Source organism: Corylus avellana, chromosome 4 (genome assembly GCF_965113065.1).
Source record: "Corylus avellana chromosome 4, dhCorAvel1.hap1.2, whole genome shotgun sequence".
Lineage (NCBI taxonomy): Eukaryota > Viridiplantae > Streptophyta > Magnoliopsida > Fagales > Betulaceae > Corylus > Corylus avellana.
Genome location: NC_142493.1, coordinates 3,409,742 through 3,551,384, shown reverse-complemented (window position 1 = coordinate 3,551,384; position 141,643 = coordinate 3,409,742). Strand labels below are relative to the sequence as shown.

Sequence of the window (141,643 nt, the reverse complement as noted above, 5' to 3'; positions counted from 1 at the left end):
AAACTAATTTTATTTATTTATTTATTTTCTTAACATTGGATTAAAACTAATTTTATTTTTTTATATATTAATTTAGCCTTTAATCTTTATATATTTCTCATCAATTATTTGGCCCCCTATTTAAATATATTTTTAAGGAATACCAAAATATCCTGTCATTTTGTTTTTTCCTTTTTAAATTTGGTTTTGTCGCTCAGACGTGGTGCTCAATTTAGGAAAGGACAATTCCCTTCGTATGAAGAAATATGCATAGTTGTTTGTTGAAAATTTCCTTCTTTTTTGCTCTTTTGATGTGTTGCTATTTTCTTCTTTTTTCCCAAACTCATTAGTTTAGGTTTTTGGTTAGAAATAGTGTTCTAATATGTATATTGATTTACTCTTGCTTACTTCTCTTTTGATATGTGTTGCATCTCCTTCTTTTTTCCAAACTTATTAGTTTAAGTTTTTGGGTAAAAGTGGGGTTATAATATGTATATTAATTTATTTTTGTTCACTTCGAATGACAGTAAAAGAGTATTTGGATTTGCCCAAATATGAGTATTGTGTAGTTAATATATCTCGGTAGACTAAGCTCATTAGCTTAAGTTATTCTCCTTAATACCGAGCTCTAAGTTTTTGGTAGAGAAAGAAGAGGTCTTGATGTACGGAAAAAGCCTAAAAAAAAAAGGTCTTGGGCCTCCCTTCTAAAGGGTTAAATATTTTTTGCCTCACGTAATTTAATAACTTTATTTTTACCCACCTGAGTTTCAATTTGTATCACAAATAATATCCCACTTATTGATTAAAATGGAGCTAACACTTTTGTCCAACTTCCGTTCAAAAAACCTAATGAAAGTCCAATAAAAAGATGACACGTGGCAAGGGGTAATATTAAAAATGGAAAAAAAAAAAAACAATTAAAATGAAAAAAATTAATAACTAAAAACTAAAACAATAAAAAAAAAATTGAAAAAAAAAAGAAAAGAAAAGAAGAAAGGGGTGGCTCCACCAACCCATGGCCAACTAAGGGTGGTCCGGCCACCCTAGAAGACCAAAAATAAGTTAGAGTTTGGTTTTTGAGGTGGCCGGACCACCTGATGGCCATAGGATGGTTCAGCCACACCCAGACCGGCCATATAAGGTGGCCAAAACCATCCCATGGCTAGATGAGGGTGGCTGAGACCCTTGGCGAAACCACCCCATGGCCAGATGGGGGTGTCTCGGCCACCCCCAAGGGCCCTTGGGGGTGGTTGGGATACCCCTTGCTGGCCATGGGAGGGCTCGGTCACCCTTTCTTCTTCTTGTTTGTTTGTTTGTTTTTTTTGTTTTTTATCATTTTTTAATTGTTTTACTTTTTTAAGTTATTAGTTATTTTATATTTTTTAATTTTTAATACTACTCCTTGCCACATGTTAGCTTTTTATTGGGCTAACTGGACTTCCGTCAAGTTTTTGGCGAAAGTTGGACAGGAGTGATAACTTTGTTTTAATTAATAAGTGTGGTACCATTTGTGATACGAATTGAAACTCATATCGGCAAAAATAAAGTCATTAAACCATGTATTTAAACATTACATGATTAAATTAATATTGTGAATAGTGATTTGTTTGGCCACGACCCAGCGTCAGGGTCCTGGACCCAGGCAAGCTTACAACCATGAGCATGTTGTGGGTCAGTAGACCCACGCGGGTCGCAAGGCCGCGACCCAGTGTGGGTCTGTTAACCCATGCCAGGGTCCCGGACCTAGGTATGCTCACGGCCGTGGGTCAGCAGACCCACACGGGGTTACAGGACTGCAACCTAGCATGGGCCAGCAGACCCACGCCATGGTCCTTGACCTAGGTAGGCTCACGGCCGTGAGCCTTTCACGGGTTAGCAGACTCACGCGGGTTGGAGGGCCGCGACCCAGCATGGGTTTGCTAACCCACTTGACCTGAGATCCACATGGCTCAGTAGACCCACAGTGGGTCTCAGGCCGTGAGCCTGCCGTGGGTCACAGCGGATGGGTCTAGTCGCGACCCAACTGTGGGTCTACTCATGCCACCGCCGGTTCAGCCGCTACCCACGCCATCGCCATTCCGCCTCGGCTCCACCGGTAATGTCTCTCCAGCCTACTTATTTGCTTGTGATCTAGCGGGTTGAGTTTTTTATCTGATGAGTTTATAACAATTTGGTTATTATCAGGTGTTTTCATCTTATTTTCTTAAGGTGTACTAGGTGAGGTGTCAATATTTTAATGAAAGGCAGAAAACTCATGTTTTTTGCCATGACCACATAAATGCACCTCTCTTAAAAAAGTAGGTAGTTAAAATAGATAAAGGTAGTCTTTTGACTAAAATTTAACCAAATATTTACTGAGCCAGATGTGAATGCTTTAAGTCCTTTCTAATGTGTGTATATATATATACACACACAAAGATTATCTATAAACAGATCCAAGTTAGCCAATTGATAGCACCTTGCGTGGTTGTGTGGTCCTATATGGACATTGAGGTTTTTGATTAAGAGTAATGTTGCACACATTTTCATTTTTATATTCTTTTACCTAACTTTTAAAATTATTATTAAATTTAATATAAATTATTATTGAATTTTGATAAAATATAATTTTAAAAATCACGTTAAAGAGAATCGTAGGAGTAAGAGTAGGAGTAGGAGTTGAATTGTATGTTGCATTACTCTTTGATTTAATATCAAATGGTCTTCCTATGCTAAGAAGGTTTGAATGGGGATTGGGCAAGGGTTGGGTTTGAATCTTGCTAGACATCCAACCTCCAAAAAGAGGGGAAAAAAAACTTCTTATGAAGATCCGATGGTTGGCCCATAGTCCTTCAAAATTTGTTGGGCTTGAATTTCCCTTGATGCACGATTCACTTTCACTTTGCCCTAGCTCGGTGTTAATAATAAAAATTAAAAATTAAAAATCCAAAAGGTACTAACTTTTTAAGTCTTTTGAGAGGTCGGTATTAAACAATTAGATTTATTTGTCAAGTTTTATTTTTTAATATTTTTACTATTTGACACTTACTCAAGTTAATCACGTGAATTTATGAAAAGATTATAGTAAAATATATATCTCCAAGGTGAAACTAAGTAAGGCATTAATCCCCTCAAAATTTTGAATTTACCACTATTTTATATATATATATAAAATAGTGGTAAATTCAAAATTTTGAGGGGATATATATATATATATATATATATATATATATATATATAATATCCTTCCTCACACTTAAATGTCTAGTTCCACCCTTTGCACCTCTATTATTTTCCACAAGAAAATTTCCCAACAAAATGATATTTGACTCTCCTCCTTTAAGGAAGTGCCTACATGCTACATGATTGAGATTCACCCACCTTTACTTTCTTTTTCTTTTTCTTTTTTTAAATAAAATAAAATAAAAAATAAAAAAATTGTGGGTTTTTTGCATTGAATTTTTTAGGCAATATGAAATGTGGCTATCAAGAGTGAGCTTCTTCCTAGAGCTTCCATCATTGAAATTTCGGTGGGCCATTGTAGTGAAATTAACCCAACCTTAAAGGAAAATTGAAAGAAAGGGACAGAGCCTCCCTCCCTTTTGCTGTAGAATGAAGTTAGCCTTATTTGTTTCATCACAAATCCATGCAGATTGCAGCTGGCATCTTAAAACTGCATGGTTTAGATGGTGCATTGATTTCAAGGGGTCCTTAAAACATTTAAGAATGTGAATTTAATCATTTAATTTATATTATAATACTCGCATTCACATGGGAGCTCAAAATTTTTCTTAATAAGTAAGGTCCAACTCGTATAATATTTTAATAGGGAAAGTCCACGTAACCCCCTCAAACTACCACTCTATTGACAATGTCCCCCCTAAACTTTCAATTGTGACAATGTCCCTCCCAAACTACCAAAAATTGTCAATGTTCCTCCCAAAAACGAAATTACCCTTAGTAAAATATAAACAAAAATACAAAAACTTCTAGAAAAAACCTAAAACTAACAAAAAAAAAAAAAAATTCCAAACTTGGCCAATTTTTTCCTTTTTAAAATCAATTTTATAAGAAATTTTTTTAAAAAAATTTCGATTTTTTTTCTAAAAAAAAAAATTGAAAATTTTCGTTTTTTTATTTTATTTTTGTTTTATAATTTTATTTAAATAAAAATTTAAGTTTAAAAAAAATAAAATTTTCGCTAAATAAAATGAAATTATTTGTTTTTTAAAACTATATATATATATTAAAAAAATTACGTTTAAAAGAAAAAAATTTGTTTAAAACTATTTTTTTTTAAAAAAATATTTTTTTTAAATTAAAATTTTTCGTTTTTTTTTAAATCAATTTTTTTTTTAATTTATAGGGATATTTTTGTCTTATTGAAAAATCTATAGGGGCATTTTTGTCTTATTGCTAGCCTTGGGGGGAACATTGACAATGTTTTGGTAGTTTGGAGGGGACATTGTCACAATTAAAAGTTTGGGGGGGACATTGTCAATTGGGTGGTAGTTTGAGGGGGGTATGTGGACTTTACCCTATTTTAATTGAAATGAGAGGTGAATGACTGAGACTAAGTTTGAACTCAGAACCTCTACTGTAATACCATGTTAAATCAATGTCATTTTGATTAAAATTTAAGAGTAATGTTGCACACATTTTTATTTTCATATTCTTTTACGTAATTTTTAAAATTATTATTAAATTTTGATTAAATGTAATTTTAAAAGTCTCGTCAAGGAGCTAAGAGTCCCGGTAATGAGGTTGCTCATAGATTAGCAAAATATGCTTTAGAGTGTAGGGATGTCCAATATGGAGCTATGAATGTTGAATGTTCGTCTTGCATCCAAGCGGTTGTAAGTGTTGAGTCATCAATTCTTGAAATTTATAATATCTGATACACTCTTCAAAAAAAATACAAAAAAAAAAAAAAAAAAAAGTCGTGAGAGTAGAAGTGTATGTTGCATTGATTTCAAGGGGTAGCTCAATCGGTTAGAGATTACGCCATAACTTAAAATGAAGGACTTTGGGCATTAGTCCCCTCAAAATTTTGAATTTAACACTATTTTTTTATATATATAATATCCTTTCCAAAATTAACTTTCTATCCTCAAAAAAAAAAAAGTTATAAAATTAAATTAAATTAAATTATGTGGCCTCACCCTTAAATGTCTAGTCCATCCTTAGTACCTCTATCATTTTCCACAAGAAAATTCCCCAACAAAATGATATTTGGCTCTCCTCCTTTAAGGAAGTGACTACATGATTGAGATTCACCCACCTTTACTCTTTTTTTCTTTTTTTTTCTTTTTTTTTTTGAAAAATAAAAATTGTGGGTTTTGGCATTGAATTTTTTAGGCAATATGAAATGTGGCTACCAAGAGCGAGCCTCTTTCTAGAGCTTCCATCATTGAAATTGGGGTGGGCCATAGTAGTGAAATTAACCCATCCTTAAAGGAAAATTGAAAGAAAGGGACCAGAGCCTCCCTCCTTCCCTTGCTGTAGAATGAAGTTAGCCTTATTTGTTTCATTACAAATCCATGCAGCTGGCATCTTAAAACTGCATGGTTTAGATGGTGCAACATAACCATCACAACCATCATCAATCCATTTGGATTATTGTTTACATTAAATGATAAAGTTTTCCTCACATGCATTTTGTTTGATAATACTTCAAAATATTTTAGAATTTTGGATCAAATGAACAAATTCCTCCTTCTTTTCTCCATTGAAATTGGCTTGGAAGTTCAATTTTTTAAAAACACTTCTTAAAGATTGAGAGATTGATGATGAAAAAAAAAAAAAAAAAGAAGTAAGAAAATGGTTTGAAATTGACAAACTCCCAGATTCAGAAGCAGTGGAACATACAAACACAACACAATGATCAATCAACATCTACATAATTGTTGTGAATTATCATCATCATGTTAAAGCTAGCTGTTGCTTTTTGTGATTTGACTTTTGTTTTAAGATTAATTTGCTTAAACATTAACTATTTTGTGAGTTGAAATCAGACAAAAGTCAGCTGAATCAGAGGGGTATATAGTAGGAGGTCACTGTAAGCTTTTGAAGGAAATGGGCCAACAGGAGGAAGATGGTGAGTAACATCATGCAAATTACTGATATGACCCTTTAACCAAAATGGGTCCTTTGTAGCTTTTACTCTACGCTGCTTTTGGGTTCCATGTCCACCCTATTCTAAGCTGTCCGCCATAACCCCAAACCATGATGCTTCCATTGCCTAATTAATTGCATGCGATGATCATGTTGTGTGGATTTTCTTTCTAACGAATTTTTTTATTAAAAAAAAAAAAAATTGGAAAATGATGTTTTCTAAAGATAAATATTAGTTTTAGTAAATTAAATTGGAAAAAAAAATTTCAATTTCAGTTTGAAAACGTTACGATTATGTGTTCTAAGAACATACGCCAATTCAATAGTTTAAATACGATGAGTGTTTTGAAAGCCAGTTTGAGAATGCACGTGAGGACTACATGCTTTAATAACAGATGTTAATAAACTGATATATGACTATCATATAGCTTGATGATATGGTAATAAAAATTTACCTTTAAACAACATTTTTTTAAATACATAATGTAAACAAAGAAAGAAAAAAATTCATAAACGATTTACTACTACGTTATCATCAGTCAGGGGCGGACCTACAGCTTGTGTTGGGGGGACGAATGTCCCCCCAAAATCTTTCCAAATTTTCTTAAATTGCCTTAAAAATCTACCCATTTTATAAATTTGTCCCGCCAAAATGATATTTTGTCCCCCCAAAATAATATTTGTATCCCTTTTTAATTTTTTTTCTTAGTTTTGCTCCCCCAAAATAATATATGTGTCCATTTTAATTATTTTTTTATAGTTTTGCTCCCCCCAAAAAAATAATATTTGTTTTCCCTTTATTTCTTTTTTTATTTTATATTTAAAAAAACTTTGCCCCCTCCTTCAATATAAAAAACCTAAAATACCCAATTCATTTAGTTTCCTCTATATTCTAGTTCGCTTCTAATTAAAAACTCAATTGGATTTAGGACTTTGATTGAATATGTGAATGAAAAAAGTTAAATGGTTTGGGATCTTTGAGTAGCTTCTAACCAACAATCAAAAAAAAAAAAAAAAAAACCAACAATCAGTTTTTTGAATAGTTATTTTGACATCATTTAGGTTTATAATATTTGTTTTGATATCACAAATTAAATGGTTTAATCATTTATAATTGCACCATTGTTTGACTCGACTGTTAGCATTTCTCTTCTTGTTATTTGGGGCTTGTGGAGATTGTTACGAAAAATAGTTAACGCTCAAAGGTACTTTTTTTCTTAGACCCTATAAATCGTGTTTAATTTATTTTGCTAGTTTTTTTATTTTTTTATTTTTTTATTCTACGCTATTTTGCTAGTTTTTTATATTATTATGTATTTGTGATGCCATGAGATTAAATGGAACACTTCTATGCTTTTATTTTATACAAACATACATATAAAGAGATTATGTGTATCTATGTGCTTTTGTATTTATACGAGTCCGTCCATTTGCCCAACCCAAAAAAAAAAAAAAAAATTCCGTCCCCCATACCTCAAATCCTAGTTCCGCCCCTGTCAACAGCCTATTAAATAGTATTATTCAATTTATTTTTTTTATTTTAAAATGTATTTTGATATGATATTTGAAAAAAAAAAATTTAAGTATTTTGTGAATGTTTTATATTTTGAAAACACAAATCATAAGAGAGAAGGCAAAGCCATCGTTTTCTTTTCTTTTTATTATTTTAATATGCCAGCGGCAAGCACTATAGAGGTATGAGTACTCTTAAATTTCAAGTAAAGAAAGTGTTTTTCCTTTGAAGTCATCCAAAATTTAAATATATTATATATATGACATTTCGTTTATCAAATTAATCTTTATTTATTTTTACATTTTGCTCTTTCACCATCTCCTAGAGGTATGAAATTAATTAGCCGGCTTGACATTTTTTACAACACAGTAAAATTTAAAAATTGAAAAGGCTAATTAATAACTAGAGAATATGCTTCACGACAAGGATTAACGAGTCACATTGCTTATTATTGGTGGTAGCTAATTTGTTTTTTTTTTAGTTTAAAAATTGCACCATATCATTATAAAAAACTCTCAGGCTAGCTAATATCACCACTCCAGTGGACAGTATAAGAGGGAAAAGAAGAAAAAAAAATAGGTAATTTTTTTTAAAAAAAATTAAATTAAATGAATCAATTTGACATGAAACAATTTAAAAATGAGAAACATTTTTTAAGGAATAAAATATATACTTTAAATTGTTACAAAAAAAATATATATATATATACTTTAAATTGGCATATATTCTTAAAATCACGGATATTTTTAATATAAATTAACATATATTCTTATAATCCTTAAAATATGTGATTTTCATGAACATATATATTAGAGGTAATTACATTTCATCCGTCAGTCAAAGAGATTAAAATTGACGGTCAATGGTCATGTACAAATCATGTGCCATTTAAAAATTTGTTCTTCCACTTTTGCCCTTACTTCAGACCGAAAAAATGACGCTTATACCCTCTTGTACCATAATCCAACACATGAAAATAGTTTAAAATGAGGGTAAACGTGGAAGAAAAAAAAATTAAAATGACACATAACTTGCACATGACTGTTAATTGTTAATTTTAACCCCTTTGACTGACGAAATGGGATTTTTTGTTATAAGATGGTAATTTGATAGGGTCAGATGTCATAGTTAATTGTTCATGGAGAAAAGTATCAAGACGTTGTAGTTCATAGAGACAAAAGGTAATTACCCCTAGATATTAAATAAATTTCTTACTTCTAAAGTTGTTGTGAGCCTTGATTGGAGTTTAAGCAATCTTGCGACACTTTCAATCACATTTTTGTCATATGCTAATATAGGCAATGCACTGACATCTATTCGTAGAGTTTTACATATCTTCTCAGCGTCCTTAACATGTTTAAAAGACATATCAATTTAATTGATTAAATTAAATATTTTAAAAAATAATTAATTTAGCCTAGAGCCAACAAATTGGGCTGTTGTTGGCTTTCATTATCATCATTTTTTATTATTATTATTTAAAATACGAAAGAAATTAGGGTACGTAGGAAGATTTGTGTTGAAGGCACCTATCACGGCATGACAGCTCAAAAGCCCACACACATTTTCTCTGGCGGTTCACCATAATATGTCGCAGCTGAATTTGGCGGATTACTACCAAAACGTTGGCGTACAGATCACAACAGCAATAAGGTCCATAGCACATGAAAGCGGGGGCCCACTAATCATTGCCTTGCTTTGATGCCCCAAAACAGATAATCAAAATCATGCCAAATGGGTTTAAATATGGCTTTCAAAACAACTGTCTGTCTGTACACGTGTCTTTTGGATCGAATTTTTTTTTTATTTGAAAAACCATTCTCACGTAATATAAAAATAAAAATAAAAAATAATTTTGAGGATTTTGTGAGCGTTTTGTAATTACCTTTTGAGCACTCACATTGGGCTCAACAAAAAATAGCTATTTTTTACGGCGTTAAACAACTTAACTAAACGACGAAAGATTTGTAATTAAGCACTGTAGTCTGTAGCTCAACAATCTATAATTTGTATTGATTAAAAAAAAAAAAATCAATTGTCTTGCTTCTATGAAAATAAGGAAAGTAGATAACGAAATAATATTTTAAATGAAAAAATAAATAAATAAAAGTGAATAGTTAAAATGTTAGGCTGGGTATAGGCGCTTTGAAAGAAAAAATAGCTAAAAAAAAATGTTCTTTAACTAAATGTTTGTTGAACCGAACGTGAATGCTCTAAAAATTCTGAAAGGGATTCAAGTATTATTAGTGGTGGAACATTAAGTTAAATATATAAAAGTTGAAAAATACAAGGGTGGATATAAAATTCGAGCATAGATGTAAAATATATTTCTTCTTTATTTCAAGAATGGAAGCTCTTTAATCATACATGTTTTAATTAATTTTAGATTGGAGAGGTATTAATTTATTCACAACATCCCAAACGTCATGATTATGATTGCTCATCTAAGCTAATGAAAATCATAAATTAAGATATTTTGCCCTAAAATAAATCATTAGGGACCAACTATTTCTCTTCGTAATCATAACAACCATAGTCCACTTCACTTGCTCTTAATGCTACTGTCACCAAAATAAGGAGACATTTATTACAATTTAGGGTAGCTTCTAATTTCTTGGCACTTCACTTACACTTAATGCCATGGTCACCAAAACAAGGAGACATTTAGTATAAGGTAGCTAGAAAATGTAGCTCTAATGAATCTATGCTTCATTAAGGAACCTACAATTTGTACATCTTACTAAGGTGAGTGAATAAGTGTGATAAATAAATGTAAAATATAGCAAATGCCACTTGAATCACGTGATAATTTATATTTGATTAAAAAAGAAGTGTTATGTAACAGTTCATATTTGAATAGCTTATATAAGAAGTGTCACATAGGCTAGCTGTTACATTAGTTTGTAAACGTAACAAGTTCTTTGTGAACTACTAAGTGTCGGTCCACAACAAGTTTATATTTTATGAAGAAAAAAAAAAGTGTTACATGATAATCCACATTTGAGTCGTTGGCATAATAAATATTACATAAACTATCAATCACGTCTGCTTGTAAATGTAGCAAATAGCTTGTGAACCATTAAGTGTCCGTTCACATCTTAGTAGTTGACGTGATAAGTTTCATGTTTATTCAACGTATAATTACAAAAGACTTTTTAGCTACATATGGATGGATATAAGAGTAATGCTAAAAATTACATTTTTACTGTACTATTAATTTATCATGCTGACGTGATATGCCAATTTATTCTTAAATTTTATTTTATTTTTTTAGAATGTACAATGTCACATAGCATAATAAAATAAAAATATAATTTATAACATTAATCATTATATAAATATCTTGACCATATAAGTCCATTTTAAAATAATTTTTTTTTAAAAAAAACAATTTGTGACACCTAAACCTAGCATGATTTAAAGCATCCAACCACATGTAAATGGCCCCACACCATCACCTGCCATGTTTTTCACCTGTACCAGAACGGTGGAAAACAATCACAACCGTAAAACACACGCTGCAACGTGGCAGCCAGATCCGCGATCTCCATGCACAAATGGGACCCATCCGATAGGTCCCGCAATCGGACGCCTCAGATCTGTTTGGTAGCGACAATCTGGCCATGTGGACGAACCAGCCGGAACCTTCCCTGGCCTTTACATAACGCCTATTTATTCTGTTTCATTTTGCTCTCAGAAAAATACAGACTCAGACACAGACACAGACACACGTGTAAGAACTCGAACTAGCTCTTTCTCTTTAGCCTGTGCTACTTGAAGTGCGCAGGTTAAGCAGTGGGGCGTGCGCAGTGTAAGAGAGAAATGATGGATAGGAGAGCGGTTTTGTGCTTAGGTTTTGTGTGCATTGTGATCGCCGGCGTCGGAGGTCAATCTCCTGCGACGTCTCCTAGCTCGACGCCAGCTCCGCCTACACAGAATAATCCTCCTCCGGCAGCCTCACCGCCGCCTACGAACAATGTTCCACCCCCGTCGACTCCTCCTCCAGTGAGCACTCCGCCTCCTTCATCGCCTCCTCCGGCGACTCCTCCTCCAGTCAGCTCTCCGCCTCCCGCCTCGCCTCCTCCGGCGACTCCTCCACCCGCTACTCCTCCCCCGGCCACTCCACCTCCAGCGACTCCACCCCCGGCGTCTCCTCCACCAGCATCTCCTCCTCCGGCAACTCCCCCTCCAGCCACTCCACCTCCGGCATCACCTCCTCCGGCCACTCCACCCCCGGCAACGCCTCCACCGGCGCCTCTAGCATCTCCACCAGGGCCGGTTCCCGCCACTAGCCCGGCTCCAGCACCTAGCAAGAAGAAGGTGAAAGCTCCTGCTCAGTCTCCCTTGGCGCTGAGCCCGGTGTCGGAAGCCCCGGGGCCGAGCCTGGGAGCTCTCTCTCCGACCCAGAACGACGACGTAAGTTTCTCCTCCTTTCTTTCTTTTATTTCTTTCTCTTTTGCTTTACCCGTTATTATAAAATATAAATTATCACTTATCTTAACTTAAGCAAAATAATAATAACAAATTTAATCATTTACTTTAAATATTTTTAACTATGGATTTTTATTAACATAAGCATGGTTACGGGTTTCCCGGTGTTCCGTTCTGGTGTCACGAGCTCACGTGAGCTTGGGAAACCGTGTAGATCTGATTGGTTCTATAAAATGAAAATCAATCCCCCATGTTAGCTTTCAACACTGATCAAAAGTAACCACGGCAAGCCAGGTGCTTCAGATTTGTCCTTCATGGGTCTGCACTGTACAAGAAACTAGAGACAAAAATGCTAGACAGCAACGTAGGACAGAAAATGTCGATCCATCCTAGTATAATAGCTTTCTTGTTTGAAAGCTTGTTTAAACCGTCCAGTGTACTGTCCTTTGAAAGCAAAGACAGGCCTCACCGTTCAAATAGTCTTGTTCGAATATGCCAAACATTTAATTAATAGCATTCTGATCCGGTACAATAAGATTGTCCTTTAAAAGCATAGTCAGCCTCACGCGTTCGGACAATCGTTCCGAACAGGTGGGACTCGGGGAAAGAAGTACTGGTTCAATCCAACAAGATATGTAACATATATAACATTAGGTAACAAGATACTAACCTAAGATTAAGTTTTAATAAATGTGTAAGAGAAATTGATGCAACCAAAAACATTTTTCTACAGTTTGAATATTCAATTCTGTTTGTGTTATTTGTTACAACTTGTGGTGCAACCTTGGATTGCAGAGTGGGGTTGAGAAGATGTTGTCCATTGAGAAGATGGTTGGGAGCTTGGTGTTTGGATGGGCTCTCCTGTGGGTGGTGGTTTAGAGCAGCCTCAGTCTGGGGTCTTTTCTTTTTGATTTCAGTGTTACATTACTGTTGCCTCTATTATATATCTACTGCCCATCACCCTATTAGCCCCCCCACCTGATGATGGGCACCTGCTATATTTGTATTTGAACTACATACATTCGGTTGAATTCTTTTGGGAGATTTTTGAGGGGAGTTTTCTGCATTGCCTGTTGAGGGGGAGTTGTTTTGTATTGGATTGGTAGCTACCTCTTTCTCTCATGATATCTTTATTTCATTTTTCTATAATCTCTTTTGGTCTCACCTTTAATTGATTCGTATCGTCTCCTTTTTCTCTCTCTTTTTTTTAAAAGCTAAAAGTCATACTTTTATCTCATTTTATTGATGTAATACTGTCAATCAACTCTCGAAAAATTAATCAAGAACTGATTGGCAATGCCACGAGATAAAAGTGTGGTGTATAGCTTTACTACATGCAATAAGCAAAATGCTGCATTCATTATATAACCGATTGGCACAAAAAGGTAGCTATGAGGGGAAAATGAGCTTTTCTTTAAATCGGATTCAATTTGGTAAATTGGGTTGGAGGTATTTTCTTGAGTTTAATTTGAAGGAAAATTTTATCCCGACCAAGAGAGAAAAAGATAGGTAGAGGCAAGGGGACGCCAAGTAAAATTTAGATTAAACATTCTTAATCATGTACACTTTTTTGGGTCAAAAGCAAGGATTTCATTCATGTAAAGAAATGCTTACAAGACCAAAAACATCACACGATCCAATTGCATTGCAAAGGAGTTCGTAGCATGTGGGCATGTGGCATTACAGTGGGGCGACAGGACCAAAAGCATAGTATGGCCCATAAGAGAAACCATTTGAAGGATCAACCCTTTGAGTTTTCACAAGTGTTTATGTATTACCATAGAGTCGGGAGGTCAAGAGTTCGAACGATAAAGAGTCTGTTTGGCAACGGTTTTTGTTCAAGTTTTTTCTTTCAACTAAAACCAAAAATCATTTAAAAAATAACTTAAAACTACTTTACTTTTATATCAAATCAAAACAATTTTCGAAACAAAAAACACTCTTTAAAAAGTTTGGCAAAGTTTTGCCAAACGAACTTGAATTTCTTCTACAATTTGGATTAATGGGTATTCAAACTAAAAATTATCATAAAATGCATACAAGTCATTAAAAGGAGGCCAGTAAACCATAAATTAGGATACCCACCTTACTTGTTTCTTAAGCAAATTGAAGAACCCACATATATGAGGAAACCCAAAAGTAGACTTGGTTTTAGAAATCTCTATAACAAGAAAGTTCTGGTTGAAGAATGAAGATTAACTAAAATTTGATCCCAGATGCCCAATAATCAGGTTTAGTTTATAAATGTGTTTCTTTTCCTAATCATAATTTCACCCTTTTTTTCTTTGACAGTTTTCATCTTTTACTCTATCCCAATCTATTAAACTAACATGCGTGAATCATATGTAATTTTTTAAACAGATGCATTTTTTGACTTCCATTAATTTAATAGATTGAGTTGAAAGAAAATGTGTACATTTTTTTTTTTTTAGTAAAGTCCACTTAACCCCTTCAAACTATCACCCCAATGACAATCTACCTTCCAAACTATCAATTACGACAATTTACCCCCCAAACTATCAAAACAATGGCAATGTACCTCCCAATGCTAGCAAAATGACAAAAAGACCCTTATATAATTTTCAATAAGACGAAAATATCCTTAAAATTTGAAGAAAAAAAATTAGTATTTTTGTTTTTATTTCAGTAAGGGTAATTTCGTCATTTAATTAAAATTGGGGGAACATTGTGATTGTTTTGGTAGTTTGGAGGGTAAATTGTCGTAATTGATAATTAAGGGGGTAAATTGTCATTGTGGTGGTAGTTTGAAGAAGTTAAGTGGACTTTACCATTTTTTTTTTTTTCCTTTACCCCTATTATCCACGAAAGGAATTGGAATGTTAATTGTACTTTCACTCATTGCCTTTATTTTATTTTATTTTATTTTTATTTTTATCATTCTCACGTGCTCTATAAATACATGTCTATTTAATAAACTTATTATAAACTGATTAGAAAATTTTTCTCTTAACCCTATTTGCTGACCAGTTGTAAATTAAGGCATGGGCTTAGGGGATTAATTTGTTAATTCAACTTTCAAGCAAGTGGGCTGAAAGAGCTTTACAAATGTTGAGCCCAGTTATCTCTATAGGAGTTGTAGTGGATTTGAACCCATTCTAATTTTGCAAAACCCATTACTATGGGAGAAATGAACCTTTTTTGACATGTTATACACTAGAATGCTAATGGGCCCCTTATGAAGCCCATCCCAATCACCTTGGACAACAACCTGGAAAAGTTCATTGAGAATTTCTACATCCAAACCAAATTGTTAAAAATGCAATGGTGGTTGTGGCGGAACAACATTCTACGATGGGCGGCTCCTCCTTGTGGTGTGTTCAAAGTCAATTGAGACGTGCCTCTTGATTAGTTTGAGAAAAATGATGGGTGTGGGCGTTATTGTTCGAGATCATGAGGGAAAGTTTCAAGATGAAATGTGCTCCTCTATGAGCTATCACTGATCCAACTGTGGTGAAGGCTTACGCGGCATGAAAGGCTATGGTCTTTGGAAGGTGATGCTTTGAAAATTATATATGCACTACGAAAGGAGGAGCAATCATTAAGCATGTATGAGACTTTGATTGATGATTCGAAGATAATTCTGTGTAGCTTCCATTCATAGCAATTGTATTGTATACAATGAGGGAAGCAAATATGACAGTACATCGACTGGCAAAATCTGCTTTCCATCAATCTGTGGAGAAAATTTGGATGAAAGAATATCCTATTTTTTCTTCGTGATATTATTTTCTTCATAAGCGGTATGATTTGATCATTTATAAATGAAAAAAACTATCTATTGCACACTCATTTAAGAAAAAAAAAAAAAAATTAATGGATGATTCTCACTGCTACATCATTGAAATATTATGACAGTTTACTAAATAATATTTATCTTCACATAAACTATTAGATACAACAAATATAAATTATTTTCTCCATTTCACTTCAAAAACAAAAACAAAAAAAACCCATTTCACCATCATTCCAGCGGGTTGACAGTGACAATGACTGATCCAAAAATTGATGAATATTACCACGTCAGCCCCAATAAAATAAACATGAATAAAATAGAAATAGTATGCATTACTCCATCCAAAAATAAGATGCTCTGCCATAATTACATGTAGGTAGAAATGTACGAGTACAAACAAATATGCACACGCAATGAGATTCCCTTGAGTTGTGGGGGAGTAATGGGCATAAATTGCCTTGAGTTTAAGGGTAGGGGGCAGTGGGAAAACTATCATAAATGTGCATCCATTGTTTGGCAATACAAAGAATATGTGGAAGCTTCCTTTGCCGACAATGCTATGAGATTTATTTATTTATTTATATTTTCTTTGTTTTAAGTTTTCAACTTTATTAATTTCTTTATCTTCTACATACATTTTTTTTTTGAAATGCTCAACGTGTCAACCAAATTAACAGCACCTCCTAAATTCCTGCTCACTTGCTCCACAATAACCCACACAAATAGCTCTCACAAAGTCAATGCCAAATGCTTCTTTGATTCCATTTTTTTTTTCTTTAAAATAATAATTCTGTTTTTAAATTCATATAGTGCAAAAAAAAAAAAAAAAAAAAAAAAAAAAGACATATTTGCTAACATTTTTATATTCTTTTTTTTTTTCGCTCCATAACAAAAATATTAACACACAACACAAATATTTCATTTTTATGTTATAGCATAATATTTTTCACAAACCAAAAATAAAAAAAAATACGCTACAAACATACTCAAAACTCTCTAAAAACAGTTTTTAATTTTTTTTAAGCATGTTAAGAATTTTTTCTATATATATATATATATATATTTGGCATGATTTGATGTTTATAGTTTATGGCTATAATTGTTGATGAATTAGGATCCGGATCCCTTATAATTGAGAAGAAATTTAAAATTTTTTAATTGTTAATTGTAATTTTTCATTTTAAATTTAATGGTTTATAAAATTATTTAAATCTCGATAAAACAAAAATTAGCATTTAATGTCTCGATTATATAAAAACAGTTAACATTTTATAGATCATTAAATTTAAAATAAAAAATTACAATTAACAATTGAAGAATCTCTAATTTATCTGCCGTAAAAGGAGATCTAAATTCGATGAACCAAAACTTGAAGGCTCACTCCCACGCACGGCAAAGTTGACGTTTAATAAATGATGATTGGACCATTGCCATTAAAACTTGTGCCATCAATAAGCTTAAATGCTCATGACTCATGAGCCAACGCGCGGACGCATGGCCTTGGGAATCTAGGACTTTTCTTCATTTCACCAATATCTTTATTCTCTAGTGGGAATCCAAACCCGTGTGTGTATATATATATATATTAGCATTTAGGGCTAGGGTTTATACCTTTCCCCAAATATTTTGGGGGCATAAGGTTGTCATCCTAGAAAAAAGAGAAGCAAAATAGGCCCTTCTCCACATGTTTGCTAAAAATTTGCCAAACTCCTAGTTTTTCGAACTATGGCTTGGCTTAGATGTGAAGTTAGCCGTGAGTCCATTTGGTCTATCTCGTAAAAAAAAGTTCAAAGTAATATAATTTTCATGCTACATTTTAGAGTAATTTTTGAAGGCCTATTTGTGTTTTATTAAGAATGACGTGATTATTAAAATTATTCTTTGATCAAAATTCAATAATAATCAATCACAAGTCCAATGATAATTTTAATAGCCACATCATTCTTAGTATGACACAAGTAGGCCACCTAGAATTACTCTACATTTTAGGGAACAAGAAAGTTAGAAACTACATTTTTATCCCACAATTATTTCATAATGTTGACGTGTCAGTTCTAACCGACCATTAAATCAATCATTATTTTTTAAAATAATAATAATAAAAAAAAATCCAAGAATTGATTGAGACTACTATTTTAGCATTATAGGATAGTTATATGATAAAAATGTAGTTTTTAGCATTACTTTTTTATAAAAATAAGTGTCACGTGGAGTGGACTGTCATGTGGTCGATGATGTGAGTTTTTTTTTTTTTTTTCTTTAATTTTGTAATAAGCTTGTCACTATACTCATATGTCCTCGCTGATGTGATTTTTATTTTAGATATAATCTCAGAGACAAGATGATATGTTATTATTAGCAACAACTAGTGTTGTCATCGATGGTAAACGGTTGTTGCTAATAGCTTCCCTCTACAACTTATGCAAAAAATAAAATAATAAAAAAAAACTTGCCAAGTTATTAGCGACGACAAAATGTCGTCACTAGTACGAAAATTTTCCTTAAATGAGCAACGACCCCAAAGTCGTCGCTAAAAGTTTGGTTGCTAATGACCAAATTTCTTATAATGTTTTACATTTCAGTAGCTAGTGTAATAAGTATTATTTGGACAGTAATAATCTACATTTGAGTAGTTGACCTAATAAATATCATATAAATTCACATGTCAATTTGTACAAAGCTTAAAATAAAAGTTATAGTATACCTACCAATGCTGCCTTTAACTTCTAATGGTGATTTATTCATGTATGGGTCAAACATGGTCTAACTTTCTCTCTCTCTGTCTCTTTTCTTTTAGTTATTTTAATTATTATTATTTTTTATTTAATTTTTTTTTTGTCTTAGAGGGAAGGAAAATAGGAAATTACGCACTTAACCTTGACCGACAACACCTATTAAGATATCGTGCCTATACCGTCAAGGCACTATTGTTAAGGCTTAAAAGTAAAATCACGTCCAAAAATAAATCAAAGTGTAATAATCAAGAGATCTCTTCTTAATGTTACACAACCTAGGCATTAAATCATCACTTGCTTTCCTTAGCACATGATAATGTGCATTAAACAATAACAAATCTTCTCCATATGCACTCTTAAAAGTATTTTCAAGATTCCATCTAATTGTTTTGACTAATGCACAATTACTTCTTCCACAAGTGTTCTTGATTACAACTTTTATTATAAGTCACTTACAAACTTATATGGCAGTATACCTTAAATTTATCGCATAATAATTATCTTTTCTAAAAAAACAAATCACATAATACTTATCATGTTTACAAACAGACAACAGTTATCGAATTAGGGTTCTTTACAATTTTATTTATTATGAAATTTATGTTGTTTTCAGACATTAAAACGCTTGAAAAATGTCACATATTAAAAAGAAAAATGCTAAGTGTCCTATGTGAATATATATATATATATATATATATATATATATATATATATATATATTTTTAAAAGGAAAAAATAAATTGTTTCTTATTTCTCTTACTCAATTTTAGAAAATAATATTCACCTAGGACCAAAGCAGTATCTAGTATTTCTCTATTAAAAATGTAGAATGTTATCGAGGCCATTAGAAAAACTCTCTCTCCTAAAAGATTTATTCTTCGCTTTTGTAGAGACGCTTCTTCTTGGTAAAATTAAAAGATAGTTTTTGGTTTAAAATTTTTTACAACATAAAAAATAAGAACCTAATGAAAATGTACTAAATTATCAACAGTAATATGCCACCTTTTTATTAGGTATCATTTTTCAAGTCTTTCAATGCCTATAAACAATCTAAATTTTGTAACTTGAGAATCTGTAATCTCTTTAAAATTATAAAAAATCTTGATCCACAATTACTATTTTAACCTTTAAAATATAGATCGTCGGGTGACAATTTTGGTATCACTTATTCTTATAAAATATTGTGAATTGGCACGTGAAAAGCTTATTGTATACCAAACATTTTTCCTTCTACTTGTCAACTACCATGAAATTGAGTCGTGGCTATAAATGAATGTGTTTATTGAGGATATATAGGAATTTGGAATTAGAGTTCCGAGTCAACTTAATTGAGAATCCAACATTTCATTCTAGGAAAGAAGGAAGATGAGATTAAGATAAAATAAAGATTCAAGAATATATATATATATATATTTAAATACCATTCCTCATATGAATGCATATATTTATTATAAGCAACAAAATTGTTTACTCCCAAGTTTCATTCAACTCAATAGCTAGAACCCTACTTCCCAGACAGTCAACACAAATCTGCTACTTATTTTTTGACTCTTTGCTTCTGGCTTTTCTACTTGACTCAGGGAAATTGCCCAGAAGTAACGGTTACTTCTGCAAGTGTTTCAAAATTTATTAATATCACATATGCTATGCCGTGAATACACATATCTTATGGTGATAATCAACTGATTGTAAGAGTTTGCTTGGGATTGCGTTTGAAAAAAAAAAAAAAAAAAAAAAAGAGTTTTTAAGTTAAAAATAGCTTTTGGGCAAAAGCTTTATTTTTAAGCTATTACTAAAAGTGCGTTTTAGTCATTTTTAAACTTTTTGGATCCTTAAAAGCGCTTTTAATTTTTTTTTTTTTACCAAATGAATATTTTTTTTCTTCAAACAAGCTTTTTAAGTGTTAAAAGCATTTTTAAACCACTTAAACGCAATCTCAAACAAATCCTAAATCCGGCGAAGGATTTTTAAGACTTTATTATTATTATTTTTTTCAAATTTTTTTGATTCTTATATGTATTATTGAAAATGCACGTGAGAGTCATATACCTTAAGGACATATGTTAGTTTAATAGATTTGGGTTACAAGAATTTGAAAAAAAAAAAAAAAAAAAATCTACTGTGGTTTGAGTTATGTTACATACTACACCCCTATATTACTGAGCTGATGTGAGAATGCCTATCAACCTTTGTTAAAAAGCATTACAAGCTAATAAACTCTGTTACATTACCCAAATAGGATAGGGGTGTATATATATATATATATATATATAGCATTACTCTTTTAGTTTATACACTAATTTTAAATTTTCTCAGAATTTAATAGGTCAAACAATTTATGAATAAATCAAGGATCCAAATCTCCTACACTAAGAATGCATGAATTGCTAACAATTTGGGTAGTCCCATAAAGAGAGGGACTAAGGGACCCACTAGTTATGGGTAGCCATCACCTGCTCGGGACAAGAACAAGTGAGCTCTACAACCCCCTACTCTATGAAGTTGTCCAAATTATTAACAATTCGGCTAATTTTAGTAAAATTCTCATCCATAAATCAAAGGTTTATGGTTTCAATGATTCAATTGTCTAATTAGAACACTGAAAAAACACTCTAGCCCACCAACCAATAATTTCATTTCTGCATAATCTACTGATTTAGATACTCCAAGCCAATAAGAGATGGAGAAATGAATTATAAGGTCCAGTTGCTACTAACTTGGTTGAATTGTCTACATCAATGAGTTAGTTAAGCACATCTTAATAATGGCATATAATAGAGGGATTTCACTTAATTAATGTGCTGATCTGGTAATTAAAAGAATATATATATATATATATATATATATATATATATATATAGACACACACACAATGAAGTGTTGCTTCATTGAGGTGGCTTTTGAGGGTTTTAATTATGGCCCTGCCCTATTGGAAGTAGATCGAGTTAGAAGCCAACTTTTGAAGTCTTTCTCAATTTGATGATTGTCCTTTAATTAAAACAGAAACCTATGAGTAAAGCAAAATGGGCCACCCCTAATAAAATGAGTAAGAGTTGAGATTTCAAATGAAAAATCAAGATTTTTTTTTTTAATATAAATAAATAAATAGCAATAAGTTGTTAAACAAAGTTTTTCTTTAAATTGGGCCGGAGGAATTCGAACAGTTATCTTAGAGTTTGTGATTGTTCCAAGGATAAATGTCAAGTTAATAGATCGGATTGAAAGAATTTTCTTAACCTTAAATTTGGAAGAAAATTGTTCTAATATGATTTTTTTTTTCTTTTGTACAAACAAAGTAATCCTTCAAGCTTGATTGGAGAAACTAAAAAATTGTCACATGTTCCTTAAGCATGTAATATAAGAAGCACATGCTTTTTTTAATAACATTAAAAGAGTTTGAGAAAATTCTATTAAAAAGCATGCGCTTCTCGACTGATGCTCTCCATTTTACTTGAGATTGAGAGTTTTATGGTCCTGATTTATGGTTGTTATATCTAATGGTGTATATGATGTCATATCATTTTTTAAAAAAAAATTAATGGTGTGCCAATATAATTATCGCGTGGCATCATCTATACCATTAAATATAACAATATTAAATCCTGACTATAAAATGACTCATCTATCTTATTATATACTTCTCACATGCTATTAAAAGAGTATGTATTTTTTACATGTTAAAAGATACATGACAATTTTGTATATTGGCTTGAAAGAACTTCCTATAACCCAACTTGGAGAAAAATTGTCATGTCCCTCAGTGTGCGTGGGTTATAATGGTCACTACTCGTTTTGATTTCCTGTCGCAGATCTCCTTCATCACAGCACTTTTGGCTCTCTTTTCTAGAACCCTTTTGGTCTACTAAAAATTCTAGATCCAAATCTAGACTTAAAAAATATTCAATCTTGATGGTTTTTTGCCACCACCACCCTAAATGGTGTCTCCTCCACCACTAAACAACTACCTCTTACTTTCTCTAGCTCTCTCATAAGCTAGGTAAAAACTAAGCTAAAATTGATTTATTATTATTTTTTTTTTTAATACCTACAATGTCCACCATGGGCAGCCATAACCAACTTTACTTGCAACATTTTCAATTGCATTCTCTGCCTTCGAAGATCCCCTCTGAACTTGAGGTAGGATTGCTATCATGATTTTTTTTTTTTTTAATCATAATTGTGTTGTTTGTTTGTCTTTAGTCTTACTCTTTAAAAAAAAAAAAAAAAAAAAAAAATTAAAAATTAAAAAGGTGGTATCTAAATATTGTCTTGACCTTACCCGCCTTAATTGCACTACCCTCGCCACAGCCCAAATCGGTCAATGGCATGATAAAAAGAGCCACAGGCTGCTAAGATTGGAGTGTGAAAACGACCCTTTGGATTTTTGTTCAGCAGGTTGGTTTCAACATTTACTCAACACTTTTAGACTTCCCATATCACATCTACCTTCAAATACTTCTATATCTTATTGTTACATGTTACTGCACATGGATAGATAGGTCCCTAGCAATTCAGACGGTAAATATAAAAAATTTATTATAGACCTATTTGTCCAAACAAGTATATAAATTATTTGAAACTGTTCAAACAAGCAAATCTCGCTTTATTATATTTATTGTTTAAATTATTAACAATTTAAACAATAAAATTATTGGAGATTGACCTTTCAACTACGGAAGGCTGGACCCCAACCCTTTAGGCCCAACGAAGAAAATTAAAGAAGGGCCCACATCAGTTTGGGACTTTGACCACTCGGGAACATCATCATGGGGGTGGAAACTTCCCCCACGTATAAATAAAACTTTTAATAAATTAAAAAAAAAAAAAAAGAAATTGAAAGGTCCAAAGTGGGGTAAAGATGTGAGGGACAGTGCCTGCAAAAGCAAATAAATATAAGAGGAAACAGAGCAGCTGAGCAAGAGAGGTGGAAAAAGAAAGCTGAGGGAATCACGTGGGGGGGGAGGGTTTCGGAGAGTTTTACCCCCTGTGCCTTGCTGTAATCATCTAGATAACACATAAAAAGCATTAGTTTATCTGTGATGCCATTGGGTTGAATTGGGTCAGAGAAGGGTTTCAAAAAGTAACAATTCTCAAAAGTTGCACAGACCCCACCAGGCACCAACAAGCCTTCTCTGCTCTCAATCTCATGATCCCCACCTGGAAGGAAAGAGATGAAGGAAAAGGTCCCAAAGACAGCCACAGAGATGTTCAAGCAATGAGATGAAGGAAAAATGGCGCACCAGCAGAATAACCTCAGCTTTTTCAACATATCACCATTCAGAGAGACCCCAGAAATAGACCTTTCCCAAAAGAGAATAAGATCCAACAATATCATTGGCATTCTTTTTTCAAATCTGGGTCAGTCAATATTAAAAGCATTTTCACAATGTGATAAAACAGAATGATGTTGAAGCATTAAAGAAAGAGAAGAAGGAAAGATGCTGATCTATATATATTCATGAGCATTTAATATGTGATGGACACAATGTTTATGTTTACAATTTTCTCTAAAGAAGTACTGACAAAATGCCATGATACATACAACCAGAAACCCATATCAGAAATATGTGGGGTTACAACTGTTAAGAAAAGAAATTACAGTTCATCTCTTTTACCATGACCTCCTCCTTCTCAAACCAAGAAACAACCACACAAAGATTAGCACACCGACAAAGGTAAAAAAAATTAACAGGCTAGTCATTAAGCATCGAAATCAAGTTGGTTGGGGGCAGTGTCCTTACTACCGCCACCATGGAATTCATTGAAGTAAGAGAATTAGTAGAATTATAAGAGGTTGGCGGCTCTAATACTCCAGAGCTTCACCACCTCCATGCATTGAAGGTAAATTAAAAACTTAACCTCCACTTGCTCTATCCCTAAATGGAAAGCTGAGCTCCAACTCCATAGTTGGATTCTGCATTGAGAGTATAAAGATTCAACCAGGCTCACTGAAACCTGTGAATGATTATGCTCTGTATTTACAGATTAATAGAGGCATAAACCAACTTCACCCAAAAAAAGCTGACTTAACTCCTACTCTGTAACTTTTTAAAATGTTAGTCAATTAAAACTAGCTACCCATATGAACAATTGCCCTAGTTGGATCCTACCCTTGTTAGACTTCCATCTTCCAAATCATGTTATCCATGGAGCTGTCATGTTCTTTCTCCAGTGCGGCAACTTTGGCCCGATATGCTGCTAGTGCAATCGCCCCCTTTCCCCTTTCATCCTGAGGAAGCTCACAGGTCTCACTGATGGAGCCTGATCTCAAGTCTGCCGGGGGAATGAAGCAGTCCACTGACAGACCCGGAACATTAAATGCAACCTCCTCAATTGTCCAAGCTTCTTCCATCTTCGTTTTGGTATGGCTCATTGCCATCTCACCGAACCTGAAAAGGGTTACCACAGAACGCCCAGAGTGGGCAATCATGATGCCCTCAACAGACCTGTAATCATCCAGGAACGAATTGATTGTAGTTTCCCAGTAAACTGCATCGCCCCCATTGGATTGGATGCGGGTAAGATGTGAATCCTCCATGTGAACAAGAAGCCCTGTCTTTGTGCTGAAGTAGCCAAACAAGACATGCCTAATTATCTCTGCCGGTCCTTCACTCCTGGCCTTCAATGTCTGAGGATCAGCACAAAGCTTAAGGATGAAGCAATCCTCACCATTGATCCTCTTCTCCCCTATGCATCTAGCATCCGTAAACATACTGGCAGTGGTTCTAGGATCAAGCCCCTGAAACAAATTATAAACAGATGCCAACTATGAAAAATGACCATAACACAAAACAAACTTGAACAGAAAACCCACAATTTTACCTGAAGGGCGCGACGAAGAGGCCTTACAGGCCCTTTTGCAGTGTGGGCACCGAGCCAGGGTGTGTGCCTCCAAACAAGTTTTCCATTGCAGCCAGCATGAACCTTGCTGCCCCCAGCAGCAAGCTCCACATACCACATATCTGGATTCATCTGCCAGAGCACAAACCCGCCTGACTCCGCACACCTAGCAGCATTCCGGTTCTTCATCACCTTAGTGGCGGTTTCGAACTCAGAAGCCACCATCCGAACTTTTCCCATCGCATATGCATTTTTTATTGAGTTTTGCAGCTTCTGCCCACCAGAAGCCGCCGTGTACTGCTGCAATATATACTGAGCAGACGAAGTCTCCTGCAATAATACCGGTGGTAGATCACAAAACATTTAGAGTGGTTTCACTAAATTGATTAAATTTACAAAGAACAGATAAACATAAAAGGTAATCAAATTAATCATATCAACCACTCCACTCCATAATTGGTGAAATGTACAATGAATACCAATTCCAAGCCTAAAATGCAAAACTATTGTATGCTTTTTTTTCGTCACTTAAATAAAGTAACAAAAACAGTTAGGCCCACAAGCTCCAGTTAAGGATTCTTTACTCGTATTTTCCTCTATTTTCTCATCACCCAAACGGGGGCTTAAACTGAAAAAAAATAATAATAAAATAAAATAAAAGGTAAAGAAAAGCAAATAATTAAGTGTATCTATTTTTCTACTAAAGAATTGAAAGCAAAAATTAAACCAAAAAAAAAAAAAATCCAAAAACCATGCTCTGGATTATCCATGACGTCCCCAAATTCCCACAAAACATAGTCAACTAAATCATAAAGCAAATCTAAATCCAAACTCCCAAATACCTTGATGAGCACTCCACACCCCGTTTCCACATATAGAAAAATATATATAAAACAAAAAAACAAAAGTTATTTTTGAAAATCACTATAGTTTTCATATTTTCGTCAAGGACCACTACTTTTGAAAAGCATTTGTTTTCTCTTTTATTCCTAAAACCCCATCAAATAGGTTTGCGAGAGAGAGAAGGACTAACAATGGGGGTGTCCTTGATGCTAAGGTGAGGCCAAGGGTCGGTGGTGTTAACGTGCACCGGGGCGAGAGGTGCGCCCATCACCCCAAGCAACAGCCTCAGATCGGACCTCCGGCACGCCGCCGCCGCCGACGACGTCACCGAAGGTGTCCTCGCTAGCTGTCCCTTCATCCACTGCCCCAGACCCGACCCGACCCGCTTCGACTCCCCGACCCCCTCCCCGTCCGCGTCCGGCCCCTCCATCAACGGCGCCAGCGCCTCCCCCACCGGTCTCAGACTCCCGGATCTCCCGATCAATGCGTCCGGATGCGCCACGTAGTTCTGGCTCCGGTCTTTCTTTCTCCGAAACAGACCCGACATTGGTGACCCGGACCGGCCCGGACTGTTCGCCCGAGACCGCGACGGCGAGAGCCCCCGGACCACTTCCTCTTTTAGCGCCGAGAAGAACCCCTGCTTTTTCTCCATTTTACACCTCGCCCCCCAAAAAAAGGACTAAAAAAAAAAAACCCAAAAGCCCTATACTCTCTGTGATTGGTAGTGTTTGGTTAGTTAGAAAGTCGAGAAGTGAGATGGGTTTGTGAGCAAAACAGATAACTCTTCATAGATAGATAGAGAGAGAGAGAGAGAGAGAGAGAGAGAGAGCGTGGGAAACCGGTTTTGGGAGAAAACGGCTCGGAGAATGTGAGCACGGCTGCACAGGGTGGTAGTGTGAGCGCGACTTTTAGAGAGCTAGTAGTGTGCGTACGTTTGGAGAGCTGTATGAGTCTAAGCCAGAGAAAAAAAGTTGGTATATTTAGAGAAAGAGAGAGAGTGGGTGTTTGCCATAAGGGGAAAGTAAAGCGAGGAGGGGGAGAGAGATAGAGAGAGGAAAAAGCTTCTCAACGCGCTATTTCTCTTTTTCCACAGTAAAATAAGCAAAGTGTAATGGTATTTATCAAATGACCAAAATATTCTTCCTACTTATTTATTCTAACTACATCATATTAATTAATATAAAGAGTTACTTAAAATGGGTTAATTAGTTTGACATAAATACTATAAATTAGTGTAAAGTGTAATATAAATTTAAAATCAATAGTAGATAAAGAAATTTGTATTTAAAAAATATTTTGGATTTTAAAAGATCTTAATTTATAGTTACAAAAAAAAAAAAAAGACAATGAATGCAAGTCTTTTGAAAGAAATGCATTGCTAATTTTTGCTTTGGACATATCACTTTATGGTAGGTGGATCAAGGTACACAACACTATCATGAATATTCTATCGATTGGTGGAAATCATACCAAAATTGTACCTTAATTTTGTCACATACCTATTAATATACATATAGATTGAGAGGAAAAAAAAAATACTAAAAATTACATTTTTGTTTCACTTTATTGATGTAGTTAAAAAAAAAAAAAAAAAAAAAAATCCAAGAACAAGTTTTATGAGAAAGATATTAGTAAAAAATTATAAGTACGAACGTTAAACACTGGCAACCCTAAGTTTAGTAGTGTAATATTCTCGACAAACTTAGGTTGAGTGGAACGTTACGCTTGATGCTTTTAGGTTGAACGAAGGAGTGGATTCCAACAAGGTAGTCAAGTTCGACAAAAGCCAAGATAACGGATTAGTAAAGTAAAGAGAAAAGTTCAATAACCGGAAATCAGATAAAATGATAGTTTTCAGTATTTCATAAATATGTATATGTATTATGATTATGGGCATGTTTTGATTTGTAAGTAAATTTGTCATTATTTTCTGTTGGAAAATGAGTTAAAAAAAAAAAAAAAAAATTAGTATCTATGTGTTTATGTTTCAATGCATTAAGCCTGACAATAGAAAATTGTAGTTTGTTATTTCAAATTGTCTGGAAAGTCTCCCTCATGTTTTGATTTTAAGGAAGGAAGTTCAACACAAATGGGCAGTGTCACATTGAGATTTTGGCAAAACCAAGTATCTATCTTTAAGGATAAGTTTTGTTTGTATTTTAACTGCTCAAGATAAGCAAAAGAGATATAAATTTTAATAAAGCAAAAAGGGACTCACGTCACACACAATATTGGTTAAGTGCTTTTGTTTATTGAGTCAAAGACTCAAAACTTTCATCTGTAAAATTGTTTAACTTTACAGCTAGAGCGGCAAGGGACTAGGAGTACTTGACAACTACCATGACTTCAACCCCTAGTTTGGGGAGAAATTTAGCTGTTGAGGCCGTTTGGGTCTAGATGGCAATGTTGCCCTTTTGTTGACATGTATAGCTTTGAGGATGATGTAAATAATATGAACATGTTGTAGATTGCATTAGATAGTTTAAAAAATATTCTTAGTACTTAAAATGTTGGCTTATTTGGTAAAAATTTTCAAAAATACTTATTTGACTTTTTTATTTTAAAAAGCATTTTTTTGTCAAAAAAAAATATTTTTTTTTAACTTAAAAACGATATTTCTCAAACACAAAATAACAAAAGCTATAACTGGATTGTGGTTGTATATATTGAACAGGATAGCTATAGAAGGCAGAAAAGATGAGTTTTCTGTTTCCATTAAAATGATAATACGTCACTTAGTACACCTTAAGAAAATAATATCAAAACACCAAATTGTTATCAACTCATCGGATAAAAAACCATCCCACCAAATCCCAGGCAGATAAATCAGCCAGAGAGAGAGATTATCGGTGGAAGAGCAAAGGTGGAGCGGTGGTGGCGTGTGCAGCAGCATAATCGAGGGTGGCGGTTGGGTCGCGGCCAGACCCACGGTGACGCTGTTCGCTGAAACCCAGCGGACCCATGCTAGGTCTCAGGCCATGACCCGCGTGGGTTTGCTGACCCACACTAGGTCACGGCCAGACCTAGTTGTGGGTTAGTCCGTGACCCACGGCTAGTCCTAGCCTGAGACCTGCGTGGGTCTACTGACCCACGACAGGTCTCAGGCTAAGACCCGTGGGTCTGGTGAGCCAAGTCTCTCTCTCACAGTTGAAGCTTAAAATTCAATGCTTTTGTTGTAGGCAATTTTTGTGCAATTTTTGTGCTTCAGCTAACATGTCTTTCTTCTATTGGAAGGCAAAAAACTCATGTTTTTTGCCACAACTGAATAGAAGTTATGCTCGTTGAACAAATATTGTATATGTTGTTGATGAATGTAAATAATATGCTCAATTTAGTGATTTGGTATTGTCTTTAAAGTTTTTAATGTAGTTTAAGTTTCATTTATATATATATATATATATTCAACATTTTCCTCATAGCTATTTATGAGGCAATAATAGTAGTGCTATGAGTCTTCAAGGTATAGCTTAATTAGCTGGACATCACGCCTCATAGAGCAAAAGTAGTATTATACAGATAATGTAGATTATTACATTTATCTTATAAGGCGTCATGTGTTTTGTTTGTTTATATTTTTATTTTAAGAACAACTAACAAAAACTGGTTGATTTTTTAACGAGTTTTGATGAATCCATATATCAAATGTTAACATGTTTCTGCAAAACAAAGTCTCTCTTTGTTAATTTGTGTGATAGATGGAAAATTAGTCCATATAATTTATAATTTCGACAAGTAATTAATTGAGTCTTAAAAAATACTAAACATATCACATCATCATAAGAAAACTCAGCCAGTAGAAAGCTCAATAGGAATAAATCGAACCACGAGTAAAGTTTGGGCAATTATAAAGTTAGTCAACCCCATAAAGTAAACTTTTAGAAAAATTCGCTGATGTGCTTTTCAAAATTTAAATGAAGCTATTACAAAGTCAGATCAAGACCTAAAGCAGCAGTTTATTGTCTAATAATTTGCCATGTTTTTTTATATATATATATATAATCAACAAAATAAAATATAAACTATAAAATAATTTATAATAATAATAATAATTAAAAACGTTGATCCAAGGAGTAGAGAATAAAAGTCACGCGGACATAAAGAGCGTGACAGCGATTGTGCTCAACAGGATATGATGCTCTTTGCAAAGGCAATGGGCTACAGACACAACGGAGTGAAGGCCCCGACGTGGTGAGTTGTAATTGGAGGAATTTCACCATGCCTTTCTCAGCGCGTGGTCGTACTTTCCGGAAAGAAGATGGAATCCTATTCTAAAAGAGAAAACATACTTACAAGGTTCATTAAATAATGTGTTTTTAAATATAATTATAGAAAATGTTTCTATTTAAGAGTGCTTTCAAAAAAAAAAAAAAAACAATGAATAGCAGTTTGAATATATAAAAAAAATGTCCGTACTCATTTTATCAAATTCTAACTGTTTTTCAAAAAATTATATTTTAAAATCATTAGTTTTTTATATTGCACGTTTTGAAACCGTTACACCAAACAAATCCTTAATCAAAATACACTCTTCCTAAAATGAGTTTATAAAGAGAGTAAGTCCAAGATTAAGAATCCATATTTAGAGGTTATCATGTTAGCGTCTTGCGCAGTTGGTACTAAAAGAATTTAGATTGGTTTAAAGCATAAAAAAAATAACTTAACACATGAAATATTTAATTAAAGTAAAAAAATGAATTATGGATGCAAAGTTAGTACTTAAATCATCACTTATCTCAATAATTTTAAGTAAAAATAATAATAATAATTTAATAAGCACATAACTTAAATTCCCAAAAAACATAATTAGATTTTTTTTTGACCAATTGATGCTTCTTTATTTTTATCCTATGTCTAAATAATATGAAAAAAGAGAGAGATATTTCTTATTTAATTTTTGAAAAGTTTGCACGTGCGCCAAGTTTGGGGGGGGGGGGGGGGGGGGGGGGGGGGTGGTGGGTAGGTGGGTGGGGACCCTTGAATTTTTGGCACATACGCCTAACAAAAAGGAAGAGAACATCAACCCAAAGAAAAAGACAACATAAAGAGAATGGACCTTTAAAAAAAAAAAAAAATCAATCTATTTGATTTATCTAAATTATAAATTATTTATTGCGGTATAAAAAAAATAATTCAGAAGTCTTCGAAATAAGCAAAAATAACAATTTAATTTATTAGGCTTGGATTTTTATGTTCTTCCAAAAAACTTTGAAGTTTGAACTTTGAAAAAATGTGTCACATGGCAATGGTATTTTTTTTTTTAGCATGGACAAATAATAATTTTATCTGAATTAAAGAAACTTTGCTAAGAGCGTCACTTACACCCTTTGGTTCCGCTTATGAATACTATATTAGTACTCGAGAGAACGTGGTACCCTCAACTTGCGTTATATGCTTGCCCGGCCAAACGATACAAACCAAAGCCATGTACCTTTATGTCACTTGATAAATTCTAAATTTTGATTAAATCAACCCACTTGGGATGACTTAAACATTGGACAAATATGATTTGGTGCACATTGAATAAAAAGAAAATTACAATTGGAAGCTGATAACCATTAAGGACAAATTGGATGTCGTGATTTCTGAGTGACAAAAAGTGTCACTAAAAATAGGACACAAAGATGGTCCTTGAAGAGTCACCCATATGGACCATATACATGTATCTTTGAGTTCCCTTCCGTTTGTTTCACCTCCGATGAAAGCGATAAGACAGATTATTTAGTTTTCTTATTTATCAATCATTACCCTCATTAGGCTTAAAGTTAATACTATTTTATCAATAGTCACTCTCAAAGGACACAAATATGATTTCTTATTTATCATCCATGCCCTTCATGGGGCCATTGTTGTGGTTGATATTCCAGCATGCTACATGCTTTTCCATTTCATTACAAGCTTTATTTGTTTTGTAGTCAATATATACGGCTAGGTTGGTGCTATTTTGTTGAATGTAATAAATTCTCATTTTTTTTTTATTTTTTTTTTTAGCAAAAAGCGTAAGCTAAGGAGACTAAATGTGGCTATCCTACTTGAGTGTGACCATAGTAGTACCTACTCGCTAAGAGCCACACAGGAGGGGCCTAGACAGTGGGAACTGCAAGCTCTCCTTCAAGTCCGACTGAGCCATAGCTTGACCCAGTCCCACCAGGGCATCAATGGAAATCTAAGACGACTAATACTAATCAGGCATATGTTGAGATTCTCTATTGCGAAAATTCGAACTCATACCCTAATACATACCCTAACTACTTGGGAATTTTCTTAGGCCATTGAACCACCATCCTTGATGGTAGAGAAACTTTACTTAACCCTTAAGAATTGTCACCACTTTTGTAATGTACTCCTTAAAGTTTAGTTTCTCTCAATTTAATGTATTCATCTTTCAATTGTTTTCAATATTATCCATTCGTTCCTCAAAAAAAAAAAAAATTATCCATTCGTTAGGATTTTCCGTTACCTCCTAACTGAGGGAGTAATGTTACAAATCCCTCTTATGTCCCTCCAAGAATGATGTGGCTCTTAAAATCACTATTGAGCTTGTGATTGATCATTATTAAATTTTGATCAAATGATAATTTTAAGAGCCACATCATTATTAAAGGGACACAAGAGGGACTTATAAAATTGGGTGTTAAAATTTTCAAAATAACCCCACTTGTTTTAGGAAAAAAAAATGAAAAATTGCAAAGATTAAGGCATTGGTCTGAATTTAACGTTAATTGCAAAAATACCTATGCCTTAATCTTTGCAAAAATTTTAAATATTTTTCTTAAAAAAAAAAAGAAAAGTATTTTGAGAATTTTGTTGGGATTTAACGGAAAATGTTAACGGAGGGGGAACTTGAAAAAATTAAAAGTTCGGTACACTCAATTGAGAGGTTTACATTGCAAAATTGGTGATAATTTAGGGGGGTTAAGTGAAGTTTCTCCTTTTTTTTTTTTATGGTGAGAAGGTCTAAAGAAGCTTATTTGTCTATTAATCTAATTATTAATAATTAAAAATAGAGGTAGAGAATTTCAAACAATAAAGGATAATATGGAGAAGAACTAAGACACTTCTTTGTTAATGGTTGAACTTTATTCTTAATGTAATACAAAGTCTTGACTCTTGAGATCAAATTTTCACCTATTAGAAATTGGAGGTTTGTGAAAGGACAGTCACATTTCTGTTGCGTGAGTTACTACTGTTACTGTAGCATTAGAGTAATGCTAGAAACCATATTTTTATTTAACAATTATTTCACAATATTAATGCGGTAGTCTCAACCAATTATCAAATTGGTCTTAATTTTTTGAAAAAAAAAAAATTAAAAATTAATTGAGACGGACATCTTAATATTATGAGATAAAAATGTAATTTCTAACCTTGCTCGTAACGTAAGTAAACTTCTCAAAGTAAAAATCAGTGGTTTAACTTTATCTCTTCTAAATTCTTAAGACCTTGTTATGAAATACAACGAGATAAATTACATTATCAATTTTCAATGTTAAAATATATATGTTGAAAGCCACATAAACTAATTGTTGGGGTTATCTCACATCGGTTGTGGAAGGGGTTGGTGGTCACTTTATAAGTATGAGGGAAAGTCTCACCTCTTGAGCTAGCTTTTGGAGTTAAAATAGGCCAAGACTACCCAACACTAGTATCTGAGCCCAAGTTTGCCAACAAGTCTTGGCCCAACAGTCCACGGGAGAAACGGGTTGTTGCTGCTCCGACCCAGAGCCTGATATGTGAGGCGAAGATTGTTGGGGTTATCCCACATCGGTTATGGAAGGGGATGGTGGTCACTTTAAAAGTGTGAGGGAAAGCCTCATTTCTTGAGCTAGCTTTTTGGGTTGAGATAGGACCAAGACCACTCAACACTTCTTTTTTTTTGTTGGTTTGATATTACTCTATAAATAGGGACCTTTGTATTGTAGACAGATAAAGTTAATGAGCACAAAGAACTTACGGGTGATTCGGTGTTAGACACCTACGTCTACCACTCGGAATACCTCTTAGGGCTACATTGTATTCATTAACTATATATATATATATTTTAATTTTTTTTTTTACATGTCCGCACAAGAGTGGGGAAGGGATTCGAACTAGTGACCTCTGCTTGAGCTCATTAACTTTATTTATCTACAATACAAATGTTCATATTTATAGGGTAATATCTAAATACAAGCATAGTAATCAAATTTCCTTGATTTGATTACAATCCCAATATTTGATTACAATCCGCCCATAAATAAAGAATATTTAATATAACATAATTATGAAATATAGAAAATATATATATATTATATTTTCGGTATATTTTAAGATAATATTTCAACCACTACATCTTATAAATTACATCACCAAGGGTGAACGGCAAGAGACAAGTTATATGCCTTTGCATGGGTGGGAATCTTATGTGTTGGCATCTTTACGTACGTTGATACCTCCCATTTAAGTTTCCGATTTTAAGGATAAAAGGTTTCCTCCAAATTATTTCAACACAATATTCTATTAAATTTATATATATGTTTCGAACAAATGTTTTTTATACACATTTTTTTAATTATCACGTGTGTTTTTAATGAAAAATGATAAAGGCACAATTTAAACTCAACTTTGGCTTAATTTTTCTCTTAAGTTTTTAAAAAATGCCTGTGAATGAGAGAGAGCGCCTCAAACTATAGAGAGCGAAATTTGGTCTAGAAGTTAGTATAAAGTTGAGTTTAAGTTGTGACTGTAGTCTGTATCACACCTCGTTTTTAATAGAGTATGCAGATTTGATAAGTTTTCTTCAAATCCAGTTTACGATTTATTTGTTAATGGACAAAGATTTCCTTCGGTCTAGATTGGAGGTTCTTCAAACTTAGTTTATAAAATTGCCAATTGTCCTCTAAACATGAGAGAATCACATACTTTTTTCATAGATTTTTCTCGAACTCTTTTAAAACTATTAAAAAAACATGTGCTTTTCACTTGTTATTAAAAAAAAAAAAAAAAAAGTAATTCTAAAAGTCCTTATAGTATCCCTTCAAAAATGAAGTGATTTTTAAGATCACCATTTGATTAAAATTCAATAATGATCAACCATAAGCTTAATGGTAATTTTAAAAGCTACGCCATTTTTTAAGGAATACAAGAATGACTCGTAGCATTACTTTTTTTTACGTACTTCCAGACACAAGAAATATTTATATTTTGAATTGAGAGAACTTCTTCCATCCTAATTTGAAAATCAAAAAAGACAGCTAGATGTTTTCTTTATTAATATATAATACTGACCCTAAGAGTAAGAGTCCCATCATCCATTAAAAAAATAAAAAATCTTAATCCAAAATGGTTAACACCCACAGAAGGACCATCACTTTTGAGGGTTCCTAGCAATATGATCAAACCCATCTAAATTTTCTAAGGGGTGGGCCATTGAAATTACAACTATATATCATAATTGATTTAGTGGGGGCATGTTTATTGTTTACACAGAAGACAGGCGCAGTAGACAAAATTGTTGTTCCTTTCAGACAAAGTCATACTCAATTCCCTGTCAATCTTAGTTAGTTTTATAATTAAAGAACCATATTTTGAATTAAGTACAATTAACCTTACATATCAGATAGGATGCACTTACCTGTAAATCCTCCGTTCACATGGAATCAAAGTTAAGTCAATTAGTCTCTGTTAAACCTAGCTAGTAGGCCTGCTCAAATAATATCCTAAATTCCAAAGTCACTTTTTGGTTGGAATTTTAACATTAATAAACATTTTTCTCAAGGTCATTTTTAACAATTAGAAACTGTTCTTCCAACGGTCAGAAACTGCTCTAATAATTCTATAAAATGATGATTTTTAAAAATTCAAACTACTTCTCTTCTAGTGTGCACATTTCTTGTTCAGGATTTTATTCAAAATTTGTCATCGTCTAATGCTACATTTACACAAATATTTCACAAAGTTAGCGTGACAAGGTCTAGTAGCCCTTGAATTAACCTTTATATATATAAAAATTTTTCCGACAGCTAGATTGGCGACGGGCCACCCGCAAAAGAGAGCTCTTACTATGCAGTCAATGCATAAAAGGGGTGTTTTGCAGCATCCAATCATATGTTGCCACATCACCAAGTTCATTTTAGCAAAATAAAATTGAAACAGTAAATCTAAAACCAAACTGGCACAGCAAACCAAACAACAAAACCACCAGCGTCGGAGAGAATCCGGCTAGCCGAAATCGCCATGTGCCATCAGACCCCCGGTGGGTCACCAGACCCAAGTGGGTCGTGGCCAGACCCAACGAGGGTCTCGGCCAGACCCAGCCTGGGTCTGGTGACCCACGCTGGGTCTGACTAATACCTAGCCGTGGGTCACCATCTCCGGCACCATTTTTTTGCGAAACCCAACCTCAAAATTAGATTATAATGCCTCAAAAATCGTTTCTAATGCTTTAAAATTCGTTTTTTGATTCAAAACTAAAACCTAGAGAGAAAGATTAACCCTTTAGGAATTTTATCACCCTAAAGGGGATCCGCCGGAGAGGGCTGCCACCTGGAGGAAGGAGACCCATGGGTCTGGCCGGCGTGACCCATAGAAGAAGAGAGAAGAGTGTGACCCAGAGAAGAAGAGAGAGAGAGAGAGAGAGAGAGAGAAGAAGAGGCTACTTTCAGAGAAGAAGAAGAGAAAGAAGAGAAAAATCATGTGTATTAGGATCTAGAGTATTTTTGTGCATTTTTTTTTTCTCTTTATCTTATGTGTCTTTATGCTATTGGGTGCCAAAACCCTCTTTTTATGCAATGATCATGTGAGAGGTTTATTTCCTGCAAAATAGAAAAAATAGTAATCGAAAATGCGTCGATCTTTGAGGGATCAAAGACACTCCAATTCTTAAGTCGTACATTATTTTACAAAATAACGGGATGTAAAAAGTTTTTAAAGAGAGAGTATCTTAGCGTCATCAATTTTTTTTTTCTTTTTGGAGAGAGTATCATTTTTTAACATAAGAAGCTCCTGAATATGCATTTGGTTTCTTGCCATGTGGTGGGTTGATATTGAATCAACAATGGTGCAATCATTTCATTTGTAGCGGGAGTTGTTAGAATATAAATTAAATAATTAAATTAATCTATTTCTTTAAATTTTTGAAATAAGTGATGGTTTAATATAATATTAAAGCCATTGGTCTTGAATTCGAATTATGTCTTTATCAATTTACCCTACATTTCAATAAAATATTTCATTCGTTAAGCCTCACTAATAAATAGAGAGTTTGATTCCACACGAGTGGTGATGTAACACGAGTTATTCTCTTGTACTATGTATCTTCAAAGCTATATATCTCTGTTAAATACTCTGATTGATATACAAAAGCAGATAAGTATATATTTTCAATGGGCTTCCTTCGTTTTGCTGTCACTATGTTTTTTGAAATTCTAATTTAAAATAACAATAATAAAAGAATTCTTATTGCTGAGTACACTTTCACACATCATGTGATTTGTTTCCACTATGTTCTTCAACTGCAAACTTAAAAATAAAATGGCCGGTTTGAATTTGTTGCTCCCATGTTTCTTTTTCTGACCACAACATGCAGGAAACAAAATATACAATGTGCTTCTTCTTAAGCCAGCATAATTATTTATAAATCAGAAGATATAAAGCTAGCTAGCTAGCTAGCATGCACGGCCTTCCCTTTGGGTCCCCAACCCATGATACCTTCTTTTGTCTCTCCAACAACCTTCTTCTTTACTCCCCCTAGCCACGTGCACCACTAATCTCTACCACAAGAGAGAGAGAGAGAGAGAGATGGGCAGCTTCATAGAAAAGCTTTGGTCATCATCTTTGATGGTGAGCCCCAAGCTTTTGCCACTTTTTCTCATGTAGAAGAGGAGTCCCCATTTTTGAAAAAGAGAGTGGGAGAGGGAGAACTTTTCTCAAGTTGGGGCTGTCAAATCTAGGATGACAAGAGACTAAAGAAGCATGGCAAATATTATTAGGTTCTAAAGTCATCACACATTAGATTGGTTGCCTTTTAATTCTTTTACCCTACTTCCGACTATGACTCTATGTGTTCGATCATGCTCCTTTTGCATTTCTTGTCTTTATGATTCTCCATCTTAAGCATTCACACTTAGCTAACCAAAAGATATTTTGGCACGTTCAACGTATATTTGGGTGAAACATAGTAGTATCCGGTTAATAATTTTAACCCAACAATCATAGTTAGTTTGAAGAGATGGTAAACCGTTAGGATGGTCGACCGCCCCCACCGCCATACCATTATTATTTTTATTTGAATATAATTTTATAAGGACTTTCATGAAAAATAGCCATAATTTGTACAAAGACATCATTTCGTTATGAATTTATTTGTTGCAAGGTCATATCAGAATTGATTCATTTAACATTTTTTTCTTAATACTTAATATTTAAGATTGGTCTCTTAGGCTATGTTTGACAAATAAGTGAACTTAAAAAATGGGTCGAAACAGTGGCAGATTTGATTTATGTGAGAAAAAAAAAAAGTAAGAATGTTTTGTATAAAAAAAAAGTGAAAAATTTTGATTTGTAGTGATTGTTTTATTTGAATAGTGATAAAAAGTGATTGATGTGATGTAAAAAATAAAAAAGTTGGGGTTGATATTGAGAAAAATTATTTTGGATTTTGGGTCCGGCCCGGTCCAATCCACTCCTTTGCCAAACACAGCCTTAAATTAAGTAGGCATTGAAATTTCTCTAACTATTGTTTTGGTGAACACAAAAATATGATTTCTGAGAAGAAATTGGAACAAAAAGAAACAAAAAATATTTGAATGGTCATGAAATCTTGAAGTAATTAATAAAATTTGGCTGGCTCGATAGAAACAATTTTAGTTATGAAAAGTGAAAACTGGTTTCTTTTTTTTTTTTTTTTTTGGTTGAAGGAAAACGAAGGGGACAATTTTGGTGATTTAAGATTCAGTCAGAGGCCTCAGGTGAGAAGACCCATGGGCCATGCGACATGACTTTGGACGGCAGAGACCGGTACGCTGTGCTGGCTAATCATTCATCGCCACCTGTCCATAGCCCAATCCTTCATATGCAAACGTACACAAATTATTTTATTTTTTATTTTTTATAAGTACCATTCACAAATCATATATCATATCCAGAAAATATTTGTCTCAATATATATATATATATATATATATTCATTTTATTTGATTTGTGAATTTATATGAATTTTACATGAGTTAATAGTAGACCTCACAAATGTAATGATTGATCTATTAAATTTATAAAAATATATATATAAATTGTTGATACAAATAATTTCTGTTTCTTTTTAATTTGTAAATGGTTTTGGATAATTGTTTAAGTTGAAGTGGATCTTTTGCTTTCTGTTTCTTTTTAGTTTATAAATGGTTTTAATAATTGTTTAAGTTGAAGTGTTTTAAACAGTTTGCATCGAACAGAATAAGAAATTCATTTTTAGATATTGATCTAGGGTTGAAGAGAGATTTTTTTTTTTTTTTTTTAGAATTTGTTGGTTTAATTGTTCGTACTCTTTTGAAAATAATCCTTACTAAATTTTCTTTTCGTTTATATTCATGGGTGCAAATATTCCTTATTTATGGTGTTTGTAAATGCGTGTTATTGGTTTTAGAGGTCTACAAACAAGCAGTTATAATCGTTCGACAACCACTAACCGTTTTGGTATACAATTATAAAAAATCGCTAATTGCCCCACCCTGCAACCACTATCCACATAACCGCTTTGGTATGTGGTTATAAAAAACCGTTAACTGCATACGACGGGGCGGTTAGCGGTTTTAGGGATGGAAAAAGCGAGTATAACATTAAAAGTTAAAACGACGCATGTCGTTTTAAATATGAGTTAGGGATAGGGTTTCATCATATTCATTGTTTTTTGAAACACTTTGACCCAAAACTATTTAAAATAAGCCCAAAAAATAGACACAAAAGGCCCAAAACACCTCAAAAAGAAAAAAGTTCAAAAACCCATAAAAAAAAAAAAAAAGAGTTATAAAACTGCTAACTGATTATAAAATAATCGCTAACCGCCTGTTTGGAATTGCGTTTGGGGGACCTAATAGTGCTTTTAACACTCAAAAAGCCTTTTTGAAGAAAAAAATACTCGTTTGATAAAAAAATTAAAAGCGCTTTTAAGGATCCAAAAAGCCTAAAAATGGCCAAAAAACACTTTTGGCAAAAACTTCATTTTTAAGCTTTTGCCCAAAAGTTTTTTTTGACTTAGAAGCTATTTTTAACTTAAAAGCTCTATTTCTCAAATGCAATTCCAAACATGCCAAATAGAGCAGCCAGTGGTTATTAAAATCCAATAACCACCTTAAGTGATTGCAGTTATTATCAATAACCGCTAACCGCAACCACTTGTACACTCCTAATTGGTTTGAGTTCTTTTGCAAACAATTTGTAATAAGCTTTTAAAGACTTTTCAAGTCTTCTTAAATTTTTATTTTCTATACTTTTTTTTAAAGCATTAATTTCTATTTTCTAACAATGAGTTCGTCGGTGAGTGGTGGGTTCGGCAAAAGTAGGCTGGCATTAGAGGCCCGTGTGGGCTGGGTACCACAATAGCCTTCCTATCAACCCATCCTTAACAAAGTCAAGCTTTAATACGAGATTGGGCTCAGAGGGTTGAGTATAGTTGATTAGCTAGGCTGAGTTTATGGGCTCGAGGTATATAAGCCCAGAAGAGATAAAGAAATTCAAATAAAATAAAAAAAACAAAAAAAAACTGCTACACCGAGTCTCTAATAATCTATCTAAATATGTAAATAAATGATTTCTTCTGTTAGGTGGTAATTCAGAAGCTGCAATCGTTGAGCTCAATCGCCATGGCCATCGATATCGCAACCTTGGAAGAAAGGTGGCTTTCTCTATCACCTCGGTGTATTGTTATTATTAGTATTTTTGAATATTTCCTGGAGCTTTCAGTGATATTATTGCAGTACAGCAATTCCAATGATTTTTTATTTTTTGTCTTTGTAGATTATTTACTTCGTTTCTGGAAATATGAATTTCTGGTTGTATATAAGATTGTAAGCAGTGATTTTCACTCTTTTAAGGTTTAATTCATGGGAAGGAGATTGTGCTTCACTGGAATTTGGAAAATCCTGATTTTATAGATGAACTTAAAACTGTTGCCTTTTCATTTCATTTTATCTATTATGATCATTTAGGGTATAGAAGATATGATTGTCATTAGGTGTTTGAGGGGTCTATCCAATGTGCCCGTTGTGATAGTATTTGGGTTTGTTTGGCAACTAGGTTATTGCAAGTTAGTCTCAATTATAATTTCCAATTATCTGCTGATCTTTGGGTGAACAATAAAACTGTATACGTCCAAATTACATTCACTGTTTAGCTCCTCAGGAATTATATGTGATTCCAAAGTTTCCAATGTCACATTAGTGCCACCACGAGCCACTGTGCCACCCTCAATCTAGAGAGTTGAGTTGTACTTGATCTTTTAACAGCATCCATTTGGTTAAAGGCTTTTAAATTTTCTGCCCTCCCTTAAACTGGTTGCCACTAAAGTTTTGCCTCCGAATGATCTCTTTCATGTCTAGTCTTATGCGATACTTGAGTCTTCAGTTGTCTTCTTCCCTTCCATTATTTTGCATCAAGAGGTCTTTAATCTCCTTGTCTAATTTGATTGAGGGAAAAAAAGAAGAAGAAGAAACAAAGAAAGAGAAAGGCAACAGAATCCATTTACCATGTAAATATTATAACCCCAAAGGTAACTCAATCAGCTGGGGATCACTTATCATAAAACGGAGGTTACTTGTTCAAATCTCTCATTTCTGCTCCCCTTAGGGTCAATCACTTATTAAAAATAAACTATGTAAATATTAGACGAAGATGATAGAGTAAAGTCACTTATGATAGTTTCTTGACTTGCTAATTGAAGTTATTTTTCTTTTCATGTCACCACTTTTAATATGTACTTGGTTTAATTTATTATTTAATTTTCATATTTGTTCTAGGTATATTAATTCTTGCCGGAAGCATGGTGTCCTACCTAATACTGCGATTTTGTCTGGTCTATTCAAGGTTTGGATTGATTGTATGATTTTAGTAGTTGGAATTTAGGATTGTTTAAAATGATTATATTGTTGGTGGCTCATTGGTTTTTTTTTTTTTTTTTTTTTGTGAGTGTGTGTGTGTGTTTATAAATAATTGTCAGCCTCATCATCATCATCATAATCCTAAATTGTGTATGTGGTTGGGTATGAGCACCAATGAGTACTTTGAACTAAGTTGCTTTAGAGCTGGAGTAGATGCTCTGCCCAAACATTCTGATCTAATTAAAAACATCACTTCTCAAATTCATCATCTGAGAAGGATATATTTAACTCTGTATTCCTCTAATATCTAAAGTTGTCTTGGACTTGTACAGGGGACCTTATTAAAACTTTTAACACATTGTCTTCTTGTTATGCTTTTTCTTTTTTTTTTGACCTTTTTTTTTTTTTTCTGAGCTCTTCTTGTTATGCTTAGATGTAAACTTCTCTGTCTCTTGTTGAATGCAGCAAAGGAAGAATAGACATCTCTTACATTTTCTTGGGCAAGTTCCATGCATAGAACTTTGTATCCTGGATACGAGTTTTTTATTAAGTGTTTTTGTATGTTGGATACTGGTTCTACAGGAATATAGACTTTTCTTTGTTTTTTGGGTCTAAATATGCATTGGCTTTTATTCAAAGGAATATGAAGTTAAACCTTTTTTATTTTTTGTTATTATTATTTTTTTAATTTTAATTTCAATTTTAATTTTTAATTTTTAATTATTCAGGCTGAGGTTAAAAAATCCCGCCATGAGCCATGTAGCCTGGAAATTTTCTTGGACCATCTTAAGGATATTGATTTTCATCCACTTCTTGATACATTTATGGAACTTGATGCTTCAGAGATTCAAGCGGTTGATGTACGTAATGAATCGTCATGTGAGTTTAATGGGGAATGTGCTTTGTCCTTGATGCGTGCCATCAATCAAAAGCTTCGACGAGTTGATCTCCAGGATCTGTCATTTGGAAAGGAGTTCTTGCGGTATATACTGGTGCTAGTTTGTATTGTCTTTAAGTAATTGTCTTAGTTCCAGATTTATTTCATCATAAATGTCTTTATATTATTTTTTGCCACCTATGTTAGCAATAATAAGATAGTGAATCTCTATGATTTAGTGTAGGAAATTTCAATCCATTGGAGTCTTGATAATTGAGAACAAGTGACTTTTTATTGTCTGAGTAGTTGTCTGAGAGCAAAGTACTTCAAAAACCTATTTTAGCCAATCAGCGAGTGACTTGCCAGGCTATCGAATATCTGTACCATCTTGCAGTCATTGCGTTGGATCAATTCTGCCAATGATTACTTTTGGGTGAAAGTTGAACTGATGAGAAGGGAACTTTTTTCTTTAATTTCTTTTTTGGTAGTCAGAAAGAAGCATTTCAAATATCTATGTATCTCCCTACTGCCATGAATTTAAGGAATGTTCATGATAGTGGTGTTTAAAAATCATGTTATTGAAATCTATGCCATAGCATCTGCCATTTTGGATATTTTCTATATTTTTCTTAGGTGGCCCTTACCCTTAGTTTCTCATCTTTCCTTCATTACTCAAGTTTGCATCTAGTGATTATGTATATATCCTTTTGAAGTTTCCTATTGTATTGCCTTGTGCTTTGTGTGTCCTCTTGAAGTTGCCATTCAGAGTGCCTTCTGCTTACTTAATGATGTAAGAAGAGTTGGTTCTGTTTTTCATTGCTTGTAGAAACGTTGTATTGATGGACTAAGTTTTTGAAGCTATAGGTCTTGCAAAGATAAATGGCATTCCATCATCAGTTTAATTTTACTCTCAGGGATCTCTCTAAGAAAGGCTTATCATGCCAAGTCTTAACCTTGAGGTCTTCACACTTCCGGAAGCTCAACATGATGGGGGAGTTCATGCGGATACACACCCTTAACCTTGACTTCAGTACCTCACTTACTAGTTTCAGGGAGGATTGTTTCTCTTGCATGCCCAATTTAACATGCCTCTCAATGTGTGAGACAAGAATTACAAATCTTTGGACAACCATTGCGGCACTTTCTAAACTCCCTTCTTTGGTTGAACTTCGGTTTCAGAATTGGCTGTGTTGCAATGATGCAGGGCCTTCTGCCGCATCATCTGATGGGAGATCAGATAAAAAAACTGATGTCGGTCAGCCAAAGAGTGCTCCTTACATTGGAGCATCATCTATCGAAATTGGCATGCTTGCAAATTATAACTCAAGCATGGATGAGGCTCTTGAGAATTTGTTTTCGCTTGATGATGTGGTTATAAATGACGAAGTTCAAAGCATGATTGAGGATTCATCAGACGATGATAGTGATGTAGATTTTTCGAGTCACCAGAAAGAATATGGTTATAGTGAGCTATTATCTAATGTTTTCCCTAGGTTGAATGGACATGTTGATCAGCAGAATGAGGTAAACCACCTGGTCCTTCTCTATTAGATAGTTCTCTTGAGTGATCATAATGCAATTAAAATGAATTAATTTAGTTGCATTAGATGATCTATTGTAGGATTTCAGTACATTGTAAGTTTTCCATATTTCACATAATCTTAAGTTTAGACCTAAAAGAAAACAAGAACATTAATCCTAAGTGATTATTGCATATTTGTTTTTTCTTCGGGTCAAATCTCATGGTCCATGTAATTAGTTAGATTCATGCCTCTAAAATGCTCTTTAAGGGAAAAATGCTTTAGAGGGCCATGAGGTATGACTTTTTATCAAATCACTCTCTAAGGTTTAAATTTTATCACTTTACTCCTTAAGGTTTCAATTGTTATCAAATAGATCCTTAGGTCTACCTTCCGTTAAATTTTTAAGGGTGATGCCATTCCATACTCAATTAGAGGGCGACATGTGTCTCCTTTAATAAAAAAATATAGAAAAAGAGAAGAAAAAAAATTATAAAAGAAAACTAGAGGTCGGGTGGCCACACGGGTTATTCCTAGAGGGAGTCACCCCCAAAGAATGGGGTTGGCTGCGCCAGCCCCCCCAAAGGTGGGGATGGCCTTGTCAGCGACCTCCAGAGGGACACCCCACCTCTGGTGTGTTTTTTTTTTTTTTTTTAATAAATTTTTTCTTTTTTCTTTTTAATTTTGTTTTTTATGTTTATGATTATAATTTTTTCCCTTTTGTCTTTTAATATTTTTTAATGTCACCTCTGATTGGGTATGACTTACCAATACTGTTAGAAATTTAATAGAAAGTAGACATTGGGATCTATTTGATAACAATTGAAACCTTAGGGAGTAGATCGATAAAATTTAAACTTTAGGGATTGATGTGATAAAAAGTCATACCTCATGGACCTTTGGAGCATTTTCCCCCTTTTTTAATGCCTTGGTAATGCATAAATGTCCATGGATGTTATTATTTCCTTACATTATCCAACCCTAGTCTTGATATAAATTTCTATTGTAAATTGATATTAATTTTACACATGTAGATATAGGGGATGTACGCATATATGTTTCTGTATTCTACATGCATCATAGCTTTAAAAATCCACGCACACACACACATTGTTCTCCTTTGTCTGACTCATCTTTGAAGTCATTACATTGAATTTCGAACTTGTTTGGCAGGTTTCTTTTGATGCATTATACAACCAAAATGGAGAAGAGTCTTTGGCAGGCGCCTTTACTAGGCAAATTGCAGATGTTTCTTTGAAGTTTATTTCTTGTCATGCTTCGCCGATATGCTTTGAGAAACACTATAGAGAGTACATGATAGCTTCATTACCCCATTTGAAAGTTTTAGATAACTTGCCTATAAGAAAGATTGATAGGGAAAGGGCTACAGTTACCTTTTCACAATACTTTGAGTATCTACCCTACAAAAGGAAGCATAAAGAGAGTGTTGTTAGTATCTTACAAAAGCGTGAAATAAGAGCAAGCCACAATCATGTGCGAACTCCGAAGCAAAAGTCATCTTGTACCTCTGGAAAGTCAAAATATTTTTATACTAGGTCTCTTTGTGCTGCCAAATTTGGGTCTTCTGCTTGGCCTTTCTTGCATCCACTTTCAATTTCAAGCAATGTTTTGGGAGATGAAGGGATGAACTTTCGTCCTAGGCAGTTTGAGTATCATCCATCTGATTCTAGCCTAATGGTCTTTGGAACTTTGGATGGTGAAGTAGTTGTAATCAACCATGAGAAAGAACAAATTGTTAATTATATCCCATCACTTGGTGCAATGAACAGTGTGTTGGGACTCTGTTGGCTCAAGAAGTATCCCTCCAAGGTATATGATACCTGCATGGGATGTGTTAAATAGAGATAAATTTGTAATGCTATTTTATTCTATAAGCATATATCCTTACAATTACAATGTCTTTCCTGGGAAAATATTGTTGTGTTGATATTCGCAGAGTGCTACATCACCTGCCTCTAGATTGTTTTTTGGTTTCCTTTAATCCTTATGTGAAGCCATGCAGGTGATAACTTGATTCTATATACAGACATGTTGTCTATATACAGACATGTTGTGTTCTATGGCAAGTAACTGCAACAATTGCTAACTGCAGGATGCAGTATTTGACTCTCATGATTAGTAAGCATACTTCCAGAAGGATATCCAAAATTTGTGCTGGTCATGATGTACCTACTTAAAATGGAATAGTTGACTTCAACGTTGATGCATTTTTAGAGTGTGCTTTTTTGTTGATTTTATTCCTGATGAATATGGCATTTCTAATTCAGTTTTTTCCCCATGGTGAATGTCAGCTCATAGCTGGTTCGGATAATGGTTCATTGAAATTGTATGATATCCAACATACGACACCAAGAACTATGGGCATATATAATAGTGCTGGTTGTGTCACCTTTGATGAGTTCGACCAATTGACGTCTGTTCATGTTAACTCTACGGATGAACTTTTTCTTGCAAGTGGATACTCAAGGAATGTTGCATTGTATGACATAAGTTGTGGAAGGCGCTTAGAGGTGTTCTCTGATATGCATCGGGAGCATATTAATGTAGTGAAGTTTGCTAACTATTCCCCATCAGTTTTTGTTACTTCTTCCTTTGATCAAGATGTCAAGATGTGGGACTTAAGACAAAAACCAATATCACCTTGCTATACTGCTTCAAGCTCTAGGGGCAATGTGATGGTTTGCTTTTCTCCAGATGATCACTATCTGCTAGTGTCAGCTGTTGACAATGAGGTAATATTTGGATTAATTTTCAGTATGAGTTGGGGGTGTCAATTTGCTTTTATGTTCTTGAATATTCAACTTATGCTCAGGTCTCATCCTTGGAGCTTGGTTCCTAGCTCTCAAACTTTAAATGATGATTGGACAAGAAATATGGTTAGAGCCTATCTTGAAACACAACTGTTGAAATGGAAAGCTTCAGTAAACAGAATTACATCGCCTTATTTTTTTTTTCCTGTAAAATTCTTCTTTGTGAAGTTTTTCCCTTTCTTTTGCGTCCATAATTTTCAATTGCTATTTTTTGTTGTTCGCTTTTGTCCTTTTTTTGTTTGAAGCCCATTGATGATTGGTCATGTTCGGTGATAAAAAAATTTAAACCCTATGTCACAGGGTCATGATATACATAAGGGTAGGATTTGGTCCTGAACCAATGCCATGAAAGCTTCTTGTGTACTTATCAAAAAAATGAAAGTTTCTTGTGTGAATATGGCTTCCATAAAGTTTCAATATGCTCTAATAGGCTAGTGGTAGATAAATGGACCATAGTGCCTGGTCATCTATGGAACGTTTTCTGTTGAAGATTATTTGTGGCATGGTGGCCTATTTGAAGGAAAGAAATGGAGTATATTTTCTGATGGTGGTAGTAGGTATGGATTGGGTTCTTATTAGGATACCAACTTAGTTGCTTTTTGGTGTAAATCCATACCTCAGTCTATACTTCAGAGGGACACCAATATTGATTGATGTATTTAATGTGCATATAGGCCTTTTTGAAACATTTTCATATTAGTTATTGATATATATTTTGCTTGGATACTTTGTTTATATGCTTAATGAAATCTCAATATTATTATCATTATAATCTTTTAAGATTTTAAGTGCACTTGAGACTAACATGTGAACATTCTCAGGTTAGACAACTTCTGGCTGTTGATGGGAGGCTCCACTTGAAGTTTGAGATAGCTTCTACAGAAAGCTCTCAGAACTACACTCGTTCCTATTACATGAATGGAAGGGACTATATTATAAGTGGGAGTTCTGATGAACATGTAGCCCGCATTTGCTGTGCTCAAACTGGAAGGCGTCTCAAGGATCTTTCTTTGGAGGTACCTCTGTCTTTATATTCACATGTTTTGGGTTACACTTAGGTATCATACTGTTTGAAGCACTTATGGATGTGGATGCATATATTTAAAATGCCTCAATGCTGAAACACAAGAAATATCTCTTATGTGTGACTTATATTTGGCCTGCCAAACTTTATCAAGGTTGTGGAGCTTCTTTACTTTCCGAGAACCACACAGGAAAGGAAAGTGGCTATTCTCTTGTGTTTTTTTGTTTGTTTATCAGTGTGGCTTGCACCATGCATGTGGATAAAATGAGTGCATAAAAAAAATTGTGGATATGACGAAATACAATTATATTCAAAGGTTTGGCTTGATAAATGACTAGTGAGCTTGAAATGCTGTTTTCGCCTAAAATAACAAAGATGAATGCCTTATTGCCTATGATCTGTCACATCTTTAGATATACTTTATAATCAATCTGCTATTGTTGACACATCTTTGTAATATATATACTATAGATGAGGCGTTCCAGGTACACAATGCTATTTAAGTGCATTGGTAGAAAGTTAAATAAAATTAGAAACTCTAGGAAAAGGAAGAAGTTAAGATGTATGACAAAGAAAATCCTCTAGATTTCCTGTGTTTCAAAGGAAAAAGAAATTAAGAAATGAGGGGACTGATAGGTTGTAGATAGCGCTTAAAATGATGCCGATGTTGTTTCACCATGTTTGAAGTGAGTTATGTATAACAAAGTTGATGCTATTCTGTGATGCAACAGGGTCTAATGGTGGCATGAATTTTTTTTATCCTTTTTCTTCAATCTGTTTTAAATTCCAATGATGATGCATATAGGACGTTAAAAATAAGTTTACTTATCATTTTTTTTTTTTTTTTTTTTTAAAAAAAGAACGTAATGTTCAGAAACTGGTTGAGCTAGACTTGCTGTACCACAGTTGATATCTATCAAATCAATTTATGTTGTTCCATAATTGTAGACGGCTCCAGTCAGTTCTTCCTATTCTTTTTTGATAAGAAATTCCCTCAATAAACAAGCCTTAAATTCTATCTTTCTTGCTTATTGTATCAAGAGTATTTCTTTTATTAAAATACAAGGTTTTTTACATCAATGTTATCTTTTATTAGAAATTTGTGTAAATCGTTATTGCAAGATGAAATAATAAAATTCAAATAAATATTTTTCCATCAAGTGGTCAAAGATAAATTTCATTATCAAGACAATATTTTCCATTAAGAATGTATTTTAAGATCAAAGTAAAAATCCATTAGAATGAATTTAAAAAATATTCATTTTTATATTCCATTAGGACTTTTTGTTGCTTTCGTCCAGAGGCAAATCTTTGTCTCTTTTCTCCTGTATATGTGGGAATGTGTAATGTATAACAATTTGGGTTGTGTTGCCAAATCCACTATCATCTTAGATGGCGTGCGTTCTGGTTTGTGATTCTCCAGTTTCATAATAAGAATTAGACTAGAAATGAGGAAGAGAAAGAGGGTGATTATAGTTTTTAGAAATTTAAGGGAAAATTATGCTTTGTACCTCCAAACTACCTCTTCTTTTTCAAACACCCCCAAACTACCAATTTCGACACTTTGCATCCCAAATCAAGGTTTTAATGTTACTTTGCATTTTTGTTAATGTCAAGCGTTATTGGATGGAAACATGCCATTGTCCCATTTGAAATATCAAAACTGGCCCTAAAATTAAAAAGAAAAAAGAAATAACAAACAATTTGATTTAAGCTCACATACAAGGTCAATCTGGTCATTTCAATTGGGTTGAATGCATGCACATGAATTTTCTGTCTGAAATAATGCCTGGATCTAATGAAGGATGCAAAGTGTCATTAAAATTTTGAGTTGGGATCCAAAGTGTCGAAATTGGTAATTTTGGGGATATTTAAAACGGGGTGGTACTCTGAGGGTGCAAAGCGTAGTTTTTCCAAAATTTAAATAAGGTAGATCATAGAGGTTTTGCTAATGTGCTCTAACTCCAATAGCACTTTCTCTCCTCAAAAAATTGGGTGGAAGGTGAGGTAGTAGGTTCAAGGCCCACTAAGCGTGTGTAGCTTACCTTAAAGAAAAAGAAAAAAAAATCTGATCATAAAAAAGGTTAGATGAGAACAAAATTAAAATCTAAATCCAACAGTAGAAGGGGTTTACTGAAAAATTAACTGTAAGAAAATGAGGCTGCATTATTAATTGGAAATAAGCTTCTCTTTCATTCATTTTCATCATTCATGACCATGATAAAGGAGAGAAACTGTCCTAGGTGAAGTTAGATTGTTGATCACAAAAGGAAAACACCATCAAATACAAGAAAAAGCAAATGGAAAAAATTGGAGATGGAATTTATATATAAGTACGAAAAGTCATCACACCTTAAGAGCAAGTTGTCCTTTCTGAACTCAGTACCCAGAAATTCTTCTCCTTCCTATTGAACTCTAATCCCTTTGAAACAATTATTAAGAAGGATTATGTTCATTTGCTACATTTTCCTGTTCTGTTACTATTTTGGGGACAACTATGAGATTAGTGCTTTTGTTTTGCAGGGAAGTGGTTCAGGTTCTATGTTTGTGCAATCTTTGAGGGGTGATCCTTTCAGAGTGAGTTCTGCATTTAACTACTCGTACTCATATGCTTGATCATCTATGGTAAATGTAGCATACGTATGAAATGATTTAACATTATGCTGGTGCAAAAAGCAGAGCATTGACATTTTGGACATGTTGATGGATGACTTTTCCTTTGCTTTATAAGATATTGGTTTGCTATGTCTCTTGCTTCCCTTGTTTATTTTATATAGTGCTTCATCTGAAAACATTAGAGTGATGCTTATTTTTTCTTTCTCCCTAAAATCCTTTCACCTCAGAAGTCACAAGTACTAGTCATCATGCTTCATACAACATTGACATGCCAATGCAGTTGTCATTGAGACACATCGCACTCCCTTCCAGATGATAATTTCATAATCAAAAAAATTCTATGCTTGATGCATCAAACATTTCTCATATATCCATACCTCTTCCTGTTTAGCTCTTGAAAAGTGTCGTGGGCTTCTTTTAATGCACATTGCGTAAATGTTCTCACTAATAATTTTTGTCTTTTCTTAAAATAAAAATATCTATATTTGTTAAAGTAATTTGGTTCTATAACTTCTTGTTAAATTTGTTATATTACTAACCAACCCCCAATTAGTATATTATTATATTCATATATAATAAATCTTACGACGCCCCCATTCCTATGGCCATTCATTCAGTACTTCTGGCTCTCAGGAGTCTCTTTGTAGGATACTTGGCCAAAGTGTGACCCGTTAGCCCATAAGTAAGTACTGTGACGAAGTGACTGTTGCTCACCTGGCACAGGTCATAGATTCATACATGTCCTGTACTTATTTGTACGTATCTATCTTGTAAATAATGTGGAATCATTTCTGGAGTCGGGTGCTATCAGGTTACAGTGAACTTGTTCAAGTTCTCTGTCATTATGACCTCTTTAATCTTTTCAAAATCTTCTAGGGTGTGCCAGTTGTTTCCCCTAAAATTTCAATGGCTCAATTCCTATTTGTATGTCATCTGAAAGATAAATCTATAGCCTTAACGGTAGAATCAAGGATGGCAGTCATCTCAATGAAATAAGATTTTATAAACTATAAGAAATGAGTTTATGTCATGCATCATGGTGAGAACTTTCTATATTCCAAATGTTCCTGTACAAGATGATGAATTTGTCATTAAATTCTATATAAGATATTGAATATAACCATCAAATTACACTGAACGGCCATAAGCCATTAAATGATTTGTTGACCTCAACATAATAAGAGGGCAATTATGGTTTTTCCCATCTGGTGACTGAACCCTCCAACAGTATGCAGGAATAATCAGTTATGAAAATTCAACCCCTTTTACTAGCTGCTTCTGAATTTTTTCTTTTCTACGGTGCTTCCACCATTGAATAAAAGTTTTATTTTTTTGGTTTTTCCCTTTCTGATTTTTAATGTCCTTGCACCCAGGATTTCAACATGAGTATCTTAGCAGCCTATATGCGTCCAGGCTCAAAGTCTGAGATTGTCAAGGTATAAGTCCCACCTTGTATCCTTTATGCTGTTGGATGTCTTTCTTTCTGTATTACTGTGAAAAATATCTAAGCCACAAACTGCAGGTCAATATGCTAGCGTCAAATGACTATAACAAGGAGCACTCTTACCGCCGGCACTCCTGCACATCCAACAGTATGGGAGGTTGATGTATCTACATCCTTTTGTACGGGTTCTCTTCGTTTACATTTATACGGTAATCAAGACCATTCATCAATGATTGTTGGGCACCCGCCACCTTAACAGATGGGTTCAACCAGCTTTGTACTCCTGAGAAAGGCAAAGATATGTAGTCAATGATTGTTGTACTCACTAGCCTTCTCATTTTTTTTACTGTAGACGTGTATTCAACAATTTGTGTACCTTGTAAATGGAATAATCTTAAAGAAAAGCAGAGACTAGGGAAAATGACAGATAGCTGTATTCTCATCCGGTTGTTGATGGATGCGTGCAATGGTGATTGCAGTGTTAGTACAAGGTATGTTCTAGAGCTGTTGTAATTTAAGGTGGATGAAATGTGTACAGGATTCATATTGGGATATCCATGTAGCAATTTGGGTAGAACATTGTGAGACTGAGAGTCTATATAAGACCTATTTGCCCAAATAAATTTTGATTATCCGGCCACTTACTCGGGCAGAACTCTCTTACGTGTATTGCCCAAATTATAACGATCCCAATGATAATCTTGAGGTTTTTTTTTTTTTTTTTTCTCCTCCAGATGGACAAATTACTGACTTGTGCAGGAAACATTCTAGTTCCAACTTTTTGGAACCATTTCCTGCTATAGTCAGTGGCAGCCCTGGCTTTGGGTGTGTGCTATGCCTGAGCTCTTTTGAGTGCAAGAATGATGTGACTGAGTTGCATTCTGCATGGGGGAAATGTTTAGGGTATTATATAACTTTTATTGGAATCCTTTATAAACTTATGTGGGAATGTTTTAATGGGGGAAAAAATTAAGCAACAAAATTTGATGGGTCGAATTTAAAAGATATAAAAAGATATAATACTCTAATAAGAGCCAATGGCACGGAGGGAAAGGGTGTATCCTTCCATTTCCCTTACTTTCCATCGAACCAAGCCAAAAAAAATAAAATTGGTCTACAATTTTCCCTCCCCCTTCCTCCCAACAAACGTAGTGCAAGTCTCATTGAATATGGAGGAATCCAATGCTTCAATTATGGGCTTGAATATTATTCAGATCGACTCGTTTGAGGGAAAAAGCAAGCAATAATTAATAGAGCAAACAATAATTCTCGTAGATCAAGTGGGATGACAATTGGGTTGATCACATAAAATCTTCAAGATAAATAATTAATATTAACTACAAGATGATTGAATAATACTTGTACACATAAAATAATGGTGGATAACAATTTTTTTTAGAGTGTGGTTGGCAAACAACACTGCACTGTTCATGTTTGGTGAGAAAAAAAAAAGAAAAGTAATAATTAGTATAGAAAAGTAAAAAGGTAGTATTGAAAAATGAAAAAAAATTTTGTTTTGTAGTAATTTTTTTATTTGAATAGTAGTAAAAAGTAAATTATGTGATATAAAAAGTGAATAATGTGATATAAAAGTGAGAATGTTTTGATGTTGATTTTTTCGAAGAATGAAATAAATAATATTTGAGAATATTGGTGTTGTTTAACAAACAAGGTCTAAGTTATGCTATAGGCACTAACATTTATTTCAAAATTTTTACAAACTGATGTGATAATGTAACAATTATTGATAAAAGACTGACGTTCTAATTGCCAATGGGCTAGCGTTATTTTGGCTAGCCCTATAGCAAAAATGGACAAAAAAGTAGTCCATCCGACTAGCCATTTTAGCTTAAAAAAAAAAAAAAAAAAAAAGGAAAAAAAACTAGCTAACTAGACTAGTTGCTACGGTTTCTTAGTAAATTTTAGCTGAAAAAATGACTAGTTATTGTAGTTCAATAATGCATAAAAAAAAATAAAAATAAAAAAATTAATAAAAGAACGATTCTCTCCTCTCTTTGGGAATGGTGACAGTGGATAAAAATAATAATATTTAAATTTTAGCTAAAAAAATGACTAGTCATTGTAGCTCAACCATACATAAATAATAATAATAATAATAATAATAAATTCATATAATTCTCTCTTTTCTTTGAAAATAGTGAAAGCGTATAAAAATTAATATTTTTAAATAAAATAGTAAAAGACTAAATTGAATAACTAAAATAAAGAGTATGAAGTTGGTGGTTTACAAAAATAAACTATAAAATAGAATAATGTAATTCTTTAACTAAAATTTGATGATGTATGAAGTATAATATTTTAACTAAAAATATTTATATTTTAATATTTTGAAAAGAATTTTATGGCTTTTGGATCCAGTCCCACTCCTTTGCCAAACACACCCCATCCCCTAAGAATTGCCACTTTTCCATGAAGATCTACGGCATTGATAAAACGCCAAGAAAGAAAGAGAAGAAAGAAGTGGAACATAGAAGAAAACAGGAATAGCATTAATGGGTCATGGCGCATGCAGACAAAGACAAGGGAAACCTACCAACAAGCAAACTTCAATGCTGCAGTCTGCAGAAAACGCGTGGGCAGAGGGCCTGAACCACACAGCTCATACTGCCGAGGTAGTTGCCATTATTAAAGAACAATCCAAAATCTCCAGCTGTTCTCCTCCATTGAAGCAGCTATAAATGTCCACTTAAGCTTTCACACACTTGCTTCAGTATACTCAGTTAAACCCTTTGCAGAGCAAAGATGAAGCTCTTCTTTGCCACCCTTCTGCTCTGTTCTCTTCTCCTCAGCTCCTCTTTGTTGGAGCCTGTCATGGCCGGGTCAGGTAATTAGTGTTTTCTTTTTGTCAAAGCTGCTTTTCGTTTTCTCATTTATTTTGGGTACTGATTAATGGGATTTTTCTTGATGTGGGTGTGAAGGATTTTGCACGAACAAGTGCTCAGACAGGTGCTCAAAAGCAGGGGTGAAGGATCGGTGCATGAAGTACTGTGGGATCTGCTGTGAGGAGTGCAAGTGTGTTCCCTCTGGGACTTATGGGAACAAGCATGAGTGCCCTTGCTACAGAGACAAGAAAAATAACAAGGGCAAGCCCAAGTGCCCTTAAAAATTAAATGAGAGAGAGAGTAAAAAGATACTTAATTAGCAAGTTAGAATTAATGTGTGTTTGGTGGGATTAGCTACTTCTGCATAAATAAAATGTTGGCTATCTTTTTCTGTAGTTCTTGAGAAACTGGAAGCTCTTGTATGACTTGTTTAATCTCAATCAGTTTAAGCTCTTGTGCCCTTAAGGGACTATGTTGAAAATGGAATGAGGAGTTTTGAATTTTTTTTTTTTTTTAGCAGAAAATTCCCATGAATCTTTGAGGTGGTAGAGATTTGGGATGTTCATTTAAAAAAAAACAAAACAAAACAAAACGAAGAGAGGCCAAATTGAGTGAATTGGAGGCCCTATGCAACAATAGCAACTTCTTTAACAATGTCAATTGGAAGGGAGAGGCTTTCGAGAGCCGAGTTCATAGAGTTTTGGTGCGAGATATAGCAAGTGTTACACAAAATTCAGGATGCAATTGTTAGATTGATGGGAGAACCCATTCTGAATTGCGACATATGGGAATGGAGACTCTTTTGGAGTAGGCAATGGGGTTAATGCAAAGCCAGTTGAAGACCACCTACCACCAGACCACCTCTTCAACAAGAAGTGCAACTTGTCACTGCAATTAAGAGCATCCCGAGTTCTTTAAATTTGATTTTTTTTTTTTAAAACTGACAAAAAGAATCATTTAACAAACTATATGCTTTATTTTAAATTTTGCTTTGATCAACAAGGTTCTCTAAATACTATGTGCCAAAAAGTAAAAGTTATTTAATCTTTTAATTTTATATATTCATTTTCTCTCTCCCGTCTACCGAGAACAAAAAATAGAATTAAAAAATAAGAAAATAATAATAATTAATTAAAGTAGAGAAAGATATAAAAAATTTAATATTTAGCTCATTTTAAAAGTGACTCTTCAAATTTAAAAAAGTGAGTTTTTCTCTTCAAATTTAATTTTTATTCGAAAAGCTCAATATAGATGCTTTAATGTGATGGAGGAGAATAGAGACTATCAAAAAAGACAATGGGTTTTGGCCGGTCGGCGGTTAAGGCCAAGTATAATATGTTGGAGGAGGGTTTGTCGCGGGTGGCAAAAGGGAGCATGTTAGTTACCTTGTGCAATGGTTGTTACTTGCACCGACACGTAGGGGCAGAACTACAACGTTTAGTTTGAGGTGAGAAAATTTAAAAAAATTAAAATTTGGGGGGCAAAAGTTAATTTTTAAAGGTATATTTAAAAATAAAAATAAAAATTTGGAAACCACCCTATGGCTTGGGGGCGGGCTGCCCCCTCCCCAAGCCAAAGAAGACACAATATGACGACACATCAATTTTAAGGGCCCGAATTTGCAAAAATGGGGGGGGGGGGGGAGGGGGGCGGGGCTTCATTGTAGCTGTGTGACAACACTTGGTACCCTTAACATTATGTGGTTGAAGTGCTAATGAAGTAGAGCCGCCATATCCGAGTAATACCTCAAGGATGAGTTCTTTTGGAGTGAAGACGACTAATGTTGAACGACTTTAGGGCACTGCTAGAGCACCGCTCGATGGGTGCTCAAGCAGAGTTAAAGTGGAGCAGGAAATCCTGTTTGAAATTGGTTGGGTTTGATTTTATGTACTATACATATATGGAAAGCTTAGCTAGTTAAGTTTTTCGAATTTAAGATGCAATAGTTTTTTTCTTTATAGAGAAATGCTATAGTGAAATAAAAAGATTATTTTTTATCCATAAAAGTCTTAAGTGGCAAGAAGCTATAGGCCTCATCCGTAGTTGTTGTGACCCTACCCATTAATGAACCTATAGCATCTTGTCACTTAAAACTTTTATGGGCTAAATATAATCTTTTTATTGCACTATAGTATATCTCTTCTTTATATTCTCACATGTAAGCAATCGGTTAAGTTAAAATAAATAAATAAATAAAAATAAAAAAAAGTTGGGGTGGGGGGTGCGCTTGCCCAGGCCCATTAACCCGACAAGGTGCCCAACCCGGCAACCCAAGCTTCCAGACACAAATCACATTCAAAATTTTCGTACACAGGAAAAAGAAAAAGACGTTTCAAAATGATCTGATTTTAAACATGAAACGACACCGTAGTATATCTATGCCTCAATCTCTATCTCCCTCTTCTTCTCCCTGCCTGCCATTTTCAATTTCTCATTTCGATTCAGATCTCTCTGAATTCAACAATGGAGAACTCCATGGTTCAAGAGGTATCTCTCTCCGTCTCTCTCCGTCTCTCTCTGTCTCTGTCTCTGTCTTTTTGTCCATACATATATGTATAGGCATTGAATTTTTGGTGCGCAGATTCTGGCAAAGCAGGTGCTGACGGTGGCTAAGGCGGTGGAGGAGAAGCTGGACGATGAGATATCGGCGCTAGATCGGATGGACATGGACGATATAGAGGCGCTGAGGGAGAGGAGGCTGCAGCAGATGAAGAAGATGGCGGAGAAGCGGAACCGTTGGATCTCCCTCGGACACAGCGACTACACCGAGATCCCCTCCGAGAAGGACTTCTTCGCCGCCGTCAAGGCCAGCGATCGCGTCGTCTGCCATTTCTACCGCGACAACTGGCCCTGCAAGGTCCCTTTCGTACTTTCGCATTTGGCTCAATTTTTATCTTTCTTTCTTCTTCATGTTCTATGTGCTTTTGTGTGTTTGTGTGAAAGATATATAATATTTAATTTATCCTAAATCATTATTTTTAAATTATATGCTTCAGATTTTACTATTTCAGCTTTATATGGTTCTGATTTTTCCATTTATCAATAGATTGACGGAGCTCAAAAACTTAATCCTGTGTTGAAGCTTATATAGACTGATGTGTGTCAAGGAGAATATTTTTCAAGCCATCCCATGTTTACCCTTTTTGGTAAATAGTGCTTTTTACCAGGGCTCTTTAACTCCTAGATACTTTCATTCTGTGATTCATTTAATACTGCTATCACATAAGAGTTGTTGTAAGGCTGTTCAAACATCTTGATATTTTTTTTTAGGATCTATTAGAAAAAAACCATATTGGTATCTATTAGTTGGAGAACAGTCTCCATATCTCTCATCCTTAGCTAAATTTCCTTTGGAATGAGGGACTTTGTTATACATGGCCTCAAGGCTTGGCTGCTAAAGGATTGGGATTGGGTTGTGGGTAGGCCTTTGATTCAAAATCTTACTAATAAAAAAGATTATCAAATAAATAAATATGAGAAAAGAATGGGGATGTTAAACATGTAATCTTGCTTTTAGATTCTGATGATGGTACTCTTTTGTTGGTGACAAATATAATTAAGATAGAAGTCTCGCTGAGTTGGATCGAGATCGCTTGCATTGCCTATGGTATTGCATGTGGTACAATAGCTCTAATGTAGGACTTTCATTTTAAATGAATTGCTTAAAATGAGAAAGCACATAGAAAAAAGAGATGGGGATTGCCACCCCACCCAAAGCTACTGGGATGGTTCTGATCTCAATCCCAGTAAACTGATGTACTGTCTATATGTGTCAATATTTCCATGGTGTAGCTACCCCTTCTCTGTTTCTTCATCTCAGGTCTAGACAACCTCCTACATCTAGGCGTCCTTTTTGGTATCCCTCAAATACTTGAGGATTTAAGGGAAGAGTTCTGTTATTCTCTCCAAATGCAAGTCTACTGTTTCTTTTTATCTATGTAAAGGTTTATATAGACTAGCTGTTTTTTTTGGGTGGCATGGCACCATGAAGAGATCACTGTGCTATTTGACTCCTTTCTAGCTATTAGATGTAATGAATAAATTCCCTTACTACCAATAAAAAAAGTGGCAATGATATTCTGATATAGACTCAAGATTTTGGGGAAACAATTTATGTTTATTGTTTATTTGCAGGTGATGGACAAACACTTGAGTATATTGGCAAAGCAGCATATAGAGACACGTTTTGTGAAAATCCATGCTGAGAAAAGTCCATTCTTGGCGGAGAAGCTCAAGATTGTTGTTTTGCCAACCGTTGCCCTCATAAAGAATGCCAAAGTAGATGACTATGTGGTACGTAGAGTAAAAATATGCATACAATCGATGGAACCCCCATCTATATTGTTATATGATTATTCTGTTTCTGGGGTCTTTCACTCTGTTTAACATTACTAGCTCCAACGTAATGTGTTTCAGGTAGGATTCGATCAGCTTGGTGGAACAGATGAGTTTAGCACAGAGGAACTGGAGGAAAGGTTGGCTAAAGCTCAAGTTATCTTTTTTGAGGGTGAATCGTCTCTAAATCCGTCAAGATCTGGTTCACACTCCAGAAGGAACGTTAGGCAAAGCGCAAAGTCAGACTCATCAGACTCAGAGTAAGCCAGTATTGCTTAATATTGTCTTCCAATTTTAGTCCGTCTGAAGGAAGTGGAGAGGATCAGTCACCCCTTTTTTAGTGTTAAAAAGAGCTGAACCTTGGACGGCTACCATTGGGAGCAGCCTAGTCTTGTGGAGTTGTTGTGATCAATATTTTAGAAGCAACATTACTACATCTGAGATTCATGCTATCATCGGCTGTGGTATCAGTTATTGTATTAATGTAACTTCGCAAGGTTTTCAGAAAGATTAATAGTTACTACTAGTAGTAAAGTTTTCAAGCTATATATATATTGTCATACTGCAAGTTTTGTGTTGGGATCTCTGATATCATTTTACTTTTTAGGATTAATAACTTTTTTAGTACCTAAGTTTGCAGTTTTTTACTTTTTCCCCTAGGGTTCCAAAACAGTTACAAATGGTACCTAACTTATGGGAAAAGACGAAATTGATACATCCGTTAGATTCTGTGAGAAAAAATTAACAGTTTGCCACATGCCACTCTCAAAATATACTACGTGTCCTTAACGAAATAATAATAATAAATAAATAAAACGAAACCTAAAAAAAAAAAAAAAAAAATTGGGGTGGCTAGCGACCCCTATTTTGGCCATTGGGGGTGGCCCACCCCCAAGGCCGGTTTGGGGGTGGCTGAACCATCCCAAGGCCTTGGGGGTGGTTCGGCTACCTCCTATGGCTAAAAATGGGGTGGCCGAAACCACCCCCAAAGCCCTTGGGGTGGCTCAGCCACCCCTAGAGGCCATGGGGGTGGCCGAAGTCACCCCCTCTTGGGGTGGTCGTACTACCCCTAAGGCCCTTGAGGGTGGTTCGGCCTCTAAAAAGGGGGTGGCCCAAGGGCCAAAAAAGGGGTGGCTGGGCCAAGCCACCCCCATGGCCAAAAAGGGACCCCCTTTTTGGTTCTTGAGGGTGGTTTAGCCACCCCAAGAGGGGCTGTAGGGGGTGGCCAGCCACCCCATGAAATTTTCAATTTTTTATTTTTATTTTTTAGGTTTAGTTTTTATTATCATTTTTTATTTTTAGTACACGTGACATTTTTATATGGTGACGCGTGTAACAGAGTCTAACGGAAGTACCAATTTCGTCTTTTCCTATAGGTCAAGTATCATTTGTGACTGTTTTGGAACCCTAGGGGGAAAAAATAAAAAACTGCAAACTTAGGTACTAAAAAAGTTATTAACCCTACTTTTTTTCTCTCAAGAGCTTCATTTGTTGCAATGCATCACCTCTCTCTCTCTCTCTCTCTCTCTCTCTCTCTCTCCCCCATTTTTTTCCTCGGGAAGGTCAGGTCGGCAACCAGGATAAGGTCGGTCACTCTTCTTTTTTTTTTTAACCTCGAAAAGGTCGATGACCCAGCTCAAACCTTTGAATAAACTCAAGTTCTATGTTTGAATATTCTTCATGATCAACATATTGCAATGAAAAATTCATCAACAAATGCATTTTTGTTTCATGTTATTACAAATTTAGTACTGAAAGTACAAATGAATTAATTAGTAAAATTTTCAGAATATAGTTTGATGGCTAATGCGTGCTGCATGGGTGTAAACGAGTTGAGGCTAAGCGAGCTTCTTTTGTTCAGGCTCGGCTCGTTTACTATATGGGCAGGCTCGAGCTTGAGAGGATTGGAACCCCATTCGAGCTCATCTATTTTGGTCGAGCTCGGCTTGTTTATGTGCATTAGGGTTTTTTTTTACTGCAAAATCTTAACATTAAACAAAAAAAATTGACACTAATTTGCTAAATGCTAACATAAACAAATCAAATAATGGTTTTAATCACAAAACATGAATAGAATCATAAAATATATTGAATTTGGCATAACTACCATGCAGTAGCAGTATGTATCCTACTCTTAACTCTCTGACTCTTCAATCCAATTATCCAAGTATCCTAAATTCTTAGAATCTTAATCAAACAATTCCATTTCCTATTACATTATTACACATTTGATATTAACATATCAATTAAACCATACAAAATTACAAATTAAAGGGGCTGTAAATACAAAGTAAACAACTCAAAGATGAAAAAGAAAAACTATTACAATTTACAAATCAAAATTATACACCAACTCTCTAGTCACCCTTCAAATCAACTCAGCAACTGCATCAACATCATCCCATGTTGTCTAAATTCATTTGGTTGCACTTGCACCAACTTCAAATTCAACACATTATTGCACTGCATCAACATCATCCCTGTACTTGCACTAACAAAAAAATTTAGATCATATTATTAAATCCCTTGCATTATTTACACTTTTTGTCTAAATTTAAAAATGAATGTTAATAAAACAATTTAATGTGGCTAAGATAGAAAACATAGGCAGACAGAGGCAGTTAAATCATTTAAAAATACCATTGTCCAAGTCTCCAACATAATCCAGATCACCAAAAAATAGCTAGACAGACAGTAATAAAATTATAAAGATACAACAGTGAAAGCAGCAGCCAACACTGGTGGCCCAACAGTTATAAACTAAAACAAGACTTCAAAAAATTGTTCAAGGAAAAGATTAAAGAACATTGAACAATAACAACTATTATGCCTCTGGCAGGTTTATCTCCACCTCACCATGATCCACAGCCTGACATAGCAAATACAAAGTAATTAGTTAAAGTCCAAGCTATTAAGCAACTGAAAATAACATATACAATTTAGGAAAAATTGAAACTCACAGCAGATTTCTTTTTCAGCCCATACAATGCTCTCACCCAATCAGCCCCACACAATAACACTTGCACTGTCTCAGTTGATAGTGAAGCTCTATGGGGATCAATTACCCTTTCTCCAGCACTAAAAGTAGACTCCGAAGTCACAGTAGTAATTGGGATTGACAAGATATCCTTGGCCACTTTAGACAAAATACGATACTTCAAGGTATTGGTTTTCCACCAATCCAATGCACTAAATTCCAAACCCTTCTCGGGTATGTATATACCCTCTTCCAAGTATATTTCCAAGTCTGATTTAATAGGTTTTTGCACCGTATTAGTAGTTCTAAGGAATGACTCATACAATTCCATACCACCTTCATCATCTTCACCAATTGCAACACTACTTGAAGCACCATGTGAAGAGCTTCTTTGAGCAATGCTTTGAAGATTTTGTTCCACAAAGTTTGAATTATGCTCATTGACATACACATCATAAATTTCTTTCAAACTTTTTTCAACAAGCTCAATATTTGAAGTAGCTTCACTCTCTTTGTAGATTATTGGAAAGCAAAATCTTATCAACATCATCTTAAACCTTGGGTCCAAAATTGCAGCAATTGACATCAACAAATTGCATTCACTCCAATATTTATCAAACTTAAGTTTCATTTTTTGTGCCATGGATCTAATGTATTCATTTTCATCCACAGATTTCTTGGTTAGGACTTGCTTCATCCGCCAAACTTCAGGAAGGAATAAGTTAGCTGTCGGATAGTCACTCCCAGATACAATCTTGATTGTCCGGTTGAATACCCCCAAGATTTCACACACATGTTCAACTTTAACCCAATCCTCATGTGAGGGCACCCAAGTAAATATTTGATCATTATATCCATACATAGGGAAGACCTCCCTAAACTCAAGTGCAGTTGCTAACATCATATAGGTACTATTCCAACGGGTAGGTACATCCAAAAACAGTTTCTTCTTAGACAATTGCAAATTCTTTGCATGCGAAGCAAATTTTACTAACCTTGCTTCGGATGCAACTAGGTACTTAATACCATCCCTAACACAATCAACAATGTCACCAATTTCAGCCAGCCCATCTTGAACCATCAAATTAGTTACATGTGCAACACATCTAACATGAAACAACTTCCCTCCAATAACCAGCAATTTCCCAAGGTTAAAAACATCTCTTATGTGCCTCATTGCTACATCATTAGCATTTGCATTGTCTACGGTGATTGAACAGATTTTATTCTCAATACCCCAATCTCTAAAAGATTTATGGAGTGCCTCAGCAATTGTATGTCCAGAGTGTGGAGGGGGAATATTACAAAAGTTCAACACACGCCTATTTAAACGCCAATCTTCATCTATATAATGACATGTCACAACCATGTAAGAAACCTTTTGACATGAAGTCCACATGTCAGTTGTGATGTTAACTTTGTGAACCTTACTCAACAAAGTTTTCAACTTTTTTTTCTCTTTATCATAAGTGGCAAAACACAAAGTCTTAGCAGTAACCCGAGAGATCCTTTTCCAATGTGGTGTGCAAGCTTTCATAAACTTATTAAATATCTCATGCTCTAGAAGCATAAAAGGGTACTCATGATAAAGGATCATATGAGCACAAAGTTCTCTCACCCTAGTCTCATCATTATTGAAACTGGTAATGTTATCACTAACATCAACCGACAAAGTCCTTTGCTTCTTGGATCCTAAGTACTTGAAACATTTTTTCAAATGCCTAACCATAGTAGATGTAGTACTAGATTTTGATATGCTGAATTTAGTCTTGCACCATTTGCATTGGTTTTTTTTCACACCACCACCCTCATCTACTTCAACAAAATGATTCCAAATATAAGAGGTTCGCTTCCTATCCTTTCTCTTATGTGCTTCGATTGGTGTGACTTCTGCATTTGAATCCGTAACACTATTAGTATCTTCATCTATATTAGCACCTAAGTTAATTTCAAACTCATCCTCATTCTCATACTCCTCCTCAATTGTATTTGAATCAGCAAGTTGCAATTCTTCATCCGCCATGTTGCAAGTTAAACTTCAAACAGAAAATTGATATAACTATATAAGTACATTACTAGACTAATGTGATACTAAGTGAATTCAGTTATCAATATAAGAGATTAACAAGAAAACAGAGAGGGAGTTTTGATAATACACATACCAATATAAGGGCCAGAGAGTATAGTCGAGATCGAAGACGACGAGGCGAGGACGGTTCTGGACCTAACCGTTAAGATTATGCATTTAAATCAATTCCCACAAGAAAATTTTACATAATCCTACAAATCCAGTTCTCAAAATTCAGTTAAAAAATCATTTAAATAGAGTCAATCCAAAAAAAAAGGCAATGGGAAAGATGGGAGTAATAATGACTTACAGGAAACCCTAACAAGGCCAAGTGTTAAAGCGGAAGAGTCGTCAAGTTTTTGATAATTTAGGTCACTTTCTGAAGCTTTCCTGAAGGTCGTCAAGCAGGCACGTTCATGCTTGCAATTTCTTGCAGCTTCTTTGAATACCTTTCTCGTCTACATCCACTTCTCTTTCTATCTGTGTCTTTTTCACAAGAGACGGCGAGGCGAGGACGGCAGCGAAACCGAGAGACGAGAGAAGAGACGGTGGGAGATGAGAGACTGGGAGAGAGATGCAGAGTGATAGCGTGAGCGTGAGAGGCTGAGTGAAACAGAGGAGTTTAGCACAGAGGAACTGGTTCACAACCCAAAAGGAACGTTAGGCAAAGCGCAAAGTCACACTCATTAGACTCAAGTAAACCAGTATTGCTTAATATTGTCTTCCAATTTTAGTCTGGTCGGTTTGTGATTCCGATTTTAATAAGTGCGATTTTAAAAATTGTATTTTTAAAAATTATTTTTTTGAAATCGCAAAGGTGTTTGGTAAAATATGTTAAATTTTTTTTTATTAAATATTTGTTATAATAAATCGTGATTTTAGTTTAAATTCACACTTTTTCAAATAGCACCCCTAGCCTGCTTATAAAAATTGTAAATTTTTTTTCTTATTTTAAATTAAATGTTTTTTAAATCGCAATGTCAAACATCTTACGTTTTGCAATATCTTTTAAAAATACAAATTATTCTTATGAAATCGCAATCCTTAACGCACTCTCAAAGAAGTGGAGAGGATCAGTCATCCCTCTTTTAGTGTTCAATTTGTTTTAATGCATCACCTCTCTCTCTCTCTTCCCTATTTTTATCCTCGGGATGGTCAGGTCGACAACCAAGACAAGGTCGATCACCCATCCTTTTTTTTTTTTTTCACCTCGGAAAGGTCGACAACCCAGCTCGGACCTGCAAATAAACTCAAGTTCTATGTTTGAAGAATTATTCTTCATGATCAACATATTGCAATGAAAAATTTATCAACAAATGCATTTTTGGTTCATGTTATTACAAATTTAGTACTGAAAGTACAAATGAATTAATTAGTAAATTTTTCAGAATATAGTTTGCTGGCTAATGTGCATTAATAAAGATAAATATAGGTTTCTAACTAAAAATGATATTGAGTTAATTCAGTTAACCAACTCAACAAATGGCTAATCTGCATCAATAAGATGAACTTGCTTAATCATTATGCTAAGGTGCCATTTACTCTTATTAGACAAGGGGATAAGAGCTCCTTCATAGTTCCTAGAACTAGAATTTGTACTTGAAGGATTAAGGGTATGTTTTGGTGTGGGTTTGAGGGGTTTAAAAATGTGTTTAACATTCAAAAAGTTCGTTTAATAACAAAGTACCCGTTTGGTAAAAAAAAATTGAAAGCACTTTTAATGGTCTAAAAAGTTTAAAAATAGCCAAAACGCACTTTTGACAAAAACTTAAAAATAAAGCTTTTCTAAAAAGCATTTTTTGACCTTTATGGCTATTCTACCTAGATGTAACTATAGTAGTACCAACTTGCAAAAGACTACTTAGAAGAGACCTAGACGGTGAAAACTATAGGTGCACCCTTCAGCTTAAATGAATGCTCACATAATTGGCCTAAGGAAATAGGCTCTGTAAAGGGTCAATTGGTTTTTTTTTTTTTTTTTTTTAAATCCTCATATGAACTGTTAAATGAGACATAATATTGCAAGTTAAAGATTGAATTTATCAAGCCTACTAGATATGGTGAAAAAAAATAGTTAGCCCTGGAGAACATAAATGCATGCATTTGTGCAACTAAGGGTTATTACTTACTTCCCTTTCAAAAAAATAAAATAAAATAAAATTACTTCCCTTGACAATGGCAAGTAGATCTAGAGCTTCAGCGATTTATAGCTCAAATTACTAGCAATTCAAATAACAAATACAAAAAAGCTTATATGAGATTTAATTGTCCAAACAAATAGGTGGGCTGTCCGAGACTTGCTCGGTGGGATAAACTTTAGAGAAACTTTCTCAAAATTGACGGGAGGGCAAAAACATGGACCCCTCTAACAACATCATATGCATCAAAATATACCATCATCGCTAGCAACTAAAACCTCTTAAAACAAATTATATATTACTAAATCCCAGATATGATTTACTGTATATAACAACAACAGGGAAGAGAATAGAAAAAACAAAACAAAACAATAACAACAGGGAAGCATCAGATACAGAGTTCAAGAGACTTCAACATCCACTCAGTCACAGTGGCATGTGTACAGAGCATGAAACCCTTCCAAGCCATGCCGCCATAAGAGCAGATTGTTCTCCAAACTGGGTGATCGACCTTCTGACAAGACCAAAAACAAAGTGACACAACAATTGAACAGAGTCATCTATTCATAACTAATAAAAGCTTAACATAGAGGAAATACAACATATAGCAATGCCCAGAAGATGTAAGCATTTTGTTTTATGATTATCAACGGTGCCTGTTGCCGCCTCTGGCTCGAGCCAGCACCATTTTCCCACAAGGATGGCTCTCCAGAAACTTGCTATGATACTCAATGAGTCCAACAAGAGCTTGGTGGATGGCCCCCTGCACTTGTGAAGAAGAGAAAAATGGTCAAAGATTTCATAATAAGGACAATGGCAATTAGCTAAAGCTGCAGTTAAAGAGAGCAGACCATCTGAAACAGTTCCTAGTTCCATATTTGACACATTAATTAATAATAAGGTCCAAGAATCAATTTCAATATTTATGATTTTTTTTTCTGTTGAATTGACTATACTCATAGGAGAAGCTTTCTGTTATACGTCACACAACTGGGATGATGTGACAATAAATTAGCATTTGGATCAACAATGGCTAGTAAAAAAAGAAAATTAATGGCTAATTTTTACTGTCGCAGTAATCGTACAACAGTTTACTAAATAACCATATATATATATATATGTGTGTGTGTGTGTGTGGGGTAAGATAAAGGTGAGAAATATGCGGATCATCAAATTAACCTTAGATATTGTCAATGCAGTCTGAGCAACATAATTCCCAAATTTATCCTGAAGAATATTCAGAAAAAGGTTGGGACTAGAAATAAGCTCCTGAATAATCCTAGTGGAGTGCTCTCCTCCAAACTCTCTCATACATTTCTCCACAACATGGCTGCCAAACTTGTCCATGGAGAGAGCACGAAAGTTCCCTTCAAGCCGCGCCACTAAATCTGCGAAAACATGTGGTATCCTCAGATCTAATATGTGCTGCACAACAAAGTTCCTGAAAGGAAAATAACTCGTGCATCTTAGTAAACATTTTTATGATTGAATTAATTGCAAATTTCAGGTACCAGGAACAACACTGCATCTGATGAGTTTAATAATTAAAAAGGCCAGAAGAAACAAAACTAAAAAGAAAAATGAAGGAATAATAGATGTTTACTCACTTTCTGCAGAAAAATTCTTTTTCCAAAACATGTATAGTCAAATCATCTAATTGTCAGATTATCTTGCCTAGAGGCTATCAAGATGAGAAAAGTTTCATCTGGGTGTCCTTATAATTGCATTGTCAAGCCAATTGACTAAGAGCCGCTTTAGAATTGCGTTAAGAAATTTCAAATGTGTTTTTAGTACTTAAAAAACTATGCCGAGCAAAAATAAGTCCAATTGGTAAAAAAACTCAAAGAGCAGGCTTTTTTTTAGAAAAGATCTTTTAGCTTTATTTTCTAATGCAATCTTAAACAATCTCTAAAAGGGCAGTACTTAAGGTTCTCAATATTAATTCAAGATCCAAACTCAAAGAAATATGAGAGGATAAAGATGGACAAACCCATAAGGATGATTTGCAAGGAATAGGGCATTTGCTGCTAGTTTACCCACAAGACGCTGCTTAACTTCTCCACCAGCATAATCAATACATTTATACAATGTACAACACCCAACTTTGTCTGTCGCAATATCAACACAGTTCTCTACTACCTCATTCAGAAGATGCTGCAAATTCACAAATATTAAATGTATATATATAGTTCCAAAAGGAAGAGTAATAACATCAATTAAGTAAATGCAGCAGCAATTTTATTTATTGACTGCCTAAATAAATAATTGATTTATTTTTTGGACTTTTGTTTTCCTTTGGGTGCTCTGAATTTATATATGCATCAATCAATTTATTATCTGAACATGAAAGGAGAAAAGATTCAATGTAGTTTATTTACTGATTTTTTTTTTTATGCTGGGGATCGATATTATAATGATGCATTATGTTACCTTATTAAACTCTTCGGAGAAAAGACAAAAGCATCGAGCCAATAGAAACTGACCACCCGAGCACTTGGTCAAGCTATGTGTCAAATTCCTCAGAGCCGATATGAGCAATGCTACTTGTTCTGGGGTTTTCAGATGCTCCAATAATTTCTGCATGGACCGACTTCTGCAATTATAAAAAGAACAAATAAAAATATTTTAGAAATTACAAAAAGTCCAAGAAACAATTAAAATATATCCATACAATAAAAAAGAAGGAAATTATATATATATATATAACACGTACGTACCCAAGGCTGTCGGTGCATATACGCTTGAATTTTTTTCCATTAGATACCAAATAGAAAAGAATTTCAGTAATTTTTTCTTGATCGCTTTCTTCGCAAATCTTGAGAATTTTACACTCGCAATTATCATAAAGCATGGACTTATACAAACGGTCCATCTCAGTTTCCCCTGGCATCATCGCTCCCTCAAACTTGTTACAATACTTACACTCATGATCACGATGAGCATTATGGGACCTTCGAAAGTTATAATCTTGTTGATTTCCCTTTCGAAATCTACTCGTTGATGCCTCTGATGAGCCTGTTAGAATATAAATTAAATTATTAATTTTTTTTTTTATATAAATTTAATAATATTTTTAAAATAAATAGTGATTTAACATGTTATAATACCGTAGCTAGAAGAAGAGGCTGCAGACTCATCTGGTGTCGGATAATTCCTGGAGGAGGAGCTTGAATATTGTGGATTAAAAAGACCAAAATTATTATTGCTCATATAATCACCACCCATTTGGCCTCTCACTGCAGATTGAATTCTTCTCCTCTCTAAACAATGCACATGATGTATCAGCATCTGAAATTTCTGCTCATAACTTGAAGGAAAAAACCCGCCGCCACCAGAATTTCCCAGAGCGGCCGCCGAAGACGGCAGAAACTGAGACCGAGGAGGAGGAGAAGTTGATAGACTGAGCAGACGCAGCGAATCCTCGAGGCTTTGCTCAGGCGGATTCATAGGGTACTGACCAAAATAGCGTCCGGGGAGATCATAAGGGTTTTGAAAATAAATGTTCTCAGTGAAAGGGTTTTGGTGGTTTTGAAGTAGTCTAGGGTTTTGGAAAAGGCGGTTTCCAGATAAGGGGTTTGCAGGGAAGTGGTTTTCCGGTGAAGTAGAAGAAGGAAGAATATTAGGGTTTTGAGACTTCATTAACAACAAGAGTCTTTCATTATCTTCCTCTCTCCAGTCCCCCATAGTGTAACACAGAGAGAGAGAGAGAGAGAGAGAGAGAGAGATGTGGGTTTTTTTTTTTCTTTATAGAGGATTGGGTTCCTTGGAGTTATAAAGTAGTGAGGGTTTAAAGATGTGTTTGGAATGAAATAGTACTGTCACCGAAAAAGGGTTTCAAAGGGTGCTCTCATGATAGGGTTTTAGGGTTAGTTTGAGATCGCTATCTGTCCCTTCATAGAGAGATATGAGTGGTTTATTGGCCAAACAATTCCTAAAAAGGTTAGCGACACAACATATCCAGCACAGAGATTGAGTTTGCATCAATTAAGGAAAGGTTTTCGATTGAGTGTCTATCGCTTTTCTTTCGCCTATATCTTCTTCCTGCATGCAAATTCGAAATATAATCTCTCTCTCTCTCTCTCTCTCTCTCTATATATATATATATACAAATTATGTGGTCATTTTTTTAAAAACAAAATAAAAAAATAAAAAATAAAATTCTTAAGTAATAACATCCTATATGGTCCTTTTTTTATTTGGTATTTAAAAAAAAAAAGCCTTTTTCATAATAATGACCATTTTTTTAATTTAAAAAATGACTATTTTTATGAAGAAAAAATCCATTTTTTTTATTAAAAAAAATACTAAATAAAAATGGACCACATTTGATTATATTGCTTCAAAAAAAAAAATTCATTTTTTTTTTATTTTTTTAAATAAAAAATAAAAGAAAAGTTGGGCCAAAGTCGATTGTGTAAAAAAATTGTGCCTTTATCATGCCTCATATATATATATATATATATATATATATATATACACTTCATCAAAGGGTCAAAGGAAAATTACTAATAAAAGCCTTAATTAATTTTATTGGTTAGGGTTGTCTCTAAGGAAACAATTAAACAGCCTTATTTGTCGGGGGTGTACGTATGATTTTGAATTTCCAATTACATGCATTTTAAACATAACTATTGAGAAATATATGGGAATTAAAGATGTGTTCCTTCACAACTCTGCCGTCATTATATGTTAAGTAACTAAATTAACAAGTTTGTGAAGATGTGTGTATGTGTAGGAGGAATTTATTATGAAACGTTCCATGTTAATGAGACAGTGGATCGTTAGAAAACAAATACTAATTGGTGGATCTAGCTTACATGCTGTTATTAAAATAAATAACAGCATATATGCTGTAGTTTAAGCAACGGTCAAGATTAAATATCTAAAAATCTTTCTTCATTTTTTATCTCTTATTAAAAGCTTCTCAAAGTCAACTTTGAGATTCAATCTTAACCGTTGCTTACACTATAGATCCCCAATTGGTAACATAAATATATTTCTACATTTATATTTAGTACATCATAACTATCATTTATTGTAATTTATTTCATTTTTGACAAGCTAGTTTCTAGTTTCGTTGACCATTGTAGTGAAAGTAACCACCTTCTTCTTTTCTTTTTTTTTTTTCTTTTTTTTTTAAATGATGACAAAGTTTTACTCCAAATCTATTAAATTGATATCTATCTTTAGAACTTGTGATGCATTTTACTTTTTTCTTTTTTCTTTTTTAATTAAAAATACAAGTGAGAAAATTGAATCACATGTTTGCATAGCTTGCTTGTTTTATGTTTTAAATAATTTTATTTTTTGTTTGCCTTTTTTTTTTTTCTCATATTTATGAGTAAATGATATACATCACTTCATTATCCCCTCATCCCTTTTGTAGGCGATTGAAAAAAATAGCTAACTACCTAGAATGGGGCGGTTAGCAGTTTTAAGAGTAAGCAGAGGCGGTTTTAGTGTTTTAGTATTTTTTGAAAGAAATAGATGATTGGCACAAGTGCTTAGTGTTTTTTCCTCTCTTTGTACATCATTTGTATCTAATTTCATAAAAAAAAAAATTAAAAAAAAAAAAAACGCAACACCATCTAAAATAGGACTTAAAAAGAGGCTTAAAGAAAGCCCAAAACACTCAAATAAGCTCAAAAAGTTATTATAGTGTGCAGTTGATGGTTAAAAGCAATAATAGCTAATCATAACTATTTGTACACCCTTACCAGTATCCTCAAAGTTTATGTAGCGTGGTCTCCATAACAATTGGTGTATGAAAATTGATGTTTTGGTTGAAGATACCACGCCGCATAAACTTTAGGAGATGGAGAATAATGAGATAATGTAGAACATAATTCAATTTAGTCTTATAGATTGAATTGATAGTTTTGAAAAGAAAAATATATAGATCCTTTTGGGGTCCCACTTCTTATTATCCTACAAAACAGTTTAACACCTTTGCATAGCCAGCGGGCTTATGACTTCGTCCAAATCGCAAAGAGGCAGAGTACTCTTTTTTAAATTCAGAGAGTGGCAGTACTTGATACGGCTACACTTATTCTTTTCCTTCTGTCTCTCAAAGAGAGATTACAGAGTTATATTTGGAGTCTACTAAATTGAATTAGTAACAAAATTAAAACATATATACGGAAAGCAAGTCTGAGTGGTAGTGCACCGAATGAACCGGCCACATCACTTATAAATTATAGAAACTTACATAAATTATATCTTTAGTTTTTGGTGGGGGTCTTCTTCACATATGGGCCAAATGGTACTCAGCATCTCACTAAGAACTCCCAGCGGCCCAGCCCTCCAATTCTGGTAAAAATAGTAGAAATCCAAACCACTTCGAATGCATGATTACCCAAGTAACACCAGCACCTTCATTTGCTTATGGACTGGCTACCTTCATTTGCTTCACCAATCCATCCAGTGTATGATATATGCTCTTAATTTGAGGATGTGATTGGGAACCTACAAGGAATTCATGCACAACACCATTGATGCTGATCCAACTATGCCCTGGCTGCTTCTTGACTCCCTTTTCCCTCATAAGCCATCTCAGAGCAGAGACATCACCCCAGCGGCAATCAACTGCAAATGCATTAGCCAACATCACATATCCCGCAGAATTCTCAGGGTCCACTTCAACAAGCTTTCTGGAAACATATTGTGCCAACTCAACTCTAGAGTGGAGCAGGCAACCCCCAAGCAAAGCACCCCATACAAACTTATTAGGCTCAAAAGGCATTGAAAAAACAACCTCCAGAGCTTCTTTGACCAGCCCTACTCGTGCAAGGAGATCAATATAGCAAGCATAGTGTTCTAATTCAGGGGAAATAGAAAAGCTTGAGGTCATGTCTATGAAAATATGGCGTCCTTTCTCTGCTAAACCTGAGTGACAGCATGCACATAAAACACCAAGGAAAGTTCCAGCGTTGGGTTTTAAACCAAACTCTTGCATTTTGGAGAAAAGCCCCAATGCCTCCTCTCCCTCACCATTTGCTGCAAGACCCATTATCATAGCATTGAAGGAGACAACATCTTTGGAGACCATCTGGTCAAAAACTTCTTTTGCTGTCTCCAAGCTCCCACATTTAGAATACATGTCAATAAATGCCGTGGCTAGTATTTTGTTTGATTTAATAATGCCTTTAGATCCTATAGATTTCATATATTCGTGCACCCACCTACCAAGATCTAAATCACCAATTTGAGCACAAGCTGAAAGCACACTAACCATTGTTACATGGTTAGGTTTCCTATTGGGATCCACCACCATCAGGCGAAAAATACTCAAAGCCTCCATAGGGCAACCATTTTGTACATATGCACCAATCATAGCATTCCAAGGAAGCACATTTGTCTTGGCGTTATCAACAATTTCATCAAATCTTTCCCTACTCTTCTCAATCTTCCCCCATTTCCCATACAAATAGATTAGAACAGTATTCACTGCGTCACGACCAGACTTCTTAGAATCAATATTTTTGTCGATTTCTGTTAGAATTTTTACCCATTCCTCAATTCTTTCAATCTCAAGGTTTGAACATGCCGATAAAACATTGATCAAGGTATCAATTTCTGGCCGCAAGTTCAGCTGAACCATCATAAGAAAAAGCCTTAAAACCTCCTCAGTCTCACCTAACTGAGCGTAACCAGCCAATAACGAAGTCCAGCAACGCACCACTCCCTTATCCGACATTTCATCGAACACCTTACGTGCTGATGCCAAATCTTTAAGACCCTTCGCATAAACTCCAAGAAGGGCATTACATACAAATGAATCACCAAGAAACCCCATCTTCACAATATGGGTATGAATTTGGTTGGCATAAAGTGCAATATTGGACCGAAAGCACGCCTTGAGGAGGAAACAAAAGCTGAAGTCATTAGGCGAAAGGGAACGTTGCTTCAAGGTTTTGAAGATGGAAAAAGCATGGGAAAAGAGACCCTCTTCAGCCAAGACTCTGATAATGGCATTGAAGGGGAAGATATTCGAACTTCGGAGTTGATGAAAGACTCGAAGAGCGATACGTGATTGGTAGTGGCCAATAAGACGAGTGGCTAACAGATTGTCTTGATTGGCACCAACTCGAAAGATGTGGGCATGGATTTGAAGGAGATGAGAGTGTGAAATGCGGCCCTGCAGGAGCGTAGAGAGATTAGTGAAGTTAGGGGAGGCTGGAGTGGAAGAAAGAGAGCGTAGAAGGAGAAGGGAAAACTGAGCAGAGCGGCAGTTTTTGAACCTTGGAGGAGCTGCAAGCATAGTTGCCCGTGAGTTTCAGTTCAGACTCGCGCTTCCCTCCTACAAATAGGTGAAAGGTAAAGGTCAGTTTTGGTTTTGAAATTGATATTTAGAAATAACACAAAAGCGTTTTATAATAGGGGAAATTACAGTTTATTCCCGAAATTATGTGCTTTTTTCTTATTCTATCTTTAATGTTTAAAAATTAACAATGTATTTCATAAAGTTATCGGTTTTTTGCAATGTAGCCATTTCATTTGTAAATTCCATCTTTTTGGACGGTTTGGCACTCACGTGTGCATTTCATGTGGCATTTAAGGACTAAATTTGTCAAAATTACCCTCATAATATTTCAAAATTATCCAAAATATTCCCATGTTTTTTTTTAAAAAAAAAAAATTTAAAAATCTAATTGGGGTGGCTGGCATTCCGGCCAGCCGAGCCACCCCCTTGGTCCAATTGGGGGTGGTCGAACACCCCCATTCCGGCCACCCCCATTAGGCCAATGGGTTGGTTCCGGCCAATTGGGAGTGGCCGGCAACCCCCAAACGGCAACAACTTTTTTTTTTTTTCAAAAAAAGGGGTATTGTAGACTTTTCACACCAAAAAATCACGTGAGACACATGTGACCTCTGAATTGTCCAAAAAGACGGAATTTGCAAATGGATTGGCCACATTGTAAAAATAAAAAATAAAATAAAAAAAATAAAAAACTTTATAAGGGTATATTGTAAATTTTTAAACATTCGAGGCAGAATCAAAAAAGGCGCACAACTTTGGGGATGGAGTAAATTATAATTTTCCCATTATAATTTGACATTTAAAATCGTAATTTAACTTAAATTTTTGGGTTAAATATCATTCAAGTACCTGTTGTTTACATCAAAATCAAATAGCCATCTAGGTTTTCAAAAATATCACAACTAGTACATGTGATAAGCAAATAAACCCACTTGGTACTTCCGTCAAGATTCCATTAGGTTTTTTAACTGAACGTCATGTCACCCTTACACATAAGTGCCACGTGGCGTAGTACCTAGGTTTTTGGGTGCCACGTCATATTCAAAAAAAAAAAAACCCAAAAATAAATAAATAAGAAAGGACAGAGGGGTGGCTGAACCACCCCATAGGGGGTGGCCTATGGGGTGGCTGAACCACCCCATAGGAGGTGGCGTATGGGGTGGTTCAGCCACCCCCACGCCAGCCGTATAAGGGTGGCTGAACTACCCCAGGGCCCACCCCCTTGGCCAAACCCTCAAAAAAAATTTTGAGGAGATTCTCAAAAATATCACAAGCCATCCAATTACAAAATTGTTTACCTGAGGAGATTCAGCTCCGCCGTCATGGCGATGAAGAAAACCAACCCTATTGAAGAAGGCTATCTAGGGATGCTCCGGAGGCGATGAAGGCAGCGCTTGAGAATCTGGAAGACGTGTTGCTTGAACCACCAAGGGCAGTTCAAGGAAATCGAGCCGGTATTTGAAACAAACTAGGTACCTTCCTGATTTGATGGGCGACTCACTTGAGAGCTACCCTCGTTGGTTGTTCATAAACATCGGCTTGCCAGAGGAGGAGGGCAGCAGTAGGACTGGCTGGTTCGCCAAGCATTGCCCAACGAGGAACAAGGATTTCGAGATGTACAAGATTGAGATCGTGACGGACGGCAAGGAGGTGCCACAAATCAGCTTGTCGGATTGGTTGAGGAGGAGCGTGAGAAACGAGGAGTATGTGATTTGGGCCAAACCCTCAAAAAATAATTTAAGGGTTTGGGCCGTCTGGGAGTGGCCGAACCACCCCTGCATCCTTTCTTTTCTTTCTTTTTTTTTCGGGGTTTTTTTTTTTTTTTGTTAGCCGAACCACCCCTGCATCTTTTCTTTTTCTTTTTTGTTTGTTTTTTTCTTTCTTTTTTTTTCGGGTTATTCACGTGTAAGGGTAACTTAACATTCCGTTAAAAAACCTAACAGAATCTTGATAGAAGTATCAAGTAAGTTTATTTGCTTACTACAGGTGACTATTTGATTTTGTTGCAAACCACAAATACTGAAATGGTATTTAACCCTAATTTTTTTTTATTTTTTAAATTGCAATTTTTTTTTAAAAAATGTATTCTTAAACGATACTTTTTTTGTGATTTAAAATTGCAGTGCCAAACTTACTGGAAGTACACAACAAAAATCAGTAAATCCATGCGTAAATTTATTATTCATTCGATCACCAAACATATTAGAGTTGGCAATTCTTTCCAACTCTATTTGTTTTTCTGTGGGCATTGCATTTGCATGTGATTGGAGCCACGTCTTTCTCCCTGTCCAAGCAACTTGAACCCTTTCACATCTTTTTCTGTGATTTATTTAGTACTTATCGTCATCGTTCCATAGATTCCATGCGGACACAAGAAACAACATTGTCATTATGTTCTGCGTTTGTAACAAGAAAGACAAAAACAACAAAATCTGCAAGATACTTACAACAAACATACAAAGATGTATCCTTTTATACATAAACACTCTCCATTTGCAAGAGCCTAATTGGCCTCCACTCATATCTCACTTCTAGCCTCTCATGTTGGAAAACGAATTCAGCCTCCTAATGTTGGAAAACGATTTCTGTATACGCCGGTGAACACGTCTATACACAGATGGAAGCAGTTCAAAAGAGAAACTTTCATCCAACTTGCTCACTACCAGGGGCATCATTTTCAGCATTACTTGTCAAAGATAGGAGTTCCATCAGCTCCATTCGATACTCCAGGCCTCTCAGGTAATGACCCAACAGCATGCACCTTATGGAGGAAAAAGAAAAGGATATATAAGAAAGAAAAACAAACAATTCAAAAAAGTAGACTGAATTTGAACAGGATGCCTGAATAAATTGACAATACATTAGGGACAAAAGCGGGTACTCTTGTCCAAACTTTAAAAAGGAGAATAACAAAAGGCATTAGGGACAAAAGCGGGTACTCTTGTCCAAACTTTAAAAAGGAGAATAACAAAAGGCAAGACACCAGAAAGAATAACTGATTTTCCAAAATTCAGTAATTCTCTTTCAAAGAGCTCATACCCAAAATGTGCAAGGAAATACACAAATGACCATGATTCAAAACAAGCTCAGTACATGCTGGGTCCAATTTTCAATACCAAACAACCATGTGGAGAAAGCGAGAGCTGGACTAACCAGAAGAGGAGGCGTGCCAAGTAATCCCGAGTTAATGAAATGAGAGGCTGGAATTGAAGTGAGGTGTTCTCAACAAGCTCAGCACAATCTTCACTCCCTACATTTATTGTTCCATTTGAGGAATTTTCTGACAGTGGAGGAGCCTTGGAATGCATCTTGGGAGATAGGGTAGCAAGGAGACCATGCACGACAGAGTGGATTATTTCTTTCAATTCAGGAGATGTAGGTTCTGATAATTCAGCTACCTGTACGTAGAACTATTTGTATCAGCCACAAGATGGACTCATATGAAACAATAAATCTAAAATAAAGATAAATGAAAGAAGCTATGTTGAAAGTGGCTGCATGACGGGATGAGTGTAAATTCAATAACTGAATTTTTTTTTTTTTTGATAAATAATGTATATTAAAAACGAGTAAATGGGCACAACCCAAATATACAAGAAGTACACAAAAAAACCCCTACTAAGTAGAAAATAAAGTACATAACACTAAGAAATCAAAAAATGTATACACATGCGAATGAGACCAAGTCACTTTCCATGAAAACATAGTATGTAACGCCATCTTCTTCAACTCGAGCAAGCCAATCTCACGATCCTCAAAGCTTCATGCATTCCGTTCTCGCCAGAGACACCACATCACACAATGGAATCATCCTCCATATGTGCAAAGCAAGCCGTTTACCCAACTGTCCCCTCCAACTTCCCAAGCAATCATTGCTCAAAAAAGGGTTGCATGCAAGATGAGAGAGTATCAAAAGGGCAAACTGGTGTAAAAATAAATACATCCAGACCCCAAAGATTATATGTGAGAATTTTTTTTGTAACAAGTACTTAAACATTACTATCTTATAAGAGCAGGTAGAAATTATTAAGAGATTAGTGTAGAAGCATGATGCTATAACCTGATATCTTGCACTATGTAGTCCAACAGTTAACCAAAAGCCACACCTCATCCCAATACATCCCATGGGCATAAATTAGACTGAAACTTAGCAGTATGAGCGTGGGAACAACTAAGGAGTGAACACGCTTAGACATGAAACAAACAGGATGAAACTACTTCCATACTAGCACTTTCAATTTTATTACTGGAGAAAGAACAGAACATGGATTATGATATCATAAAATAAGCAGCTTTCTTGCAAGTAAAATCCTAAGAGACAAGATTTTCATTCAGAAAGTAATCATAGAAATAAAACAAAGCCTTACGCTTGGTAGGTTACTGTAGCAGAAAGAAATTAAAAGGGGTTTGAACCTATTGTCATAAAAATCCACATTCTCTTTCCTTTTCAGCGCCTTGTCATGAAAAAGAGGGAGTATCAGGGTCGTTTGGTGAATCAAAAAGTGTATACGATAGCATCATCACTAAACGATGTTGAGTCCAAAACTTCCCAAACAAACACTAATGGATGGCACTAGTGTATCAATACTCACACAAACCAAGGCCTGTAACAACAGCCTCTGGTACTAACATATGATGAAACTAGAAAACTTCAGCAATTGGAAAAACTTATAATCCAAAGGAGCATATATTACCAGACTAGCTTTTAAACAGAGTTACCTTTTCCGGTTGTAGAGATCTCAAGTAGTCCAGCAAATCATTCTTTTCCTCCCCAACAAACTGCTGCATTTGAAGTGCAGCACTTTTCCTCTTGACCTCACAAAGTTCCTTTGATAGAATCGAATTGAACTATGAATATATATTCCGACCAGAGTGACAGGTATAATGCAGATAAGAAACAGAGGAAATTGCAAAAAACCAATGGATTGTCCAGACTTGGAAGAGGATTTGTTTTTTTTTAAAAAAAAAAAAAAAAAGGAATGTGACCCTCGCGGAGCTTAAAATTTCATGTTATTGGCCAAAATGATATGAAAATCCAATCAACAACAGCTCCTTTGTTAGTCATAGCTAATATATTCTAATCAGACTTTTGCAGTCCATCCACTGCCAACCACACTATTTCCAAAATCAATGGGGGATAAACATCAATTGAGATATTGTGATAAAATATCAACAATGTCCATACATAATCTAATCAATCTAAACATGAACTCTGATTTCTTAATCTACCGAGAGAGATTCCTTAGTGCTAGAACATACCTTTTTCACTGAAGATATATGAGACTGCAAATGAAGAATATATTGTTGAGCTTCAGGGGAAATTTCACCAAGGCCTTGAATATCAATGTTCTCCAACAAGTCTTCAGTGAATTTTTCAAATTTAGATGGTGATCCATGTTCTCCAGACAATTCAATTATACTTGCACTGTCAAGTAATAACCCTTGTAAATCAAGTCTAGAAATTTCTGGTGTTTGTTTTTCATTATTTTCATCATGCATATCGAGGTTTTTTTCAAGGCAAAGCCTATATTCAGCATTCCGCAATGTGTATCTGCATCAGAAGAAGAAATACCAGTTACAAATGCCTAACATTTTGATAGACATCAGTCAGTAGAGAATGAAAGGAGAAACTACATATAAGCTTCAAGAGAACATAATCTGAAGAAAATAAAACAAGGATTCGTACAACCACCAAAACTGTCTAAATAATTGTATGAGTTCAGTCACTCTTTCTTGTCTCCATCTCCACGGAGATTAATTAGAGAATAAAAATATGGATCTAGCAAAGCACATTATATTGAAAATGAACATACCCAGTCATCATTGAAGAAACCAATAACTTAGAGAGGGGTTCCCATAAAGCCTCAATAAGAACTTGAAATTGGACAGATGGAAGTAAACCCAACATGCCAGATATAGTCCGTTTCATGGCATCCACCGTCGTTGGTGGAACATCTTTCTGAATGAGACTCACATCTAATGGCTCTATCTCTTGTATCAAATTCGAGAGAGCTGATTTCTGCAAAATTAAACACTTATTCAGACACAATAGCATTAATGCATAACCATTTATTAATAACTACATATATTGATCAATAATAAGCATAAATCAAATAGAAAGAACCATTACAAATCTTGCAAAGATGAATATTCACTAGTTTCAGCATTCACATCCAGCTCAACAAATATTTAGGTAAAATTTGGCTAAGGAACACTTTCTTTAGCCATAGTGGCTAACCGGATATGCAGCTTTTTTTGGTATTTTTTACTGTAGGACTAACCATAATAACTAGATAGCCCAATGTGAGTGCTCTAATGAAGCATCACCAAAGCTCACTTCTTTAAGCTCTACAATAGAAATAATGGTAACAATGCGTAGTATGATAGTATCCATTTGGATCGATGAAAAAAGTGTTGCTCTTAACATATATATATATATATATATATATATATATATATATATATATATATATATATATAAGTATCCATTTGGATATAATTTTTCATCATACCATATTAGGAGAATTACTCGTAGCCAACGTAATATAGTTTCCAAGTCTAATTTTTTTTCTTTCTCAATCCCAGACGCTGTTGAATTATAAACAGAGGTAACATAATCACATATTACCAAGTCTACACCCAACATCTTCAATAGAAAAAATATTCATTGTCACTGATACCTGAAAGTTTATCTCTAACATCTAATAAACACAGCAAAAATAACACATGTTCATTAGCAATATCCCCCCCTAATGCAAGACTAAACGAACCTCAAACTAAACTACACAAGTTCACGCTATTAAGCTAAATTCGTTCTCACTGTTCCCAAACAACCAAAAATCGATTCAAGTTTCTCATAATTCTCCTACATTTTCCAGACAACCAGTGAGAAAAACAATCTAAGTACACCACAGAATTAATTTAATTAGCATAAATTACGGGGAAAAAGAGCTAAGTCAAAGAAAAACAACTGTAATTGAACGAATTCAATAGGGGTAAAAGCAAACGAAATAGCAACAGAAGCTGACCTTGGAGGAATTAGAGGAGAGCGAGGGGCGTCTGAAGCTGAGATCATCGAAAGACGAAGAAGCGAGGACTAGGGTCAGGGGTTTTCTAGGGTTTGCGGAGGAGCGGAGAGGAAAGAAGAGGGATAAGGGCTGAGGGAAAGGGCGTGGGGGCGAGCGGAGCAGAGGACGAGGGAGAGAATAGGAGAGGAAAGATGAGGTAGAGGTTGCCATTTCCAACAACACCTGCCACAGACACCGCTTCTCCCTCGCTCTCTCTCTCTCTCGCTCGCTCGCTCGCTCGTACGCTGGGCCTTTCTCTCCGAAGCGTCTAAACTCCGTACAGCCACAATTAAGAGAGAACAGAACAGGAGGAAAAAGAGGTTGAGATTTTCTTTTTTCCTTTTTTTCTTTTTGGGAAATTTTGCTTTAGGCCTTAAACTTTTTAATAGTACCTCCTAATATTAAAAACTCTTAATTTAACTCATGAACTTTTAATTTTATTCAATTGATCCATTCGTCAGATTCAGTCGTTAACTACTAATGAAAACTACTAAAAATACTAAATTATCCTTTGATTTTTTTTTTTAATTTGAAATTAATGGAAAATTTATAATTTTTTTTAAAAAAATTAGGGTTATAAAGGTCATTTTATCACTTTTAACGTTTAAAATTTGACGGAAGGGGTACATTGCATCAAATTGAAAGTTCAAAGGTAAAATTGAGAATTTAAAATTTGAGGAGTCTTTTCAAAATACATGATAGTTCAGGGTCTTAAATGAAGTTTTTTTTTTTTTTTTTTTTCATTCTTATTCTTTATAGGGAAAAATCCACTTCACCTCCATGATGTTTAAGGGGTTTTTCAACTTGAACCCTAAAGTTTAAAAATTGGAAATGTACCCCCTAATGGTTTAAAAAATTTTCAATTTAAACCTTTCGTTACTAATTTTGGTCAAATTAGATGAAAATCTCTAAAATTACGTAATTACCCTGAGGCTTTTTTAAAAAAATCTCCGTCCAATTTAACTGAAATTAGTAACAGAATGTTTAAATTTAAAATTTTTGAAATATTGGGGAGTATATTACCAATTTTTAAACTTTAGGGTTCAAATTAAAAAACTGCTGAAACTTAAAAAGTGTAAAATGAATTTTTCCCTTCTTTATAGGTTTTAAGTCTTTAAGAATATGAAGTCAAAAGTAATCACATGGGATGTCTTTAAATATAAGTCCCATGGTATGGCGGCATTTATAGATCTCACCCAATTTTTTTTTTCAAGAAATTAGTTGTATTTTGTGATCCCCTATGTGCAAACCTATTTTTCTTACTTAAGCTCCCATGAATTAATAAAGTGCATTGAATTAAAATATAGGGTTAAATATATTTTAGCCCCCTTAGGTCCCGTTTGATTTGCGGAATAGACCATTAGATTGGACTAGCTAATACTAGGTATAACTAGTCATTTGTTTGGTAACACTCTATTCCTGAGAATAGTCTATTATCATGGGACTACTAATTTCATATACACAGGGTTAGCTAAGCCACTAAAAAATGAGTGGCTTAGCTAATCATTTCCTATGAAATTAAATTAATTGTGTAAATTGCCACAAAAAACCCCACTTGTGGGATTAAATTCTCTCTCTCTCTCTCTCTCTCTATATATATATATATATACATATATCTCTGTTTCTCTTTTTCTCCATCTCTATATTTCGTTCTCTCTTTTTATTTTTTTTCTGATTCTTCTAGTACAATTTTTCTGCAAATGCAAACGATTTTTTTTTCTCTACGTCGTCTCCCTTCTCTGTATCGTTTCTCAGTTTGTTTTTTTTCTTTTTTTTGTTTTTTTTTTTTGTTTAATTCTGTTTTTTTATTTCTTTTGATTCTCTGTATCGTTTCTCTATGATTTTCTTCTCTTCGATTCTCTTTTTTTTTCTTCCTTTTTTATTTTTATTTTTATTTATGTACCTTTTTTTCTTTTTTTTCTTTTTTTTTTTAATTCTGTTTCTCTTATCTTTTTTTTTCTCATTTTTTTTTTCTTTGACGGAGAAACAGAATCTGCAAGGTTTTTATAAAATACAAATATATAATCTGTTTTTTTATTTATTTTGATTCTTTGTACATTCCCCAACTATATATATATTTTTTTATTTCAAGATTGAGTTTGATTCTGTTTTCTCCAACTATATTTTTTTTATTTTAAGATTGAGTTTGATTCTGTTTTCTCCAACTATATTTTTTTATAAAAATAATTTTGTAGCATAATTAAAAAAAAAATTAAAGAAAAAAAGAAAAGGACACATACTTGACATAATTAAAAACAAAAAATAAAAATAAATTATAGTGAAGTTGTTTATTTATTTATTTATTTTAAAAAAAAAAAACAATGAAAGTCCTTAATAATATAAATTGTATTTATATTATAAGGGTATTTTATGAAATTTGACCACAATATAATTTCATTCACCAATATATTGCATTGTACCAAACGAAGAAATATGATTAGCTAGTCTATTACAGCGTTACAACCAAACAAAGGAATATGAATAACTAATCTATTACACACTTTTCTATTCTCAGTAGTAGCTAATCATTTTTCAATAGACTAGACATTCCGCGAATCAAACGAAGCCTAAGTATTTATGAAGATAGAGGTCTCTCTAATGTTTATAGACAAATAAAATTGTAGCTATTACAAGAAATTTGGTCAGCATCAACCAAATTTGTAGTGACTTTCGGGTCGTCACTATTAACCATTTATTAGCGATGATTATAGAATACTACAAAAATTTATTATCAACGACAATTTCCTTGTCGTCACTGATATTGGAGCAAAATAAATTTGGTGACACAGGATGTCGCAATAAGAATTTTTGTGATTACTTTTTAGTATTAGCGATGACTATAATGTCGTTGCTAATAGGAATACAAATACATATAAAGTTGTCGCGGATAAATCATTAATATACAATTTCAATTTCATTTTATTTGATTTGTAATTGCATTGAATAAAGTTTCACATATTACATGTTTAATTTGCTATAAAAAAATTGTAAAAATCAAACCCATGTTTTAAAAAGTTGCTACTTATATATATACATATATTTATAAACACTATGAGAGAGAAATGAGTGCCTACAGGTTCTCAAAAATTGTTGGAGCGTTCATCGTAGTTTTAACAGAGCAGCTTAAATATAATAAAATAGTAGTTTGATAGACTAAAGTGTCACAATTATCAGTACATAGCACTTCATAAAAAACAACTATTAATTAATGTATTTTTATAGATTGTTTCATTCAATTCGTAAAAATTAATTTAAATAATGAAATTGATTCTCCCCATTGATCAATCTCTCTTGGACTCAATCGATTCCGCATTTGCTAATACATCATCTATTAATTATGAGTAATTTTATAAGTTTTTCTTGTGTCACTTCAAACATTAGGTGATTTTTAAAATTACCATTTGATCGAAAATTCAATAATGATCAATCATAAGTTCAATGGTAATTTTAAGAACCACATTATTCGTAGAATGACACAAGATGAACACAAGAGTAATTTATAGCATTACTAATTAGTTATATGCAACTTACCTTATAATCAATAATTTAGAATATGTTTGGTATCCGGAATGACCAAATTAAGTTATTTCATTCTCAATAAAAGTTATTTATTTTTCTAGTGTAATAGTAATTTCACATACCAAACATACCGTTAATGCATGCTTTAATTATCTTTTATTTAAGGCTAAGAACTCCATAATCAAAAGATACTTACCAACCCTTCAAATGGCTGGTTTAGTTCATGGATAAAGATAGCAAGGAGAAAGTGCTGTGAAGCCCCCACCAATCTACACGTTTTTCATCTGGTCTTCTCCCATATACCAGCCACTTTTAGACCAAAAAACCCTTTCTAAGCAACTTGGTTAAGTGATCAAAACAAGCTTAGAACTCAACAAAAATAATAATAATAATAACAATAATAATAATAATAATTAAAGCTTAGAACATTTTGGTAAAGGAATAAAGGGAATTGGTCATTTCAAGGGTTTCAAAAGTTGAGCCAATTGTTGTCCAAGTTGGCAGGCTGTCGTCTTCTTTTTTTTTAAGCAAAAAAAAAAAAAGGGGGGGGGGGGGGGGGGGGGGGGGGGGCCAAGTAGGGTCTAATCCGGTTAAGGGTCGTTTGGGATTGTGGCTCAATAAATGCGATTTTAAAAATTACGTTTTTAAAAATTGTGTTTTTAAAATCGTTACTTTTTAAAATTATAAAAGTGTTTGGTAAAACATGTTAAAAAGTACATTTTATTAAATATTTGTTATGCGAAATCATGATTTTCTGTGCCTTTTCAAATAAGCACCCTTTGGTTCCCAAGAGATAGCTCAATCGGCTGGGACCACGCCTAATGAAATGGAGGTCACTAGTTCGAATCTCCATCCCCCTCTTGTGCGGACATGTCAAAAAAAAAAAAAGCACCCCTTGGACTGCCTATAGAAATCATAGATTTTTTTTCCCTATTTTAAATTAAATGCTTTTTAAATCGCAATGCCAAACACTTAACGTTTTGCGATATCTTTTAAAAACGCAAATTATTCTTGTCAAATCGCAATCTCAAACGCACCCTAAAAGCATGTTTGGATTGCGTTTGAGAAATAGAGCTTTTAAGTTAAAAAATGGTTTTTGATAAAAGCTTTAAAATGAAGTTTTTACCAAAAGTATGTTTTTGTCATTTTAAAGCTTTTTGGACCATTAAAAGCGCTTTTAATTTTTTTACCAAACGACTACTTTTTTCTTTAAATGGACTTTTTGAGTATTAAACTCATTTTGATACCCCTCAAACGCAATCCCAAACAAACCCTAAAAATTACACTTTTGTTTTTTTACTATCTTAATTTGTTGAAGTAATAATGTTAATCAATCTTTAATTTCTTTTAGTAAGGATTAATTGATAATTACATGTCAACAAGTAGAATAGTAATGAGACAAACTTTGGCATTTTACTCTTATAAAATTCGGTAATAGTAAAGACACAAAACCTAAAATTTCATATAAGTTTTTTTTTCTTCTTTATTGTTAGGTCACAAAGAATGACCAACAACTAAGTAGGGACTACTTTTAACTCTCTCCATGTTACTAAGCAAAAATTAGGATGGACAATTTTTTATATGACCCACAAATTTAATACGAATCTAACACGATTTAAAGGATTATGGTTGATGAACCCCAAGGGGTTGGCCCAAGTGGTGAAGGCTTTGGTCTTGAGGGTTTGCTCCCTTCAAGGTCCAAGGTTCAACACTCCATAGGTACAAACAATCCATTAAGGCCACACCCCTTGATGAAAATCTAGCGATTTAACCAGTTCTATATAGGGAAACTTCCGAGGGTGTGATGCTCGTGACTGGAGTTTATTCTGCAGGGGTGGGTCCGAAGGGTCCTGCCTTAAAGAGGTTCTCCGACATAAAAAATTTTTAAAAAAAAATAAGAGAGAAGAAATTATGGTTGATGAGTCTGACCGATTTAGTTAAATGGGTCAAGTTAAGGTTGTCCCGTATAATTTTATATGCATGTTTCGACACGACCTAAGCTCAACATAGTGGCAGACAATTTTTGACATGACCCATAAACCTAACACAATTCAATATAAAATTAGGAGGTCAGAGTTGAGGGGTTTGACTTGTTTAATTAAATGGGTCGGTTATATTAACCTATATAGTCTTATACATACGTCTCGATACGACTCAAATCCGATACGCAAACAATAATTGTCACCCTAGCTAAATCCCATTTTATTTTGAATTTCATATTGAATTTGTATAGCCACATGAGCAAGATAGAAGTAGAAATTAAGAAATACAATCCTCATTCTCCCTAAAATTCTAAAGAGTATCGTTGGTAGTAGTTGTAGCGACTTTATAAATCTTTTTATTAGGATGACATTAGTTCATGGATTCGTTTTTTTTTAATAAACCAAAAGAGACAAATAGATAAAGCTTATATGATCACATCGCGAGAGAAAAGGGATAAGGTTTAACTTTTCAGTCAATTTACGCAAGTTTATCTTTAAACAAGCACAAAGAGGAAACAAGATGCGATCGATACTGGCCAGATGCATCAAAAAGCATAAAGGTTGCTTCTAAAAGGAGGAATGTAGACTCTTCGGCTAAATAAAAAATGTTTTTCTTTTTAAAAAAACCAATGGGTATTTTCTAAAGTTGAACTCCCACTTAATTAGTGAGGTCTAACTCGTAATAAATTAAGAAACTATTAATAATTAATAAAAAATTACCCTAAACTTTCAAGGAAAAAAACAAAATGGTGTGGCCCCTAAGGTCCCCTAATAGCGAGAAAATCAAAATCAAAATAGCTAGACAATCATTCACTCAATGTAACATCAAAATCATTCCCTAGCTAACTGGCCAACAGCGAGAAAATCTTGGTAACTAATTACTTTGTAATTATTTTAGTGATATATGATTGTTTCTAGAAAGCACGTATAGTGTCATCAATGCGTTGGTCAAGTCTTATGAACAGTAATGCTATATATTATATTTTTATTTAATTGTTTAGGCTTTTCTTGTTTGACCAAATCTCATATTACCGTCAAAATTAACAGAATTCAATAAATAAAATTGGTGGAATCTAATTTTTTGTGCTATTGGTTGTGTCTGCATTGCTTAGGTGGATGTTTCCAAAAGACATGAAAGAAACAACACACTGCACAGTCCACTTGAAATGTTACATCCTTTAATTTCCACGGGTTAAATGAACCAAAATACAAAACCTGACACTGACATGTCCTAATCAACCACATACACTTGTTTCAGACTTTCCACAAAACCTACTCACAAGAAGAAAAAAAGAACCAATTAAAGAAATACAAAGAGAATAATCTCTCTATACGACCAAGACTATTGACTTCCAAGCTGGGTCGGTGACTCATCACCGTCTCCTCTCAGGGGTCCAACGTGGCAAAGCTGGGCTAAAATGCGCCGACACCACCCTGGAGTCCAAAAGCTCCATGATGGGAGTAAAATTCACGCACCGCGGCACCTTATACTGGTTGATGGACGCGCCTCTCGAGATCGCGTAGTCCATCAGCTCCTCAAACGTACCGTTTTTGACCACGCGAATCTCCAACGGACCAATCGAGTTGTCCGCGACTCGGCCTTGTCGGTACACCGAGTTGAGAGTTTCCTCCATCGCCAAACAGCACCGGTTCAGCACCTCGTGACTCGGCGAGTTGGCGGGGTCTTTCACTAGGAGCTCCCAGTATATGACGTAGTGACCCGGAATCGTTGTCGTGTCGGCGTAGCTCGTGTACTCCACCACGCTGGTGTTGAAGTTTCGGAGGATTTCGGACGCATTCTCCATGGCCTTTTGCAACTCGGCCTCGTCGGTCTTGTCCGAGTCAATGCTGAGCAACACATTCTTTCTCCGCACGAAGTGAAACTGCGGGGCCGAGTTGTGGAACCCGGTGACTCGGAGAATGTCGCCGACTCGGTACCGGTACAGCCCTGCGTAGGTGGTGATCACCAGCTCGTACTCTTTCCCGACCTCCACGTCGACGAGGTCGACGAGTTTTGGGGCCGAGCCGCGGGTCGAGCAGGCCGAGTTCGGCTCGTGGGGTAGAAACTCGAAATAGGCCATGTTTGGCATTATGGTGTACGAGACCTCGGAGGGCTTGCACATTGGGTTGAGATTGAGTCCGAAATAGCACTCCGACGAGGCGTACATTGTACAGGCGAGTGGCAATCCGCCGCTATAGTGATCAAGCGTCGGTATATATTGAGCCATAGCACCCGTCACAATAACGTCCAAGTACTTCGTGTTGGGCCAAATTCGGGTTATAATCCCCTCCCAGTTGTCCTCGGAGCATTCTTTGGCAATGAAATCGGCCAATTCGGGTTGGGGTTTGAGGATCCGGGCCAAGCAGTCTTTGATTCCCGGGTCGGTGATTTTCGGGTTGACAGTTCCGGTTCGGATGTCGTGGGCGAGCTGGGTCCAGTTGAGCTGGAGGAACCGGATGGCCCGAAGGAGGCCGGAGGCAAACACGGCACCGAGGCGGAGGACCTGGTGGCGCTCGACGAGGCCGCAGAGCATCTGGGAGTACATGCTCTGGAAAGAGTCGGCGCAGAGGATGGCCTCGTTGGGGCTCGTCTGGACGTTGTACGGGTCGTAGGGTCGGGTCTTGAAGTGGTCACTCTTGTAGTAGCTGGTGAGCACCGGGCGGGCCAAGAGCCCACCCGGTGTCTTCGACTCCGCCTTCACAAACAGAAAGTATAGCCCCTTGCCCTTGTCCAAACCCGGCACATAACTGTATCATTATAAATAAATAAATAAATCCATTTAGTCAAACTAAACGTAGTAGTCATAAAAAAATAGGTATGTTAAAAAGCAGTAACGTCTAATAAAATTCGTTAAAAATTAATTTTTCTGTTAATTAAGTGTTTAGATAATATTAATATAAAAAGTTTGATTTCATGGCCTTTTCACTTGCTTTTTTCTTCCTGTATTACCATCATCAATATCATCAGTGGAAACCCACCAACTGGCATAACCAGAACCAGAATGGCGGTGTATTAAAAAATGCTATATTTATTAATTTACTAATTTTAAAGAAAAAATTTGATAAATATAGTATTTTTCATTACTTTAAAAAAGCCAAAGAAGGGAAAAAATAAAAAAATAAAAAAATAGATTGGAGGTTCAGGTTTCAACCAAGACTGCAGACGGCACAGAATAAAAAGTCTTATTAACTAGACAGTTCACAGGTATTTCTTGGAATTAAAGCGCGTCGTTTTGTATTTTAAGTTTTTTTATTTTTTGCACTTACAGGTTCATCACTGGCATGAGAAGGCTGTATAGCAGCTGGCGACGATCCAGCTCTTCCTGAATGGTGGGCATGAGTTTTCTTTCCCCAGCTGAAGTCCCAGAGCTGTAAATTTCAAAGTAAATAAATTTAGATAATGTTCCTATCTTAGTAGGAATCACGTTCTGAGATTCTATATATGTTGAAAATATATGCACCTAGTGAGGAACTCAGAAATGGGGTGGGCGGAGAGGATGGGAGAGCGGTCCCCATTGGCGATACGCTGGATTTCGGGCTGAAGATCCTCGTAGGTAATCATGGGGATTACTGATTTGAAGGTGTCGCGGTCGGTGGCGCCGTGGAGTTTGAATCGCTTGAGGTACTCGGTCTCGGCGTTTCGGCTCAGGATCTCGGCCAACACCCTCTCTTGCACCGCGTCGGCGTTTCTCGTCGTTTCCTCGATGAACTGGAGTGCCTTCGCGTCCTTCTCGCAGGCCGGAGGCCCAAGCGGCGACGATATTGCAGAGTCAACAGCCATTTGGATATAAAAGAGATTGGTTAATTTGTTTTTTCAGAGTTTTAGAGCGCAGAGAGAGGAAGAGAGAGAGAGAGAGAGAGAAGGCTTTGAGAAATGTTGATGAGGTGGGAGTGGTGGTGGTGGTGCAGTGAAATGAAGGGGTGGGGGGAGGGTGGGTTTTATAATGGGAAGGACACGCGGTCACACACACGGAATATCTATCTTTTAAGAGAAGACTGCCACGTCACGTGACATGTCAGTGTGGGGCCCAGGAGGTGCCAGAGACAAAAGGGCAGCTTGGGAGGAAACTGACGGACCTATACGGAGGGAGGGCCGTGGAAAGTAAAACGAAGTTTGTCTCTGTGGGGAGTGTAGGGGGAAAAGGGGACAGAGTGGGGGCCCGCAACACGTAGACATGGCCCGAAACAAGGCGGGCATGTGGGGTTGGTGACAGCCATGTCAGCCGAGCGCAGGGGGTAAGGGGGAAAAAAAAAAAAAAAAAAATTCATTCACGGGTGGGTGTGGAGTAGGGCATTGCGAGAGAGAGAGGGGGTGTGATTTGTTTTATTAGAAGGTGATGCGCATGAACCAACCACGGGGCTGCTTTCGGGTAAAAATGTTGGTCATCGACAGCGACGGGCAGCCGGCGGAGGAGGCAAGTATCTTCTGCACAGGCACAGCGAGGGAGACAGATGCCTGAAACCGCTGTCCTGTTCCACGAGACTTTTTTGAAACACATTTATATAATATTGTCTTCTATATATACATCATGCATGTGTTAAACCTTCACGCCGGAAAAAGACGACTCCTAAGTCCTACCCGGCACCTCATGAAACGGCCGGGCGGTGCATGGACTTTTGGTATTATTATTCTTATCTCTTCATTCTTCACCCTTAAAAAAAAAAAAAAAAAAAAAAAAAACACTCCCTCGATCATCATCTCATGCCACTTACGTGAACTTCCTGCCTTGAAACTCTACGAGATTAGGAGCTTAATTAATTAATTAATTACACACCTCATAATTAAGCAAATACTTGTTCATAATCATTTGCTTGCTTCTATATACGTACTGATGAGTTAATTAATTTATTCTGAATTTAATTAATAGTAGTACATGTTAGAATATTCACATGGTTAATTAGTAGTAGTACAGACAGGATTAAATTATTGATGGGTCTAAAATATATCAGTTTAATTAAGTTTTTAGATTAAGACTGCAATATTTAATATGTTGCATTAAACTTAACCTTTTACATGGTTAAAAATGCCAGTAAATTTAATATAGTTTTGAACTTTTGGTGGCCGGGGTGTTCCACAAATGCGGACTTGATGACTAAATTAATTATGATGTACATAAAATAATAAAGAGATCGAAGTATTAATCTTAAAAAGCCCGACGACTATATATATAAACAATGACAAGGAAAACTGTTAGTAACCGTCACTATATATCATATAATAGTAAAATAGCTAGCTAGCCAGAAGAAGCTCAGATATAATTAATTAATTAATTAATTAATTAACTAATAACCTAGCTAACCGACATTACATGCATTATCCTTGTTATACGCATTTATAAAATGTTGATGCTCTTTTTGAGGTCACCCTACATCATTTTCATTGTCTTTTCGTCTCCTTCTGAATTGCTTATGCAAATCATACAATATTCATATTTTTTATACAATTTTTTTTTGTTTTTGGTTTTGTTGGGATGACTTATCCATGAAGAACTCTAGGGGTGATCATCGATCGGTACAATGCCTCACGAAATTGTGGAAATATATATGCTTAAAAAATCGGAACACTAGTATATGTCCAAAAATTGGGTCACACCCGCGACTAATTTTTGTGGACTTTACCTAGTTTGGCATACATAAAATAATAAAAATTGATGGCGTGTACCCACAGCCACGCCATGCATGATTTCTTGCGGGGATCAAAGAGCCTGTTTGGTTGGTGTCCAAATTTGATCATGGCCACGGTTTTCAACGGCCAGATGGAGATGGAGATGGATGATGGAGGATGGATGATGGAGGGTGTTTGGATTGGAAGGGAAAGAGCAGGCTATTTTCCCTTCTAGCCTCTTGATTGATTTCAGTGTTAGGTTTTCATGGAAAAAAGTGGCTTTGGAGACTTTGACCCTTTCAAACCCTTAAGCAAGATCAAGAGGGACAAGTAAAGAGCTTTCAGGCCTTTTTGTCTTGGCAAACATATATGGAATGGGGCCACTAAATTAATGTATAGGTAATCCAATTAGTTTAAGCTTACATCACCCCTACTTGATTATAGATTAGTACTTTGACCAATTCCTTGCTCTGAATTCATCCAACATGATAACAAAGCAGCCTCTCTTTCAGTTTCATCAAATTTAGATATTAGAAAAAAGTTTTAATTAATTGGGGTTAGTTATTAGATCACTAATTAATGGAGACAACACATTCATTACATGTCATCATCATCATTTTTACCCTAAGAGAGAAAAAGAAACAAAGAAATAGAGATTTTATTCATAGCATTAATTTTGTTGTCCAAATTGCTAGTAAGTAATTTTGCTGTCCAAATCGTTAGCAATTCGAATAACAAATCTTACAGAGCTCCAATGGGGGTCCTTATCCGAGAAACCTACCCAGATAAGCTCCATAAAGACTTTCGCGGCAATTCGAACTACAAATTATTAAGGATCTAGATTCAAAAAGAAGAGACTGTACATCCAAAAGTTGAAGGTGATCATAGCAGTCTAGACAACAATTTGTTTGAGATTTGAATTCAAATAGAAGATGCATGCATTGAAGCTAAAAGTGATCAATTTTCTCGTGGCCGGCTCCACCCTTTGAATAATTATTCCTACATAATTATAAGTTCACATTAAAAAGGAGAATTAAATCCTATTTAAGGAATTATATTTTAATGCCAGTTGAGAATTGAGCAGTGACCCTTAAAAAAAGAACAAATACAAATTAAAAAAGTTAATTAATTAAGCACACACGTTTTTTTGCATTTAATTAATTTGCCCCACTTAGTTGCAAGGGCTAGCTTGAGCTGGTCCACGCTTTAATTCAAAAGTCTTTCATGAGATGCTAAGAAGGTTGCAAACGCAAGCAATCTTTTATGTTTGTTACCAACAAATCTTGTAGGCCAACTGACAAACCCCATTTTGGCAGGTGGTTCGGGAAGCCGATAAAACAATTGAAGTCACGTCAGTCACTAAAAATAATTTAACACTCCTTATTACATAAGAACGTGCACGTGCCAACAAATTCTAAAAAAAGTTTTAGCATTTTACCAAAGGAATTATGGAAGTAGTTTATTTTTCATAATATTCAATAGAAAAATAAATTATAGTATCAAACAACGGATCATAGAATAGTATTGAGATAAAACTGTGGTTTCTAACAATATTACTTTTTTTAAAAGCACATAAAATTGAAATTAAGACGTTTCACATTTTATAGTTACAATTAGAGCTAGGGGTGGGAAAAATAATAATAATTTTTTTTTTTTTTGTGTGTGTTTTATTTTCTCTTCCTAAAACAAAAATATTAATAAATAACTTAAATAATAATAATAATAAAAACCCCTTAATTAGCTTGCCCACATTGAAATTTCATGTGCTTAATACAAGTGGATTACCGTACTGATTGGCATTGCATCTCTAGCTGGCCGTATTAATTTCCGTACTAAATCTCAGTCTCATGCAAAATAAAACTTAATTAACCGACCATTTAAAAAAAAAAAAATTATGACTTATGTTATTATATTTATGCGTTTGATAAGATTAATTACATAGTGGATACCAAGACCAAGAGAATAATAATACTCTATTTACTCATGAGAAGGAAAATATATACATTTTATATTTATATTTATAGTCTCCCAAGTGGAGGAAACGTGGAAGCAAGGAAGGGTGGTGGAAAGTGAAAACCGGCACTTTGTTGGGTCACGTTTGGCAAAGTCAAAAGTGCATGGAATAGAAAAATGATCCACGTGAAGGGTATTTTTGAGCTCCACCGGCCGGGGTACAAGGATGCTTCCTATTTTTCTAAGCCACGTGTTACATTAAGTGGGTAGTTTTGGTTGTTTATTTTTCTTTCTTCTGGTCAACGGTAGTGAATATCTTCACTTCTTCTTTGGTCCAAAGCAAACGACACTCAGAAGTGAGATTTTTTTTGGGTGTTGCTCTGAAATTTCCCTTCACAGTCTCACAGATCGATGATCCTTGACTCATGGTTTTTGCTTTTGGTCCAAAACAAGACAATCTCGTTTCTCATGTTTTCAACAATCAAGACCCATGGTGGCTGTTGGAGTACGACTAGCCTCCCCCAATGCAAATTCTCGTTGACTTGTTGACCAACTTTTAAGTGAGATATTTAGAATTTTAAAATTAAATGGTTAGATTAATTGGTTGGTTCTATATTAGTTTACTTTTTAACCGTGTTAAGTGATGATTTTACGTGGTATTAGATTTATATTTCACTTCAATTGAATATTTTACGTATTGAGCCTTTTAATACAACGTTTGAATACTCATTTGATTACACTTAAACAGAGAGAATACAAATATCTCATACATTTTTATTAATAAGGCACTAAAATGTACGTTCTCACGCGTGCACTAAACCATGACAATTTGTATACAAAAGTTAGGCCATGTAATTGTTATGATTTTGTTTTTTTAATGCTACTTTTTGGGTTTGATTGTGACTATTTGTAAAATTTGTGTACAAAAGTGAGAAGCTATATATTTTATTCCACAAAAAAAGGGAAATGAACATTTTTTATTTAGTTATAGATGAAAAAAAAAAAAATCAAATAGCATAAACACTTTATATATATTGAGAAATGAAATAAAAACCACGATTTATTTTTTCATATAATTTTTTTTGTTTTATTTAAATAATTTTGTATCAAACAACCTTATGCACTTAAAGAAAGAAACATAAGGATATATTGTGAAGATAAATAATTCTTACACGATGCCTAGGAGTAAACCAAACATTAGAGTCTCATATTCTCATAAATCCTATAAGAAATTCCTAATCATCTCCAAATGCAAGGATAATCACATTCTTGAGAGTCCAAATTCCTAGGCATCACATTCTGAGAATGTTAGATTTTGAGAACCAAACGTGAAGTTAAGCTTTTGGAAATGTGGATGCCGAGAGAATAATGTTAGATTTTGAGAACCAAATGTTACGTTAAGCTTTTGAATAAGTGATGGTTTAACATTGAAGAAAATAATTATCAGCTTAATTGGAACACCCAAACAATAAAAGAGAGACATCTTGAATAAAAAAAGGATTATCAGTTAATGGCATCAAAAGGAAAATAAATGGAGGACTAAAACTTAGATGAAACAATTGAATAACAAACAATATATAATTTGGGACTAATCCAAGATTTAGAAAAAATTTCAAAAATATGTGCTGAAAATTTGAGCAATATATCTCAATAGGAGGCTTAACAAGTAGAACGAAACTCATACAATTCAAAGTTGGTAGAAGGTTGGCAAATTAGACAAAGGTCATATTCGTGGCAGATAGAACACAATCTCTAGCTTTGATTGAATTACAAGTAATGTTAGAAGTTTTCCTTATGTTCCTTTAAGGATCTGTTTGGGTATATATATGTTTGAAAAGCTTAAAAATGCTTTTAACACTCAAAAAGTACGTTTGAACAAAAAAAAAAAAAAAAAAAAAAAAAAAACCCATTTTGGTAAAAAAATTGAAAAACACTTTTAAGAGTTCAAAAAGCCTAAAAATGGCCAAAACACACTTTTGCCAAAAGCTTAAAAATGAAATTTTTGCCAAAATGCGTTTTTTTTTTTAATATTTTTTTACTTAAAACCTTTATTTCTCAAGCGCAATCCCAAATAGTCAAACAAGCTCTAAAAATGATATGGCTCTTAAAATTACTATTAAGCTTGTAACTGATCATTAGTGAATTTTGATCAAATAGTATTTTAAAAAACCACCTCATTTTTAGGTAGTGTTTGTTAAACAACACCAAACACCACCACACTATTCATCTTATTTTGCCAAAAAAATCAACATAAAAACATTATCATTTTTTATATCACATCATTCACTTTTTACTACTATTTAAATAAAAAAAATCACTACAAACAAATTTTTTTTTACTTTTCAATACCACTTTTTTACTTTTCTATACCAATCATTATTTTCTTTTTTAATTTTTTTTAATGTCAACAGTATTGTGGAAAAGACATTGTTGTTTAACAAACAAGGCCTTAGAGTGATACAAAGATGGGCTTTTAGAATTATTGACTCCCTTGATTGATCGAGTAACTATATAAATCATTCTTGTGTCACTCCAAGAAAGAGATGGCTTTTAAAATTACTATTTGATTCAAATTCAATAACGATCAATTACAAGTTTAATGGTGATTTTAAAAGTTACGCCACTTTTAGAGTGACATAACGGGGACACAAAAGTTATTGCTAGCTAGCATTACTATGATGGATCAACTCAGGAGCATTATTGTTATGTATAATGTATTTATAATAATAATAATAATAATTAATCACAACATTATTAAGATAAATTCTTGTCATATACGAGAAACATATTAGTTACAAATAATCATCACATGCATCTTGGGTAATGGGTATATTTACTGCTTTCTTATCTGTCTAGAGTTTATCTTCAAGAGGTTGTTGAAATGTTTCTTTCTTATCTGATGTTTCTGTTCCAATTAGACCTTAATATCTCTCTCACTTGCCGACACACAAAGAATTATCTCTCTATCTTTTTCCCCTTTTCAGTGGAGGCCGGGGGTTGTGGTCCTGGGGGTGGGTGCATGCAAACAAATTCATTTTTAACATCTTATTCTGCTCTTCTCAATTAAGTTAACCCCCAAAAGAAATTGACAAAAAAAAAAAAAAAAAATTGAACCCTATAAATCCTATCCCTTCCATAGATTTTTTTTTTAAAAATAATTATTTTTTAGACCGAAACCCTTTCAAAGTAGGGTCACTTCGTATATCTGCCCTTATAAGTCCTATCCCTTTGCACCTGAAAAGAGAATGGAATAATGATGTGAAATTGACCTCGTGGAGAATGGAAAAGATGGATTAGCCATAAACCCTAGTTTTGATAAACCTTATCTGTGAATGTTTCAGGTACGTACGATGCTCTTTGTCCACAAGAAAGTAAAAAAGGGGTTGATGTGTGTTCTGGGGAAAGGGGGGAGGGACCTTATATACATATATATGGACAAATCACTTTAGCATTGTTGCTCATGAGCTTTTTCTTTTCCACTTTTTCCTAATCAAAAGTGCTTTTGTTAATTGGATGTCACCCGACAAAAAAGTTATTAATTGACTAATTGATTTGAGTATGTAAAACATTTTGTGCGACGGCAAAAGCATATTGAATTTTTATATGCAATAGTTTGCTTTAATTACCAATTAAGTTTGATATATCATAATCTATCTGGGTAAGCGGACAAGTTGAGAATGAATGCTCGGAAGCCCATGGTTTTGGCCGGTGTCATTGGGGACAAACCAAGAGCCCTGATCGGGTTGTAGGATCTAACGTACCATTATTGCGGTCGCTTAGATAATCTTGTGTACGTGGCGAAAAAGATAGATGCCCTACAGATCTATCCTAATTGTCATATTATTTTGGTGGGAAATTTGGCCGCGACCAACCTACTAGTATGTCAGGAATTTTGACCAAGTGCCTACATTATCAATAGGCGACACCCAAAGATATGTCTCCCTAAAGGACATGGATTCGTCGCCACATCTAGCCAAGGCCATACTCTATCAATGGACGCCCTATTGGTAAGCACTCAACATAAAGAAGGCTGGGCAAGTACTTTCAAGTATTTTCACATAATTATAAAGTTTGCTATTACCTTATCCTTTTCCCTTGGAGCAATTTTATTTTTTACTCTCATAAACTTAAGCATCGGAGATTTTCTTTTGCCAACACCTTTGACAAGCTTTTGATTATCCTTCCTCCTTCTTTTAAGTGTTCGCCATCAAAGTTTGACCGTGCGATTAACTGTGTCATCATCATTATTATGTAGTACTTAGTTAAACGGACTTCGTCTTACATGAATCAATGGAGTTACATATGCTTGGATGAGCTAAAGTGTTTCACATAATAGAGATGAACTTTTTGAACTTTTATTCTTTGTTTGATTTTTATTTTTTTTGCTTTCGGTAGAGAAAAGACAAAAAAAGAAAAAAAGAAATGAGTAATGGTAAGTACCATCTTTTTATCTTTCTAAAATCCTCCTAAAGCTGATGTGGCTTTTAATATCACCATTAAATTTTAGATGAATCATACTTGAATTTTGATCCAATGGTGATTTTAAAAGTCACATCAACTTTAGGATGATAAAAAGATGGTACCTAACGTTACTCGAAAGAGAAAGAGATCAATACACAACTACACTGTACCCAAAAAAAAAAAAAAAAAAAAAAAAAAGGGAAAGGAAAGAAAACAATTTGTTAGAAGGAAATCTTCACTCGGATTAAAATCTTTAATATTTTTAAGTTTAATTTTATGATAGAGTTGTTAAGATTTAAAAAAAAAAAATAATTTTTCTTTATATTGTCAGGGTCAATAGGAAGACCTAACTGAATTCGATCACATTAATTTCTTTGGACTTCTCTATAATTATGACAACCAATTCTTTTTATGATGTTCAATATGACTCTTGATTGACCATGATGTTTTGTTTGATCAAAGTTGATTGCTTTAAAAAAATAAAAAAAAATAATAAAAAAAAAAGTTTCATGCCTGCCACCATGTGTGACTACATGGGTGTCAATTTCTTCTCCCCTTTTTCATATTCAACGAAAGTTGCTAAAAAGAAGAAGAAGATGGGAGCAGTATGATGAGCATTTTTGTTTCGAAATTTAATCAAGGGAAAATTAGTTTATAACAAGAAGGATTAATCCTTGAATAAATGGTGCACTTTTGACATTGAGAACATGAACTTCTTCAAAATTCTAGAGACCTTGAACATCATAAAAAATTAGAACTAAATCATTGAAACAAATATGTCCAACCATTCAAGAAAAGTTCAGGCTGGCCTTGCTGCTATATATAGTCTAGGGGTGAAAAGGCGGTTAATAAAATCTACTAACCGCCTCTACTAGGTAGTTAGCGGTTAATAACTCTAATAACCGCTAACCAATTTTTAAAGATTTTTTTTTTTTAATAATAATTAAAAAGTAAAAAATTACAAAAAAAAAACCGACGTCACTACATACATACGATATCATATATATATATATATATATATATATAGAGAGAGAGAGAGAGAGAGAGAGAGAGAGGTGGTTAGCGGTTTTTTCAAAACCTAAAACTGCTAACTGTAACCCCCTAAGCAGTTATCAGTTTTTCCTAACTGCCTTTAAAAGCGGTTAGCTGGCGGTCAATAACCGCTCACATTTTCACTCCTAATATACATCGCCTTCATATTAATTCCACAAGTGTGCGTAGTAAAGGAAATTCAAACACCAAAAACGTCAATCTTCTTGAATTAGAGAGAGTCTATGTGTAGAAAGGAAATATATTTTTGAGTAATGTTAGAAATCTCTCTTGTATCACTTCAAAAATAATATAGTTTTTAAAATTACTATTGAGTTTGTGATTAATCACTATTGAATTTTGATAAAATGATTATTTTAAAAGTCACATCATTTTTAAAGTGATGCAAAAGGGACAGAAGAGTCACTTCTAATATTAAGGGGTATTTACATTTTGCCTTATGAACTACAGTACCTTGGTACTTCCCCTCCCCCCCCCCTCCCCCTCCCCCCTCCTCATGAACTATCTACCAACTATGACACCTGATTCCATCAAACTACCATCTTATGACAAAAAGCCATATTCTGTCAGTCAAAGGGGTTAAAATTGACGGTCAACGGTCATGTGCAAGTCATGTGCCAATTAAATTTTTTTTTCTTCTACTTTTGCCCTCATTTTAAATTGTTTTTATGTGTTGGATTAGGGTTTAGGAGGGTGTAAGCGTCATTTTCTCAGTCTGAAGTGAGGGCAAAAGTGGAAGAAAAAATTTTAAAATGACACATGACTTACACATGACCGTTGACCATCAATTTTAACCCCTTTGACTGACGGAATGTGACTTTTTGTCATAAGATGGTAGTTTGATGGAGTCAGGTGTCATAATTAGTAGTTTATGGAGGAAAAGTGCCAAGGCACTGTAGTTCATGGGAACAAAAGGTAATTGCCCATAATATTAATCTATTTTGCACGCCTAAATTTAGGTCCATTTAACGGAAATGATTTCAAGCCCCATGTGCACGTTAAACTAAACTTAATTAACTAAAAAGTTTCAAGCCCATTTTTCATGTCAAGCCTAGGTCCATTCAATCAAAATGATATAAGCCCATTAATATTTCAAATCTATGCCCATTAAACCTTAAAAAGATCAAAGCTCATTTTCATGTCAAATCCAAACCCATTCAATAAAAACGATTGAAGCCCAATTTGATGCCCATTCCATCAAAATGCTTTAAGGTCATGCAATCAACCCTAATGAATCCATGAACTAAACCAATATTCACCAAAAAAATTACAAAAAGGATAAAACAGGATTGAATGAATTTCTTTTAACCTAATCTATAAAAGTGACGTGTTTAATTTTTTAATAACATGTGAGATGCCTATTATGTTTGTATCCTGTCGTAACAATTTTAACTAATCCTTAAATTAGTTATTATTTAGAAAAAAATTAAGAGTTAGTTGAAACTACTACGTCAGCATTATGAGATAAAAATGTGATATATATAGCATTATGAGTTAGTTAAAACTACTACGTCAGTATTATGAGATAAAAATATATATATATATATATATATATATATATATATATACATAGCATTATTATCGTAAGAGATAACGTAATATTGGGCCAAATGTCGGCCCATGTCTCCTAGGCCTAGCTCGAGCAGGCCGGCGAGACAGCCATGCGTCCCACGACATATAAACGCCGCAACAGCAACCACACGGCACGGCCACATCCCTACATACTAAAAGTGCGGAAAGAGCGGTGGCCCAGATTTGGAGGACCTTGCGAGAAACGACCGCTCTCTCTCGCTCTCTCTCTCTCGCTGCGTTAAGAACTATCGCGAACAGACACAACCATAAAACAAGATCGAACCCTCTCTCTCTCTCTCTCGACCTGTGTTCATCGCGAAGAACAGGCAAGTCTGCCTTTGGAATAATTCTCTTTTTGTGCTTTTTTTGGTTTATTTTCTAAAGTATATGCTTGTTTCCTGAGAAGTTGTGGAGGAAGAGGGTGAATCTTATGCTTTTATGTTGTTATGTTTTCGGAAATCTTTAAACTAAAGCTTCCGAGTTTTACTTTCTTGTTTTTGGGGATATTCAATCTTTGTTAGTATGGTTCGTAGAAAAAAAAAATTATGAAGTTGTAGCGAAACGTGGTAAGCCCAATTCGGAAAATATAGTTTGCAGCTGTTTCTTTGTGTTTGATTTGCCTGCATTTTCTTTGCAACCAAAATGGAAGTTAAACGCTTGGATATTGTGGATTGTATATATATATATATATATATATATATATTTATGTTCTTAGCTAGATTTTAGTTCTATATACTTCGAACAATTTAGTGGTCGCCTTCGACTTATGAGAGTAATGTTACCAATGGACTTCGTGGAGCTCAGCTGTACTGGTTGCAGCTGGAATTATGCATATCCTTATTGAAAAGCATGAATGTCATTCGTTGTAGGCGGAGTCAAATTTAGATAATGGTGCATTGGATGATGCTTATACTTGAATGACTTCGCATTTATGCCAAGATTTTGTTTCGAGTTTCACTATTTGAACTTTTTTTGTTTGTTTTGTTTCCCTTGCATTGTTTTTGGAATGGTAACAGTTTAATTTCTACCTGTGCTAACATTTGGAGGGTTCCCCATTGGATAGTGATGGCTGTGGGGAACATAGATATGTTATTCATTTTCTTATGTGCATTATATATATATATCTCTTGCTAGCCAGTGTTGAGAATTATCAGTACGGACTGCACATCTCTCTCCCTTTTGCAAATTTCTTTGAAGTTATGCAAGAAGCTCAATTCAACCAACTTTTTTTAATAAGTAATAATCAAATCTTATTAAAAACGTAAGGCCCCTAAGTACATCGGAAGTATACAAAATGAATCACCTAACTAGAAAGAAAAAAAGAACAAAGAAATCATCATAACTAATTGATAGAGGGGACACAAAAGCCGCAATCCAAAGATACAACTTATGGAAGAATGAGATAAAATATCCTCCAAGACCTCTTCAAGTCCTCAAAGGACTTATTTTTTCTTTCCCGCCATAAACACTAAAGGAGGTAAGTAGGCATCATCTTTCATACCGTAGCACTCCTCAGCCTTCTAGAGGACCACCAACAAGCAAATAAGTCGATAACCATCTAGGCATAACCCTAGACATTCTAAAATGACTAAAGAGAGCACTACACATAGCGGAAGCCACATCGCAATGAAGAAGAAGGTGGTCCACCGTCTCCCCATATCTCTTACACATGCAACATGTGTCCATCATAATAACATGTCGTTTCCTAAGTTATCCAAGGTTAGGATTTTGCTTAGAGCCGTTGGTCACGCAAAAAAGACCGCTCTCGAAGGAGCCTGAGTCCGCCACACACTTTTCTAGGGAAGCGACTACCTTCAGAACAAGCCAAGGAGCAAAAGGACTTGACCTTGAATAAACCTCTTTTGGTGGAGACCTGCCACAACTTATCTTCACAACCTCTACTCACTATAATTGAATGCAATATCTGGACAAAGGAAACAAAGACATCCACCTCCCAGTCATGCACCTCTCTAGAAAAACTCATGTTCCACTGATTGGATCTGCCCAAAAACTCCAAATTAGCCGCAATAGAGGCATCATTTGCATGAGCAATTCCAAATAAAACTGAAAAAGCTACCTTAAGAACCATATCTCCACATCACAAATCATGCCAAAAGCTAATCATAGTCTCATCCCCCACCTCAAGTCTAGTATAGTGTGAGGGTGGCTCCCAACCTTTTTGATATTCTTCCACAACCCCACCCCAAAGGCTCCTACAGGCTCAAGAGAGCATCACCCACCATATAAACTGCCAAACTTAGTATCTTCTGCAACTCTCCTCCAAGCATCTCTCTCAGTCCCATAGCGCCACAACCATTTACCTAACAAAACGCGATTGAAAACCATCAAATTCCTGATACCCAACCCTCCCTCATATATTAGAGTACAAACCTTAGACCAACTGACCAAGTGATATTTAAACTCTTCATTGAGCCCACCCCATAAAAAATCACATTGTAACTTCTTAATGCGATTAGCAACACTCACCGGAATAGGGAAGAGAGAAGTAATACGTGGGCAAATTGGTGGGGGTACTCTTGATAAGGGTGACCCTACCTCCCTTTGACATATATAACCTTTTTCAGGTGGCCAACCGATATTCTATCTTTTTGATAACGTTGTCTTAGATATGTTTAGCCTTATAGGAAGCCCCCAACAGAAGACCTAGATACTTCACTGGCAAAGTGGCAACCCCACACCCTAAGATTCTGGCTAAACTTCCCACTTGTTCCACATTCCCCACAGGAACTAAGTCTGACTTAGCCAAATTAACCTTCAAGCCCCAAGTAGCTTCAAATAGTGGGAAAAAAAACTCTACAAATAACGCAACTGAGTAGGACGAGCACTGCAAAAAATCAAGGTATCATCAGCAAACAAAAGATGAGAGAAAGTAGCATTGCCTACTTTGAAGCCTTCTAGCAGCCCCCACTGACTGCAGTAGAAATCATCCGACTCAAAGCCTCCATCACAAAAACAAACAAGAAGGGTGAAAGAAGATCCCCTTGTCTCAACCCACAAAAGTTACTAAAAAAACCATTAGGAGAGCCATTAAGCAAAACTGAGAACCGCATAGAGGAAATACTATGAGCTATCCACGAGCACCATTTTCCCCCAAAGCCACACCTCCTTAGCATATACAACAGAAAATCCAGTTTACATGATCCTATGTGTTGTTCATGCACTTGTAAGGTTTGTGTTCCACATTGAGAAAATATAAAGAAAAAAAGTGGTTAATATACTTAAGTGGACCCAAGCCCGTTAGTTTAGGCTTTTGGGCTAGAAGTGGTGTCATAATATGTATATTAATTAACTTTTGTTTGACTCCATTGGTGTTTCTCTCCCTAACAATTGGTATCAGAGCTCATGGTTAGCTTTTGCTGCTGCTGATATGAGTGTCTTGGTTTGGCGCGTTTGGTTTGACTCCGGTAAAAGGAGTGTTGTTTCTCTTGGAGTACGCTGACACTCTTGTGTGAGGGGAAGTTGGGTTAATGTGGAAAAGACTCACAAGTGAGGGGAGATTTGTTGTGCATGCACTTATGAGGTTTGTATCCCACATTGAAAAAATATAAAGAAAAAAAGTGGTTAATATACATTATTATGTATATTAATTTACTCTTGTTTGACTTCCTTGGTGTTTCTCTCCCCAACAAGTGGTATCAAAGCCTGGGTTCTTTATTTTGCGGGATGACTTTTGTAAAATTTGAAGTAGAAAAGTTTGATGGTCAGAATAGTTTCAGTCTTTGGCGTATCAAAATACGTGCTTTGTTGCGACAACAAGGTTTGGCGAAGATTTTGGATGGCAAGATGCCATCAGCATCATCAAAGGAGAAAATTGCAGAACTTGAAGAAAAAGCCTACAGTTTAATTTTATTGTCTCTTTCAGATGGAGTTTTGAGAGAAGTCGTTGATGAAGAAAAAACATAGTATTTCTCTCCCCAACACTATGCTTTTTCTAGATCCGTTTTACAAATGACGCCTGGCTCCTCAAATCTTAACCTACTATAAAGGCATTGATTGGCAATAAGAATCGGATTTAAAATTTGCTTACCCAATTCAACTAACTAAACTTCAATCCCAATTAAATTGGCTTGGTTGCATTCATTTTGTGTGGGTTTCTGTACTCGTATCTTTTAATTGAAATTACTAAATGATGGGTTTATGATTGGTTACTGAGGGAGGATTGGGGATTAGGAACAATCACGCTCTTTTAGATAAATGGCTTTGGTTGGGCTTGATAGAGAGTCTTGGTGGAGAGTGGTGGTGGACTCTAAATATGGGGGAGTTCATAGGGAGGGTGGTGTTCTAGTGAGCCTTTCGAGGATTATTGGGTGAGATTATGGAAGAATATTAGGATGAGTTGGGGAAAGTTTTGTAGTCATACTAGATTTAAAGTGGGAGATAGCTCCAAGGTTATATTTTGGCATGATCTTTGGTGTCGGGATACGGTCCTTAAGGAAGTCTTTCAAATTTTATTTGGTATTGCTAGCACAAAGGATACTTCTATTGCGGCTCACGTGAAATTTTCTGGAGGTGCCATTTTGTAACACTCTAGTCCCATATTGGGAAGATAAGTAGCTCATAGTGTGTGGTTTATAAAAACACTCATGGGTGCTAAGTCTCACATTACTTACTAAGTGAAACTAGATGTCATAAGTGATTTTAGGGAAACTCTAAATTGACTAGTATTTTTGGGGTGATAGTGTAGATGTAGCTAGTACTTTTCCTAGGTTGTTACATATTTAGTGGAACATGATCTTTGCTAGAGCGGCTCATGATTGGGAAATGGAAGTCTTTGCCTTGTTTTTCAGGGTATTGTATTTAGTGAGAATGAGATGAGAAGGGGAAGGTAAGTTGTGGTGCATCCCTTTCAAAAGAGGGTTGTTTGGTGTTAAATCGTTCTACAGTGTCATAGGTTGTCATGATGGTTTTTGTTTCCCTTGGAAAAATGTTTAGCAGACTAAGATTCCATTGAGGGTAGCATTTTTTTGTTGGTCAGCGGCCTTAGGAAAGATCCTTATCATGGATATTCTCTGAAAGCGGCGCATCATTGTGGTTGCATGTGTAAAAGGAATGGGGAGTTTGTGGACCATCTTCTGGTTCATTGTGAGGTTGGGTTGTCTTGGGTTATGTTTAAACGAGTAGTCGATTTGTATGATTGTTGGTGGATTGCTGGCAGCATTCGGAATGCAGCTATGTTTAAGATGGTGTTTTTGTGCCTTTTGTGGTGTCAATGAAGGAAAATGAATGATAGAAGTTTTGAGGACATAAGAGGGCTTTAGAGGAGATTAAATTTTTATTTTTCAACACGTTGTATCTTTGGACAACTATTTTTGTTTTTCATTTGATAGTTAGTTATCATGATTTTCTTGAATAGTTTGGCCTTTACTAGCTAGGTGGCTTCTCTTGTATATTTCATGTGTACGTGGGTGCGCTTTACGCTTTAAATGATATGATGTAGGCCGATATTTACCTTTATTTTCGGTTTTTACGAAAATAAAGAAAATATCAAAAATAATATTGGAGCAGTGTCGCTTGATCAGAATTTTATCCATTCTCAGACAATGGAAGTACAAAAGGAAAGATTGTCACGATTCCCGCTGATTGTCAATTTTATATTAGGATTTTATTTTATTTGATTAGGACTTTATTTTCTTTCTTTATATGGTTAGATTTACTATTGTTACTAGGATTATGTTTACTTTCTTACAAGGATTAGATTTACTTTCTCTACTAGAAGTAGGTTTACTTTCTTTACAAGTATTTCTCTTCTATAAATAGGCTTACTTATTATGTAAAAATCAACTCATTGAATTATTATCAAATCAGAGAATTATCTCTCAAATACTTTGCGGAGTTTTATCTTTCTTTTAGCCTGCAGGCTTGTTTTTATCTTTTTGGGTAGAAGACGAAGACGAAGACGCTTCTCCTTGCAGAATCAAAGACGCTGCTCTTTGATTAGTTACCTTAGTCTTCTGCTACGTCAGTTGGTATCAGAGCAGGCTTTATCCTGATCATGGCCAATCAGCGCAATGGTGACAAACTTCTCCAACAATGCCGCTTGTAGGGGAGGGCCTCTTTCGAGAGCCAAATTCATGGGTTATCCGAGCCGGCATTATCCGGATTCGATGGCCAACTTATACTACAACAACAACTTCTATAACGACGCCGCTCGTGCGAGAGATGTTGTTTCGAGATTCGACTACCAGCAATACATCAAGCGATCATAGACTCCTTTGAGAGCCGAATTTCAAGAGCTCCGGCAAACGACGCAGATGATGTAACAGGAGGTGCGCCAATTGTGTGAGTCGTTTGAACGTAGGCAGATGCGTGCCCATTGGAATCACAGAGACACCTGGGAGTACCGAATGAATATCGATCTCCCTTCATTCGATGGTTGTCTTCACATTGAAGATTACCTTAACTGGATAATGGAGGTAGAAAGATTCTTTGAGTATATGTGTATTCCGGAAGAAAAGAAGGTCAAGTTGGTGGCTTATAAGCTCAAAGGTGGAGCATCTGCTTGGTGGAAATGGTTGAAGCTCTCTCGATCTAGGGAAGGAAAAAGACCCATGACATCTTGGCCCAAGATGAAGCGGTTACTCAATGCCCGGTTCCTACGACCAGATGACTATGGGATCCGAAGGGAATCCGTTCGGTATCCTTATGTTGACCGATTCAGTGAGGATGACATAAGCCACTTTCGTCATGTCCATAATCATCTTCATAACTCTCCAAATAGGCCATTCGCCTATGAAGAGAATTTTAATTATGGTAAAGAAGTTGTGGAAAATGTTAAGTTGGTTGAAGAAGTGGAGTTGCTGTCAGAGAAAACATATGTGCAGCCACCATCATTGATTCCAACGACTACATCAATGGAGGAACAGCTACCGCCTCCTCCACCACAAGTGCAACCTCCTTCACCACAGTTACAACCTCCTCCACCACATATACAACCTCCTCCACCACAGGTGCAACTCATCTCGATTACCACAAAAAATTGGCGATCCTTTGGAAGATAACGGTGAAGTTGAAGATGATGTCCATGAAGAAATTGTTGGGCAAATTTTTATGGAAAGGGACAAAAAGGATAAAACGTCTGAAATCTATGTAGATTTCTCCAAATATATTTCTGCGGAGGAGCTGCGCGTGCCATGTCCCAAAGAAAACTCGAGGACGAGTTTTTTTTAAGTGGGGGTGTTTGATATAGGACGATATTTACCTTTATTTTCGGTAAAAATGAAAATAAAGAAAATATCAAAAATAATATTAGAGCAGCACCGCTTGATCAGAATTTTATCCATTCTCAGACAATGAAAGTACAAAAGGAAAGATTGTTACGATTCCCGCTGATTGTCAATTTTATGTTAGGATTTTATTTTATTTTATTAGGACTTTATTTCATTTCTTTATAGGGTTAGATTTACTATTGTTACTAAGATTATGTTTACTTTCTTACTAGGATTAGATTTACTTTTTTTACTAGGATTAGATTTACTTTCTCTACTAGAAGTAGGTTTACTTTCTCTACAAGTATTTCTTTTCTATAAATAGGCTTGCTTATTATGTAAAAATCAACTCATTGAATTATTATCAAATCAGAGAATTATCTTTCAAATGCTCTGCGGAGTTTTATCTTTCTTTTAGCTTGCGGGCTTGTTTTTATCTTTTTGGTTAGAAGACGAAGATGCTTCTCCTTGCAGAATCAAAGACTCTGCTTTTTGATTAGTTACCTTAGTCTTCCGCTACGTCATAATATTTCAATTATTTGTCCAAAAAAAAAAAAAAGATTGGTTACTAATCTTGATAGAATAAAATTTAGATATTGATTTAGGCAGGCATGGCCAAAATCCAACTCTATGGCCTTTGTATAAAGGCAATGTTGACTCTCATTCATGTAGATTTCAGATCTAAAATAATGGCTCTATTTGTTAATGTATTTTGGGTGGTTTTTTTGTTTTTGGTTTGAAAAGGTATTATGATGTGACATAAAGGGGAAAACTCTTTCAGTATTTTTAGGAGTGTTTTGTGTTTGGATTATTTGTTAATGTTTTTGTTTCTAGAAGAGAAAATAAAAGACAGAAAACAAAAATTTTAACAAAATGAGCCAATATAGTTCTATTTGTCTGCAGCTGATTTATTTACTTTTCTCAAAATTTCATTTCTCGCTTCTGATTTAAAAAAAAAAAAAAAAATCAAAGTTGAATTCATGTGTTTGCTTTTAAGACTTACCTTGGGATGATGATCTCTGTAAATTATTCCTTGCATTTTAGTTGAGATCAACCATGTAGTTTTACATTAGGCACATGGTTAATTTATTGAATTTATTGCTTTCATTGTAATAGTTTCGAATCAGTCTTGAAGTTTTATACATTAATTACTTATACCAAAAGTGTGGGTTTCCTGCAGATTAAGCAAACACTGGTTCTGCGTTAGGTACTTTGGTAAAAAGTTGAACTTCTGGAAGTAATTGATTTGGTTTATGGGTTTACTAGTTCTCTATGATATCTTACGATCAAAATGTTGTCTTTATTGGGCCTGCATATAAAGTTTGATGATGACATTGTTTCTTGGTCAGTGCTTTGTTGATAGACAACTTAACAATTGAGTTGAGATGGTTGTCATAGTTTTGATTTCTTCTGAAGCTTAAATTGAAGTAGTTGTGTAAATAAAATTGATTGACCTGTATCGTTTAGTATCTATAACATAATTTATTGACAGTCTCTTTCTTTGAGTAAATTAATCTGCAACTTACACTCTGTTTTGTCCATTAAATCCTTTCGTGTCTGCTGCAGGTTTATGAAGTGCATACGATGCCACATAGTCAGAACTAGTTATATTGGGTGAGACTCATCCTTCACATTGTCAATTTTGAGGTGAAAACTGTTGAGACAATTTTGATTTTTGAGCTGTCTGTTTTGAGATTTTGGTTGCAAATACATCACATAGCATATTGGAGTTTAATATTTTTTGGTTGCTATCCACACCAGTTAAGAGAAAAAAATATCACCGTCTTCTGTCAGCATTGAGTTTTTGAAATAGATAGTGTCCAATTTTTTGAGGCAAAGGACAAAACAAATAGTACTGGTTATTAGCATGACACTGTAAATACAGCTGAAGTTGAGCGCATGGAAATTTCTTCACCACCAGTGAGCAGTCAGACTGGAAAATTTACCTGCTACGAACAGAGTGAATCAGGAGAGATGCATGGAAGTGTATTTAGCGAACCTTCAGAAAGAAGACATCAGCTTGGCTCTGAAAGTGTACAAAATGAACAAGGAGAAACCAGCTTTTCAGAAAATATGACCAAGAGTCCTGTTACTGAACAACTGGGACCACCTCCTGCAGAAGTGAGCAATAGTGGTCAGGCTGGAAAAAGCTCATGTCCTCAAAAAATTACATTGGAAAATATACATGAATCTGATTCTGGAAGTATACATGGTGAACCATCAGATCAAAAAAATCAGCTTGTCTCTAAACTTATATATAATAAACCACCAGAAACCAGCTCTGCAGTATCCAGTTGTGCTGATTTAAAAAAGCTGCAATCATCTTCTGGAAATGCAACCAACAGTTCTCTTACTGGACCATTGCAACCGCGTCCTCAAGATGTAATTGAGAGTATTGAGACAGGAAAAAGTTTATGCCCTCAAGGAATTACCTTGGAACAACATGAATCTGGTTCTGGAGGTCTACGTGGTGAACCATCAGAAGAAAAAGATAGGCCAGGCTCTGAACTTGTACAAACTGGGCCAGTAGAAACCAGCCCTACAGTTCCCGGCTATACTGCTAAGGAACAATTGCTGTCAACTTTTGGAAATGTGACCAAGTCTTGTACTGAATATGGCGGACTGCCTTCTGAAGATGTGAGCAAGAGTAGTCAGACTGGAAAAATTTCATCCTCTCAACAAACAATATCAGAACAGACACATGAATTAGGTTCTGCAAATGATTGCTTCGAACAAAAATGTCAGCTTGGCTCTGAACTTGTACAAAATGAACCTGAAGGAACCATCACTGTAGTGTCTAGCTTGTTTGGAAATTCTGTTACCGAGCGTGTGAAACTGCTTCCTGAAGATGTGAGTAGTAGTCAGATAGGAAAAAGTCCATGCCCTCAACAAACTATACCAGAACAGACTCAAGAATTTAGTTCTGGAATTAGTGAACAAAAACATCATCTTGACTCTGAACTTGCTCAAAATGTATCAGTTGAAGCCAGCTTTATGGTACCCAGTTGTATTGTTAAGAAGAGTTCTCCAATTGAAAATATTGGCCCACCTCCTGAAGGCGCCAGCAAGAATCTTAGTACTGAAGAACCTGGATCACCTTCAGAAGATAGGGCCAACAATTCTACGCTTGAACAGTCGGAAATGCCACCTAAAAACGCAATCAATAATAAGAGGCGTTTGGGATGCAAGGATAAAAGAGCTCCAAAATCATTAAATAAAAAATATATGTTGAGGTCTTTGGTAGCAAGTGATAGAATTCTTCGTTCACGGACACAAGGGAAGTCTCAAGCCACTGAATCGAGTAATAATTTATTAAATGTTAGCACTGTGGAAGAGAAACAAAGAAAGAGGAAGAAGATAATCGAGGAGAGGAAGGTAGCTGATGAGTTTTCAAGGATCAGGAGGCATCTGAGATATTTACTGAACCGAATGAACTATGAGCGAAGCCTCATTGATGCATATTCTAGTGAAGGCTGGAAAGGAGGCAGGTATGTACATTGTATTATATAATTTGCTTCTTACATAGTGATAATGATTTGAGTACGTATTTTAGTCTTTTTTAAGTTGTTTCTGAGAAAACTTTGTTACATAATTTTATTTTTGTATAAGTAGTTTCTATGGGAGCTTTGATATGATCACTTGTATTTTAATTCTTCTTCCGATTTAGTAATGCCTTATGTGGTTGCCAAGTGATGAAAGGAAAACATAATTGAATTGTTAGGAATGCTCAGAACTCAATGGTAGTGCTTAGTCCCATTCTTACTCGGACCTTAATGTCACTCTCATCATGACTCTTATTAGGTCAGCATATCTTTCCTTTTTGTGATCTTCTCTCGGTGGTTATTCTATATTCTCATATTCATTTTCTTCTGGTAGAATCTAAGCTATACCTAATAAGTTGTAGTGAAGCTGCAAGTTTAGAAGTATAACAAGATCACTGGATGGCTGGAACATTTCTTTTACGTTTTAAGAAAACAGTTTTTAATAATTGTTTTCAGTGAACAAAAAGAAAACTTAATAAGGTTGATTTTTTTTTTCTTGGGTTTTGTTGTTCCTAAACTGAAAGCGAAAAACACTTTCAGAAAACATCATTTGATGTTCTCTAAAAACACAGTTTTTTCAAGAATAATTATCTGAAAACATGTTTTGAGAACACCTTTAGTAGCTTGTTTTCCCATTGTTTTCTGTTCTTGTGAATTGTAAAAACAGAAAATTTTTTTTTTAAAAAAAAAAAAAAAAAAAACAGGCCCCTAATATCCTACCCATCTATGCAGCTGAAGAACGTTGCTTAATTTTGATGACTCTTTGAGGCTGGCACTTCTTGTGAGGACAGTAACCCTGTGACACATGATGCCGGTCATCAACGCCCGACTTAACAAAAGACTATTCTTTAACTGTACTGTAAACCTTGCTTGTTGTTTGTCCCCCTTATCCCCATTGTGCCAAAATCAGGATGTAGGATTAAATAAGGATAAATTGTGCTTATGAAACTCTGTTTTCAGTCGTTTAGGGATAAAGTGGGTCATGTCTCAATGAGTGGTGGATCTGTTGACTTGTTTGGTAGATATCTTAGTATAGCAGTGTGGAAGTTGTTTCCCTATTGCTTAATGTGGTGTCTTTGGAGAGAACACAATGATCACAATTTTGAAGATCGTGGGAGGACGGTAGTAGAATTAAATGTATTTTTCTTCAAAACCCTTTACCATAGGATGATTGCTTATAATTGTTTTCATATTTCTAGTGTTCATGATTTTCTTGATATTTTAACTTTTTCTTTATAGTTGTCTCTCTTGTATACTTTCCGTGTACTTGAGTTGTATCCGTTTGCGTTTTAATGAAATTTGATTGCTTAAAAAAAAAAAAACTTATGCCTTTCTTCATATAAACTATCACTTGTGTGTCATTTACAAACATAGACTTTAACTTGGTGCACTTCAGATTCTATTTTGAAGTTTCAGTGTCAGTTTGTCTCCTTTGTCCAAATCAACAGTTAAGTTGGATGGAAAAACATGCACAATGATAGAGTTGCCCTTGACAAGCATGTTTATTTTATATTTCTTTAGCTATAAAGATATTTTATCTTTTATTTTGAAAATCATTATAAGGGGTATTCGAGAATGGTTGATTTTTTTTTTTTTTTTTTTTGTCTTTTTCTTTTTCTTTTTTTAAATTTATTAACATTTGAGACTCTTTTTCACCTAAAGTGGTAATCATTTTACATATTTTCCTATCCAACTTAACGGTAGATTTAGATGGGGGGTGGGGGTGAGATAAACTGACAACAAAGGTTCAAAATAGGGCTTGAGTTGCACGAAGCTGAAGTTTGAGGTGGGGTGGCCCCGGGGGGTTGGGTAAGTGACATAGGTGGTAGATTTTTTTTTTAATAAGTAATTGAAATTTTATTTAAAAGTGAAAAGGCGCAACTCTAGTACACAAAGTTTTCAAGAGAGACCCAACTAAAAAGGAAAAAAAAAAATCAAGAAAATCAAGCACATTAGGAAAGTCTAAAGCAGTTATCCAAAGGTAAAAAATATTGAATAAGAAAGACTTTAGTTCCACCACCATCCTTTTGTGGTCTGCAAAACTTCTATCATTCAATTTCTTCCAAAGACACCACAAAAGACAAGACGACACCTTCTTCCACACTGTTGCACTAGGAGGACTACCATATAACCCTCTCCAACAAGCGAAAAGGTCTACCACTTACCTAGGCATTAGCCAAAACAACTGAAAATAACACTCCATAGGCACTAGTGACCTCACAGTGGAAAAGAAGATGATTCACAAACTCCTTGCTCCTCTTAGGCATACTTCACCAATTGACCACCAAGACATGATGCTTCCTAAGATTATCCTAAGTGAGGATCTTTCCTAGGGCAGCTGATCAAGCAAAGAACGTCGCTCTTAAAGGAACCTTACTCCGCCAAATACACTTTCAAGGGAAAGGAAAACCATCATGAGGGACAAGGACGTTGCAGAACGATCTAACGTCGAACACGCCTCTCTTGAAGAGGGCCCAACAAATCTTGTCTCTATCTCTCCGAACCAATCTAAAGGAGTACAATAAATTAAAAAACAATGCAAAGACATCCACCTCCCAATCATAAGTCTTTTTGGTAAAGCTTACATTCCATTGATGGGAGCCACTAGAAATCTCCAAATAATCTGCCATAGAAGCATCCTTATTGCGAGCAATACTGAACAAATCTAGAAAAGCTTCCTTGCGGACCTGATCCTCACACCACAAGTCATGCCAAAATCTAATCTTGGAGCCATCTCCTAATATGACTAGAGAACTCCCTTAAACCCTTCTTGATATTTTTCCACATAAAAATAAGGCACGCATATAGCAGAGGTGGTATGGATTAGCCCAGTAGAAAATCAAAGTATCATTTGCAAACATGAGGTGTGAAATGTAAATCACACCAAAGTTCCTAGATCCCACAGAAAAGCCTGAAAGAAGGCCCTCCCATCAACAGTGGTAGAAAGCATTTTATACAATGTACTATCTAAGAACGCAATTTCTCCCCAAAACCAAACCGTACCACAATAAATTCAATAACAACCCCAATTGACATGATCGTAGCCCTTCGCAATGTCCAATTTGCAAATCATCCCTAAATCACTGGATATGATTTTGCTATCTAGACATTCATTTGCTATAAGCATGGAATCAAGGATTTGCCTACATCCAACAGTGTTTTGGGGCTTCGAAATAATCCTCTTCACAACCCTCCCCAGCCTATTGACTAGGACGTTGGCAATAATCTTGTACACTCTACTCATAAGACCAATAGGTTGAAAGTCTCAACATCAATAAACCTTGATTTTTTTGGAATGAGAGCAATGGAAGTGGCATTAAGACTTTTTTCAAACTTGCTTATGGCATGAAAAATCATAGCACACCCCCATAACAACTACTTTGATCACATCCCAACAAACCTGGAAGAATGCCATAGTAAAGCCATCAAGGTCTAGTGCCTTATCACTATTTATACCTTTCACTACCTCAAGGATCTCACCTTCCTCAAATGGTCTATCTACCAAAGAAGCCCCCTCCTCATCAATGGAGGTTTTAGCCATCCAACATGAGCTACTAATTGAACTCTTCAGTAGACAAGCCATTGTTGAATGCTCCTTTAGAAACATTGAAGATGGTTTCTCTTGGGCTTTTGCAGGCGTTTATGGGAGAGCTGGACATGCCATTATGTACTCTCCAACTCTTCCTTTTCCCATTACAACTAGCACTGTCAATATGAAAGGTATCCAATAGACACGTATAAGACTAAACTAAGATCCAGAAAAAGACACATGCCTCCTAGAATACTAGAAAACACCATGATTGGGTTCAATAATGAAAATATACCCAAAATACTAAATAGAGGTATTTGCAGTCGACTTCTAGAAAATTACAATTCCGCCACTGAAAATAAATGCACCTATAAGCTCAAAACAAAAACTTGTTTTAACCCTATACTCCTATTGACCTGGTGACTCATTTGGATCCATGGAAAAATTGAGAGTTATATAATGGTTAAATGTTTGTTACATGGCTGCATCATATTGTGTGTTCTATGGTGTGTGTGTATATATATATATATAGGGTGTTAGTCAAATTGGCTCAAGTTCAATGAACTAAGATTAAGTCTTTACTTGGTTGGTTTGTTTATGTGAAAGAGGGAATTTTTGGTATCTGCTCATCTAGTCTTGGCATGTGCTTGTGGTCAAATGAGTCTGACATTGTCTTAGTCTTATCTTCAATTGTCTCTTATTTGGGTGGATGGTTTATGCCTGGATATTGCTTCTGATTATTTCTGTAAATTTGCAGCCTTGAGAAATTGAAGCCAGAGAAGGAGCTTCAACGGGCCACATCTGAAATATTTCGACGCAAACTGAAAATAAGAGACCTATTTCAGCGTCTTGATTCTCTATGTGCTGAAGGAAGGCTCCCAAACACTTTATTTGATTCTGAAGGAGAAATTTGCAGTGAGGATGTAGGAGAATCCTTCAATTAGATGTCGTGTTCAGTCCTTGTTAAAGTCTTTCACTCCCTATAAAATACTTAGTTCATGCTATTTTGCTTTTGATAATAAGTAACGAGCATTCTCTCACTGTAAATACTAAGATGTGATATCTTTTTATGGCAGATATTCTGTGCAAAATGTGGGTCAGAAGAACTGTCTGTGGATAATGATATTATACTCTGCGATGGTGCTTGTGACCGTGGGTTCCACCAGTACTGTTTAGAACCACCACTTCTTAGTCAAGACAGTAATGTCCTATAACCTATTTGATAGCATAAATCAATTTTTGCTTCTTAAGTTATTTGTCAATTATGCTTTCCTGGTTCTTTTCTTAACCCTTTTTTTGGGTTTATAGTTCCCCCTGATGATGAGGGTTGGCTATGCCCTGGATGTGATTGCAAAGTCGACTGCATTGACCTACTTAATGACTCTCAAGGAACAAATCTTTCTATCAGTGACAGTTGGGAGGTCAATGATAAATCCTCAAGTCTTATTGGTTGAGTAGAAATATTTTCAACTTTTCCCTTCCTTATAATGCTCCTATTTCATGTGCAGAAGGTTTTTCCTGAGGCTGCTGCCGCTGCTGGACATAATCCAGATCACAACTTTGGACTTCCTTCAGATGATTCTGATGATAATGATTATAATCCCGATGAACCAGCTGATGAGAAGGTTCAGGGAGATGAATCAAGTTCTGATGAATCGAGTTCTGATGAATCTGAATATGCTTCTGCAACTGAGGAATTGGAGGCACCACCAAATGATGAGCAGTATTTAGGGCTTCCTTCTGATGACTCTGAGGATGATGACTATGATCCTGGTGCTCTAGATCTCGTTGACAAGGTTAAGGAGGAAAGTTCTAGTTCTGATTTTACATCTGACTCTGAGGATCTTGCCGCAGCACTTGATGATAACAGGTCCTTCGGAGATGATGAAGGCCCTCCATCTACATCCAATGATGGTATTAAGCCTCTCAGAAGTTCTGGTGGAAAAAGATCCAAACTTGGTGGAAATAAGCATTCTTTAAATGATGAGCTTTTGTCCATATTAGAGTCAGATGCTGGCCAAGATGGTTCTGCACCTGTTTCTAGAAGGAGACACGTAGAAAGGCTGGACTACAAAGAGCTGCATGATGTGAGTGCCCTTCTAGTATTATTGTCAAACCATGGTTCTATAATCGTGCAATACATAATATACTTACCATTTCCAGTGTGATCAATTAATTCTAGTTTCCGTTTGTTTCTGTTCTGATTCTTGTCTTTGAAAACATGCCCTAGTTTCTTGATAGTACCTCACTATGATCAATCAAAGTAAATCTCGTCTATCTTGTCACCATATTCACTTTGTTAGTATATATATATATATATATATATATATATATATATATATATATATATATAAGGGTACACGAATGGGACCTATTTGTGTATGAGAGAGAGCATGTAAAGTGTGTTGATCACTATATTGCATTGCATCCACTCACAGCTCCACTTTTTTGTCCATGTATTGGCGAGAAATAAATCTCAATGGAAGTTTTTACTTTTTGAGTGCAACAATGATTCTAATTGTATGACTGGGTTTATCATTACTCTGTTACTCTGTTCACTACTAATCATGTGCATTTCATTGTTTGTTTTCCTTGCCCTGATTTATAAAGGAGGCATATGGAAATGTTCCTACTGATTCAAGTGATGACGAAGATTATGATGGTACTGCTGCACCAAGGAAAAGCAAGAAAAGAGAATTTGCTCCAGTGTCACCAAATGGAAAGAATAAAGAGACAGATCATACTCCTAAGAGGCGAACTCGTCGGAAGGCAAGCATTGAAGATACAAATAATTCACCAACTAAATCACTAGATGGCTCTTTTAAATCTGGTTCTAGTGGTAAAAGATCTAGATCATCAGCATATAGAAGACTTGGGGAAGCTGTAACTCAGGTAATTGCAAGTTATTGCCTCTTGCTTCTGATTAAGTTAATATATCTTTGATTGGCCCAAGTGGTGAAGGCTTTGATCTTAGAGGATTGCTCCTTTCAAGGTCTAAGGTTCAACACCTCTTGAGTGCAAATAATTCCTTGGGACCACACTCTCTGGTGAAAAGTTAGCGATTTATCTAGTTCCATGTAGGGAAACTCCGAAGGGTGTGGTGCTCGGGACCAAGGTTTACTCTGCAAGGGTAGGTCTGAAGAGCCCTGCCTTGTAGAGGTTTCACGATATCAAAAAAAAAAAAACATTTTAACGGTATTTATTCTTTTATAAAATGAACTTAAAAATTACTATAGGAGAATAGCTGGCATGAGAGTAGCGGGAAGTAGAATAAGATCCAAAATCAAGTTGATCAATGCAGACATCAACATTTATTTTGTTGCCATTTTTAAAAACAAGTTAGTTATTAGAAATTTAATATATGATTTGATCCCATGTTGCCAGTCAAGTTTTTTGGTGAGTTAATAATATTTATGAAGGTCTTACTTTAACCTAATTATTTCCCTCTAGTCTTCCTAGAATGGAGCAAAAATGCTGCTCTCTATCTGTCTTTGTCTCTCTCTCACATGTACTTGCATACGCACACAAAAGAAAGGGCTTATCTTAAACTTTCAGTCATTTTATTTTGCAGACACTCTACAAATCCTTCAAGGAGAATCAGTATCCTGAGCGAGCAACTAAAGAGAGCTTGGCACAAGAGCTAGGACTCACTTTCCGGCAGGTCTTATCTTCTTCATTGCTCTTAGGACGAAAAAATAATTCCATAATTTATTTCTCAAAAATTTTAGTGGACATTGTTCCTTGTGTTGATGCTCAACATCATTTTTTTATTTTTTTATTGTGCAGATAAGCAAATGGTTTGAGAATGCTCGACATTCATCACGCGTGGGAGCTACTACAGCTGATAGTGCTTCAAAGAAGGCGACTCCTTCGCCTCAAACGAATGAAAAACTGCTTGCACCGGGACCAGATACAGTTATTAGAGACGCCATTTGCAATGGAGCGCAACATATTTCACCCAAGTCAGGTACCACTGCAGAAAGCAGTCGAGAAAATTCTACAGCCCCAAATTCTAGAAAGAGAAAGGGTAGATCAAATATTCAGGGAACAAATCCAGATGTGAGAATTGAGGAAGTGCCAAGAGCAAATGAAGTGCAATCAGGTGGTGGAGTGAAGAGAAGGAGAAGGAAATATTGACCATTCTAATCCTAGGAGTAATTTTGACCATTCACCTCTTGAAAGAGCGAGATCTTTTGAGATGAGCAACTGGCGTCATGAAAGGTTTACTTTCTTTCCCAGATTGTAATCTGATCACCTTGGCCATTGTTGTTATGTAATTTGATTGTATGTCTTTTGGTCTTCCTCGCCCAGGCAATTCACTTTCCTCCTCACAAAATAAAGCTTTTCTGTAAATTGTGGTTCACCATCAACCTCCTTCTTTGGTACGGTCTCCTCATTCTGGAGCATGTCTCACTGCAGCACTAGGGTATAATGCTTGTAATGATATCTTGTATTTTTTTTTTTTTTTTAAATAAACTTAACCCAAAAAAAAAATGAAAAAAAAATGTAGCTCACCATCACTCTTAAATTCCTACTCTAATGCCTGATATGTGCTGCATCAATTCACAATCATCATGATATGAGATATCAAACCTTGGGGACTTTTAGAAAATATTTCTTGGTGCGATGAAAAATAATAGTCAAATCAGAAACAATTTTTAGAAAGCTTTTTTAATTTCCAAAAAATAGTTTTTGTTTATTTTTTTATTTTTTATAAATAGTAAACTATTTTTTAAGTTTGAGCTTCTCTTTCACAAATTGGAGTTCGTTGGACCTTTGCCGGACCTTCATTGGACCTTTGCTGAAGACTGATGGTCGTTTTTTGCTGTCACTCATTTTCTGTAGGAGTCAAACGCTAAAAAGCATTTTCACAAAAATTATTTTTTCTAATAAAATAATTTTGTTGAAAATATATACTAATGGAAAACATTTTATGTTAAAACAAATAAAGTCATAGTACTCTACCTTGGATATGGTGGGGTTTATCATGGTGCTTTCCTTTGTGTGGCATTTGGCTCACAAAATCTAATTAGGGGTGGCAAAATGGATACCTGACACGACCTAATTACGATCCGTGGGTACCCATTATATGATTAGCCTATACATAGACACGACCCGTTTAGTTAAACGGGTAATCGGGTTTGATACGATTATGATACGAAAATAGTCGGGTAACCCGACACGACCCGTTTTACCCGTTTAAAATAACCGGGGTCAAATCGGGTAGACCCGACCCGACCTAGTTAAAACTCTAAACTATAAATTAAAAAAAAAAAAAAAAAAAAAAAATTCAAAATTGTAATAATAATACATCAATACACTATCAATGCAAAAAATTGAGTTCTAAGATATTAAAGGCTTTAATAAAGGATAAGAACAAAAAAAAAAAAAAGGAAAGTGACCGTAATTGTCTCTAAAAGAAATTACTAAACTCATGATTTCACCTAAACTTAAAACAAGTAAGCATATTGACTAAGTTCATTTATTAAAATAATTTTTAGTATAAAGAAATTTAATTTTGCTCAAATTACATTCCACTACAAAAGAATTATGTATATTTCAATACAAAATATGATATCTGTAATCTGTTGAAATTAAATATCTCATAACAGAGATGAATTTTGCAAATCATTTAAAAAAAAAAAAAATTAAGGGCAAAAAGCAAGAAGAATGTTTTTAAATTAAAATTATTTAATTAAATATTTAAATATAAAAAAGGCCCTACCTAAATTTGTTGTCTTAGGCCTCAAAATTTATTAAGTCGGATCTACTCGAGGGGTTGGCTTGGACGCTTGGTTACTAGTAAGACGCTTGGCCCTCATCGATACCTCATAAAGCATAAAGTCTAAGTAGGGACAAAACTAAAATTTCTATTTCAAAATTATCAAAATATGAATGAGATTGAGGGGTAAAATGTGTCAACATTTCCATCATAGCAATAAAGAAAAATATAATAAAAAAAAAGCTAACAAAAACAAAATAATAATAATAAAAAAAGAAACAAAACTCAAAACTACATCAACATTAAATTCATAATTCATTACAAAATATTTTTCCACTTGAAGTCTTGAAGGATACATGATCCATTCCATGTAATCAAAGATATGAATTATGAAACACTACAAATATGCTCATTTTTTTGACTTCTTTTTTTTTTTTAATTGGGTCTGGTGGGTACCCGTCAGACCCGGACAGTAACTGGGTCTAACGGGTACCTGCCAGACCCGAACAATAACCGGGTTTAATAGGTACCTACCAGATCCGAACAATAACCAAATTAACCGGGTCTTAAACGGGTAGACCCGATTAAGACCCGAACCCGATAAGGCCAAACCCAATACCTATTTTTTCATGTCGTGTTCGTGTCGGGTTCACGGGTCGTGTCAAAATTGCCAGCCCTAATCTAACATTCTTCTAACGTCTACATTTCTAGAAATGTGATGTATGAGAATATGATTTTTCAAGAATGAGATTATTTCCATATAAAGAATGATTAGGAATCTGATAGGATTCTCAAGAATATGAGACTCTCATGTTTAATTTAATCCTAGCATCCATAAGAATTATTCATTCTTTCCAAAATATTTTTCTCACTTCAAGTGCATAAGACTGTATGATACATAATAATTTAAAAATCAAACAAAAATGACGGAAGAAAATTTAATATATGAACCGTGTTTTTCTTTCATTTTTCTTCTATAACCAAGTAAAATGTATTTATTTTCGGTTTTTGTTCATCACTTTTATATATAGATTTTAAGTTCATTTTTGTTTTTTGTGTAATAAAATAGTTCCTCATTTTTTATACAAATTTTACAAATAGTCACAATCAAACCAAAAAAATTGCATTTAAAACAAAAAGCCATAACAAATTTGTCAATTAGTCTAACTCTTCTTGTATGATCATATAAATGCAACCAAACGAGAATTATTAAATTTGATTGTAAAATTAAAATATATAAAATGAGGATCCGGATCCCCTCATTTTAGAGGGAGAACATGAGACTCATATTCTCAATCTTGGCAGTTCAATCTCATCCAATGTTCTACAAAGTGCTACGTGTCCTACTATAAAATAATTAATAAAATATTATTTAAATTTTTAAATTTTTTTTTTTAATTATTTTTTTACATGCAATTATGCAATGCAAAGCAAAAGCAAACCGTGGTGCAATGAATTTTTATAATTAATTTAAAATCCAATGGTCAATATTTTATCATTAAAATATAGAGTGCTGCTGGTGTATTATATAACTTTTATTACAAATTTTTAATGAATTGCCATGTATTTATCACGTTAATCATTAAATACTTAAATTTGATTGTAGTTTACATGATAATATCACGTAAACGATTACATCAATTTATAAGTCCATATAACATTTATCACGCTGATAACTAAATAATTAAATTTGATTTTATCTTACGTGAAAATGTGACGTGGACCGCGCCTAATTTGTAAGAGATTATAAGAAGTGCAGCCCCTAGTTTTTTACTAAAATAAAATAAAATATAGGAAATATGTTAAGAGCCAGTAAAATTGTAAAATGATAGCTAAAAAGAAAAATTTTCAACCATTTTCTAGGATTCCTCTGATATCCGGGAAACTGTAATCCAAGCGCGCGGTTAAAATGATTTTTGAAATGGTGAAAATGGCGGCATTAAGACTCATCTTCCCTCCCGCCTGGGCCGCCTATCTCACTCAAAACAAGAGAGCAGGGCGTATCACGACTCATCTTCTTCTTGTTCTGAACCATAATAGAAGATATCTGAGGATATAGGAAACGCCGTAATTCCTTATGAGCGCGCACGAAAACCCAGTGCAGGACACGCGCTCGTCCAAGAGGCGGGCTTCGGCGGCGCACTCTCAACAATTCCCCACGGCGAAGAAGCGAGTCGTGCTGGGTGATCTCACCAACTCGCTGAATCTCGGGTCGTTCCGGGATTCGGATTTAGGTCCCAACAAACCCAAATGCACATTGAAATGGAAGGAGGAGGAGGAGGAGGAGGAGGAGGATCAGGAGCCCCGGGCGGCAGAGATTGCGGTGAGCTCCATGGTTCAGCCCCCGAACTGCAGTTACTCGAATTCTATATACAAGCATCTTAGGGCCCAGGAGGTACAGCTTTCCCATTTTTATTTGATTAATTTTTTTTTTTTTTTCACTTAGTGTTTGGGATTTTGTTTCTTGAAAATGAACATAGGATTCTAACATCATATCTTCTCTTCGCAATTGTATTCCATCAAATCCATGCTATGTTTGTGGAAACAAACTTTCAATTGTCCATTGGGATCAGAAATGTGGAGTGGGATCTTCCAGGTTCTGTTTGATTCAATGGTTAGAGTTTGTTTGTGCTTTCTTGAATGCTCACCTGGGTCTGCCTGGATTTTTCCTCTCGAAGGGAATCGAAATTGATAAGGAGTCGGTGAATGATGCTCGAACATGCACTTTTTAAGAGTACCTATTTATTTTATATTTGCATTTATGCATTGATTACAAGTCGAAATATGATCAAAGCCCTTATTAGTTATTTGTGTTGAACTTATTCTGAATGTAGCTAATATGAGGCTCTATTTGTTTTCACCTAAAGTAGAAAACATTTTTTAGAAAACCACTATTTTTTGGTGTTTGATTGTCACCTTGAAATATTTCCCTGAAAACATTTCCCTCTTTTGGTTCGCATTAAAAATGTTTCCTAAAAACATTGTTCACTTGTGGGGGTTGCACCGGCGGGGTTGGTATCAGACTGTGGGAGAAGGGGTGGTGTTCGAGCTGGTTTTCTGATTTTTTTGCTAGTCACCAATTACAAGGACATATTCTTTTCAATTTTTGTTATATCTGTTGCAGCTATGAAGCAACTATTGGGTTGAACCGGTTTCAGTTTTGGGTAGGATTTTCAATTTTGCTTTCTCCATCACATAACAAAGAAATCTAGTCTTAAATTTTAATTCCTTTTATCTTCCGGCACTTGTCATTCGTAACATGCTTGTATGCTTCTGATGATGTTGGGGCAATCGTATCAAACTTGCCTAATGATGTTGGCTGGTAATTCAGATGGAGGTGAACAGAAGGCCATTGCCTGGTTATATGGAGTCGGTTCAAAACGATGTTGCTCCATATATGCGAGAAATTCTATTAGATTGGTTGGTAGAGGTTGCGGAGGAATACAAGATTGTCCCAGACACCCTTTATCTCACTGTATCATATCTTGACAGATTCCTCTCTTACCGTGCTGTCAGCAGGAAGAAGATACAGCTGCTTGGTGTTTCATGCATGCTTATTGCGTCGTAAAGACATGAACCTATTTTGTTCTATATTTTCTGCTAATAGTTTTCATGGGTTTTCATTCTTGAAATGTTCATTGCTTTATGCTTTGATGATACAGAAAGTACGAAGAGATCAGTCCTCCACACATTGAAGACTTTTGCTATGTGACAGATAATACATACACCATGGAAGAGGTTTCTATCTATTTCTTTCTTTGCTCTGCTTTGCCCTTTTTACATTTTTATTGCCTGTCTTTCCCTCTATTTTCTCCCTTCTCTGTTTCAGTTTTCTTCTTATAAGGGGGGGGGGGGGGGGGGGGGGGGGAATCCTCTCAACAATCTCAATTTTTATTTTTATTTCCTACTTTTGCTTGTTTACCAAATTGAACACTTTCTTCATTTCCCTTAACAAGCTTTATAGCATATAGTTTTGGCGGTCATTTCACAGGTGGTGGACATGGAGAGAGATGTGCTTGAATTCTTGAACTTTGAGATGGGTACACCTACAACAAAGACTTTTCTCAGGCAAGAATGCTGCAAAATGTTATTAGTCTGCCTTCTTTTTGTTTTGGGTTACAATGTTGTTTGTTATGGCATCAATGTTAATTGCTTAAATTGTATTTGTTTTTGGTACCCCTTTTTTCTTCCACATATGTAATTAATATCTAAATGCTAATATGATAAACATCACATTTCTTATTGGATTTCAGAATCTTCACGAGAGTAGCTGAAGAGAATGGCAAAGTAGGCTGGCGACTTCACCAGTACTGGTATTTGTTCTTTTGTCATTTCTTTCTTCAATTTTAGTAACCAATTCTGTAATGTTTGTGCTTTTCAGTCATTAAATTTGCAACTTGAACTATTGGGCTGTTATCTTGCGGAGCTAAGTTTGTTAGATTATAGATGTGTGTCGTTCTTACCATCAGTGCTTGCTGCATCGGCTGTTTTTCTTTCAAGATTCACAATCGACCCTGAGATGCATCCTTGGGTAAGAAAGCGTAACTTTGCACTATAGAAAGTAAAATGACTAATCAAATAATGGAGTAGATCTTTCAAGAAATTCTTCCAGTTGATCAGATTATTCCCAATCCCAAGAAATTGCCAATTTTAGCATGCTAGGAAGAGAAGAATGCATAGATTACGTTTTCTAATTGAGGATAAAATTTGTATTCTATAGCTTACTGAATATTGTTTGAAACTCTAGAATAATCTGGAGAGTGTTTTTTCTTTTATTGGAAATGAACCATGAATTCTTTTGCACATTATGCAGAGCTTAGCGCTTCAATGCTATTCTGGTTATAGACCATCTGACTTGAAGGAATGTGTCCTTGCCATTCATGACTTGCAATTAAATAGAAAGGGAAGCTCTTTGCATGCAGTGAGAGAGAAATACAGGAAGTCCAAGGTATTCTTGTTTTATTCTCTTTTCATGTGCATCTTCTACAGACTATTTGAATTCAGTAATCCCTTGAATGTAGCTTCCTTGGGGATTGGGGTTCCTGTAAATAGCTGAAGTGAACTGGTGAACTGGTTGGCCATGGGGTGTGTTTCTTTGGATTTATGCCAATTGTTAGAATATTAATTAAATGATTAAATTTATTGTTTCCTATTAGTTTAAGCTTATTGTTTTCTATTAGCTTAATCTTTTGAGACAACTGATAATTTAATATGGTATCAAAGATAAAGGTCATGAGTTTGAACTCTTACTTTACAATTCATATAATTTCTGTTAAATATTTCACGTGTTAGACATCACTTGTTGGAGAAGAGTTTGAATACACACATGAGAATGAGTGTTAGAATATTAAGTGACACGTGAGAGGAATTGTTAAAATATTAAACCACACGGGAGGAGTGTTAAAATATTAATTAAATGATTAAATTCACAATTTCCAATTGGCTTGTGGTGATTTAGCACCAATATTATATATACTCTCCACATATTCATTTTAGAGTTTAGTACATGAGATTGTTGCTTTCTTACAAATATTAATCTGATCTTTTCTGATAACACTTTTTATCTTCTTTTTTTGCCTGCTTCTGATGACAGTATATGTGTATATCAAAATTGACTCCTCCCTCAGAAATTCCTGCATGTTATTTTGAGGCCATCAATGGATAGGCATCCATGGCATTGTGAATGAAGTCTACTTTGAAGTCTGAACTAGCCTTGTCATGAGTTTCTTCTAACAGATTACAATTTACTTCTCTCCTCCGATGCTGCCATTTTTGCTAAATTGGAGGCTGCAATAACTCACTTGCTGGTTGAGAGCCGATCGATTTGAAGTTGGCATGTGATGTGTTGAAGTGGCCGCAAACTTTGTGCTCTGCAGCTTGCATGTGTATAGCCATTATTGACTAATATGTGAGCTTCAATGGGCAGCTCCTTTGCTTGTTTATGAAGATAAGAGCTCATTCCATATCATCCACAAAATCAAAGGTTCCTTTTTGTGATTCATTTGTAATTTTTTATTATAACCAAGGATTGGGAAAATAATACTTCACCCGTCTCTTTCCATCCCATCACACATTCCTAAATTTTCAAACATTCTATGAGAATGGGACATACATAATTGCTTGTAGAATATATGATCCTTGGGTGACAAAGGTATTGTCCCGTCTGTCTGTTAATACTTTTTAGGTGGTGTTTTTATTTTTTTTGTTTGAAAAAGTGTTTTGATGTGATATAAAGATAAAAGTAGTTTTGAGAGTGTTTTGTGTTTTGAATTGTTTGTTAATATTTTTGTTTTGAAAAGAGAAAAGAAAAGAAAAAGTATCATCAAACAAAGGTTAGTGTCTATTAAATAACATTCTATTATGTGTTAAAAATTTGTGAATGTTTTTTGATAAAGCTTTTGAAAACTAAACACAAAAATTGATTATGTATCATATTTAATTTTATGCTTCACTTAATATTTGCACGCATACCTCACTTAAGAACACATCATACTAACATAGATTTTTTAAAATAGCTTTTTTTTTTTTGGTTGTATTTACTAATGATAGAATTTTAAATTTTAAATTTTATAATTTGTTGTCTACGTGGCTATGTCATGTAGATAACTATGAAACATTTCTCATATACCTTAAAATTGTCCAAGAATTTGATTGTAAATTTCTAAACTTCATAGACCGAAGTGAAAACTTATGTAATTTTCAATAACGAACGTAATTCTTTCCTAAAAATAAAAATGCACCTTTTTTTTTTTTTCTTTCTCAATATTTTCATTGCTGTAATATCTTTCTATTAAAAAAATTTTGGGGAAACTTCAGTTTAGCTTCTTGAATTTTCACGCGATTTGACAAACTTCTCAAACTTTCAAATCTCTTAACATGGATCTCTGAACTTTTAATTGTTCTCAATGTGAATTCCTCCATCAATTTTAGTTGTTAAAAATACGAAAAAAGATTAAAATGTCTCTGATTTTCCTTTTTTTTTATTTTTTTTAAAATAAAAAAAGTTTTGAAATAAAGGGTAAAGTTGGAATTTTATACAAAAGTTAGGGGTATAAACGTCATATAACGTTTAAAATCTGACGGAAGGGTCTACATTGAAACTAATTGAAAGTTCAAAAATCTAAAGTGAGATATTTAAAAGTTTAAGGAAATTGTCAGGTCGCGTCGAAGGTTCGAAGGTTGGAACTAAACTAAAGTTTTCTCAAAATAATTTTCTTCCCATTTATTTCAAGCCCACGGTCAGCTCCAAGTCCAACGGCCCATTCCAGATTTGACCCGGTCTCTCCCACGCTCACCGTTCGCGTCATAGCTAGCACAGAACGAGAATCACAAAACAAAAGCCGTCCGACCGAACACGAAACCGGAGGAACCAGTGAAGAAATGGAAGTGGAAGCGGATGAGAAGGAGCTCAAAGCCGCCGGGGCCGAGCCCCTGCCCGACGGCCGGCAAGGCCTGCGCATCCATGGGTGGGAGATCGAGTCTCGCAAGCGCTCCATCCTCACCTCCTCCAACTTCCTCTTGTCAGTAAAAGTTTTGTCTAAAAAGTCACAAATTTCTATTTCGTAGATATTGCACATGAATTTAAGGGTTTTCCAATTTTGTATTTTAATTTGGTGTTACGATCTCTGTGTTGGTGCTTGCAGGTGGGAAGAGAAGCTTCAGACTTCTCACCTGCCAGAGATGGTTTTTGGGGAGAGTTGTTTGGTTCTTAAACATCTGAACAGTGGCATCAAAATCCACTTCAATGCCTTCGATGCTCTGACTGGATGGAAGCAGGAGGCGCTGCCGCCGGTTGAAGTCCCCGCCGCAGCGAAATGGAAATTCAGAAGGTATTGTGGACAAATTGGATATAACTACATCACGCATAGCTTTTAGGGTGATACTACCTTGTTATGCCTCGGCCCCTGATCCTATTAGAAAGGGAAAACCTACTAAGTGGAATTCACATGCACAAAGTTAGAGCAGCGAAAAATTTAGAATTTTTTGTCACATTGTAACATATGTCAGAGCACTAAGCTTCAATCTTACAATCACATTAAAGTTTACCTTAATATACCTATCTAGGGCATCAACTCAAATTTCTATCCTAGTGTCGTTTCCTAATCCTGCTAATTAGCACTAGCTAATTAACATGTTATAAAATAATTAAATAATTACTTATCAAAAAAAAAAAAAAAAATTAGCACTAGCTCCCATATCCTGTAAATAAAAGACCGAACTTATGCATGTTACCAACACCCAATTCGATCGAAGTAGAGGATGAAATTGTATTTCACTTCTATTGATATAACATATTCTCTCCCACAGGATAGAAATGTAAATGTTCTCTTACTCATAAAGATATGTCTGAATTTCCTCGAGTTGGCTCACCGTTGATTTGCAGTATAAGTATCGAAAGAGTGCTGGTTATGTGAAGTATAATTTGAGTGTGTGTGGCCGTTTTTTTTTTTTTTTTTTGGTGTGTGTGTGTGTGTGTCAATCAAATCGTTATTTGTCAATATAACAGCATGTGCAGAGAGATTGCTTTTGGGTCTTATATTCTTCTTGTGAATTTGCAGCAAACCCTCCCAGGAGGTGATATTGGACTATGACTATACATTCACAACACCATATTGTGGGAGTGAAACAATTGAGATAGATACAGAGGAGGTATGTGCTCCCTCCTTCTCTATAACTGTGTGCAACGTTTTCCAAAATTAAGATTTTGCATTATTATGCATTGTCTGGGCTCCTCTCGTAGATTCGAATTTGTGTATGTGTTGCATAATTTAATGAGTTCCCTTTCCCTTTCCCTTTCAGTGCATTCTTTTCTTATAGTCTTTCCCAATTTCAGAATGTAAGACTAACATTTTTCTGGAAACAGAAAGGGATAATTCTAGCTGGCTTCTGAATTTTGTAGGATTATCATTATGGCTTTGACCTTTTTTTTTTGATAAGTAATGTATATTCTTTCAAAGCACAGAGAGGCGCAACCCTAATACTCATGGACTATTCTTTTTATAATAATAATGATATATTGTGGTTGTTACTGTTTCATAGGGTCAGCGTGGAAGAGGAGAAATCTCTCAGGAGGCATGTAGTCTCCATTGGGAGGACTGTGAGGAGCAAATTGATGTTGTTTCACTGGCATCAAAAGAGCCTATTCTCTTCTATGATGAGGTGCGCATCTTGATACCTAGATGCAGGTATGTTCTCTTCCCAGAATATGTTTCCATGCCATGACCAAAGTAATCCTGTAATGGAACAGGTAGTCTTGTATGAAGATGAGTTGGCTGATAATGGAGTGTCACTCTTAACTGTAAAAGTGGTAACTATTCAATCTTTTAATATGATGTCAAACTGCTACCTGCACAACATTGAGATGGTTAAGGACTAACCATGTTATTTATTTTTATTTTGCTAGAGAGTCATGCCAAGTTGTTGGTTTCTTCTTCTGCGATTCTGGGTGAGTCAACTTTATTGGTTCATGATATCTCTGCATGAAATTATATAATGCAAAGGAGAATTTATTTGATTAATTTTTTCTAAGCACATGTGAATGCATTTTTCTAAGCATGTATAAATGTTTTTGCTCCACACCAGTATTTCTGATGTTCAAGCGGCAATACGCTTACAAAGGGCGTACTCTGTTCTAGTAAACTCTGAAAATACTTACAGGCTTCATTTTATTTTGCTTATTAATTAACTCATGAGCAAAGCAAGAATTGGACCCACAGCCTCATCCACCACCCCATACTAGGTGAAAAGTGCCATTAGGCCCAAAGGCCATTACTTACCTTCTCTTTTTGTTTAGTCACTGAATCCGTTCTTCTTGTAGCTTAGAGTTGATGGCGTGCTTATGAGACTAAGGGACACTCGTATGCATTGCATCTTTGGAGTTAATGCAAATCCTGTCATTCTTCGAGAAAGTTGCTGGAGAGAAGCTACATTTGAAGCTTTATCTGCTGTAAGTTTGCCTCTTTTGTGTGCGCACTTGCACTTGCATGCATGCATGCGTGCAAAATTATAATGTTCTCTGAACCTAGGATTATAATCTTGTTATTTTTAGTCTTTACTTTTTAGAAATGCTGTGCATATGTGCAATGTGTTAGTTTGATGTTGTTGTTTAATATATTTGCCAATCTTTCACAGATATTCTTATTTAATCTGTATATGGAGAGTCAACAAACTGCTTCTGTCACTTTCTGGGTGTTATGGGGGATAATTTGGTTGCTTTAGATAATATTAAATTTTGAAGCATAATAACCTTTTAAGGTTGAAAGACTCCTTGTCTCCTCTACCCCAAGAAAACACTGTGCCAGCACACACATATCTCCTATGTGTCTCTTTTGGAGTATGAACTGCATTTTCTTTTCAGCATTTTCTTGTATACTCCTTGTGTACGTGGGAGCGCCTTACTCTTTTAATGACATCTTGATTATTTATTAAAAAATAATTATTTCAGCTGATTTTGGAATGGTACTAATATGTTGGGTGTGGGTTCTATTGAACAAGTAGGAATGGTTGTGTATCTTTTAGGGATATAACTGCTATCCTCTAATTCTTTTGCCTAGCCAATCTTTCTGGATTCTTTAGCTTAAGATATTGAAAAAAAAAAAAAGAAAAAGAAAAAAGGGAGCTCAAGAGCATGCTGAGATTTTTTGGGGAAAGAACCTTTTATTTTATAAGTAATTAAGATATCGTTAAGAGCATAAGGCGCCCTCATGTACATAGAAAGTATGCTAGAGAAAACATGTAGCTAGAAGGAGAAAAAAGAATTAAGGAAATATTGATAACTAAGAATCAAAGGAGAAACAAGTGCAACTGTCCAAAGATACTAAGTATTGAAGAACAAAGACTTATGCTCTTCCAAAGTCCTCTCATGACCCTCAAAATTTATATTATTTATTTCTCTCCTTTAACACCACAAAAGGCATGAAGGCACCATTTTCTACACAATAGCACTCTAAGTGGAGAAGAAGATGGTCCATGGGCTCCCCATTCCTTCTTCACATAGTACACCTATCTACTGCAATGACATGTTGTTTTCTAAGATTATCCATGATAAGGATCTTTCCCAAGGCCCGCCCCTTCAAAGGAACCTTAGTCTGCTACACACTCTTCCAAGGGAAAAGAAAGCCATCATTACAATCCAAAGCACTGTAGAATGATCTAACATCGAATAACCCTCTTTTGGAGGGGGCCCACCAAAGCTCGTCTTCACCTTCCCGTCTCACTCTAATTGAATACAACACCCTGAATAACGAGACCAAGGCATCCACCTCCTAATAATGAACCGCTTTAGCAAAGCATACGTTCCATTAATTGGTGCCACCAGCAATCTCCAAGTGAGCCGGCAATACCATATAAAACTAGAAAGGCTTCTTTTAGGGTTATATCCTGGCACCACAAATCATGCCAAAATCTAACCTTGGAGCCATCTCCCTTCTCAAATCTAGTATGACTTGAAAACCTTTTCCAAACCCTCTTAATATTCTTCCATAACCCCACTCCAAACGCTCTAAGAGGCTCATTAGAACACCACCCACCCCAAGAACTGCCAAATTCAGAGTCCACCACAATTCTCTACAAAGCCTCTCTCTCATGCACATAGCGCCGTAGCTATTTTTCTAAGAGTGCACGATTGAACATCAACAAGTTCCGAAGAAGAGAGTGCTATGGCGAGAAGAAGAGAATGCTAGGCAACCAGTACTGTAGTAGACGGCCAAATTTCCATAAACCGGAGTCTGGTATCACTAGAAATTCATGGATATTTATAAACTTTTGACTCTTTCTTACTCTAATGTTAGAAGCTTAAACTTTTAGTAATAAGCCAGGACACTGACATGATTGAAACTGCATTACATTTTCAAGTTTTTAGACAGTTTCTACTTGGTAAAGATTTAGTACCATCAGTCACTCATAGTAGTCTGCATTCTCAATCTGTTTTCTTGTTTTATTTGTTCTCTTTGGGTTGGCACCTTTTTTAACTATTAAGAAACAGTGTAGTTTTACATCTGTATTGTCAGGATTTAAAAGTACTTTCTTTTCTGAATGCATTGATTGGTCAAATATGGTGCAGAAAGGATACCCTTCTGATTCTGCTGCCTATAGTGATCCGAGCATCATCAGCGAGAGACTTCCCATCGTCATGCATAAGACCCAAAAGCTTAAAGTTCCTGGTAATTTGTAAGGTGATAACTGTCTTCATACAAAAGGACTCAATTTTTTCTATGTTTCGGTTGTAGAGAATTTGAACATCCAAATTCACATGCGTATTCTTGTGGTTCATTCTCTCATGTTTGACCTTTAAGTTATCTTCATGCATGTACACAAATTTTAGCTTGTGACTTTCTACTTTGATGTTTTATACCATAACTTCAATGTCAAATTGGGCAGCAGAAAGCAAAAGCAATGCAATTTGAGTTGATTATGATTATCTATTGTTCAACTTACACATGACAAAGTTATTTGGTTCATGTACAAACCAGGACGATTGATGCAATTCTGAATATAAATGAGAGAAAAAGAGAGTTTAAGAATGTAAATCAGAGAGCTTCAAGCTATCAAATTAGCAAGAACATCCACTCAATCCCTAACTGAAAGGGAGAGAAAAGCCACAATTGTTGGATGATTCAATTCTCCTGAAAAAAACTGTCGTTACAACTTCAAAAAACTCTTTATGAGTTTCTTGACTATATGACAAACTTACCTCCACTTCATCGCCGAAATCGCTATCATAGATTGGTACATCCTTCATATCAAACACTCTTTCACCAGTGGACAAGCAATCAATAAACCCTCTACCATTCATATCATTGTTGAGCTCAGGAATCTCCACCTTAAATCCACCATCCCAATGACTATCATCAATTGGAATATATCTCCTTGGAGGTTTCAGATGTAGAGGATTCCTCAAATTCCTCATCATGTTGATTTTCATCGCCCTCAAATTCGTTGCCATCTCGAGAAGGATTCTCTCTTTGTGCAACGCGTTGGGCCAAAGCTTCAACTGCCTTCTTAAATCTTTAATCATACCGACCACTAGTTGTTGATCAAATGCAGCGTTTTGATTTGGTGGAGGAGCTGGTCTATGAGGCTGATTCCTTCTCCTAGGTGGGATCTTGCAAATCTTCAGAGAAAATACCCCAAATCCCCACTGAATTCGTTCAGATCAAAACTTGTTCTGACACCAATTGACGCAATTCAGAATATTAATGAGAGAAAAAAAAAAAAGAGTTTAAGAAGGAAAATCAGAGAGCTAATTCAAGCTATCAAATTAGCAAGAACACCCAAACTCAATCCCTAAGCGAAAGGGAGAGAAGCCACAAACGTTGGCTGAATATTCATTCATTTCTTTGTAAAAAACTGGTGTTACAACTTTATAAAACTCTTAAATAAGACAGGAAGTAATGCTATTTATTAGATTACTATATAATTGCCATACAACTGGGTTAACATGACAATGAAAATTAGCCTTTGGTTCTCCTATGTGGCATCTTGCAAATCCTTAGAGAAAATATCTCAAATCCCCACTGAATTCCTTCATAACAAAACTTGCTCTAGTACCAACTGATGCAATTCGAAATATTAATAAGAGAAAAGAGAGTTTAAGAAGGAAAATCATAGAGCTAGTTCAAGCTATCAAATTAGCAAGAACAACCAAACTCAATCCCTGAGCAAAAGGGAGAGAAGCCACAAACGTTGGCTGAAAATTCATTCTATTCTCTGGAAAAAAACTAGTGTTTCAACTTTAGAAAACTCTTGAATAAGACAAGTAATGTTGTTTAGTAGATTGCAATATAATTGTCATATAATTAGGATGACATGGCAGTGGAAAATAATGTGTAATATTTTTTTTACAAGTGCTAATCCAATGACTGATTTTTACTGCCACATCATCAAGTTGTATAGTAGTCGTATAACCTACTAAATAACATTACTCATATCATATGACAATAAGTTGTCCTAGCTAAGACGTGATCACAACTACTATTCAAATCTAATCCAACAGTTTTAAATCTATCCTATAGTGGTCACATTACTAGTTAGAAGTTGCATGACTTATTAATAAAAAGTAGAAGATTTTACATAAGAAAATACTCCTAAGTTCAAGACATGAAACATCAACTAAAATCAATCAAGATTGATCACATAATCAAACTTATGGCTGTCTAGGCTTTCTTTTAGTGTTCTTCTTCGGACGATCAAGTGTTTGTAAAAATCCTCTTGTATATGCTTTGCATCAACGATGAAACACAAATTGCTAGACTATATTCCCCAACACTGCTAATTTGGAAAATTTTCCAAGCATTATCTTTTTTCTAGACCAAATATGTAACACTGAGGGGTAAATAAATACCAAAGAAACATAAAATTTGATAAATAAAATGTCAAGTTAAATAAAAATTTAGTTGAGCATGGGGAAGCTCATAGGCATTCGATAAAAAAAGGGGCGAAGATATTAAGTCAGAAATGTTAGAAATTCTGTGCAAAGGTGTGGCGTTTGAACGGGGGATAGGCACGTTCAAACACGGAGGATCTGCCACGTTTCAGTTAAGGACGTGCACTGGAAAACGAACGGCCAGGATTGGTCAGGCACGAATCTTGATTGATCATGTTCGAACAGCGGTCATCTGGAAAGCTGACCTGCTAATTATTTGGATTTTTTTCTCACTTCAGAAATGCATGATTTTGACAAAATTTGTTGATTTGTAGAGTTGGTAAATCTGCTCAACCTAAGTACCTGTTTCTTTACAGTTCAATCATTTTCACCATAATACTGGTTGAACCATAGATAAACCAAAATGGAACTGAACTAGAAAATGATAATTAGGATAAGACCCTGTAAAAAACTCAGTAACACGTGGACTGCACCAGGAATTATTTTAGGCATCAACAAAGACGAATAACTGAAAAGTGGGGTTATGTTTCTGATTTGGTTGTAGTACAACATGCATAGTGGTAAGAAATTTTTGGTGTCTCTTCTAGTTTCATTAGGCAGAACCACCATCCAGGTTATTGAATCTTAAAACGCTGGATCCTACCTTGGTTAGTTTCTGTCCTTGATGGATGAAGAAGTCAAAAGCTGTTCCAATAGAAAGAGTGTAGAATAAATTCCAAACTGAGGCAGAAGGAGGATGGATGGGTCAGAGCCGCAGATTTAAGTCAAGCTTGTGTGGCTCTGATGGCGGCTCTGGTCTGTGTCGATCCAGATGAAAGCTGCCTGGCCAAATCATATCCATTGTATCCTCCAGCGTGACTTGTGGCCATGCCATTCTAAACCCTGTATTGGCATCATTAAATCTTGCTACAACTGCAGTTGCATCTCTGCTTGGCTTCTGAACAACCGAATGGGGCCGGACGCCAAGCGATCGGGCGAAGGGAGTGCTAAAGGGCAGTCCCATCATTGCCAGCATCCTATTGGACTGGTATCTTCTGGCTGCACCTCTTTCCCTCTTGTGGGCATTCTGATGACCCCCTAATGCTTGTGAACTATAGAACTTTCTCATGCAGAAGTTGCATGAAAAAACCTTGTTAGAAGCAGTTTTTGGTTGTGGGTCTGAGTCTCCAGCTGTTGAGAGCAAATTCCTGCCTAGGCTCAGGTTCAACCACTCTCCTGGATTATCATCTTCAGTTCCTTTGTTGTTATCGTCGCTGCTGCCACCGATTATTAGCTTGCCTTGCGGTTTGTCTGCTGTAACTTCAGTTGCTTCTTCTCCCTGGAAGATCATGTCTCCACAAATTGCAACTATCAGGTGAGGGTTTTGAAGTAAATTGAATGAATAGAGAGGTTTGTTCAAAGAATTAGATCAAAGAGGGAGATGAAAGAAGTGGAAAGATATATCAGAATGTACGGGAAGTGAGATTGGGGAGTTATTATTTATTTTATCGTATCTCAATTCAGTGACCCCACCTAGTGATGCTCGGTGCTCCAGGGGACATGGCTTATGTCATCTTTACTGTTGCCCTTGTCAAGCTTAGGATTCCCCACTTTCATCTTTTGCCTTTTCTCTGTCAGTCCTCGAATCAGACTAACTTTACATGGTTCTCTTTGGAGTACCAAAAGAAATACAAGGTTGACAATCACACAACATTTCCTGATTAGTCAAAACCATAATCTTACCCATGTACTTCAACTGCCTGCTTCAGTGCTTCTTACCCACCAAATAAACAATTCAATTGGCTGAACCTTTATGACTTTTAAGCATGCTTTCTCCTGCGATGGGATGTATGTGTCTATAGATTTTGGCTGTTTCTCAAACTAATTGAATCAAGCTAGGTGCTGAAAAACTGAAAATTCTTGAGGGAGAAACCTATTTATACCTCAATAACGGCTGACTGTTTGGTTGATCAAGCCGAATATCTAGGTCCTCTTTTGCAATATATTGGAGGGGCACCAACAACTGCTTATGATTTTTTACCTGATCAATTTGTTCAGTAGTTCTTCTTCGTAGTTTATATGTAGTAATTTGTAAACAGGTCAAGTGCTTCCACATCGAGGATCTGATACTCACAAATAAAGATTTTTAGCAATTTTGTTAGTCCTTATGAGACCTACATGTTCGAGCGGATTTTGGATGGCTCACCTACTTATTGGGACATGCGAGCCTCATAGAGGCTCACTCATAGTAATTCAGACAGCAAATTGTTACGAATTCAAATCCATTACTCACAAGTCAAGACAATTGTGGTAGTCAGTAAACTCTTTCATGTCAAGCTGGTATGAAATTTAATAAAGATGGTACCTACTAAAAAAGGGGTATGGGTATGTCTTGATTAGAGAAGCGAGTGATGATAAGCTTCAAATGGTGAATGAAGCCATTGTAGTGACTAGTGGGTGGTAGTAAGTTAGATTATTAAATTGCCTGTCGATTTGATCTTTTGTGGTGGGTGATGGGGCCCTGAGAATTGCCAATAATGGTGATAAAAAAGTAGAAAACCAGACAGGTTGGTATCTTGCCATTTTAACAGTGTTTTCTTTTGATAGGGGTATCTATGTGGGTGTCTTCATGTTGGGGCTTCTTGGGGTTCCTTTTCAAACATCTAATGGGCAATGTGTATGCACATTAGGAGAAGTCCACTAAGGGCCACCTGTACTTATTCTCAGTCTTTTTTGCTATGAAACCCTAGAAGACGATTTTTTGTTTTTTTGTTTTTTTCTCAGTGTGGAAATAGGCTCTGTTAATTATACAAAAATAAATTAAGAAATTAATACTTTAAATAAGAAAAACACACAGGACACCTGCTTTCTCAGGGTGGAGGCCACCCCTTCACTAGAGGTGGGAGAGCCACCTCCAGTGTCCACCCCCACAAGGGGGAGGGGAGGTGGAGACCCACCTGCCTCTTTTGGTGAGGGGGTGGCGGTTACCACCTGTGGAGGTCAATCTCCAACAATTTTTTTTTTGCCATTTAAAAAAAAAAAAAAATGCTGTGATAACACTTTTCAAATTTTTTTTTTTCTTTTCAATTATCACATAATTTTTCTTTTATGGACCCCACAAACACCACTTTTCAAATGTGGCCCTCACCAAAACACTTCTCAATTTTTACAATTTCAAGAACTCTTCAAAACTCTAAACCCAAAATACTTTTCAAAAGCTTTTACTTAACAATAGAACAACTAAGCAGCTTTGCAATTTAACAAGTTTTGTGTTGATTTTCAATGTGGTTGTGGCCTATGTGAAGGAGCGCTAACAACTAAAGTTGTTTATCTATAATCCAGCCAAAATAACATGATACGATGAGATTAGCTAAGAGAAGAAGAAGATTAGAGCTAGAAGAGGAAGATGATTTATCGGATATTGAGTCTCTTCTAGACTGTAGTCTTCTATAATATGTATCTTTTAGGCTTTTATATTCTTTGCTTGTAGAGAAAAGAAAATGAAGAAAATGGGGGCATGAAGAGAGAAAACTAATTCGTTTAAGGGTTAAAGTATTTTACATTCTCTTACATTTTTTTTTTTAAAAAAATGAGGGCTATTATAGGCATGCTGATGAAAAAGTGATCACGTGCCAAACCGACGGCAACCTTTAACAGAGTGGTTTAAATGTAATAAATTGGTAGTTTCATGGACCTAAGTGTTACAACTGTCAATTTGCGAGCTTTATAAAAATAGGCGTTAGTTGAGATGGCTAAAATATATTTAACCCATTATATTAAGTGAGAGAATATTTGACCTACAAGCTTATAATTGATACCTTGCTATTGATTATCTCCAAAAAGAACAAGATTCATGGTGATGGTGCTGACGCTAGATTGCTCGTATAAGGCATTGTTAATGATATGACAATGGTGCAAGTGGTAGAGTGAATATGTCCATCACTTTTGGAAGGCACCAACTTTTCCAACTCTACTTCTCATACATGAATACTTGAGATAAGGGTACACAACAGGGATTCGACAAAGCAAAAGCTCCAATTCCTCACTTACATCATTTCAGAATAAATAATTTCTTTTAAAAAAGTGTAGTTGTTCAAATTCTTCATTCAATTATTGTGCTAAAAAATGTTTTATCTTCACATCAAAGGGTTAAATCAAAAAATGGATCTTGTGGGTTTCATGTTTATCAAAATAATCATTGAGTTTTAGAAAGTTATAAAATTAGTTTCGGGGCTTTTTGGAGATTATAAGATTAGTTCGTTTATCTACTTGTTGTTAGACCCATTTGCCACAGAGGTGGCTCGTACGGTGGATGTGAGTTGCTAGAGAACCCCACTACCATTGACAAAGTGGATTTTTCCCACCACAACCTTTTTTTTTTTGTTTTTTTGTTAGGAGATATGAGCAGGACAATGAAGTGATGAATTGAACTACCCGGTTACATTATATAGCTTTTACGTGTTATTTTTTTTACAGGTGACAAACAAGTCTGATGATTAGGGGTTGGAATGGGTCGGATTGGGCCAAGCATTAGGTATTTTGGTACCCAACCTGCAGGCTGTGGGTATTAAAAATTAGACCCGCAACCCAGCTATAATGAATAATATCTGCCGGGTATTAGGTTTTTAGGTTTAGGGTTATTGCAGGGCAAGGCAGGTAATTGAAATTTTTAAAAAATGCTACCCGCCCCACCCCGCCCTGCACGGGTATTCGAATATTTGACCTGCATCCGTGTTTTTTGTGAGAAAAATTGGGCGGGACAGGGCGGGGCGGGTACTCGAAATTTTAAAAAAATGCTATCTGCCCCACCCCACTCGGGTGTCCTAATATTTGACCTTGATCCTCGTTTTTTGTGAGAAAAACCGGGC

The 141,643-nt window shown here is 35.2% G+C and overlaps 14 protein-coding genes across 20 annotated transcripts; 7 read left to right on the top strand and 7 right to left on the bottom strand.

The window, feature by feature from the left end:
• The first annotated feature begins 11,275 nt into the window (after positions 1-11,275).
• AGP9 (arabinogalactan protein 9) lies at positions 11,276-13,187 on the top strand. The gene is made up of 2 exons (XM_059591354.2): positions 11,276-12,001; positions 12,812-13,187. Exons 1-2 carry the CDS (start codon positions 11,408-11,410, stop codon positions 12,893-12,895), a joined length of 678 nt encoding a protein of 225 aa, XP_059447337.2. The 5' UTR covers positions 11,276-11,407; the 3' UTR covers positions 12,896-13,187.
• A 10,746-nt stretch (positions 13,188-23,933) lies between these two features.
• On the bottom strand, positions 23,934-27,227 carry LOC132177816 (uncharacterized). Its single transcript, XM_059590279.2, has 3 exons — positions 26,379-27,227; positions 25,328-25,675; positions 23,934-25,244 (listed from the first exon to the last, which is right to left on the bottom strand). Exons 1-3 carry the CDS (start codon positions 26,838-26,840, stop codon positions 24,621-24,623), a joined length of 1,434 nt encoding a protein of 477 aa, XP_059446262.2. The 5' UTR covers positions 26,841-27,227; the 3' UTR covers positions 23,934-24,620.
• Positions 27,228-40,931: 13,704 nt separating this feature from the next.
• On the top strand, positions 40,932-53,204 carry LOC132177491 (transducin family protein / WD-40 repeat family protein). 2 transcript variants are annotated; one of them, XM_059589834.2, is made up of 10 exons: positions 40,932-41,051; positions 42,172-42,238; positions 42,981-43,234; positions 44,044-44,653; positions 45,823-46,479; positions 46,962-47,402; positions 48,302-48,496; positions 51,028-51,081; positions 52,494-52,556; positions 52,643-53,204. In XM_059589834.2, exons 1-10 carry the CDS (start codon positions 41,020-41,022, stop codon positions 52,724-52,726), a joined length of 2,457 nt encoding a protein of 818 aa, XP_059445817.2. In that variant the 5' UTR covers positions 40,932-41,019; the 3' UTR covers positions 52,727-53,204. The 2 variants fall into 2 exon arrangements, with proteins under 2 accessions (XP_059445817.2, XP_059445819.2); XM_059589836.2 differs by lacking the exon at positions 42,172-42,238.
• Positions 53,205-55,273: 2,069 nt separating this feature from the next.
• LOC132179069 (snakin-1) lies at positions 55,274-55,802 on the top strand. Its single transcript, XM_059591696.2, has 2 exons — positions 55,274-55,409; positions 55,504-55,802. Exons 1-2 carry the CDS (start codon positions 55,328-55,330, stop codon positions 55,686-55,688), a joined length of 267 nt encoding a protein of 88 aa, XP_059447679.1. The 5' UTR covers positions 55,274-55,327; the 3' UTR covers positions 55,689-55,802.
• A 1,978-nt stretch (positions 55,803-57,780) lies between these two features.
• On the top strand, positions 57,781-60,320 carry LOC132177621 (thioredoxin domain-containing protein 9 homolog). Its single transcript, XM_059590020.2, has 4 exons — positions 57,781-57,894; positions 57,989-58,264; positions 59,542-59,700; positions 59,824-60,320. The coding sequence occupies exons 1-4, from the start codon at positions 57,871-57,873 to the stop codon at positions 60,004-60,006; spliced, it is 642 nt and encodes a 213-aa protein (XP_059446003.2). The 5' UTR covers positions 57,781-57,870; the 3' UTR covers positions 60,007-60,320.
• A 1,517-nt stretch (positions 60,321-61,837) lies between these two features.
• Positions 61,838-65,458, bottom strand: LOC132177620 (zinc finger BED domain-containing protein RICESLEEPER 2). 2 transcript variants are annotated; one of them, XM_059590018.2, is made up of 4 exons: positions 65,098-65,458; positions 64,882-64,999; positions 62,703-64,755; positions 61,838-62,611 (listed from the first exon to the last, which is right to left on the bottom strand). In XM_059590018.2, the coding sequence occupies exons 3-4, from the start codon at positions 64,740-64,742 to the stop codon at positions 62,567-62,569; spliced, it is 2,085 nt and encodes a 694-aa protein (XP_059446001.2). In that variant the 5' UTR covers positions 64,743-64,755; positions 64,882-64,999; positions 65,098-65,458; the 3' UTR covers positions 61,838-62,566. The 2 variants fall into 2 exon arrangements, with proteins under 2 accessions (XP_059446001.2, XP_059446002.2); XM_059590019.2 differs by having other exon boundaries at positions 64,882-64,943.
• Positions 65,202-70,609, bottom strand: LOC132177263 (uncharacterized). Its single transcript, XM_088515467.1, has 8 exons — positions 70,033-70,609; positions 69,643-69,940; positions 69,356-69,518; positions 68,916-69,079; positions 68,105-68,366; positions 67,582-67,688; positions 67,370-67,439; positions 65,202-65,423 (listed from the first exon to the last, which is right to left on the bottom strand). Exons 1-8 carry the CDS (start codon positions 70,607-70,609, stop codon positions 65,202-65,204), a joined length of 1,863 nt encoding a protein of 620 aa, XP_088371593.1.
• A 2,359-nt stretch (positions 70,610-72,968) lies between these two features.
• Positions 72,969-75,244, bottom strand: LOC132179390 (putative pentatricopeptide repeat-containing protein At3g08820). Its single transcript, XM_059592114.2, has one exon. It carries the CDS (start codon positions 75,183-75,185, stop codon positions 73,308-73,310), a length of 1,878 nt encoding a protein of 625 aa, XP_059448097.2. The 5' UTR covers positions 75,186-75,244; the 3' UTR covers positions 72,969-73,307.
• A 2,308-nt stretch (positions 75,245-77,552) lies between these two features.
• On the bottom strand, positions 77,553-82,539 carry LOC132178789 (MAR-binding filament-like protein). 2 transcript variants are annotated; one of them, XM_059591342.2, is made up of 6 exons: positions 82,214-82,539; positions 80,999-81,204; positions 80,445-80,736; positions 79,905-80,012; positions 78,339-78,583; positions 77,553-77,946 (listed from the first exon to the last, which is right to left on the bottom strand). In XM_059591342.2, the coding sequence occupies exons 1-6, from the start codon at positions 82,421-82,423 to the stop codon at positions 77,829-77,831; spliced, it is 1,179 nt and encodes a 392-aa protein (XP_059447325.2). In that variant the 5' UTR covers positions 82,424-82,539; the 3' UTR covers positions 77,553-77,828. The 2 variants fall into 2 exon arrangements, with proteins under 2 accessions (XP_059447325.2, XP_059447326.2); XM_059591343.2 differs by lacking the exons at positions 77,553-77,946; positions 78,339-78,583 and adding an exon at positions 78,816-79,107 and having other exon boundaries at positions 82,214-82,518.
• Positions 82,540-88,914: 6,375 nt separating this feature from the next.
• GH3.1 (Auxin-responsive GH3 family protein) lies at positions 88,915-91,657 on the bottom strand. The gene is made up of 3 exons (XM_059591222.2): positions 91,215-91,657; positions 91,021-91,122; positions 88,915-90,501 (listed from the first exon to the last, which is right to left on the bottom strand). The coding sequence occupies exons 1-3, from the start codon at positions 91,532-91,534 to the stop codon at positions 89,127-89,129; spliced, it is 1,797 nt and encodes a 598-aa protein (XP_059447205.1). The 5' UTR covers positions 91,535-91,657; the 3' UTR covers positions 88,915-89,126.
• A 10,887-nt stretch (positions 91,658-102,544) lies between these two features.
• On the top strand, positions 102,545-121,185 carry HAT3.1 (Homeodomain-like protein with RING/FYVE/PHD-type zinc finger domain-containing protein). 2 transcript variants are annotated; one of them, XR_015911956.1, is made up of 10 exons: positions 102,545-102,720; positions 111,187-113,108; positions 117,449-117,614; positions 117,768-117,891; positions 118,000-118,112; positions 118,200-118,778; positions 119,302-119,583; positions 120,263-120,352; positions 120,478-120,912; positions 121,003-121,185. XR_015911956.1 is itself a non-coding variant. In XM_088515964.1 (9 exons), exons 2-9 carry the CDS (start codon positions 111,520-111,522, stop codon positions 120,826-120,828), a joined length of 3,294 nt encoding a protein of 1,097 aa, XP_088372090.1. In that variant the 5' UTR covers positions 102,545-102,720; positions 111,187-111,519; the 3' UTR covers positions 120,829-121,185. The 2 variants fall into 2 exon arrangements, 1 of the variants encoding a protein (XP_088372090.1); XM_088515964.1 differs by having other exon boundaries at positions 120,478-121,185.
• Positions 121,186-124,400: 3,215 nt separating this feature from the next.
• LOC132177369 (cyclin-A3-4) lies at positions 124,401-128,515 on the top strand. The gene is made up of 8 exons (XM_059589653.2): positions 124,401-124,808; positions 125,745-125,977; positions 126,076-126,151; positions 126,405-126,481; positions 126,667-126,700; positions 126,795-126,944; positions 127,227-127,361; positions 128,007-128,515. Exons 1-8 carry the CDS (start codon positions 124,491-124,493, stop codon positions 128,076-128,078), a joined length of 1,095 nt encoding a protein of 364 aa, XP_059445636.2. The 5' UTR covers positions 124,401-124,490; the 3' UTR covers positions 128,079-128,515.
• Positions 128,516-129,676: 1,161 nt separating this feature from the next.
• Positions 129,677-134,831, top strand: LOC132177370 (TIP41-like family protein). 2 transcript variants are annotated; one of them, XM_059589654.2, is made up of 8 exons: positions 129,677-129,933; positions 130,057-130,242; positions 130,972-131,062; positions 131,459-131,572; positions 131,661-131,720; positions 131,817-131,858; positions 132,231-132,359; positions 134,475-134,831. In XM_059589654.2, the coding sequence occupies exons 1-8, from the start codon at positions 129,794-129,796 to the stop codon at positions 134,583-134,585; spliced, it is 873 nt and encodes a 290-aa protein (XP_059445637.2). In that variant the 5' UTR covers positions 129,677-129,793; the 3' UTR covers positions 134,586-134,831. The 2 variants fall into 2 exon arrangements, with proteins under 2 accessions (XP_059445637.2, XP_088371418.1); XM_088515292.1 differs by having other exon boundaries at positions 131,453-131,572.
• A 47-nt stretch (positions 134,832-134,878) lies between these two features.
• On the bottom strand, positions 134,879-138,259 carry LOC132177371 (zinc finger protein 7). 2 transcript variants are annotated; one of them, XR_009439749.2, is made up of 2 exons: positions 137,440-138,259; positions 134,879-135,578 (listed from the first exon to the last, which is right to left on the bottom strand). XR_009439749.2 is itself a non-coding variant. In XM_059589655.2 (1 exon), the coding sequence occupies exon 1, from the start codon at positions 138,124-138,126 to the stop codon at positions 137,542-137,544; it is 585 nt and encodes a 194-aa protein (XP_059445638.2). In that variant the 5' UTR covers positions 138,127-138,259; the 3' UTR covers positions 137,209-137,541. The 2 variants fall into 2 exon arrangements, 1 of the variants encoding a protein (XP_059445638.2); XM_059589655.2 differs by lacking the exon at positions 134,879-135,578 and having other exon boundaries at positions 137,209-138,259.
• Between the last annotated feature and the right edge of the window lie 3,384 nt (positions 138,260-141,643).

Coding starts and splice junctions, on each gene's coding strand:
- GH3.1 (XM_059591222.2), bottom strand. CDS start 91,534: ATGGCTGTTGACTCTGCAATATCGTCGCCGCTTGGGCCTCCGGCCTGC. Junction 91,123..91,214: donor ATTTCTGAGTTCCTCACTAG/GTGCATATATTT, acceptor TGAAATTTACAG/CTCTGGGACTTCAGCTGGGG. Junction 90,502..91,020: donor CTCATGCCAGTGATGAACCT/GTAAGTGCAAAA, acceptor ATAATGATACAG/TTATGTGCCGGGTTTGGACA.
- LOC132179069 (XM_059591696.2), top strand. CDS start 55,328: ATGAAGCTCTTCTTTGCCACCCTTCTGCTCTGTTCTCTTCTCCTCAGC. Junction 55,410..55,503: donor GCCTGTCATGGCCGGGTCAG/GTAATTAGTGTT, acceptor GTGGGTGTGAAG/GATTTTGCACGAACAAGTGC.
- HAT3.1 (XM_088515964.1), top strand. CDS start 111,520: ATGGAAATTTCTTCACCACCAGTGAGCAGTCAGACTGGAAAATTTACC. Junction 117,892..117,999: donor ACCACTTCTTAGTCAAGACA/GTAATGTCCTAT, acceptor TTGGGTTTATAG/TTCCCCCTGATGATGAGGGT. Junction 118,779..119,301: donor ACTACAAAGAGCTGCATGAT/GTGAGTGCCCTT, acceptor TGATTTATAAAG/GAGGCATATGGAAATGTTCC.
- AGP9 (XM_059591354.2), top strand. CDS start 11,408: ATGATGGATAGGAGAGCGGTTTTGTGCTTAGGTTTTGTGTGCATTGTG. Junction 12,002..12,811: donor CTCCGACCCAGAACGACGAC/GTAAGTTTCTCC, acceptor CTTGGATTGCAG/AGTGGGGTTGAGAAGATGTT.
- LOC132177816 (XM_059590279.2), bottom strand. CDS start 26,840: ATGGAGAAAAAGCAGGGGTTCTTCTCGGCGCTAAAAGAGGAAGTGGTC. Junction 25,676..26,378: donor GCATCAAGGACACCCCCATT/GTTAGTCCTTCT, acceptor GTATTATTGCAG/GAGACTTCGTCTGCTCAGTA. Junction 25,245..25,327: donor CTCTTCGTCGCGCCCTTCAG/GTAAAATTGTGG, acceptor AATTTGTTTCAG/GGGCTTGATCCTAGAACCAC.
- LOC132177371 (XM_059589655.2), bottom strand. CDS start 138,126: ATGATCTTCCAGGGAGAAGAAGCAACTGAAGTTACAGCAGACAAACCG.
- LOC132179390 (XM_059592114.2), bottom strand. CDS start 75,185: ATGCTTGCAGCTCCTCCAAGGTTCAAAAACTGCCGCTCTGCTCAGTTT.
- LOC132178789 (XM_059591342.2), bottom strand. CDS start 82,423: ATGGCAACCTCTACCTCATCTTTCCTCTCCTATTCTCTCCCTCGTCCT. Junction 80,013..80,444: donor ATATATCTTCAGTGAAAAAG/GTATGTTCTAGC, acceptor ATTCTATCAAAG/GAACTTTGTGAGGTCAAGAG. Junction 77,947..78,338: donor TTGGCACGCCTCCTCTTCTG/GTTAGTCCAGCT, acceptor TTCCTCCATAAG/GTGCATGCTGTTGGGTCATT.
- LOC132177370 (XM_088515292.1), top strand. CDS start 129,794: ATGGAAGTGGAAGCGGATGAGAAGGAGCTCAAAGCCGCCGGGGCCGAG. Junction 131,063..131,452: donor TTGAGATAGATACAGAGGAG/GTATGTGCTCCC, acceptor ACTGTTTCATAG/GGTCAGCGTGGAAGAGGAGA. Junction 131,573..131,660: donor CTATTCTCTTCTATGATGAG/GTGCGCATCTTG, acceptor GTAATGGAACAG/GTAGTCTTGTATGAAGATGA.
- LOC132177491 (XM_059589834.2), top strand. CDS start 41,020: ATGGCCATCGATATCGCAACCTTGGAAGAAAG. Junction 47,403..48,301: donor TGTCAGCTGTTGACAATGAG/GTAATATTTGGA, acceptor GAACATTCTCAG/GTTAGACAACTTCTGGCTGT. Junction 51,082..52,493: donor TGAGGGGTGATCCTTTCAGA/GTGAGTTCTGCA, acceptor CCTTGCACCCAG/GATTTCAACATGAGTATCTT.
- LOC132177620 (XM_059590018.2), bottom strand. CDS start 64,742: ATGGCGGATGAAGAATTGCAACTTGCTGATTCAAATACAATTGAGGAG. Junction 62,612..62,702: donor GGCTGAAAAAGAAATCTGCT/GTGAGTTTCAAT, acceptor TTGCTATGTCAG/GCTGTGGATCATGGTGAGGT.
- LOC132177369 (XM_059589653.2), top strand. CDS start 124,491: ATGAGCGCGCACGAAAACCCAGTGCAGGACACGCGCTCGTCCAAGAGG. Junction 124,809..125,744: donor AGCATCTTAGGGCCCAGGAG/GTACAGCTTTCC, acceptor CTGGTAATTCAG/ATGGAGGTGAACAGAAGGCC. Junction 127,362..128,006: donor AGAAATACAGGAAGTCCAAG/GTATTCTTGTTT, acceptor TTCTGATGACAG/TATATGTGTATATCAAAATT.
- LOC132177263 (XM_088515467.1), bottom strand. CDS start 70,609: ATGGGGGACTGGAGAGAGGAAGATAATGAAAGACTCTTGTTGTTAATG. Junction 68,367..68,915: donor CTTGCAAATCATCCTTATGG/GTTTGTCCATCT, acceptor TTTTCCTTTCAG/GAACTTTGTTGTGCAGCACA. Junction 67,689..68,104: donor CTGCATTGACAATATCTAAG/GTTAATTTGATG, acceptor TCACAAGTGCAG/GGGGCCATCCACCAAGCTCT.
- LOC132177621 (XM_059590020.2), top strand. CDS start 57,871: ATGGAGAACTCCATGGTTCAAGAG. Junction 57,895..57,988: donor AGAACTCCATGGTTCAAGAG/GTATCTCTCTCC, acceptor TTTGGTGCGCAG/ATTCTGGCAAAGCAGGTGCT. Junction 59,701..59,823: donor CCAAAGTAGATGACTATGTG/GTACGTAGAGTA, acceptor AATGTGTTTCAG/GTAGGATTCGATCAGCTTGG.